General features: G+C 40.9%; 9 protein-coding genes across 14 annotated transcripts; 2 read left to right on the forward strand and 7 right to left on the reverse strand.

Annotated features, from left to right (window-relative positions):
* Window positions 1-12,141: 12,141 nt before the first annotated feature.
* Window positions 12,142-16,595, forward strand: znf648 (zinc finger protein 648). The gene is made up of 2 exons (XM_037769211.1): window positions 12,142-12,274; window positions 12,601-16,595. The coding sequence occupies exon 2, from the start codon at window positions 12,684-12,686 to the stop codon at window positions 14,169-14,171; it is 1,488 nt and encodes a 495-aa protein (XP_037625139.1). The 5' UTR covers window positions 12,142-12,274; window positions 12,601-12,683; the 3' UTR covers window positions 14,172-16,595.
* On the reverse strand, window positions 15,825-34,276 carry sec16b (SEC16 homolog B, endoplasmic reticulum export factor). 2 transcript variants are annotated; one of them, XM_037769210.1, is made up of 25 exons: window positions 33,943-34,276; window positions 33,328-33,667; window positions 32,789-32,886; window positions 32,572-32,674; window positions 30,902-31,128; window positions 30,661-30,812; window positions 30,499-30,560; window positions 29,567-29,705; window positions 29,214-29,447; window positions 27,999-28,096; window positions 25,001-25,082; window positions 24,778-24,895; window positions 24,579-24,690; window positions 23,366-23,471; window positions 23,099-23,236; window positions 22,845-22,958; window positions 20,794-20,878; window positions 20,504-20,663; window positions 20,230-20,390; window positions 20,096-20,124; window positions 19,056-19,163; window positions 18,884-18,976; window positions 18,683-18,797; window positions 17,784-17,831; window positions 15,825-17,633 (listed from the first exon to the last, which is right to left on the reverse strand). In XM_037769210.1, the coding sequence occupies exons 2-24, from the start codon at window positions 33,630-33,632 to the stop codon at window positions 17,815-17,817; spliced, it is 2,856 nt and encodes a 951-aa protein (XP_037625138.1). In that variant the 5' UTR covers window positions 33,633-33,667; window positions 33,943-34,276; the 3' UTR covers window positions 15,825-17,633; window positions 17,784-17,814. The 2 variants fall into 2 exon arrangements, with proteins under 2 accessions (XP_037625138.1, XP_037625137.1); XM_037769209.1 differs by having other exon boundaries at window positions 15,825-17,699.
* Window positions 34,277-36,346: 2,070 nt separating this feature from the next.
* Window positions 36,347-38,744, forward strand: gadd45ab (growth arrest and DNA-damage-inducible, alpha, b). Of its 3 annotated transcripts, none has more exons than XM_037769212.1 (4): window positions 36,347-36,527; window positions 37,058-37,159; window positions 37,254-37,458; window positions 37,928-38,744. In XM_037769212.1, the coding sequence occupies exons 1-4, from the start codon at window positions 36,478-36,480 to the stop codon at window positions 38,039-38,041; spliced, it is 471 nt and encodes a 156-aa protein (XP_037625140.1). In that variant the 5' UTR covers window positions 36,347-36,477; the 3' UTR covers window positions 38,042-38,744. The 3 variants fall into 3 exon arrangements, with proteins under 3 accessions (XP_037625140.1, XP_037625142.1, XP_037625141.1); XM_037769214.1 differs by lacking the exon at window positions 36,347-36,527 and adding an exon at window positions 36,674-36,695; XM_037769213.1 differs by lacking the exon at window positions 36,347-36,527 and adding an exon at window positions 36,801-36,936.
* Window positions 38,745-44,152: 5,408 nt separating this feature from the next.
* si:dkey-44g17.6 (guanine nucleotide-binding protein G(I)/G(S)/G(O) subunit gamma-12) lies at window positions 44,153-79,934 on the reverse strand. Of its 3 annotated transcripts, none has more exons than XR_005206858.1 (5): window positions 79,698-79,934; window positions 73,075-73,141; window positions 47,549-47,669; window positions 47,278-47,458; window positions 44,153-46,314 (listed from the first exon to the last, which is right to left on the reverse strand). XR_005206858.1 is itself a non-coding variant. In XM_037769217.1 (5 exons), the coding sequence occupies exons 4-5, from the start codon at window positions 47,639-47,641 to the stop codon at window positions 47,333-47,335; spliced, it is 219 nt and encodes a 72-aa protein (XP_037625145.1). In that variant the 5' UTR covers window positions 47,642-47,669; window positions 73,075-73,141; window positions 73,232-73,412; window positions 79,698-79,933; the 3' UTR covers window positions 46,996-47,332. The 3 variants fall into 3 exon arrangements, 2 of the variants coding, with proteins under 2 accessions (XP_037625145.1, XP_037625144.1); XM_037769217.1 differs by lacking the exon at window positions 44,153-46,314 and adding an exon at window positions 73,232-73,412 and having other exon boundaries at window positions 46,996-47,458; window positions 79,698-79,933; XM_037769216.1 differs by lacking the exon at window positions 44,153-46,314 and having other exon boundaries at window positions 46,996-47,458; window positions 79,698-79,933.
* Window positions 79,935-80,399: 465 nt separating this feature from the next.
* On the reverse strand, window positions 80,400-86,523 carry LOC119488816 (protein wntless homolog). Its single transcript, XM_037770748.1, has 12 exons — window positions 86,347-86,523; window positions 85,042-85,305; window positions 84,823-84,947; window positions 84,578-84,733; window positions 84,334-84,470; window positions 82,488-82,656; window positions 82,302-82,399; window positions 82,153-82,216; window positions 81,919-82,062; window positions 81,738-81,821; window positions 81,484-81,649; window positions 80,400-80,848 (listed from the first exon to the last, which is right to left on the reverse strand). Exons 1-12 carry the CDS (start codon window positions 86,450-86,452, stop codon window positions 80,748-80,750), a joined length of 1,614 nt encoding a protein of 537 aa, XP_037626676.1. The 5' UTR covers window positions 86,453-86,523; the 3' UTR covers window positions 80,400-80,747.
* A 146-nt stretch (window positions 86,524-86,669) lies between these two features.
* Window positions 86,670-93,542, reverse strand: dr1 (down-regulator of transcription 1). Its single transcript, XM_037770749.1, has 3 exons — window positions 92,698-93,542; window positions 91,527-91,690; window positions 86,670-87,907 (listed from the first exon to the last, which is right to left on the reverse strand). Exons 1-3 carry the CDS (start codon window positions 92,915-92,917, stop codon window positions 87,761-87,763), a joined length of 531 nt encoding a protein of 176 aa, XP_037626677.1. The 5' UTR covers window positions 92,918-93,542; the 3' UTR covers window positions 86,670-87,760.
* A 1,158-nt stretch (window positions 93,543-94,700) lies between these two features.
* On the reverse strand, window positions 94,701-99,235 carry zgc:109982 (uncharacterized protein LOC553564 homolog). The gene is made up of 6 exons (XM_037770757.1): window positions 98,970-99,235; window positions 97,495-97,656; window positions 96,063-96,242; window positions 95,881-95,974; window positions 95,202-95,385; window positions 94,701-95,090 (listed from the first exon to the last, which is right to left on the reverse strand). Exons 1-6 carry the CDS (start codon window positions 99,064-99,066, stop codon window positions 94,854-94,856), a joined length of 954 nt encoding a protein of 317 aa, XP_037626685.1. The 5' UTR covers window positions 99,067-99,235; the 3' UTR covers window positions 94,701-94,853.
* A 147-nt stretch (window positions 99,236-99,382) lies between these two features.
* On the reverse strand, window positions 99,383-107,739 carry scinla (scinderin like a). Its single transcript, XM_037770756.1, has 17 exons — window positions 107,618-107,739; window positions 106,291-106,483; window positions 105,989-106,143; window positions 104,708-104,863; window positions 104,429-104,578; window positions 104,232-104,318; window positions 103,986-104,118; window positions 103,722-103,810; window positions 103,398-103,613; window positions 103,195-103,328; window positions 101,878-101,968; window positions 101,064-101,234; window positions 100,793-100,967; window positions 100,588-100,703; window positions 100,328-100,405; window positions 100,171-100,231; window positions 99,383-100,088 (listed from the first exon to the last, which is right to left on the reverse strand). The coding sequence occupies exons 2-17, from the start codon at window positions 106,469-106,471 to the stop codon at window positions 99,958-99,960; spliced, it is 2,124 nt and encodes a 707-aa protein (XP_037626684.1). The 5' UTR covers window positions 106,472-106,483; window positions 107,618-107,739; the 3' UTR covers window positions 99,383-99,957.
* A 10,497-nt stretch (window positions 107,740-118,236) lies between these two features.
* On the reverse strand, window positions 118,237-119,330 carry si:ch73-389b16.1. The gene is made up of 2 exons (XM_037770530.1): window positions 118,942-119,330; window positions 118,237-118,831 (listed from the first exon to the last, which is right to left on the reverse strand). The coding sequence occupies exons 1-2, from the start codon at window positions 119,120-119,122 to the stop codon at window positions 118,614-118,616; spliced, it is 399 nt and encodes a 132-aa protein (XP_037626458.1). The 5' UTR covers window positions 119,123-119,330; the 3' UTR covers window positions 118,237-118,613.
* Between the last annotated feature and the right edge of the window lie 2,566 nt (window positions 119,331-121,896).

The following is a 121,896-nucleotide window of genomic DNA, read 5'->3' on the forward strand; positions in this document are numbered from 1 at the left end:
GGAAAATGCACTGTAATGTTGAACAAATGGTGGTTGGTTAAGGCACGGGAACAGCCACATCCTCCCACTTATTCAAAACAGCGAACCGCTCCAAGTGTCTGTCTTGTCAACAGAAAGTCAACATGACTTCCAAAGGGTTTCGACAGATTTATCATTTACTGTGAAGGCGACAGCATGCACATGAGTGTACTGACTTTACTGACTCCTTTGGGCTTGTTTTTCTATGGTAGGTTGTTGTGACACAAGTTTCACAAACCTATGGACTAGTTCCAGTTGCTACCAAAATCAGCCTGAAGACCTGATGTTCCATGGAGAGGGATGGCTCATTTTGAACAGTGTACTATATTATTCACCATATCGCATTAGCTACTTAAACTTAAAATTAGGTGACTTATGTAATATAGTAATTAGAGTACACAGTTTCACAGTTACATAAGAAAATCTGGTTATTAAAACTTCATAAGAGCAAGGTTGATTATTACCGCCATAATCACATCAAAAGGCACACGCATACTATACTGAATACTCCTTTAAAGCTCCTCACCATGTTGTTGTTGTTGAATCAAACAGTGTTATTGTGACTGCCTCTGGTTTCACTTAATTTATATAAGGTTTCAAATATCATGTTGTGCATCTCAACGTTCAATTAAAAACTTGTTGACTCCAGTAAATGTGCAGTATGTACGGAGTCGGTGAGGGTGAGTCATTCAGTGACGTTTAGGCACAGCAGGATTTCTTACCAAAATAACAATCAGATGTTTGATTACAAACTTATTTAGTGAAACTAACAAGCTCACAGGGGTAAAAAAAAGAAAACAGTTTTGGTGGTTTTCTTTCTGCTGAAAACAAAAAGATTCTCAACTTTAAAGGACACCAGAACTTCTTTTTCTGCATGTTATAACGATTTTACTGCAAATTCAATACATGTTGCCTATCTGCTTAACATTTCTCAAATCGTGCTGTAGTGTTTTAGATATCTGAATGTATTTTTCCTTCCTTAACAGTAGTTATAAGAGCAGAGTCCACAAAACATCAAAATGGAAAAAAATAATGTAATTGGCAGAAATGAAAGCAGAAAAGTTGTTCATAAAACTGCTACTAACTAATAATATTGTTTATATTTCATATATACATACATACGTCTTTGAGTGATTTATCCGTATCATTTACGCATTTAGCCTACATTTAACATGAATGACCGTGTGTGTTTGAGATTTATTTTAGTCTGGGGGCCATGAACTGGGATTACTGGTGTCAGTAAGGTGACAGTGTGGCCTAGAAGGCTCTCCAGTAAAAGTTGTGTCTCCCGTTTTAGCTTTTCAATAGTCATGTCTTTGCTCAGTGTCCTTGAATGAGGCATTGAACCTCAACCCTTAAAAAACTAGACATAGTTTTTACGCAAGTAGTAGTGCCCCCATGTTCGAACAAACCGCAGTGAAAGTGTCCTCTTGGATGACCAGATAAAACATGATAAAGTGCCTTCTAGGGTGCCCTTCCAGTGGAGAAAACGTGATAATGTGCCCTCTAGGGTGTCCTTCCAGTGGAAAAAATGTGTAATGTGCCCTTTAGGGTGTCCTTCCAGTAGAGAAAACGTGATAAAGTGCCCTCTTGAGTGCCCTTCCAGTGGAGAAAATTTGATAAAGTTCCATCTAGCGTGCATCTTGGATGCCCTTCAGTAAACTGGAGTTACGTGCATAGTGTAGGCCTATTCAACTACTTTTTACAAGGACCAGATTTGAAAAACAGTTAAGTACCAAGGGGCTGGACATTTAGATTTCCTTCATCTGATCTGCAAAGCTAGGACTTTAAATGTGAAAACAATAAGCCTTTTTAATCTTAGTAAGCTGTTGTTTTAATAAACACAATGTTGCATTTAACATCTTTTTTTATTCAGTTTGACTCTCCTAAATTCCCTCCTCATAAACAGCCTGGATTAAAACATTTTAACAAAATAAGAGTTTCAGTGCTTAACAAGACACAACTAATGAATGGGCTAATTAACCTATTAATAAAGTGCTGATCTTCTAATAATCAGATAATGTAAACACTCAAACTTAGAATGTGGGCTGATTTAAATAAAACATAACGATATTGCTTTTAACAGTCCGTAACAGTGTCAATAATGTAGCGTTGATGAACGGGAATAAACTATTTATTGGAAGAAATTATTGTTATGGTATTTTTAATACTTTTTTCATATTTATAAACAATCAAAGGGCCAGGCGGAAGTCGTTAAAGAGCTGGATTCGGGGCAACAATTGAATAAACCTGGTTTAGTGGTATTTGCTCGCATGCGATGTGTTTGGCAGCAGTTTGAGAACATACCAAATTCGATTTAGCTCTGAATTCACTGCCAAACCAGGACGTCCAAGTCACATTCGGCTACGTAAATGATGTCCACAGGCTGTAAGCTCAGAAAATGTTACTGCACATAAACACCACATGCAAAGAGACATCCCAGACAAGATCACAGATATCCAGTCGGTGACTCAGTGCACATTTTTCGAGTCGATTTTACCACAGACAAACAAACTTTAATGATTGAGGCTATCATTAATAGTGATGCCTGTGGACATCCAATTGGACTGCCTTTTCTTACGTGCGCATGTATTGCATTATTTACTGTTGCACAACCTACTGAAATGTTTCCGTTGCATTACAAGTGGAGCCCCTCCTCAGTTCATCCCATGTTATCTGACCCCGATTGCACTGTGTGTACAGGAGGGATGTGAACGTGTGTGAATGCACCACAATATGAGGATAAACACTGATATTTCAGATAAGATGACCTGGATAGATAAACTGGATAACGCGGAGACCTCATGAAGAAAAACATTATACCTAGAGCCTTGTTTCCATGGCAGCTGGTCAGTCTAAACTTAGGCAATATGGTGTGTGGAGGAGAGGCGGGGGTGGGGCTCCATACCAGGCGATTACATAAGAACGGGCAGGTCAGGAGAATGTATAGCGCACGGAACAAAGAACCGCAAGTGTGGCTCTTTTTAAAAAAAAATCTGAAAAGCCAGAATCACATATAAAGACGTGCTACATAAACTCCCTTTACCCTTTTTCCTTACACAACACAGACTATTCGTTGTTAATAAAGAGGCTTCTGAACTGTAATTCAATCAGAGGCTTCTAGGCTTAATCAGATAGCTTGAGTACAAACGGCAAATGAAGCACCATCCTTGGCTGCGTTAGCTCTAATCTCATCACATGAATGCGGTCTCTTCTGCTTTGGAGCCCAGCTATCACCACTAGGCTATCAGTGGTGACAACAGATTTGCTGTGTTTTCTGTCCCACCCTTCGCCCCCCCCTCATCCTCAACCCCTCACACAGCTTTCTCCCCTGCGGCAGTGGGTTCGAGGACATGCAGTGAAAACTGTCGCAGCCTTGCCGGCCCGATGTTCGGAAACTTGAGCAGCTGTGAAAGCAGAGCCGCACAGTGAGACGGAGAGGTTAGAGAACCCTGCATGGAGGAGCACGGACGGAGATCAGACCACCGCCGATTGTGACAAACGTCATCGACATGTCCAACAAACACATGGCAGTTGTGTGATTAGAACTGCCGTGACTGTCATGATTAAATCTGACCTTACAGCTCAGATCTTATCTATGACTAGGAGATTGATTACTAAAATACTTTCTCAGGATGGATAATGGGACACAGCAAGGTTCAATTCAGATTACATCCAAATTCAGCACAAAAAAGTCATTAATGTTTGGACAAGGAGCTTCGTTGTGTGCGTGTGCTATTATGTCAGTCCTGCTGCACGTGCACCACAGCTGGCCCGGTGTTAAGAAACATGAGAGTGTGTCACAGGCCTGATACTAAGCTCAATGCATGTTAACATACACACAAAAGGCACGCAACTCAATTCATAGGATTCATGGAATATCTAAATGATTACTTCTGCTTTAGATTTTAAATTGTCACGAGGCCTGAGGGTAGGAAAATAAGTATTAAAGGAATAGTTCGTCATTTTGGGAAATGTGCTTATTTGCTTTCTTCCCAAGGATTAGACGAGAAGATCGAAATCACTCTCACGTCTGTAGGATAAATATGTAGCTACAGCCAAGAGGCAGTTAGCTTAGCTTAGCATAAAGAGTGGAAGCAAAGGAGAATCAGCCACTGGTTGCCCGGCAACTTCAGAGTGACAACAGCTCGCTGGGAAGAGAACGGATGCAGCTCGTTTTGCTCGTTTTAGTCGTTAACCTACTGCAAAACTTCACCTCAGTGAGTCCGCGACTTGCCATAAATTGGTTTAGCTTATACAGAAGTCGGCCCACTACAATGGTCGCAATGGCAACGGTATGGCCGCCGCTCTAACCATCCTGCTACGTTGATTTGAATGGGAATGCCCATTCTACAACTATTCTATTTCTATGGTACAGACCGTTTCAACAGAATTGCATTGGCAATAGTTTGAGTTAATGTTTACTTCCTGTCAGCTTGTCATTCACATACACTATACACTTATACACTAGTGTATTTCCTGTTGCAGCTGCAAGGGGAAATAAACTGGTTCACGTTTGTAATGTTTCAACTGTGAAATGGTCTAAGCGGAGGGGATTAGTTCACAAAAATGACCCGCCAGCTGTACATTATCCTGCTTATTACACAACTACTTACTTAAGAAATCATTCATTTGACACAAAAACTGTCCGACATCAGAACTTTGCCCATAGCAACGGTCTGTTATACATAGCAACGGTCTGCTATAAATAAATAACGGACCGTAGAAAGTTGTGATTGACCAATCAGAATCGAGAATTCAACAAAGTCGTGTAATTATATAATATTACAATTACAACTGGGTGCGGCATCGCCCTGTCGGGGTTTCTTTCACAACAATGAACAGCTCGCTGTACATTATCCCTCACTTATAGGCCTATTATTGGCCGATTGTTTTAACCTTTGGAAAGAACCAAGATATCTGTTGCCCCCTGCTTCCAATTTTCATGCAATGCTAACTGTCTTTTGGTCGAAGCTTCATATTTAAAGAACATCTTGGGAAATATGCTTTTGCATAGATAGTTAGATGAAAAGATTCACTGTCATTTATGTTTGTTAAATATCAAGCTACAGCCGACGTAATGTCATATCTAATTTGTTTAATATGTACAAAGACCAAATTGTAAAAAAGACAATTTGGCATTTAACAAGGGGTTACATGAATGTCTATGTGGTGTAAATTTAGCCCGTTTTACACCACCTCGTCATTCTCATGGTAACAAACGAGATGTAGCATGTTAAATAGGTAGATATTTGATACCTCTGGACAGAGCCAGGCTAGATGTTTCCCTTTATTCATTTTGTACAAAGTGTCTGAAAAATGAAAACTATTTCTATGTCATCATCTCTGACTCACTCTTTGAAAACACTCACTCTGGTGTAAACAATCCACCCTTTTACACCCACAGAGGAGCCGCTCATAAGTTGGTTGTGGGTTTACAGGAAGACGTTTAAAGTTAACAAGAAAGGCCCCAGAGCTTTACAGCCTTTCAGGTTTCCCACCATATGCTTACACACACAAACAAGCCAGGAATTTTAGATTTGTCGCCTACACGTGCCCATATCGATGTGATCATATGTGTTTGCTTCATGCTTGAATAGTATATTCGGTAAGCTGACCTGCACTAAATATCATTGCAAACATGTTGTAAACACGGGTCAAAGCTCCAGTTGTTTTGCTCCTCTGTGTTTAGCTGACATGACAAAGCTGGACACTTCTTCCCTGAAAGTTTGTTTTCCTCTTATCCTGTTTTAGCGAACTCCCATGGTGTCAGGTTGCTTGCACACAGCTGGGACAAAATGTTCTCTGTTTTGTTTTTTTCTATGCGGCATACATGTGCCTGCTACTCAAGTGCATCTTGTTCTTTTGGAAAAAAAGCTTTGTCTGGTTTCGAGGAGATTTTTGTAATGACTTCACCTAACAAACAAGTCTTTGACCTGTAGGACCAACAAATCAGCCTCTTGAACTATCATAGTTTACCTGAATGTAATGAAACAACATCAATCAATCACTGCTAACATGTAGGATTGATATGTTTTAAGCAAAAGTAACCCAAGGCGAGTTGTTTTCATAGTTGATTTGTTTACTCTGACTTTCTTTCTGGACCGTTTCCCTCTTTGTGTGTTCTCCTCCCCCGCTGTCAAATCCCATCCTGCAGTTAACAATCCCCCTTTCTGTGACCTTCAGGAACCGTGAAGGCAACACCACCCCCATCCTCCAGCCACGGAGATAATGGAATTTTACAAAGGTCACACAAGTAGGCCAAGCACAGGGTGAGCAAAAAAGCAGACACAGCCATGGAACTGACGTAACCAAGATAACATAAAAGCACCTTAATGTGCAGTTCTGGGAAAAAGTACTGTCAGAACTGTAACTTTTGAATTTCTTTGTAGGAATTAAAAAAATGTTTTTTATAACACATGATGGATTTTGTTGATCCAAAATGCCATAGCATTCAGTGCCCAATCAAAGTCTTATCTACAGTATGTTGATGTTTGAGTCATGCTCTATGCATTGAGCTTGAACCTTATGCTATCCCAAGAGAAAACTAGCCTGGGACATATGGACAGAGGATATTCCTGTTTGCCTTAAAGCATGTGGTGCACCGAAGACAGGATGATTTAACGCTTCCTTTGGTTTTGCAAACTTTTGCAAGTTTGTGTGTAATCCTGGTAAAGGTGTATGTGTAATCCTACTGAACACCACTTTTTTTGCACTTTCCAAAAGCTAAAGTGAAGTAGAAGAAGCATTAGAAAGACAACTGCTGAAAATTAAACAAAAAGAGACAATTAATGTCTGTTTACATCTGGCATTAACATGCGTCTCCACATGCATCTTGAGTGACACTGATCAGACTTCCCCGCCCTATATGCAAATAAACATGTAGGCTACAACAAAAGCAGAGGCTTTTAATGACGCTGATTTCACTGTAATGTCCTTGTTACAAAAGATATGTGGTCGAATGCATCCCAGACCACTCGGCAAGCAATTTTGAGTGATCAAATCACAACGTGTCTTAGTGGTCGTTGATAATTGTATTTAGCGCTGTCCACTTGTGATCCGATCACTCAAGAGGCATTTTAAGTGTAAATAGGGTCAATGTGATTTAAATGTCAACAGAGTCATTCAGACTTAAGTAAAGTGTTCCATAGTTTAGGGGCCACAGATTCAAAGCAACATTCATACTACCCATCTCCATAAAAATAACTTATACGACTACTGTAGGTACTTAGCAAAACAAATCCAAAGTCACTGAACCCAGCCAAGAAATAGTGCAGCACAAAACTCCCTGTAACGTTTTTACACTCCGGCTTTTGTTTTGATTAAACAAAAAATATATAACGTGTTAATTAGTGAGCTTTAATGCCAATGGTAAGAGTTTTTTTCTCTTAATCGGGACAGAGGCATGCTGGCTGTATCCCTCTGCTAAGCTAAGCTAAGCGTCTCCTATACCTGTAGCATCATATTTAACATATTTAACAAATTTCGGTAAATGGGGGCACTATTGTGCCCAATGAGTGAGTGTACGGTTTTGTGAGGTAACACCTCTCAGCACTCTTGGCACTCACTTTTCCTTTGAGATCAGAAGGATAACATCACTGATCTACTCTTGTTTACTGGCATGTTCTCCTGCAGTGCTTTGGTACAACAGTTCCTCATACTATATTTAGACTATGCATTAGAGTTGTCCGTTCTGCATGCCACCGACAGTGCCAAGCTTGTTAGCTTTCTCCCTGATATGATGTGGACATACTGAGCAAATCATTGTGGGCATCAGCCGGGGGCCTAATGCTTATTGTCTGAGTAGATTAAGATAACCAGTGATTAGACCTGATAATTATGACAATATCTACATCTTAAAACAGTTTGTCACCCTCACCTTTCACTGTATCTCCCTATCTTGTGTGCAATAAAGACGTTAATTCCACCCTATGATTTTTTAGGTCATTCAGTAGTTTGTAGTGCTGTCATATTGAACTGCAATCTATTGTAATGCGTTTCTTTTGCCACAATGTGTAGCTATAAAGACATAAAGGAAATCATTCCACAAGTAATTTAATTTGTGCAATGACACAAAACAAATACATAAAGTTTTATTAAAATTAGGCTATAATACCACAAGACTAAATGGTCCAAAAGCCAAATCTATATGGAGAGAATATACTGTATAATATAACAACATCAAGTCTGCATTACAGTAAGTAGTACGATGTGGTTTTGATGTCATGTAGGGTAAAACTTATACAACTGGATGCTTACCAAAGAAAATCCACCCATATCCACAGTGGGAGAACCTGTGGAAAATTCCAAGATCTGGTATGTGTTCTCAATTAAGCTGGTCTAATCCACCGTGAAACTCAAGAACCAGCCCCCAGAATGACTCGGCACTTTCTCCTGTGCAGCGTGCCAGTGAGTTATGTACACATCAATGAAATATTCATTCATGTCCAACTTTCTAGCAACACGTATTTAACTATTTCAATCGCTTTGTGTTCACTGAAGGGATCAAGGATCGGGGATATCTTTAATCTTCAATTTGTTGTCCAGCCAGCAGTAACCACATCAAACAAACAATAAATACAATATAAAGATCACATTGAGTTATTCAAAATAGCCAACGGCAGCAGGGATAAATGGTCAGTGAGGATGAATAGAAATACTGTAATGATGTGAAGCGATATTTTTGAAATGAATGGACCGCTTTTGTTTGAAGCTCAGACTTGTCAAATTCAGTGTAAGCGAGCACGTACTGTACCGGGGGTTGGGAAGAAACACAAACACTCTGTAAACTAACAAACCACATCTTTTTAATCCCAACAGGGAGTTCCTGAGTGATGCTCCTTAAACTTGTTGTTGGTACAGCTTCAGCATCCGGGTTCATTTACTGCGTCACAACAAAAGACACTTGCGCAACGTCCACCGCAACTTTGTTGTGACAGCTTCCAGTTGACGAACACAAAGACACAAGAGTCATGAACGTTTCAACTCCCTCTGACCAGCTTTAGTTTAGTATCACTTTGAATTTTTTTTTTACTTTTGTGTACAAAAAGTTACAAACTTGGAACTTGATGTACTCCTTTGGAAACAACTTACATTTTTGATTTTCCCATATAAAGTCATGATTTGTAGTCATGACTTCAAATGGAGATGATAGTTACAAACTGTGTCACATGTGCACAATAGCACAGTTATATTACTGTATATAACTATTACTATATTACTAACAGAAGAAATCAGAAAGAATGGAATTGCCTGTCATAATGTTGACCAACAATTATTTAGTTTTTACCACATTCTCGAGTTCAATTTCAATCTCACCAACCCACAACTGTGCTTTTTTTGTCATCATATTTTTGTTTTTGTTGATAATAGCCTATTCATTGTTAATTTGCATGACATTTTCATGAGTACAGCCATTATGTAACACAAGGAACATTGTTCAATATTTCTGAAAGCTTTAGGACATTTTTAGAGAAACTCCACAGAGACTAAAACTCGATATGTGTCGACGAACAAGGCGCATCTAAACGCAGCTTTGTGAGGGTGAAGGGTCCAATTTCAATCTGCTCTCCTGGGAAAATGCACCGAGTGCAGACCAGCACTGTCCATTTAATCACGACATGAGTCTCACGAGAACTTCTCAATTACTTAAGACACGAAGGCTCCTCAAGCCCTGTCTGTCTGTACACTGTTAAAGAAAAGAAACAGAAGGATTTTGTCCAATTTGTGATTCAAATTTTAGGAGAAATCCAGGAAAGAAACATTATAAGAAAAGCAAGATTCTCTGATGAAGACAGGGCCTGTTCTTGAGAATAAAAGTAGTACTAAAGATTGATTCTACACTACTGGTGCATTCCCAGTAACTACATCCTCCTCACTGACTGCGACATGATTTTGAATGTTTTCCTAAATCATCGATAGGAAATGGATACGAGGTCACCTACTGACAAAAAACCTGAATTGCAACTTATTTATCTTATACAAGAGCTGCAGGCCTACATTGTTCTCAAACCAAGTAACACCAAATTAAAGCCATCCCCTATTTTGTTTTTTTATTCATTTCCTGGACACAACAAGCCTCAACAATTCAAAGCAAAGACCCTCTGTTTCCAAGAAAAGAGAGAAGGGGGAACTGATACACATCATTTTTACTCTCTTAATATTAAATTGAGAACATTCGGTTATTCTCAACCCATTTGTGTCAACAACGGAAATTTTCTCTGGGCTTGCCTAAGCACAAATGTAAAGAAATTTTCAAAATCGGTCAAACTGTTTGGCTGAAAAGTGAGTTTTTCTTATATATAGTATATATAATCAACAACCATATCTAGTATTTGGGCACATGTGACTACTGTTTTTGCAATAGACTCCATTATATTTTAGAAAAAAGTAGTCCCATGTGCCCAAATACTAGATATAATATGTTAACGAAATGGCTCAGAAACTACAAGGAGCACAATCAAGTATTTGGTATCTATGCACCCATAACAAGTTGAATATCTAAGATATGTACATATATGCAGTGTGAAAAAAATATTACTTATGGAACACATTTAATGAAAACAATGTTAACGTTTTACCTAATTTTTTTAATAACTACTATATATTACTATTAATAAAAGTGTGATTCTTCATGTGATCTCAAAATGTCAAAGTTGTATTGTTTTGACCAATCGAAACTAATGTTTTGTCATTTTTCCTTGTTATAATAATAGTCTTTGGGCACAAGTGGTTTAAACAACACACATGTTCACAAAGAGATGTCCCAAAGATTTCCACTCAGGTTTTTTGAATGGAGCCGGTGATTTTCCACAGTCTGTGGCTCCTGTGTTCATTAAAACAGCAAGTAAACAGCGACATGCTGTGGCCATTATAAGGAAATGCACATGGACTTAAAATAGAAATGAAAGCTCTTACTTGTGTACTGAATGGGCTGTGTCAATGGAAATTACACATTTGAGGCCTATTTAGAAGGTTACATATCTGGCTTTCCTAAATGTGACCCTGTGACCTCATAACCTGCAAGTTAAAGCTGAAGTAGGCGAGATTGGAGCAAATATGATTAAAAAAAGTTATTTTTATAAAACGGTCGCTGACAGCAGTACATGAAACAGGTAACCTGAAAAAAAATCATGTGCCTCTGTGTCCTCCGGTGCTCCAAACGGTATCTGCAAGATTTCACAGACCGGAAGAAAACAAGCAGTAAGAACTGATCTGAGGTCTGCTGTCCATCTGCTGTCTATGAGAGCCGGCTGTCAATCACTCGCGAACTCCGACCTAACGGTCAAACTAGGCAGCGCTGATCAAATATGAATCTATTTTATGTTACGTTAATGCCTATTTCTTGCCTGAAATGCTTTCAGAATCATCTTGTGGTGCACGGTTTAGCTGTAAAATGAGAAAGTTTGTGACGCCGTAGCCAATGGGAACACTCTCTCAATGAAATGACCTGTGATTGGTCAAAGTCTCCTGTCACAGGCTAGACTGGAGCACAGCCAAAAGGAACGCTATTAAAGCCTGAAAACAGAGCCATGAGGAGGTGCAGAAGTCTAGTTTTCTCTCAGAACACTTGAATTACAATATGCTGAAAGGTTATTATGGAACTTTTGCCCAATGATGCCAAAAATATACTGCCTACTGCCACTTTAAATGAACTGAAAACATTACACGATCATTCATATTAAAGTGGAATTTTAGTGGAATGTTAGCAAAATATTGTCCGAACCCAGAAACAGTTCCGCTACATATTTGTGTTTATCTTTTAAACGTCGGTTTTATGAAGTTTATAAGCCTGCCTTTTAAAAGTAGAAGAGTTGTGAGGAATACAATAAACTCACTAAATGGCTAATGTTACTGTAAGTAGCCTAAAAGTTAGCATAAAAGTGTGAACACAATAGTAGGCTTACCTGAGGCTGACTGATTTAAGCTAGCAAAAGGTTACAGTTCGACATGCTAATGGGAAATTCAAGTTCTCAGCCTCTGCTACTGACTGTGAAACTTACTCAACAGGCTGCTATATGCATCCGGGCGGTAAGTTAAGTCAGAGAGAGGTAAGCTGAGCCAGGCTGTGAAGATATCATTGCTGTTGCTGACTAGCAAGATAGATGCTGACCCAGTCCCCAGAGACTTCTGCTGCCAAACCCCGCCCGTTAACACCACTGACTGCACAGCTCCCATATGTTACATCAGACCCCGGGGGCTAGGATATCTCCTGTGGCATCTCCTCGACCTGACCTGCTCGGAGGGAGACCGCAGGGTGAGTAGCTCAGGAAAATGCTTTCAGCTTGTGATTCTTGACTGGTCGTGCTTTTTATTTTTATGGAAAGATGAGGAAAAGCTATGGAGGAATATATGTTGAAGAAGTTTGGGAATGCATGTGCTGTATGACTGCAAGATGCAAGGTTGTGTGAAGGACACAAACAAGGTCCTGGTGAAATAGTTGTAAGCAGGCCTGTATGGTAATAGAAGTTATACTATGAAGAAATAATACAATGTAAAAACTTTGTTTATATTCAGAAAGAAATGGGAGTTCTGATAAAGACCCATTATGGTAATGACACGCTTTGTGTATTTTTTTTTCAGGTCTTTTTAAGGAGGCATAGTATCGGGAATTCCCTGATCAGCTTGAAAATCCTGCTGATGATTTCATCACTACAAAGGTGACCATGGCTGACGAAATCTCCCCACTCATATCCGACAGGGCAGTTGTTGAAAAGAAAAGCAATAGGAAACACCAAGAAAGACACTGTGTCACTCCTTCTCTCCCAGACGGACAGATCTTAATGAACACTCACCATGTGAAGACTGACTCTTCATTTGGCGGCATCTGTGGCATGAGCTCACTTTCAGAGAGCAGCGACGCTGGGATCCTTTACCTGAACCCTCAAACGCCAAAATGGTCTCTCGTGGAGAAGTTTGCCGAGCTTTCGCCGGGCGAAGAAACGGGATTCGAACATGACCGAGACCAGGGCGGTCGAGGACTGTTACAATGCACTAAACATATCGAGAACAGTCAAATAAATGGATCTAATGAAGTGCTCTTGGATGCTGCGCAAAAGAAGGAAAGTAACCACTCTCAGTACCTCAAGAGTCATAAGATGCAAAGTAATGCCAAACAGAGGGCATCTAAGCTCAAAGAGCTAAACGTTGAGGAGAATTCTCCAGGCGGAGCTGAGAATAAGACCAAAAAGAAGGATATAAATAGTCCTTCTGTAAAGAAATTACTTAAAAAGTGTGAAGATGACAAGATCCCTCGACTTTTGGTTGCGATGAAAAAACGCAGTGGAGTTGACAAAGAGCACCGTCCCTTCAAGTGCACGCACTGCAACTGGGCTTTCAAGAAGCTCTGCAACCTCCAGAGTCACTTGCAAACGCACACCGGCCTCAAGCCACACGTGTGTGATATATGTGGCAAGGCTTACTCTCATCAGGGCACGCTGCAGCAGCACAAGCGTCTACACACTGGTGAAAGACCATACCACTGCCCCTTCTGTGTCAAGACCTATATCTGGTCCTCAGATTACCGCAAGCACATTCGAACACACACTGGTGAGAAGCCATATGTCTGTGACGCGTGTGGGAAGGATTTCATACGCTCCTCTGACCTGCGAAAGCACGAGCGGAACATGCATACCAACGACAAGCCCTTCCCGTGCACGCACTGTGGCAAGACCTTCAATAAACCCCTCTCCCTGAAGCGTCATGAGCGGAAGCACCTGGGAGAAAGGCCCTTCTCCTGCCCCGAGTGCGGGAAAGCCTTTGCTCTGGCTAGCCGCATGGCAGAGCACCAGAAGATCCACGCAGGAGTGCGTCCGTACGTCTGCACGGTGTGCTCCAAGTGCTTCACCAAGTCGTCCAACTTGACCGAGCACGAGGCCATTCACAGCGGGGAGCGGCCACACAAGTGCGAGGAGTGCGGCGTGGCGTTCGCCATGGCCTCTCGCCTCGTCCGTCACCAGTACGTCCACAATAAAGAGAAACCCCACAACTGCACAGGCTGCAGCAAGAACTTTAGCCACCTAGACACGTTGAAGCTCCACCAGGATCAAACCTGTGCAGGGAGGATCTTTGTCTGTGTGGAGTGTGACAAGTCTTTCCTGTGTGCCACAAAGCTCGCACAGCACATGCTGAACCACAGGGACAAGAGTGTCTGAATCAGTTTAAAAGACAGGTACTGTATGCATTTGCAACTGTATATCCAAATGCGGTGGAACAATTTGTTCAAATAATCCGTTTCCAGACACATCAGAGACACATCGGATCCATTCAGAGTTACAGGGCACCAGATTATTTATGTTAAGGTATGTGTAGTTGTGTAGTTGTGCCTTACTTGTCAATAACACTCTCTCCCCCCGTGGTGCTGGGTTCACACGAGAACGCTGTGGGATAAAAATTGCCACCAGCATCGACACTGGAGCTTACAGTTTAATGGTGTGACGTGAAAGTGGTAACAAGATCCTTTTTAAAGTGAGAATATACAGTAAGTGTTAATAGTTCATATTTTTAAGTCAATAATACGCACAACACTGCAACTTTGCATGTGGGGAAATGCAGGTAGTTTATCATGATAAATGGCTACCTATGCTGTAGTGGCATTCTGAATGTGGTGGCCAAGGTGGGACATGCTGACACAGTTCAAGCAGGGATGGCACTGAGCATTGCATTTCAGAAGGCCTATCACTTCCTCGTGTTGATTTCATAGATGCACAGAGATTTATATACCCAACTTTACCATCAAGCCAAACATAGAGTAGATGACAGCTTTGATGCCCACGGGAAGCTGGTATATTATATCGTCCTGACAGATAGAGGGGCAGCTTAATGTTGCCATTCATGTAAAAAATAACAGCTACATCAATATTTTACTTATTCTCAGGTGCAGACTGTTTTTAATGTCCGGTGAGTTGCAGACAGTTTTGAATGCTGCACTTTTTCTTGACGCACAAGCAGCAATAGCTGCAACAGAAGCGCTCTAACATGGCCATAAGCCAGTCGTACCTCCTGAGACACATCACTGTGACCACATTAATAGACCAGAAGAGTTTGAATGGTTCAGGAAAGCTAGCTAATCAGTCAGTCGTTGCTTTTTTTAAATTATCTTCATGACGCTTCCTATTCAGTATTGTGTTAAGCAGTACAGCTATTTCCAGGCAGGAGGGTCTTTAAATGTGTTATGTTAAATGTCATTTCAGTATGCATGTAATGCCAAGTGTAAATCTATGGCTCTTTTTTAATCACATTGGCAAGCACAACAAGCATGTTAGGTTTGTAAGAGGGTCTTTAGAACTTGAGCATGTAGGAGCTTCAGCTCTAAAAGGGAAACAACATTGTATCTGTAGTGTTAAAAATATGTCTGAAGATGAGTCTCAATAAACGTTTTTTAACCAAATGTTAATTTCAAAATTAGCCCTTTTAATTGTATTTATTTATTTTACTTAATCCATTAATAAGGACACATCACATTTATGCAACAACAAAGTCAGAAAAGAAATTGGTTACGTATTTGCCAAAAGAGGAACAGGCCTTTATCTCTAGTAAGAATTTCACTTTTCGGAGAGATTTTTTGGATGCCGTTTTTCCATAAAGCTATCCATTCTAAATCCGTTCATGCTCCGACATATTACTGACAGGCGGTAAGCAGCGACTCACATCCTGGCTGGTTGTTTGTGTGTCTGTGCACTCGATTCCCAGGCCAGCATGTCCCTGTTACACTTGGCTACTGCCGACTAATCGTAAAAGGAGACGGCACCTGCCGCGTTGTCACTTGCTCTACATTAAGTGAGAGGCCCCGTTTGGAATCCTAGATATTTCTTGGCAAGATATTTTTATTCAAAATTGCACTAATAAACTGGTAATTAAACCATAGAATGTGCTGGTACAGAGGTACAAAAAAAGCATCAACATATACTATAATACATCAAGCACATATGACAGAAGTAAAAAATCAAAACATGTTTACAAGGTGACAGTAATAAAAAGTTTGTTCTAAAAATGTACTCCAAGAGCATATATTACTGTGTGCTTTATATACATTTTAAAGAGAGTACGCTAGCTTTGTCATCACACAAACATTTATATAATAAGGCTGTTAATAAAGCTCATTCTCAGTTGAAGGCAAACATCACCGCATATACACAGTTGAATCCTAGAAATGTCTACTGGCTGGTTGTTTATGGGGGTGTAGGGCATGTTGGATGTTTGCCTGGCATAGGTCTTTCCCAGCCCCCCCACCCTCACACCATGTGGTATCATCCATCTTAGCAGCGTGACAGCTCAATTTTTTCCTGCATATGTCTTGTATATATTTCAAAGTATTCCCTCTACAGATGGGAAACATGATCAGATAATTCACAAACATTGTGCCATAATTTACCAGCCTTGCAGAGTCAGGCTACGATTTCTGCTTACTCAGCTTGGAAGATTAAAAATGGGTTCTGTGATGCTAATAAATAACCACAGCATTGGATTACAGTTTAGTTTGCATCTCATAAATGTTTGAATGTACTTTTAATTATTGGATAATTGTTTTTAAAGGGACTGTATGAAAGTTTGTACATGTATAAAGGTTTTTTATTGCCGATGTGTGAACAGGTTGTAACCTAACCTACAAAATGAGACCTTCCGCGACTTTCTGGGTTTGTTTCCTCTATCAGCCTGTAAACCGCTTTTAATGTGAAGAACCCGGACCCGTTTTTCCAGGAAAATCCAACGGATGTGACGTCATGCGCGCGTGAGACTGCCTTTAGAGAGCCTTCAGCTCCGCTACAGTGTGGAACCATAGCTAACGTTCGGTTAGAAATGGAGTCCGCTAACGCTAACAAACGACCATCCCCCAACACAACTCAGCCTCCAACACAAACTCCACGGAAGCACCAAACACCAAAGTTATACAGGCTGATGCAGGAAAAGTTAACACTGGGATCAACATCGGCCGGGCCTTCGATTCATGGAGGGACCTTCGTTTGGTGTGCTAACATTACTGCCAAGCATGTGAAATATATAGTGATATTGTAGTTTTAGTTTGCTAATCTTGCTAACGTTAATTGACAGGATGCCTGTCAATCATCTTCAGTCTCATGTGTGTCGGTAGTGCAAGCACAAGCGGGAGCGACAGGAGACCGACTGTCGTTGACTTAACGCCACAGGTGTCACTGTTAAACAAACAATTTCTGATTCTTACATAGAGTCCCTTTAAGTGCATAGATATTTGATCATAAAAAGATGATGCATGGATGGATTTTATACTTTTAACTTAAATTTAGCTAATTCTCTTGCAGCATATAACACCCACGGATACTCATTGAGCAGTGAGAGTCTGATGATATACTCAGCGGGCAGTTACGTAGATGGTCACAGTCGCTCCGTGTCGCTGGCATCGACGGTCCTGGTCAAATCTCTCATACGGTACATAAATGGTTATTGGGGTCAATTAGGATATCCCTTCCCAAAAATATGTCCTGCAGCCACTGGTAATTTCCCTGCTGTCAGCTTCTAGAGCGCATCTCAGCTGTTTCTCACGCTGCAATATGAGTTACTTTGACGCTCCATCCAGAGTATTTCTGTATCTAATATGCAACATGATGGTTTTTCCAACCCCCACAGTTTGAAAGGACACCCTGTGAAAATAAATATGGGCGGGGGGCAAAGATCCTCCAACTTTGATTCTAGTAATGTCAGTGATCCTACAAACACAAACAATTTAAATGAATGTGAATTCTTTTAATATGGTACAGATACTGTATATGTTATTATAGTAACTTAATTACCTGTGATAGAGGATAGTGGTCTTGACAGCTTCTACCCCAGCTGCTGGCCTATGAAGAAGACATGGATATTTATAGAATAGATCACATTTGCATTGCTTCATGTAGGTAAAATGTCATCAGTGGCGGTCAAAAAAAATATGTAAGCTGCATATCATGACTGTGTTTTAGCCCAAATATGAAATTGGACACGCCGGTCAACAAATGTGTTAATGGCAGCGATGCAGGAGGAACTCGGCTCCTCTAGAGGGCCAGTGATCTCAGAAATCTCACATAACATATGAAGAATGTGGAACATGGCATTATATTTATGACTTGGAGAGTTGAAATAAAAAAAAAAGAAGATAAAATTAACGTGATAGCACGTTAACACCATTTTTTAAACGCCACTAATTTCTTTAACGCATTAACACAACTTTAGGTTGTAGCCAGCTCAGTTTTAAAGCTAGAGTAAATATACCGGTATCATATGTAACTTGAAAATCTAAGGAATCAATTGGTAGCAATCACTTTATGATAATCACATGCAGTTTGGGGGCAAGTCATAGTCAAGTCAGCACACTGACACACTGACAGCTGTTGTTGCCTGTTGGGCTGCAGTTTGCCATGTTATGATTTGAGCATATTTTTTATGCAAAATGTAGTACCTGTGAGGGTTTCTGGATAATATCTGTCATTGTTTTGTGTTATTAATTGATTTCCAATAATACATATCCACATACATTGCATAAAGCAAGCCTATTTGGCCACTCCCATGTTTATAAGAGTATTAAAAACTTGACAAATCTCCCTCTAAAGTACATTTTGAACAGATAAAAAAACGTTATTAACTATGGACAATCATGCGATTAATCGCGATTGAAAATTTTAATCGATTGACAGCCCTAGTTAAAATCATTTACCTGCTTTCCTTGAAAAGGGGTTGATCCCAGCAGAGGAAGGCTGAGTTGGAAACATGCCAGGAGAGACGATGGGAGGCGGGGGAGGAGGACAGAAGCCAGTAGTCGGTGGTAGCTCCTGAGAAAACATACAACAATATTCAGTATACGTTACATTACCAAATTGAAACGGAACAGTATAATGTATATTTACTGGACTCTTACCATCTGAGCTGGGCTTCTCTGCTCTGAACTCTCCTTTTGAGCATCTTTGGGTTTTGATTTGAACCAACCACTGAACCATCCGGCCTTGTTGTCCTGCAGAAAACACAGAAAATGAGACCATTGTTAAAGGACTTTAATGTAGTTTTAACAGGTATCAGTATGACCCACCCACCTGTTTAGGAGGCTCGCTGGTCTGCTCGGAGGCCTCTAAACCTTGCGGGATGCTCTGCTGGCTTCGCCCCTGCTGACTGAAGTTGACTTCCAGCATCTGAACTCCCATCTTCAAAGGCAAAGACAGACATACATCCAGGTAACTTTGTGGAAACTTTTACCAATGCTCTATATAAGTGATTCTCAAAGTGGGGTCCAGGGACCCCCAGGGGTCCGTGGCACTCTGCCAGGGGGTCCACGAAATAATTTTGCTATAAATTAGAAAAATTGTGGTGTATCATTAAAAACTACATATCTACAGATGGAGACCATTTGCACCATTTGTTTCTGTTTATCACTATGAAACAAGTCTGAAGTATTTATGTTAGGTCTCTAAATTATAGAGTAATGTCTAGACCTGCTCTATATGAAAAGCGCGTTGTGATAACTATGTAAGGGATAATGTTCAACGAGCACGAGATGGGTGATGCAGCACCTCGACCCAAAGCCCCGAAGGGGTTTATTTCACAACAATGACCCGCTAACTGTACATTATCCTGCTTATTACACGGCTACTTACATAAGAAATCAATAATTTGACACAAAAATGGTCCGCCAGAGTCCAACTTCAGAACTGTGCCCATAGCAACGGTCTGTTATACATAGCAACAGTCTGCTATGCATAGCAACGGTCTGCTATAAAGAAATAACAGATCATAGAACGCTGTGATTAACCAATCAGAATCGAGTATTCAACAAAGCCGTGTAATAAATAAAAATAAATTACATTTTTTTACAAAACAAATAGTTCCAGTGGCTAAGAGTACAAATGGTACCAAGCATATGCTTGATTACAATTGTTGATTACGATTAATTGTTACGATTGGAAAATGTTCTCCCCTGTGAGGGGTCCCTGGCCCCCACGAGTTTGAGAACTGACATTTTTTGTAAAGAATTTAATTTTAGAAATATAAATCCAGAAAAAGATGACAAAGGTGACATCAGATCAACTTTGTGTTCTTTGCTTTTCTATCAGAACAGAACATTACAAAGATCACTTACTGTGCCTGCTCCAGAGTACAACCCGGCTCCTGTAGAAGCAAATGAAATCAAAACATCACACACCATCGGACTCCCCCACAGCCCGTAGTACATATCTGAACAGAGAAAGGAATGATCTAACATTAGATTCTCACCCTCTGCTGCTGATGGCGCATTACTCAGAGGACAATGTGGCAAAGCCGTTCTGACTTCAGAACTATCTGTGTTATGATAACTGAAGGCTTGACTCGCGGCCACTGCGGACGCTGGGGGAGCATAAACCGGCGTTACTGGCAACGGAGAATTGGCATGTGGCCTAGACAAGCAACAGGGAGACAGTGACATAATGGTCTATTAGGATATCACATGTGCAGTAACGGTTTTCCTCCGGGCAGACATGAATAAGGCGTGTTGCTGCACATTTTGTACCAGTTCTGAGCTCCGCTAACGTCCCACGACAACGCCTTCATTTCCTCTGTGATTCCTTCAACTTGATGCACAAGGTTTTCTTGGTCCTCAGTGACTCTGTAATACAGGAGTTCAGGCTCTGGACTCTGGATGTCTCGGTTTAGGTCATCCAAGTCCGATTCTGTAGAAAAATAAAAATGAAAGCAACATTCAGAAATATCCTTAGAGTATTGTTATTAGACACTGCTCTCTAGTGAGAAACAGGCCACACAGTGCATCATGTGTCAAGTAATGAGAGGATAGAAAATGACCTGAGAAGACCTTGCTATCCTCATGGGCCAGAGCACTTCCCTCAGGAGGTGGCTGGTATGTTTCAGTACAGTCGTAATTCCCCATCTGAGTAAAATAAGAAATGTAGACATCACTTATATGATTTATTGTAAACAAGACAAACAAGAGTCTCTCTCAGTGGCTCTGTGAGGCTGTACCATAGACTATATATCAGAAGTGGACATAGTCAGTGAGACGTCACCCATTGGTTCGTTGACTGCCGTTTTGAAGCCTCGAGTTCGGCATTTTGGCCGTCGCCATCTTGGTTATTTGCAACCAGAAGTGACACTAAGGGGTGGAGCTAAGTACAACCGAATGCTAAATAAGACATTTCTTGGGTGACCAAAAAGGTTATAATTAACTTTCATGGACTGAAAACACACTGTGAAAGGGTTAAAGTTCTACGATGAAAACACGGACAACTCCCCGACCGGACAACGCCGTGGTAGCGACCTGTCATTCACAAGGTAGCCACGCCCTAAAGCATACCCTGTCTTCTATTTGACTCTAAATGGGACCATAATTTACTAAATGAACATCATGCTGTATCGAAGAAGACTTGAAACTAGTGATTGACATCATAACTCATGTTTACAATGTTTACTGAGGTAATAAATCAAGTGAGAAGTAGGCTCATTTTCTCATTGACTTCTGTACAATCAGACTTCTTTTTGCAACCAGAGGAGTCGCCCCCTGCTGGATATTAGAAAGAATGCCAGTTTAAGACACTTCCACATTGGCTTCACTTTTCAGACCCGTAGGTAGCCCACTGGGCTGCACTTAGACACAACAGTATTTTGAGCTAATTGCTAATGCCAGCATGCTAACATGCTCACAATGATAATGCTTACATGCTGATGATTAGCAGGTATGTTTATCATGTTCACCATTAGCATGTTGCTAACATTTGCTACTTAGCACTAAACACAAAAGTACAGCTGAGGCTGATGGGAATATCATTAGTTTTGCAGGTATTTGGTCATTATACCAAAGAAATTTTGACCTGATGATTGCGCTAGATGAAAAGTTAACAGATCATCAAAGTTATTACAATTCCTCCTGACGGTGACGTGAATCTGCACCAAATTTAAAGTGGAGATGAAGCAGTCAACCAAGTTAAGCTGGTTTACTAAATGGATTTCCACTCAAATGAACAATTATGTAACAAACATGACAAATGAAAGCATTTAAAAGAAAAGAGAAGCTTTGTTTTATCTTTCGTGGCAAGAATGCCGCCATGTTGCCGTACTCTAGCCTGTGACGTCACAAGAATGATTGGCTCGGCTGAGTTACGGAGACACAACAGTAGAAAGACGCACAACAGTAGAGACCGTGAAAGACTGAGGAGACACGGGACAGAAGAAAACAAAAGGGGGACACTATTGTATTGTTCCTGGATGTAAAGATGAGTTTTACAATGTTAAAACCAAGGACAAAACAGTCCATTCATAAACTAACTTGGTTGACTGATTCATATTCACTTTAAAGGTAGGGTTGGAAAAGATTTTAGAAATATTTTTTTATAACAAAAATTATTTTTTTTGAAATTCTTACATCCCAACAGCAATCAATAAATCTCTGACAAAAGTCGCAGGACTGTAATAAACCCGTCCAATCATTTCATTCGGCCCAAATGAAATGATTTGGGCTACCTGCCTTTGGACTTTGACCTACCTAATGATCTACCTGCGCACACTCTGCTTGTGTACTCATTGCGCGTCACCAGAGTCTTCCACAAGCTGCTATCTGCTGTGAGTTCTAACAATAGCCATGTTTGTTCAGACTTGATGACGTTCTCTTTAGATTTAGGGACTCTTGGAGCTAGTGCTGCGACCTACTTTCATTGGAAATGAGTTGGCAACACCGGGCTGGGTATTTCGGTTGGATCCTTTTTAAAATCTAGTGTACTTTAGCTAGTTTCTTAACATTACCAGATTCCTGTTAATCCTGAATTCCTAATCAGCTAAAAAAAAAATCATATTTTTCTTTAAGATTAGACATTTTCCTCATATGAACGCCATGGAGCACTCACCTGTAAACTGTGGTACCTAGCGCGGAGCTGTTTGAGCCAGTCGGGTTCCTGCCCGGCTCCACTAACACCTGTTTCGCTGAACTGACCCTCAGAGTGTCTCAGCCTGTCTGACAGCTGCAGAAAAGAGGACACGTACATACAGTACATTTATGTAGAATGTAATCGATATACAGCGTGTCACTTTGGTACAGTACTCAAATGTTTAACACATAATATGCATGTATGTATGAGTGTATAGGAGGATGTGTGAATACCTTTATAAGCTCTCCAGTCAGCACAAAGAGAGGCTCCCTCAGCCTGAGGATCACCTGTCCCACCACCTCGCAGTAATGGAAGGCCTGAGATGCCAGCCCACAGTCCAGCAGTCGACTGGCGTACAGGAACTTATACACCTGAACACAACGCAGCAGTATTTTGTATTTATGTGATTTATTTAATTATGACTGCATATGAGAATAATATTATTTATAAAAAAAAATGTTTGTAGAAAAGCAGTGTGATCTGATGTAAATGGGAGCTACCTGAAAGGATGGTATTGACAGGCATTTGCCCCCAAGTTTCTGGCAGTACTCATACAATTCAGTGCACTGGATGGCAAGATTCGTGGCAAAGTATTCAAAGGATTGTCTGAAGGAGAGGAGAGGATACAGCAAACCAAACTTAAGCAAGGTCATCTCAGCAAACACACAAAAACTAAGCTCCACAACTACCAGGTCTATATGCATGATCTTGGTCTCTATGCATGATCTTGGTCTCTATGGATAGGTAAGACCTCAGAGAATTCATCCCCAGTGTCACCCCCACTGTTACTATGCCTGAGTAAATTGTGATGGACCAAAGGAAAAAATTGCATTTTTATGCTCGCCTAAAATGTTTTCTTGATTAGACAGTGGATAACACCATTATAGCAATGATGTCATGCACAAAGATGCCACTGAATTCATTCAGCAACTACCTGACTACAACTGTGCCAAAACAGATATAACTAACACAAAGAACATAGATTCTACTAAGGTTTTTGTAAGGATAGGACCGGGTGGACTCTCCGTTTGGCCACTTGGATACCCAAAGTGTGCCAAATGTTTGTTTTTTTACCTCTTGAAAGGGAATCTGGCTATAAAATACTATTGATATCCACTACAGGAGGCTATGTGCACACAATGGAGCCTTTGGCCAAGACATTTACCCTGTGCATCAACAGATTTTACCATTGTGCACAGTATAAAATCAATACAAAAACAACTAAATTGTATAAATTTGACTCCAAATTGAGTAGTTTTATTATAACATAAAATAACAAATAAGATCAATAACAATGTAAATAAGATAACAAAAAATAATCCAAAGTCAAGTTTGTACATTCAATATAAAAACGGTAAAAAAAACAATTTCTCGTGCTTTGATTTTGTAACTAAAATATTGAAATCATTGCCAAACAGACATTGTTTGGACAAAATACACTTGGAGTGTTGTTTTAATAGCGTTAAGGCTTCGTCTCTTAGAAACAAAAACAAAAAAAGACCACCAGAGCATTTTATGAAGTTTTTTAAGGCAGTGTTTTAACAAAGAACTCAGCCAAACAAGGTACCGGGTTTCGTCAGGTAAAAGAGGTTACAGATTAAAATAGGAGCACTGAAAGACATTTACCTGCCTTGCCCAGTGCTAATTTCTTATAATTATATTTCTTTTATAGAAATGGCAGCTAAATAGCATCAAAGAGCAAGCACAGCTCACCTGTGGCTGCTGCCCAGAAGCACCAGTCTCTCTGCCTTCTGCGTGAAAATCCCAAAGGGAACACCGGCTGTCATGTAGCACACATGGGCGGCATGTAAAAGGCCTTTGGAGGCTGCATGGGGAAGAAACACAAAACAACCAGCTTGTATATTTCTGCGCAGAAATAACATTACAACCTGTCAGTCCAGTGCGTACATACCAAGTGTGTCTCCCATGGTGACGATGGCCTTCTGTTGGACGGCAGGATCTCCTGTCTCATTGGAGAGCATCACAGCCAGATGGGGCCTCCAGTCTCCCCATTTTTCATTTCCACAGCACTGGGCACACAGCATCAAAATCAAGACTTTTATTGGATAATGACGTCTTTACAATAACTGCAATTGTGTCAATTGGGATGTGTGAATAGGTTCTGGATGTTTTACCACGGCTACAGCAGGGATTCTCCCAGTCAGCATGTGGAAGAGAGTCTGGAGGGGATCACTGGCCGTTAGCTGGCCTGTAAACCTGCCAAAAGAGCAGTTGTCTCATTGCACATCTTAAAGGAACAGTGTGTAACATTTCAGGGGATGTATTAGCAGAAATGGAATATAATAACCATGTTTTCATGAGTGTATAATCACCTTAAACTAAGAATCATTGTGTTTTCGCTAGCTTAGAATGATCCCTTCATATCTACATAGGGAGTGGGTCCTCTTCACGGAGTCCACCATGTTGCTCTGCCATGTTTCTACATTAGTCCAGAATGGACAAACCAAACACTGGCTCCAGAGAGAGCCCTTCGTGTTTTTACATTACCTGAAGGCTACCATAGTTCTTCGACGCCGTTGGCCTCTGAGTGAGGCGAACAGCGTTTGCAGTTTTGTACTTGGCGGCTCACGTTACCGCAGTCTTGGAAAGGAAAGAGTGAGCAGAGGGGTACTCAGTCGGTTGCAATCTGCAACCACACCACTAGATGCCACCAAATCCGACACACTGTACCCTTAAAGCTTCAGTAGGCAGTATATTTTTGGCATCATTGAGCAAAAATTCCACAATAACCTTTCAGCATATTGTAATTCAGACTTCTGCACCTCCCCATGGCTCTGTTTTCAGGCTTTAAAAAATCTAGCCCATGATGGAGGACTTTGACCAATCACAGGTCATTTCAGAGAGAGTGTTTCTAGTGAGCATTCTTATTGGCTGTGCTCCGGCTGGTGGGCGGTGCTTGGTTGGTACTTCCTCAGCTGTTCTCAACATGGCTGCCGGGTCACAAACTTTCTTATTTTACAGCTAAACCGTGCACTACAAGATGTTTCTGAAAACATTTGAGGCGAGGTCTAGTTTGACCGTTTGATCGAAGTTTGCGAGTTATTGACTCGTGGCTCTCATAGACAGAAGCTGAACAGCCGACTCCAGCTCAGCTCTGATTGGTTGTTTGACTCCAGACTGTGAAATCTTGCAGATGCCATTAGGAGCACCGGGGGACACCGGGGGACACATGATCTTTTTCAGATTACCGGTCTCATGAACTACTGTATAATATACTGTAAAATAACTTTTTTTTTAAATCATATTTGCTCTATTCTACCCACTGCTGCTTTAAGCCAGGCTTTTATTACATACTAGAAGAAGAGCTAGTGTAGTAAAACAAAATGCATCTCCGTTAAAGATCACCCCTGCTGCTACTCTGTACAGAAGTGATATACCATGCTGATGTCAATCACAAATAAAAAACAGCCTTGCTCTCTACCCACCCCCCAGACATTCCTCTAGTGACATGTGCTGCTGTGGGACATACTTCTGATGCAAAAATAGTCTGTAAAAATGGATTGGGTTACACGAGAAATAGTTCACAGAAACTGTAGTTTAGTGGCAGAGTGCAATCATTTCTCCTAATGTCACTCAGCAAAATCTCGGTGACTTTTGCGGTGCTGAAAAAACTTGGATCGTATCGTATGTCAAGCAAGATTATTCTCTCACTCTGCAGGAAAGTGTTAATGGTCTGTTATGTACTGCTACCCTCTCCAAATTATAAATAACCCAGAAGCCGAGATAAGCTCTGGAAAACAAGGTAGGGAGTAATGGCTTTTTGTGAGCTCACAGAAATAATGAATCATTATCTCTTTATTAAGTTTCCACCTTTGCCTAATTGACAAATGCATGTTAGAAATATCACTGATTAACAAACTACATCATATCTATTGCCTAATGCATGAAAAAAAAAAATTCTTTTATTTTGAAAATATTCACAAACAGGAAGCCGTGTTAAAGTGTTCCAGAGGTCGGATCTCTTCTTGTTTTCATAACTATACCTACCTTGCGCAGATTCTAAATTGAGATAATTATTTTTGGACACAGGGGTGTGAAAGCCAGGGGACTTTTTGGACAGAGTGGATGTGCCATGTGCTACACGAGTCACAAGTAGCCTATTTAATTAGTGAGTCTTCGTCCCTTAGTCTGACTGAAGGCAAATGCTATAGTAATGCAATTTGTTGATTTTTCTTCATTACTGAATAATCTTAGCATCAGTTCAGTACAGGGAAATATTGATTGAAGGTGCCATTACTCCCATAACAATGTCAAACACATACAGTATTTACACATACAACTGAGGCTGATGGGAATGTGACTAGTTTTGCAGGTATTTTGGTCATAAAACAAAGTTTTGGATTTTGATCTGATAATGACGCTAGATGTCAAGTCGGAGGAAGTCACCAAAGTTATTACAGTTCATCAGAGGAACACGAATATCTGCCACAAATGTCAACCTCATGGTGGCGCTAGAGGAAAAAGTCAGGGGATCACCATAGTCATTAGGATTCATTCTATGGGGACCATGAATGTCTGTATAAAAGGTTAAGGCAATCCAGCCAATAGTTTAGTTCAGTCTGGACCAAAAGGGTGGACCAACAGACCAACTGACAGACTGACATTGCCATGCCTACAGCCATGCCACTATCATGGATCAAACCATGGATCTGTTAGGGAGAACTAGACACCTCGTTCAAAGATTAATCCCTATAAAAGTTGTTCACAAGGCACATGTGCCAAAAAAGCCTCTGTTTGCATATCATCATGGTGTTATTGGATCAAATCCTGATAATAAAAAAAGTATTTTAAAAAATGTATTGACTGTTTATACAGCCGCTCCTTTGTGAAGTTCCAACACCCCGTGCGACCACTATGCCAAAATGCTTAACGGCCCATCCGCGTTCCCGTAGGCTTGGCTAAAACACACTCGGTAAACTGAGGATATACTCCTAATACAAGTGACAGAAATAGTGGCCACATTTCCTTGTAGCTGTAACACAAGTTCAAAGCGGATTATAAGAATCTACATGTAGTCAGAGGGAGAATTTCCTCACTAATTACCGCCCATGTGTAGAATTGGATACAGATTTCTTGCAGCTGTCGTGTCTCAGATGACTTTGCGTTTCTCACCTGTTCAGCACACTGGTGTAGGACCTGTTGTCCATTTTGCTGGCCAGAAAAAGTGCATGTCCCCACAGGCCGCTGCTCATAGCTGACTCCAAGGCCTCCTGGAAACCACACGGGAAAGTGTGAGGCGACAAACACTCAGATCCCAACACAGTATGACATCCATGGCAACTAGTATGAAGATGTAACGCAAAGCTTTGGACCACGCAGTTAAAGGGTGTGTCCTAACAGGTGCCTGATAAATTATTCAAAGGTGCTCTATACGATATCCAGAGCATTAATATAGCAGCACACAACTATTTGCTATGTAAAGATATAGAGGAGTAATGTCTACCTGAGCAGAGAATGAAGTCACTCTCATGGCCGCCGCTCTACATTGCTCTCATACGGCGGTTACAGCTGATAACGCCATCCAGACCGACGGCGGCGGCGCATAAGTGTAGCGCCCACCCTCTGGTCCCCCCCCCCCCGGTTTAACACTGTTAGCTCTGTCAGCACTTTTGCCATTGTTTGCACTGTTAGCACCGTTAGCTGCGAACCGCCGGCTCAGCCATCGCCATGTTGAGAGCCATGTGGAGGCAATAGATATGCTCTCAATTTCACGTTTAGCACATTTAATCGTATGCGCATTATTATTTGAGTATATACTGTATTTATATCCTACCCTGGAGTAACGCTGAGATTGCCAGTGATGAAAGGTAACTAAGTACACTTAGTACTTAAGCAAGTAAGTACAATTTTGCAGTACCTGTATTTAACTTGAGTATTTATTTTTTATGCAACTTTATACTTTTACTTCACTACATTTCAGATGGATTATTTGACAGCAGTACTTTTCTGATTAAGATTTTACATTAAAAACATATGACAAGCCTAAAATACAATGCACTGTTAAAGATTAAACCAGTGGTTCCCAGCCTTTTTGGCTTGTGACCCCTTACACAAAAGCATTTTCTAGAGGGGGTTCCACTCCTTGTCACGTTTCAGATGCCTATGAGTTGTTCCACCAAAATGGAAAGCTTACATAACTGCAATCTAAATTTTATTTTCTGCAGAATGAGTACTTTTACTTTTGATACTTTAAGTACATTTATCAATACTTCTAATCCGTACTTTTACTTAAGAAAAAATTAATGCAGGACTTTTATTGGAATGGAATATTTTTACCTAAATAAAGGAACTAAATAAATATGAATAGAGATTGTAAAAGGTGGAAACCTTCTTTCTTCCAGCCAGCAGCAGCTGAGTGTAGCTCTGCAGGGCCTTCCCAGAGGTCTCAGAGCCAAAGCTGCTCCAGTCTCCTGTGAGCAGGTCGTCATCTCCAGTGCAAGGTGGTGCTTCAGCAGTTGCGCCCTCACTGAAGTCGATGAGTGTTGGAGCCTCAGACGCCCAGCTTCCATCTGAATGTGAGCCCTGCATCAGCAGCTCGGCGATATCTGAGCCAACCATTTGCTGCAACAATGGAAATTTTGTGATAATTGTATAAGAAAAAAAAAGATAATTACTATGATGGTTGTTTGGTGCTTAGCAAAAATATTTCCACAAGTAACAACAAGACATGATCCACTTACTCCATTCTGTCTGCAGAGCAGGATCAGTAGCTTCCACAGGAGGGCAGCAGAGCTCTTATCATGCAGCTTGTCACCATTCATGCAGGCCACTGACCTCTGGTGGGCAAACTCTATAGCATCTACTTTGTGCAGATCTTCCCTTCAAAAACATGAAAAACACGATACATACAACATTCATACATTGAACTTTAAACATAATATCTCAAAGTCTTAGTCACAAGACTAAAAATGATTTTAATAATTATATAAATATTATATATTTAATATTTATTTAGTGGTGAGCATTTTCAGTTTCAGAATAATGGAGGACCACAACTGAAATAGTAATAAAGCATTTAGTTGATTAATAAATGATTGTACAATACAAATTGGCATTACAAGCTAATTAATTTGTCTATGTTTACAAACTAAATTAATTTATCTATTAATAAATTGACTAAATTACAAAGTAATTAATTATTTGGCATTTTAATGGGCAATAAAAAACTGAATCATATAAAGAATTCACAAATGAAATATGAATGAAAGGGATTAACAAATACGCCATAAAACAGTCAATAAGTACATCACTTAAAAATACATTAATGATTCAATTTGTAAATCCTGTTATTTATTTCTCTTTTTAAATTGCATTTTTAAATCCCATTATTTATTTTTTTATTTCATTAATATTTTTAAATGAAGTACTTATTGATTTATGGTGTTTTTGTAAATATCTTTTTAATATGAACTTTTTCTACCTTTTATTGCACATTAAAATGTCAAATAATGAATTACTTTGTAATTTAGCCCATTTATTCATGGATTGATAATAAATATGAATCCCTATTTTTATTGTACAATTAGTTATTAATCAATTAAATGCTTTATTACTATCTTTGGGACTCTTGTGGTCCTCCATACAGAATTTCTGACAAATGACAAAGCAATACCTGGTTAAAGGTCCTGGGAAGTTTCTCATTTCCTGCTGTTCCTTTGTCTCACCCAGAATTACCTGTGCAGGCATAAAGACAAAAAATAAGCTCTTACTTACTTCTTAGTACTAGTGGTTAAGAAGAAGAAAATCTAATAACACAGACTTGTGTTGAACCTACCTCCAGACTGTGGATTTCCAGCTGGCTGGCGTTCTCCTGTGTGGACAGGCCGGGACTGACCCGTATCAGCTGGCCTGCTGGCCCAAAGCTGACAACCGCATGAGGGATGGAGTACTTCAGAGGAGCTGACATCTGAGGGATCGGTCCATGCTCTGAGGAGATATGAAGCACAGAGGAACATGCGGCATGGTAAACACTGAGTGAAGTGAGAGAAAAATACTTTAAACTGTATGCTACTCACCTGCATCAGATTGCGGGACAGGCTCGCTGTGTTCGGCTCCGTTGATGTACTGACTCAGTTCGTAGCTGCTGGAGGATAACCCTGAGTTTTTGGAACTTTCTAACGTCCCCAGGTAATAAGAGGACACCTCTTCGTTGTCTCTGGAGGGATTATCCTCGTAGTCATTGAGGTAATGCTGCTGGGAGTTGTCTTGGAGTATTGTCTTATCTTGGAGTTGTTGGTCATACCTGAAAGAATTAAAGTAACAATATATTGCATTTTCATAGAAATACATATACAGTTTGCTACTTTATATTGCTAGGCTAGGCTGATAGGCTACCTATCAGAGCTCCCTCCACCTGCTCCAATTGGTGCAGAACAATGCTGTATGAATAATAAAAAAAAAAATAGAAAACATATTCACATTCCCCCATGCTTGCCAATGGCATGCCAACTGACTTCCTGTTGGGTTTTAAAGCCTTAAACGGCTTTTAAGGCATCCATTTTAATCGGCCCAAATATATTGCTGATTTGTTGACTTCCTGTGTGCATGTGTCCCCCTCTGCAGGTTATGGAACGCTCTTAATTTTTAAAGGTGCTACATGCGAGATTGGGAGCATTTCTATTGCCTCTGCACGGCTCTCAACATGGCGACGGCTGAGCCAACAGCTCGTAGCTAACGGTGTTAATAGTGAAAACTATGGCAACACTGCTGACAGACTAACAGTGTTTACCTGTGGGGGGGGGGGGGGGGGGGGTTGTGTGCAATATAACTGCCATATAAGAGCAGTGCAGAGCATTGCTGAATACAACACAAACAGAGGGAGAGAGACTTCATTCTCTGCTCAGGTAGATATTAATCCTCTATATCTTTACATAGCAAATAGTTGTTTGCTGTTATATTAATGCTCTGGATATTGTATAGAGCACCTTTAACTTCTCTAAAAGGTGCAGTGTGTAGGAGTTGGCGGCATCTAGTGGTGAGGTTGCAGATTACAACCAACTGAAACTTCTCCCGTATGCCAAGCGTGAAGGAGAACTATGGTGGCCAACGCAAAAACGCAAAAGTCTCTCTCTAGATCCAGTGTTTGGTTTGTCTGCTCTGGGCTACTGTAGAAACATGGCGGATCAACATGGCGGACTCTGTGAAGAGGACCCGCTCCCTATGTAGATATAAACAGCTCATTCTAATCTAACGAAAACACGATTCCTATTTTCAGGTGATTATAAAACAATAAAACAATAAACAAAGCTATGAATATTATATTCCATTTCTGCCAATAGATCCCCTTAAGTCCTAGACACTGTTCCTTTAACTCTTCAAAAAACATTATATTATAGAAAGTTCTTGTGAATACTTAACATGCTTCTTCTGTTTTACCATTGTACCTGCCACTGTTATTCTACTTTTAAAATGTTTTTGTCCTCCTTGTGTGCTATGATTTTATTGTTTGTTTCTCTATTGCTTCTGTGCGATTTATTAGTATGTTGTTTTACCTGTAAACCATTTGTAACTTTCTTAAGAAGAAGTTCTTCTTCTTATCATTATTTTTATACATAATATTATAGTAAAGGAATGTACAAATGACCACGTATGATTTCAAAGTCTTCTTTGTTGTGCAAAAACACCACAACAAAGGCTGCACACCACCAACAATGTTCCCAAAATGAAAATAAATCTTGCGGCTCACCTGTACTCCTCAGCGTAGGAGCTCCCTGAAGGCTCCTGCTTGTATGTTCTGTCATGGTAAGGGCCCGTTCTCGAGGAGTCCTGGGGACCCCACTGGCCAGCATCTTAACGATAACAGTAACATACAATGATCATCTTATTTGTTTTACCAATCCACAGAGTGTAGTACACTGCTAAAAAGCTTTGTAGTCTCACAGTGTTCTTGTGCATCACTGTACCTTGTCGTCCGTGCTGTCCTCTGTAGTAGTCGTGGTCATAGTAACCGTAGTTGTCTCTGTAGTCCCAGTGGCTGTGAGGTGGATAGTCATACCCATGCCTGGAATTGAAGAACTGGTTTCATCAGTGCATTCATTTATTCATTTTCTTTCTGAAGAAAGCATAATGTGCTGATCTATAGAGCTCCCTCCCTGACTTCCTTTAACCCTTCTCAGGGTGACAGGTGTCTGGTGAGTATCCCAGCATGCACTGAACAGCAGGAAGGTTAATATGCACTCAGCCCAATGGGTTACTAGAACCTTGGCTTTTGCACCACCACGCTATCCCCAAATCAGTGCACCATACTACGAAGTGTTACAACTTTTGTGTTTGTCTTGTGCTGCATGATTACAAACTAAAATTGTTTTTAATGTCCTCCCAATGTTTAGTTGCAGTCAATTTGGCACAATAATAAGGGACATCGATGTGAGATAATTCCAGGATAACACAAAACAATTCAGACAATAGGTTTTAGAGAGCACGGTGCCATTACTGTACACACCTGGACTGGGGTCTTTGGTGTTCTGGATGGCCATAGCCATGAGGATTCTGCTGAGGATACTGCTGAGGATACTGCTGAGGATACTGCTGAGGATACTGCTCCGGTCTGGCAGGAGGACTGGTGAAGTGAGCCCTGTAGCGGGCATCCGCCTGAGCCCATTGTCGGTCCCTCTCTCTGGGGTTGGGTGGTGGGTAGCTCTGGTCCCTGCTGTCCTGCTGAGAATACCTGTAATAGTCCTCTCTGTCTTTCGTCCTGTGGGAGTGACGGGCAGAGTCGGGCCGGGGTTGGTGACCTCTGTGATCCATGATGACCCCCTTCACACAAGATCAGCCGGGCTTACCTGGGGTAGATAATGGGAGGTTTGCAACTCTGTCTCTAGGATTTCAAAGTCAAATCCACACTGTGAAAAGTGTTTTGTTTGGGTTCTCACAGCTCACACATGCCAGATGCAGTCAAAGTACACTGCCACATCATTTCACAGGAAGCTCACAACATGAGCTGATAACAAGTCAGCATGATGATAACAGAAGGATAAAGTTCACCCATAGATAACAATGTGTCGTTGCTGCACAGAAGTGCCATAAAAGTTATGATGAATGAGAGAAAAATACTTACCAAAGGATGCTTTTAAATCAAAATCATACCATTCAGGGTATGGATGGGTGTGCATAATCCTTCATCTCCGTTTTATTTGCAAAGTGTATCCCAGGCTGCTGGGAGTAAACAGTGGAGCACGCCCTGAGGAGTCTGACAGCTGCAGTCCCACAGGGCTGGAAAAGAGGAAATCACGTCCATCTTCAGGCTAATGCGAACAAACAAGGGGGAAAAAAGTCAGTCCTTTCTGTGTAGTTTCCACATGTCTAACTGTGTCCTCGGATTGTAGGTTACATGTGGGAAAGTAGTAGTAGAACTTTCAAGTGTTGCCACGTTGCCGGTAGAAGATGCAGCGGTCCTCCACAGCAGGCGGGTGTTTAGAGATGGTGTTGAGCTGGTCTCCGGTCGGTTTTAGGGATGTTTCTGGGAACATGAGCGCAATGAAACTGATCCACGGTCAGCGGTGACAAGCTGAACGGTTATGTGACGTCACCACCAGAGGCGCTCTAACTCAGTAGGGGAGAGCGGGGTCGGGTGGGACGCTTTTGTACAGACCCCAAATAACCTTCATTACTCACAGACTGCTAGAGGAGTAATGGAAATAATTTGATCCTGAACAGATACAGGTGTCTGCTAACTATTTATTTTTGTATTTTTTGTTTTTTTTAATTATTATTTTATTTTATTTTATTTTATTTTATTTTATTTTATTATTAGTAGTAATATTATTAGTATTATCATTATTATTATTATTTAGCTAAGTTTTTTAGAGCCCAACCTAAATTTGAAAGGCAAGATTCTGTAACACCCCAATTTCAAAGTATTTCTGATAAGCCATGACAGTGTGACAGTGAACCAACATGCACAATACCAGGTGCCTGAAAATAAATGGCATTCAGCCATCAAGCCTACATATTTCAAATGTCATGTTCCATATCCACTTTATAAGTACTTGTTGTATGTTCTACTATTTAATGTACGGTGTATATGTGTCTTGGTCCTTGTTTTGTTTTGTTTTTTGCAAAAATTTGCTTAGCCTATTATGTGCTCCTTTTAAAAATGATGAACAGGGAGCTTCAAAGCTATAGGCTACAGATTCTTATATTTCTTATACTAGCATACTGGCGTAAAACTTCTCTAATGTCCTTCTGCTTATGCTTTTCATAAGTTAAATAAGTTAGTACTTCTATGTGCTTAATGTATACAATAAGTGTGATCAAATAACTATGTACTTATTTACATACGCCTACACATTGTCACGAGATGTTTGGAAAGAGAATGGATGTTAAGCACAAAAAAAACACAAAAGATCACATCAGCAAGCATTTTTTTTTTGGTATTTTATATGGAACTGCAATAAACTAAAATGTAATATGACCTCTACTGGCTCACTTCTGATGACTTATCTTTGTGTGTGCTGGTGCAGTGGTGACACACTATCATTCCCTTTAAAGGTCCCATATTGTCAAAAGTGAGATTTTCAGGTCTTTGACATTATAAAGCAGTGCTATATAAATACTGCTAAACTATAAAAAACGCTCAATATATGGAGAAACACACTCAGCCCATATTCAGAAATTACGCGTTTGAGTCAAGCCGTTAGGATTTCTGTCTATTTGTGATGTTAGAAATATACAACATTTAGACCATTACGGTTTTAAATGTAAACATTCTAAATGTGTCCCAGTTTATTTCCTGTTGCAGTGTATGTTAATAACATCAGCTGACAGGAAGTAAACATGGACCCAAACTGTTGCATAGCAACGTAATTCTGTTGAAATGCAATAAAACAGAGCGTTTCAGACAGAGGGTAAATACAGGTATATTCAGGCTGACAGTATGAGGAAAATAAAGTTTTTTTTTAACATTACAGCATGTAAACATGTTCTATTAGAAACACAAAATAGTATGAACCTGAAAATGAGCATGTTATGGGACCTTTAAATCAAATTCACATCAGAGCTATTATTTGTATAATTATATGATACTGTGCAATAGTTATATAATTATCTGACGGACACTTTGTGCAATAATCTGGCAAAACTGTCATCTCATCAATATACATATTGTATTTTTATATTTTATATTGTATTATCTTTTATATACATATATATATATATATGTTTATATACATATATATATATATATATTTATATTGCACTGTCTCTTTTTCATTGTATTATCTTTTTTTAGCACCTATGGGATTGTCACAATCTAATTTCGTTGTACTAGACAATGACAATAAAGGGCTTGAATCTTGAATCTATTGTGTGATTAACTGTGAGAAGTTGTTTACCCCCAGTAGTAATCACCCTGTCACATCCACAGGGTGTCGCTATATATTCACACAGACCAGATGAGAGTGATAATCTGTATTTGCATGTGGCCAATGGGACGTGTTTATGATAATGAGCTGTGTGGAGACAGACAGCAGAGTGCTTTACTACTGTACTAGAAGCGTTGCGTTCACAGTCACCGGGCACACAGTGGGAATCTCAGCCCTCAGCAGCAGCAGCACCTTTCACTCTGGAGATTATACAACACCAAGCCGCTCGGATGTGCAATATGACTTTTGAAGAAACCGGTGGAGATAATTCTGCAGAAAGGTACAACTTCTGTTGTTTAACTTTGCACTTTTTGTTGCACTTTTTGCATTTCTTTCGCTTTTGCGACAGTCTCTGGTTATAACTAGTTGTAGATGCTGCAGCGTGTTTATAAGACTACAACAACATTAAGACCTTAACCCTGGACGCGTTTCATCTGACTGTCTGTAAGTGAGGTTTATTCCACACTGTCAGTTCTGGCTGTCATTTATAGCGATACTTGGTCTCATATAGTTACATATATCACGTTACAGTAACGTTAGTTAACACTAATGCAACGGTCACATAACGTCAAGCCGGTCTGCTGAGCGTTAGCATTAACTAGCTAGCTATGCTAACGTGTTCATTATTTCTGTGTCAAGTCAGTTTGATGCAGAAACCTTCACATTGTTGTGTCTTAACACGTTTTAGTGTGAGAATATCATTACTGGATAATTTGGACATATAAGTTAGTTAGCTAAATGTGAAATAACAGTGTTTAATATGTGTCTTATATGTGATTAAATGTGTTAAACTGTGTGTTTCCTCCTCAGGATGGACTCGGTGGCTAAAGCGTTAGAGGAGGTGCTGAGCTCTGCATTGCCTCAGGGTTGCATCACAGTTGGAGTCTATGAGGCAGCAAAGTCACTAAATGCGTAAGTTAACAATTAGATAACTACTCCAAGTTTGCAGATCTCTTGAGACATATTTCCTGTTTCCTTACAACTCTTTCTTGCCTTTGCCTTGCAGGGATCCAGACAACGTGGTGCTGTGTCTGCTGGCCACAGACGACGAGGAGGATGTGGCTCTGCAGATTCATTTCACCTTGATCCAGGCTTTCTGCTGCGAGAATGACATCAACATCCTGCGGGTGAGCAACATGAGGCGTCTGGCAGACATACTGGGAGTGAAGCCTGGAGGGGAGCCCGTGGACCTGCACTGTGTGCTAGTTACTGTAAGTGTCATTACTCATGTGTGTTTACTATGTTCCTGTTGCATATTGCTCACTTCCCATCAGACTGGAAACTGAGTTATTTTGTCCTCATCACTGAGGCAGACAGTGTGTACCAAGTTTATTGTCAATACTTGCAAAGAGCTGTTGCTGGCAGTGATTGTGCAACAGAGAGGCGAAGTCCCACCCCTTCCGGTGGACCCCATGGGACCTTATTTTGGAAAGAATATGCACGGTAGTCAATGTTGGGAGACAAATAATTGTTTAATCCCGTTTGAATTGCGCCATGAATCACACATATGATGTTTGTCAATTTAAAAGATAATTTTGCTCGTCATGAAAGTCTCAGTTTGTCGTAGTATCATTTTGTTTTGTATGAAACTGCTCAGTGTGCGAGACAAGAGACGTAGTTCAGTCTGTTTGCACATTAATGAATCAGCAGATGGTAACCGCTTTGTTCCTTCTTCTGCAGAATCCCCAGTCGTCACTGTGGAAGGACCCGGCGCTAAGCAAAGTGACCCGATTCTGCAGGGAAAGCCGCTGCTTGGATCAGTGGGTGCCTGTTATCAACCTGCCCGACCGATGAAACTGCTTGGAATATTAATGTATTGTGTGCATCGGGGGAAAAAGTAACTGCACAAGGCCTGTGTTAATGTCTGTGTTGGACTCCTTTGGAAAGTGTCCCAGAGAGCGGGAGAGAGTGAGATGGGAGGGGCAGAAAAAAGAAACACAAGGAAGCGAGATGTTCCAACAGATTTACCGGGTCAGGGTGAATTCGAGGGCCAAGGAACAGTGACTCAGCAGTCTGAGTTCCAGGATTTCCAACGTATGACTGCGCCTTTCTCTGGAAAAAAAAAAGAGCCTTTTACAGGAAACTGCACCATGTGAGCAGACGAGCACACGTGGTGGTGAGCACAAACGCTGGACTGGGGAAAAGCAGACAGAAAGAGAGCCTCAGTTGACAAGACTCTAAGAACTGGACCATGCTGGATTGGACCAGTCGGCTCTCAGCTTGAAGAATTCCTCATGAAAATTTGACCAAATCCAAGCATTTCTTTAACAGCACATTTATTTAATAGTATTTAAGACTTGTCACTTTGATAACTCAAAAGGGAAAGTTTTCACAGTTTATTATTATATTAATATTTTAAGGGCAATGCAATGTTGAGACTTGTCCACTAACTGATGTTTTTATGTGTTATTAATTTAATGAATTCTATTTATTGTGCACAGTTCATGGAATTCTGCTTTGTTACGTTGAATGAAATAAACAACCAACCTACAGTTTACTGGCTTTGCTTCAATGATTTCCAGGTACTACAGGTTTAGCGTGCTTGCAGGAAGTCACATTGTGTCCTGAGGAACAGTGCATGCCTGTTACGGCAACAGCTGGCACGCACAAAGCTCAACATGTTACACCACAGGGTTTGGATCTTGTCCTAGTGTGTCACTCACTGGGCAGGTTAAAGTATTTACTCCACACATTTAGAACCTTTTCCAGCAGCTTGTATCTCTTGGACCAAAACCAAGATAATGTTTTTGGTCTGTTAGAATGATTACCACTTCTTAACTTCAGTATGGAGCCTAACATATTATTTACAATTTAACATGTAATCTGTTCTGGGCAAAATTTGCTACAGGCAGTGATGTAAGAAGTACTCCGATTTTTTTATTTAAGTAAAAGTAGAAAAGTATTAGCATAAAAACATATTTTATGTACAGGAAGTTAAAGTATTATGCCAACACAGAACGGCCCATTTCATCATAATATATATTATACTATTGGATTATAATTATTTATGCATTAATGTGTTCATCACTTTAATGTTGCAGCTGGCTGCCTGAACCTGTAATATTACATCATATTTTATTTGTTGATTATATTTGTATTATGAAACAGAATCTGCAAAGTAACTAAAGTTATCGACTAAATGTAGCGGAGTGTAAAGTACGGTATTCACCTCTGAAATGTAGTGTAGTAGAAGTATAAAGTAGCAGAAAATAGAAGTACTGAAGTAAAGTACAAGTACCTCAAAATTCTACTTGAATAAATTTTACAGGCATGAGCTTCCTTGAAATCAGCTTTGCTCCTGCATGAGAACTCTGGTACAATCATGTGACCTTTTGCACATATTGAGGATCTAGTTACACTGAGGGGAGGAGAATTCCCATTGTAGTGTGACTCTGAGTGGGATGGGGCTCATTGTGACAGCTCATTCTTCACAGCCGTCTGCAGCTACGCAATCAGAGCTAAATTTACCGCTGAGTGAATTAAAAATAGCAGTGAGGAAAGAAGAAGAAAAAAAAAACATAGTGAAGACCCATTTCAGACTTTGCAAAAAGAGAAAACCAGAAATGATTTGCACAGAGAGGGGAGGGGACAAAGCCTTTCTACACAGAGGGTCACAAGACAATGGATGCATGAGTCAGGACTATTCAGGTCTCCATTGCTAGAGCCGTACAGTGCTTTAGCTTCATGTTAAAAATAGCTTTGTGAATAGAGGCGTTCCCCCCCTGACCACTGACACACACTGACAATAGTAGCACTTGTAATTAGCGGGCAGCGTACGCAGAGAGGCCGACCTGCTGCAGAGATGTCAGTGTGCAGCCGGGGATATTAAGAGGATCCTCTCTGGTGGTCCAATCAGGCGGTGGGCAGCAGATGGGGAGGGAAAACTGGGTCAAAATGCAGGACTGACGAGAAGAGTGTGGGGTGTGACAGTTACCCAGAGGGTCTGTGTTAAATTGACTGAAGTTAAAGGGTGCAGTTTGCAAATGTGATAAAATGTGCACAGAGCAGAAACATGCAGATCTACACTCCACTAAACTGATGTTAGAGTCCCTTCAGTTCCACAGTCCATACCAAGGGTGTCAAACATATGACCCCGGGGCCCGCCAAAGGGTCCAGTCCGGCCCACTGGATGACTTTGCAAAGTGTGAAAATTGCAGAGAAGTCATTAATTGCCTGCTATTCCTATTGGGGGGTCGCGCTGTCCTAATAAGAGTATAGCAGGCCCTATGCTAGATACGCTATGATAGATCCCACGTGCTTTACATACAGGCTACATGACAACACTGTCAAGCTACTATTCATGCAGGAGCCACCGGTAGAAAATGTCTTTGTCCCAAAGGAGAAAAGTGGACACAGAATGTCGGGTTTTCCAAGAAAAATAGACCAGTTCCTGTTTCTTCACAGAGGTAACCGGGAAGCCAGTGTGGTTGGTGTGTTCACAACACCTTTCAGTGCTCATGGAATATTATATTCAGCGCCATTATCAGACTCATCATGGTGGAAAATACAAGAACTTGACAGGAAAACTGATGAGAGATCAGCGAGACATCTTATCATCTCTTTTGTTAATGGATTGTTCAATAATTGTGATTGTTTTCAGAAAGTACTTGTACTTCTTAACACTAACAGGAAGGGAAACATTTGGAGGTGTTATTTATAGGTTATTGTGCAATGGTTTTACTGGTTCGGCTCACTTGAGATCAAATTGGACTGTACGTGGCCCATGAACTAGATGATTTCTACACCCCTGGTCTATACTCTAGTTTTTTTCAATGACATTGAGGTTTTGCTGCTGTCTTTTTTTAGGAAATTTGGCAATCAGCAGAACTGAATGTTTATAGTACCAAGTGCACACTGATGAGACACGAAAAATGCCAAAGTAAAGTCTAAGATTCGTGGAACAATAATACCATAAATACCAGAGCAAGCAGGAAGAGTGTAAAACGACATCTGAAAGCCAATTTCATCATGAAATGACAGAACCGTTTTTCCGCCCTGACCAAAGCCTTCCTGTCACACGGGGAGCGGCAACTAAAAGTAGGTGAGATATTTGAGATACTGGACTTAATGGCTTAACCCGGAGCTTCTCCACTGCACTGACAGGTAATACAATCACTGCTACAAAGCCGGCGCTATCCATCATCTGACTCTACTGAGGGTTACATCAATGTGGGCCAACAAATATGGCCTGACCTGATTGTGGGTGTAACATCACACCTGAAGGAGAGAAAGGGCCGCTCAGAGCTGTTATTGCATAACAGACTGGTCGGGGCTCGGGGGCACAGAAGAACCTTCACTGAAAAATAAGAGCAAACGAGAATGATTATGTGCTCCTGACCTGCTACTTGAAATACTCATCCTCTTGTCTAAACATGGCGACCCGTGAATTCAACAAAGGAATGACATTTGGTGAACAACGGGACAAGTTAACAACTAATTGCACAAATGTGTGCAAATAAGGTCAGAGTAGTTTTAGCTGAATAGGTGTCTCTTTCTCAGTTTGGGCAGGGAAGAGTTACTACTCACGAAATACATGCTGTACACATGAATACCAGCAGAAAGCACACTACTCAAGTTAAGTATCTATTTTTTTCCATGAGAATACTCACAGGAGGTCAAGCTACAGGGACTCTGTACACATCAGTGAGCCGGGAACAAGATGAAACTGTGCTAGCCTCTAAACAGAACAAAGTGCCTATGAGTTTCATTTTAAAGCAACATCATGTCAACAGCAACTTAAGTGGCAGCAGAACAAGTTGCAAACACAACATTGGTGTATTATCACCATAAGTAGTTGATATGGCTAACATGTTGGCAAAGAATTGCTTGGAATTGGAGTCACGTTTCTGTCCACCAGACGGAGGAAAAGTAAAATTTTCATTCTTCTTTTAGCTCTGTTTTGGTCTACACGCTTTCCTAATATATCTGGTTCTTTAGCTGCTAACTGCTCCACTGTGTTCACCAGCTAGTCACTAACTGGTATTTAGCATTGGGCAGGTAGGGTACAGTCAGTTTTCAACTGTAATGAATGAAAACAGCTGTCTGCTGCTAGTATAAATGGGGTTGAGAGCAGTGAATCAAAACAGTCGTAAATCCAAAACAATGAGCTGAAAGATGCTAAAACGCTCCGTAGAGCTGAGGGGAACTGCACAGTTGTGATCAGTGGGCAACTCCAGGTCTGAGAAGTGAAGCCAATGCGGAAGTGCCTTGAACTTGCATTCTTTCTAATAGCCAGCAGAGGGCGACTCTTCTGGTTGCAAAAATAAGTCAGATTGTATAGAAGTCTATGAGAAAATGAGCCTACTTCTCACTTGATTTATTACCTCAGTAAACATTGTAAACATGAGTTTATGGTCTCAATTGCTAGTTTCAAGTCTTCTTCAATAAAGCATGATGTTCATTTAGTAAATTATGGTACCATTTAGAGTCAAATACACCATAAAACAGGATACGCTATAGGGCATGGCCATCTTATGATTGACAGGTCGCTACCACGGCGTTGTCCAGTCCGGGAGTTGTTCGTGTTTTCGTTTTACAACTTTAACCCTTTCACAGTGTGTTTTCAGTTTGTGAAAGTTAATTGTAACATTTTGGTCGCCTAAAAATGTCTTATTCAGCGTTTGGTTGTACGTAGCTCCACCCTATCGTGTCACTTCTGGTTGCAAAAAAACAAGATGGCGACAGCCACAATGCAAGATGACAGTCCACAAACCAATGGGTGACATTACAGTGAGTATGTCAACTTTTTATATACTGTACAGTCTATGGTTGTGATATAATACTCTATAGGTTTGTCACTCACTAAGAGTCTTGTGTTTACTGTGTGATGTCTTGTGGACTGTCCTGTGAGGTGTCCTGTAATTGTAAAATTTATTTTGTGTTTTTGTAAGTACCTGCTTTAGGACTACGGTTGAAATTTAGCTATTGTGCTAATTCTTAATTCAATAAATCAAATCTAAAAAAAAGAGTGACGACTTTCACATTACACAAACAGTAGGTGTCATTTGACTTATTGTTAAATATAAAAAATATTGATTTGTGTCGCTAAATTCATACAAATGGCTATTTCACATACAAACTAATAAACGCACACATCCAACACACTCCATACTTTTGGAATTCACAGAACATAAACTCATCAGATACTCTGGCTCAGCAACTAAGACTGACAAGACTGCTTTCTATAAGGTTTAGTTTTCTTTCTTTTATCTTAAATTAGTTGAATAAAAAATCTGAATGACTTGTTTTCCATGTGTTTATTTACATTTACCAACAACAACAGGTAAAGGCAGAACATGACATACATCAAGTTGTTACTTACCAGGTGTGAGAAACCACAAACATTGTAATAATTTTTCTACTAAAAACACAAATTCACGAGTAAAAATCAACCAAATACATCATTAACCAAAATAACACGTTCAGTTTTAATCCAAAAAAATTGGATTAACGTCGCAGCACAGCAATTCATGGCTGAGGTTTGATTGAATCAGTACATTCCTATAAAGTACATTACAAAGTTAAAGCTGGGGTTGGTAATCTTCTTCGAAAACATTGTTTATTATAGAAATCCTCATTACATCCCTACAGCAATCAATAAATCAAATGCTCTGACAAAAAAAAGAAAGAAAAAATCTGCCATTTGAGGGTACCGCAGGACTGTAATAAGACTACCTGCCTGTCTACCTGCGCAAACTCTGCCTGTGCACTCAATCCGTGTCACCGGAGTCTTCCACAAGGCACAAGCTGCTAGCTTGACAGCTGTGAGTACTAACAATAGCCATGTTCATTGTTTACGTTCTTTATGATAATTTTGGGGGAGTGGCTTTGGAGTGAGGCCTGAAGGGACGACAGTGTTGACGACTTGGCGACTTTCTCTCTAGATTTAGCGACTTGTGGAGCTAGTGCTGCTAGCTATGTTTCATTGGAAAAGAGATGGCAACACTGGGCTGGGTTTTTCGGTTGGATCATTTTTAAAATCTAGCGTACTCTTGCTAGTTTCTCAAAATTACCAACCCTAGCTTTAAAAGCAAGCACATACTGTGGTTCATGGACATACATATGTGCTACAATATTTATGGATGTGAATGCAATTCATTAATGAACATGAGTAATTCTGATGACATATGCAGAGTTAATAGCCTAAAAGATAGCCTCCCTTCACCTGTGGGCCTTCCTTATTCACAGTATTAGACAACAGCACTTATGTGACGAAAAGGTAGTAGAGAGGTTGAAGCCGGATCACTTCATCATTAAGGCCCTGGCTGGTGAAATAGCAAAAATGTGTATGTTTTGTGTGAGCACCACCACACAAATGACATATAGTCAAAACTACACACAGTCAGTCAGTCATAGGTTCTCATAATAAAATAAAAAGTAAGTTTTCGAGCAAACATGGAATGTTTCAAATACTCAAGAGTATAACAGTCATCTGGTGTTAACAGGTTTCTAAGTGCCTGAATAGGACAGTAATACACCTTTTCAGCAATGATGGCCTCATAATAAAACATAGAAATTAAGGAATACCTCATGCAAAAGGGTCATGCACAATGTGCAGTGATCTCAAAAGTTCATACCGGTACTTTTACCTGTACATATTTAATTTTTAGAGGTACCTTTTTAAGTCAATTGCAAAGAAAATCAGTAAAAAAAGAGACACTTGGACTGTTTTGTCAAGAGAATTCACCCCTTAGGTATTAAAACTTCACAATTTAGACGTCACATTCATCATATTTAATAGCTTTGCATTGGATTTAATTGAAGTAGGCATTGTAAAGTCTGTCGTATAAAAGGAAAATCCAACTAGGACGAAGGAACAAGGACAGTAGAAAAAAAAAACTGTCAATTTATCCTTGATCTACACTGTAAGTGAACTATATCACAACACTGGCAAAAGCAATTCTCAATATCTTAAATTAAATCCAATCAACATTTTAAGTGAATTGTTTGTCTCTGGTAAGGACAAATTTGATTGCTCTGTCTGTGCTACTTGGGAACAATTTAATGGCCCATTTTAAAGCCTATTATGATTGTGACTAGATGACAAAAAAATAAAGCAGAAGTAGTGGCAATGGACCTGTGCTCTTTCTCTTTGTCTTCATGTGATGGACAGCACAGTTTGCTCATCGGGCGACAGGATGTCATTATCTCGGGTGCTCATTATCAGTAGCGCACAACCTACAGCAACTGTTTCCTGAAGCAAGCCTGATGAAAGTAAGAGGTGAAAGCTCAAAGCCTAAATCTGATTGGACAAATGATTGAGGGGGCTTGTTTGTGCGCGCTGTGATAATTAGAGAGTCAGGAGCTCTACCATCCATGGCACAGCTCCTCTCAGGCCACAGCTTCAGACTTCTGCCTGTTCTTTGGTGTAACGGCAGTCCAATCGCCAGGAAAAACTGTTGGCATTGTTCGTTTCTGTAGACCACGGGATACGTTGAATGTGGACGTTTTTGGATTTGGTCAGAGCAAGCGACGCAGTACAAAGAGTGGCTGTTCTTGAAAGATACGTGGTATAATAGCCACAGATGTATAATAAGACCTGGATACGCCGCCGCCGCTCGGCCTTGCTTCCAATTTTTTTCCAGTGGCCACTCTTGTGTGACCACCGTTGTAAAAGAGACGTCTGTAAAAGTGTTGACAGGACACCTTGAACTGTAAACAAGGTTGATTACAACGATTCGATTATGAATTTGTGATCAATGTAGGTTTTAAATTTGTAAAACTTTCCTCGAGCTGAGAAAAGGGATTTAAAAATCAGTGACCTCATCACAATCTAAAGTCTATGGGCCGAGCAGGAACTCGCAGGTGGGGCCAGCGGGAGAAACACTACTGTACATATTCAGTGGGCCACATATTCCGGAAAACTTTTTTGGTGTATGCTCCAGGCGAGCAATTCTCATTGGACTGAATAGGCGCCATCTTGGGGTCCGGTATCCAGTTCTTATAATAAATCCATAATAATAACGTGTCTAACAAAGATATAAAAAATCCTCCAGGAACGGGTGGGAGTGTTGGTGGATGAGTCAAACAAACACAGGACTTTCACCCAGGAGACCGTTGTCCATGTCCTGTGTGAAACCAAAAGTAAACATTGACTTTATGTTTGTCACGCAGTGTTACGCTTGAAGAAAGTTCACTAAGGGTGGTTGTTATATATTTACAGTTGTTACGTGATGTTGTTACAAGGGCTGTCAAAGTTAACACGATAATAACGTAAATTCGTTTTAAGGCCACTAATTTCTTTAATGCATTAACGCAACTTGCAATTTTTAGGTTGTAATGGGCTCAGTTTTAAAGCTAGAAAGAAGATGCTGGTATCATATGAAACTAAAATGTAATGAATCCATTGGTACCAACCATGTCATACTAGCTTGTCGCGAAGGACAATAAATAACGTTCCAAACTTGCACTAAATTTTGGCCATTTTCAAAGGGGTCCCTTGACCTCTGACCTCAAGATATGTGAATGAAAATGGGTTGTATGGGTACCCACGAGTCTCCTCTTTAAAGACATGCCCACTTTATGATAATCACATGCAGTTGGGGGCAAGTCATAGTCAAGTCAACACACTGGCAGCTGTTGTCTGTTGGGCTCGAGTTTGCCATGTTATGATTTGAGCATATTTTTTATGCTAAATGCAGTACCTGTGAGGGTTTCTGGATAATATTTGTCATTGTTTTGTGTTGTTAATTGATTTCCAATAATAAATATATACATACGTTTGCATAAAGCAAGCAGATTTTCCCACTGCAATGATGATAAGAGTATTAAATACCTGACAAATCTCTCTTTAAGGTACATTTTGAACAGATAAAAAATGTGATTCATTTGCGATTAATCGCGATTAAATATGTTAATCGATTGTATTCCATGGCTTGCAGAAACGTGCAATGCCAACATTTTTTCTGGCGACTGGGTTGGTAACTGCTATCTGACTGCAAGGCAGAGGAATGCAAACCTTGAAGCAGGTATGTGAAAAGGTAAGGGGGGGTACACTGGCTTTAAGATAAGTTGTGAACAGTTTTACTAACCTATTTTTTTCCACATGATAATCAAAAGGAAAGCAGCAAGAGTTCAGGTGTTCATTTACAGAAGAGTGCAAGGCTTCTTGTCCTTGAAAGGGTTTTCTGAAGCGGGGATGCCCATGAGCAGCGGGTCATTCTTGGCGTGTTCTCCACAGTAGCGCATCAGGTCTGATGAAGCCTTAGACACCTGCAAAGAAATCAGTCGACACACTGATCTACCTTGACATACAGAAGGAGAAGCAGGACACTCTGTGAATGACTGTGAATATAAAGGTACCTTTATCCTCTCGATGCTGGCCTCTATCCTCAGCTGCTGCACCATCCGCCTGGCCTGAGCTACGCTACTTGAACAGTGCATTTTTGATGACATCGCAGCCTTTGGACAGCTGTGCTCAAACCTGGTTCAGAACAAAAAAAATACATTAATTAGTGTGGAGATGCAGCTGGTATTCGCACAAAGGAAACCATCAAAGCCACAGTGTAATAAATCTAATCAAATGATTCCTGGCAACAAGATGTTCCTGTGGGATTACTGAAGCACAAAGGTCAGGCTGCTGAGGCTATCACTGCCTTTATACAAAGTCAACAACATCATTTTATCCTATCAGCAACTAAGTTAATTTACTTACAATCATGTTCATACTGGTGTCATATGGTAACTAATAACTTTATTTAGGTATCAAGATCTCTGTTTTTATCTAGCTTAGAAGCTGTTTGTAATTCATCCCATTGAAAACATGTATCGAGTTCTGCCAAGGTTAGTGGCACATATAGGAGATCTAAGGTTAAGTAATTATTGGAACATACTGTATATTGCATTTACAAGGTATTTATGAGAGACGAGATGAGCAGTAGTTTGGAATAAGATGATTATTTCTACTTGTCATTAAAGCTGAAGTAGGCGAGATTGGAGCAAATATGATTAAAAAAAGAGATTTTTATAAAACGGTCGCTATATCGTGACAGCAGTACATGAAACAGGTAACCTGAAAAAAATCATGTGCCTCTGTGTCCTCCGGTGCTCCTAACGGCATCTACAAGATTTCACAGACCAGAGGAAAACAAGCAGTCAGAGCTTATCTGAGGTCTGCTGTCCATCTGCTGTCTTTGAGAGCCGGCTGTCAATCACACGCGAACTCCGACCTAACGGTAAAACTAGGCAGCACTGATCAAATATGAATCAATATTATGTTAAATTAATGCCTATTTCTCGCCTCAAATGTTTCAGAATCACCTTGTAGTGTACTGTTTGTGACGCTGCAGCCATTGTGAAATCTGTTGAAGGAACACCAAGTTATGGTCACATGACCGGAGCACAGCCAATAGGAACGCTCTCTGAAATGACCTATGATTGGTCAAAGTCTCCCGTCACGGGATAGAGTTTTTAAAAGCCTGAAAACAGAGCCATGAGAAGTTGCAGAAATTTAGTTATTTATCAGAACATTTGAATTACAATATGTTGAAAGGTTATTATGGAATATTTGCCCAATGATGCCAAAAATATACTGCCTACTGCCGCTTTAAGAAAATCCATCCAACTTTATGATTATGTTAGCGATAGCTTAACACCCTGTGATATGTTTAACTGCTTAAATAAGAGCCTATAGGTTGGAGTACAAGCAGAGGCATACACAATTGTGTTATCGGCATAAAGGTTGATGTTAAAGTACTCATTTGGAAGAATATTGTCATTTATGTACTGTGGCACCCCATAACTGATAGCTAGGGGCCTTGATTTGGCACCACAAGCCACAACAGTCTCCCTGTAAAGTGAGCATGAAACCATTTGAGTGTGGCATCATATAAAACTTGACTGTAGTTTGTTAAGAAGGATTTTATGATTGACACACATGACTCACATGCTATTGATAGGTCAATGAAGCGAGAAGCACAATATTGCTCTTTGTCCAGTGAGGACAGACAGTCGCCGACAATGTTATTACTGCAACTGTAGAAAACCAACTGCTAAGGCTGTAGTGCATACAGTGAGTTGATAAGGACACATAGTTGTAGGTTAACCAAAGATTCTAGGATTTCTTGCCAAGAGGGAAAACTGAAATATCGTAAAGTAGCTCATCATCATGGGAGAGAGTGAGATCATTGGCATCAACGTCCTTATGCAATGGACTGGTAGAACCATGGTACTTTTCCATGTAATATTTCCATGTATATTTCAAATTTAAAGCTATAACAAGACTCTACAGCTACATCCATGCAAGCAGCTCTGTGAGGCATTGTCACCACATTAGGTTATTAAGTGTGCTAGCATGCTAATATTTGCTAATCAGCAATAAAGACAGAGTACAGCTGATGCGAGGCTGATGGGAATGCCACGAGTTTGCAGGTATTTGGTCATGAACCAAAGTATTAGACAAATTAAAATGTTGGCATAATAGCATAATAAGAGCGTCCCCAAATTAATCATCCTGTTGGGACATTTTGTGACAATGTATCTAGGAATTTCACAGTGTAAGTGAAAAATGTTACCAGCTGGCGATGCTAGAGGAAAGACAAGGGATCACTTAAGTCAATAGGATTCATCCTCTGGGCACCTTGAATTCCCATCTAATATGTGCTAGACATTTCAGTCTTGATCAAAATGGTGGACCAACTGACAGAACAACATCTCCATCCCTGGATCCTTTAAAAATCATCAAATCTGCTTGTTAGGCTGCAGCATGCAGCTTAGTTTAATGCATGACCAGTTTTGCAGAATATTGCAGAAGTTATAAGAAGTCAAGTTTGTTGCACAAATGTGAATAGGTGTGCTTCTTCTCAGAAATGACAGACAGTTAATCTGGAACTGACTCAATGTGCGTAAAAGCTGTGGCCCAACCTAACGGACTCCCCTTTCACAATTCCCACTTCCAGGATACAATGGTTTGCTTTTACTGGCTCATTACGTCACTCCTTGAGCTACTTGAAGGAGAAGCTGTGCAAGCAGTTGCAATTTTCTACCTTTCACTCTGGCCAAATGTGCAGCAGCGCAGAGCTCAAAGGGGAAGCTGCCTTTTGAGCCAAAAACTGATGTCTATTTCGGTTTTGTACAAAGCAGCTTTTAATGCAAGAAGAACACCATGTGTTGAATTTATAGTGCAGTACATAATGCTCTTGAGCAATAAATGAGAATTTCTCTGTGTACCCGACAATTGTTTAGCACTGATAACTTGCAGCTCTTGTTCCTGGAACAAATAAAGAAAACATGGCAGAAAGTGTCTCTGTGGGACTGACAAACATAATATTTGACATGTGGCGGTGTAAATGTTTGCTCTGTGCTTTGGTGCAGAATAATACACAGGAGGGGGATACACTGGAACGGAGGGCAGATGAAACATGGACTACAGAAGGGAGACAAGACCATGCATCCCTCTAATCCCCCCCACCCCCCACCCACTCCTTTCCGCTTCCTACACAGGAAACAGCATCGCCTCTAAAGTATAAATGATTAAATATGGGGTGGAGGCTTTAAAAATAGAAGCTACACACATGGGCCAGTAACCAAGGAACATAAAGCATTGCTGCTGAGAAGCTTTCCTAAAGAATGCATGACATTAAAACCTCAATTGCACTTATTTTTTAAGGTCAGACTACTCCTTACAAGCTGCTTTCATAGTTTTGGCTTTCTTGACCCGTGCACTCATTGTTCCAGATAACTTAACACTCCATGTCGTGTCAACACAGCTGTAGTATTCAAGCCCTCAGCTTGCAAGATGCAAGGCTTGAGTGGATGCAGGAAAAGGGAGAGCTGTGTCACAAGGGGGGCTGGTCCTCAACCCCCGACGTCTGCAGGGAGTCTGTGTGACGCCAGCGGCGACTATAGAGCTCTATACGTTTCGTAATTAGCAGTAAAAGACGTCAAGGGTTTTCTGTTTAACTGCTCCATTGTTGTGTCTGTGTTGAAGTGGCACTAATGCAGACTAGTAACCTATCAGCACTTGACCATGGCTGATACTGACTTTTATGTTTTGAAAGATACAACAGTGCAAAGATAAAATTTAAAGATACATTTTTATTAAATGTAATACTTGTCACATTGTTTGCTTTTACAATATTGCTGCATTGCATTTAGCCCAAGAACAATGTAATCACAATGCAATGTGAGCTAAGTCTTGTGCATTCATCTAGATCTGTCCTTCAGTAACTAGATGATAAACGTTGCAGTGAAACAACCTATTTGGCTTTGTGCAAGTATAGCCTAAACCTCTTAAAACTCCACTCCGAGTTATCAAGCTAGAGTGAAGATACAGAAACCATGCAGTTTTTTTTAATGCAGTACAAATGTGTTATTTTCACCTATTCTGAAATGGTGTGTTTGAATATTTCTGCATACTGGGGTCCCTAAACAGTCTTAGAATTACATTAATTTGGTATCATCCAATGAGCCCAATTGTATTCATGTGTGATGATGTTAGTCTCCATGCTATCCATTTCATATTCATTTTTTAAAAATTGACCTCACTCTTTCCTTGGTAGATTGACAATAAGGGGGTGTCTGAGCAGTGCCCGCCATCCAATCGCTGAAAAATGCAATTCTTGCAGAAATCTCCAAATGTAAAAAGTTTTTTAAACCAAATCACAGCATTGCTTTTTCTATGGCGTTCCTCAAGGTCTTGGTGTCTTAATGTGGTATTTTTGAGGGATTAATGATAATTTTTTATCAATTCTCGATTGGTAAAAAATTTAGCACCAAACGTTGTAACAAATGAAATCAACCCAAGACATAATAGATAGGGGTGTACAAAAATATCAAAATGATTGAGTATTGCAATATTTTGTTTTGTGACTGTGATTTTTTATTAATAGTTAACATACAAAGATCAACTCAGTCCATACTTTATTTAATTTGCAAAGAGATGCTCCCTCTCAGTGTATGTGCCCTCTCAAAGTAGTGCTCTGATGTTGGATGTTACAGGGACTGTTATGAATGCAAATGCAGATCCCACTATTCTGATTGCATAAAAAGTACTTTTTAACTCAGATTTTATGCATATGGTGGTGTGTTCTTTATACTATGACAGTTTTCCTAAATTTAGATTTAAAAAAATCGCAATATACTGCCTTGCTTACAGTATTGCAATATATCGCAATATAGTGAATTGTAACCTCTGTATCATGATACGTATCGTATCGCCAGATTCTTGCCAACACACAGCCCTAATAATAAAGCATGGAAATGGCCATCACAAACTTATATCATCATGTTCTATGGTCTTATACACTTCCACAATCTATTTTAATTGATTAATTCATTTATTAATTCATTTTAATTTTTTATTAATGACTAGAACAACTTGACACACAGTCATGAGCTGCATCTCAAATTAATCTTCAGGTTCCCAGCTTTCAGATGATGTACACCACTTCTATGTGACATCTACTGTTGACCTACTATCTCCCCCTGTACCCCACTCCTACCCCTGGTAAGGGGTTAACATTGATAGCAGGCTGTCGCAAATATGCACATGTAGCCTACATATGTTTTTATTGCAACTTTCACTAGAGCTGATGTAAGAAAATAAATGAGTGAGACAGATGAGTAAAAATGTCGATCCTATTGAAATAAAGCTGCCACAGCATATTCCACAGAGACTCAGACCAGAGGTGCCACATGTGGCAGTTCTCTGGAACACACACTTGCATCAGCACTGATTCATCTCTCTGGTGTGGGAACACACACAGACTCTGCTGTGCAGCTCTTCTGAAGGAGCGGTCTGATCAAGTAAGCCTCAAATGTGCTGAAATTCAAAATAATCCTCTGATTCTGGGCAGTGTGTTGGACAGCTTTACTGTAACCCTGCTGGTTCGGAGGGATTATAACATTCTCACAGACTATCTAGATCTAATAGGCTGCCCCTATATACAGTATAGTAGATTCTAGCATTTGCCAGAGAAAAATAACTCTCTGGAAGCAGAGGATGACAGTAGGGCTGGGACGATACACCTATCTCCCGATTTGATACTGTCACAATACTTGGGTGCCATTTCGATATGTGTTGCGATTTTTAAGTATTGCAATTCTACGTGTATCAAGATTCAATATCACGATTTATTGCAATTTTTGTTAACTTTTTTAACACTAGACCATGGGGGAAAGTTGAATCATACACTTCTAGGGACTTTTACTAAAAATATCTAAATTATTACATAAAAATGTTTGATTTTCAGCATGTATGTAGTCAGAGACTGTGTTGTAGCGTCGACTGATTTGACCATGGAGATGAGAGTGACGGCCGGCTTGACCGCACGTTACCGCAATATGATAACGTTTCCTGTCCATGACAGAGTTAGCATGCAGCTTTAGCCGTGATGTCTAGCTCTGATTTTCCTGGCAATGTGAAACCCAAAGTGTTTCCATACTCTACTGTATGTGTAGTGTTTACCACTATAGATTTAACATGTGAGGGTGCAGGTCGTATCCAGGCGGACCCTCCGCTGTTCTCTACTTTTCTCCTTTTCGACTGGCTGCGGTTTGTTTTGGTTGACGGATACAAAATAGATATGACGTCACGTTACTCAGACTATAACAATAAAAGCGGTAACTTCCTTCTGTCTCCGTATAGACTCAGATGAAGCAAATACTGTATATCGATTCTGGCATTAAAAAAATCCATTTCCAAATTGTACAAAACAAATCGCGATACATAGGTGAATCAATCCTTTTTCCCACCCCTAGGAAACAGCTAGATTGGCTCTGCCCAAAGGTGAAAGAAATCTGCCTACCAGCAGCTATAAAGCTCACCAATTAACACATATCTCATTTGTTAAATCCCTACAAAGAACAAACTGTAAGAAGTTATGAATCTGTCCAGCTGCTTCCTATGTTTCCAGTCTGTGAAGCTAAGCTAAGTGTTTCCTGGATGTAGCGAACAGACATGGTGGTATCAATCTTCTCATCTAACTCTTGGCAAGAAAGCAAATATGTGTATTTCCCAAGGCTTTGATTTATTGCTGAAAACAACTACTACAATAAACATATATGTGACAAACTCTTTCTTCAGTCAAAGCTTTAGCTTGTAGCAGAACATCAATAACGTGCAAAATCTGCAGCTGCATGAAGAAAATATATAACCTAAACATATTTTAAACTAATTGTCATTTCATTGTATTTTGGAATCAACACCTCAGTCAAACAAATGCATGAGTGAAACGAGTCTTCATTCCAGGAAAACAAACATGAACAAGCAGGGTAATTTGTCACTGCAGGGTATGTAATTCTTTGTAGCCTATGCGGACTGAGCCTTTAAAATCCCTCCAGCCAAAGGAATGTCTGCAATGCCTTCAGCTGTGGCGTGCCTGTCTGCATCCAGCATGTGTATTTATGTGTGCTGAATATAAACATGTGGCACACTGAAAGCATTGATAGAAGTATATTTGAAGTCTTACAGCGGACTGATTTCTTTGATGTGGCTGTGGGGCTTTACACAGGTGGGCTCCCACAGTGCCAACAGAGAGGTCCTTGCCCTGTGGTGTATAACTGTGTGTGCATAGTGCTCTGATCTGCTGCCCCGACCAATGCACTAATAAGTGACTCACACCGACCGGATTAAGAACTACAGCACAACAGGATTAAATGTGCATTTGTGTACTGAACAGTGGGACAATACTCAAACTTGTACATGCAAAGTTGAGACATATTGTACGTCTCTTGGTGATACTGCCAAGAATTTTCTAATATCAATATATCACAACACGGCAAATGTATGTTAAGTCACATTTAAAATATTGCGAAAGATTAGTGGAGCTGAAAGTATTAATTGATTCAGTCGATTGACAGAAAAATTATCAACAACAATTTTGTGTCATTTATTAAAGTTACAATCGAAGATCTGTTTTGTTCTCTTTGGCGGCATCTGTGGCAATAAGTGGTAATTGCAGGTGGAGAAACAAATACAGCGAACAAAAACTATTTCAATCTATATGAAGGCATTTCAGTAATGTTTTAAGACAAACTTGAAAAAGAATCCACAAATGCAATGAACTGTGTTCCTCTATTATCTAACCTATCTCCTAGAGATGGTTAAAAATTGATTCCCCTATGTATCACGTCTTTTTTTATATATATATATATATATGTTTTTAAATGCCCGAATCGATATGCTTCATTTCAGTCTAGTAATGCCTAGTTCACACTATACGACTTTAGCCCTGATTTTCCGCTCTCCGACATTTTTTGGAGCTCCCCAACAAAAGCCCCAGATCAGAGGCAAATCGGCATTGGCTCGCTGCTTGTACATCGGTCGAGCGTCATGTGTGAACTGCTCAAAAACACGAGCCGAGAGGCTCGGCGACGCTCATCGATGCCTCGCAGACACATTCCAGATATCTTGCATGCTAAATATCTGGACCTGTCGGGGACTCCGGCCACGAGCTACAGCCAATGAGAGCGCAAGACACGGGTTGAGGGGAAACCTGGTGGAAGAGGGGTCGCCTGTAAAAATAGGAACTTACTGTATGTTTTGCTTTTGCAACACGGAGCAAAGTTGTTGCACCCAGAGGGATAAATAGTAGGAAGAAATGTCCCTAAAAGTGCATGATTAGACTTTTTCCCATGGTCTAGTGTTAAAAAAGTTTTTAAAAAACGCAATAAATTGTAATACTAAATCGCAATAATTAAATATCGCAATACATATTGAATCGGCACTCAAGAATCGTGATAGTATCGAGTCGGGAGATAGGCATATCGTCCCAGGCCTAATATCTTCCCATCAATGAACACATAAACTTCAATAACTCCTTGCATTTATTACATTTAAAGCGCAATAAAAGACAATACAAACAAACCGAGGTGCTTTTTGCTCACAGATTACAGAGGTGTTACTAAGTGTCTGATAAACAGAAGGCAGGCAGCTTGCTGCAGCCTAAATGATTAGTTATCAGCTGTCCAGTTCCTAAAATGTTGGTCCATGGGACGCTGAGCAGCTCCATTATCTGTCCGTTACACTGCTACTAAACTGCCTGGCAACAACACCACCGGCAGGCTCCTGGGCTGGGATCTGTGGCCGCCTCTGCAATAAGCTCTGGGGCTTAAGCACATTTGAGAGGCACGGTGACAATGCAGACGGGCTATCAGTGTCGGGCCACACTCATGATTGCTATTTGGCATTGTGTAGCACAGAGGCACCGGGACGGGAGTCCAGAGCTTTTACAAGTTTAACTGCGCCCTCATGAGCGCTAATCTCAGGCAGCCTGATGCTATCTGGGAGCCAGACTGGCCAGTCAGGCGTGCAGAGGAAAGAGACAGAGAGGCCCCCCAAAGAGAGACAAACACACAGTTTTGACGCAGAGTTTGGTGGAGACAAACTGCATGACTAATAACGCTGAAACATTCCAATCCGCGGGGACATCATCGATTAATGAACGGCGTCATTGGGGCTGTCCAAAATGCTTTGAAGACCTACTATGTGAAGTCAGCCGACATGAAAAGAAACGCAGGAGGCGTTGGTGTTTGCACTGTGATGATGAGGGTTCCAAGCCGTTGAGTCACAGGCTCTGAGTTTCTCTCTGGGCTCCACTGTACACATTTACTCTGAGCCCTGCATCGGCATGCAACACCTACGCCTAAGGTGAGGTCAACTGTAGGACAACAGATTCTCACTCCGGTTTCTGTCATCCTGTCCTTTCTTCCCACCTGGGCCCCATGTGCAGAAAAACAGGCTCCTTTGAATGAGTGTGTGTGTTAGTGTGTGTGTGTGTGGTCGCACAACCTGCAGACAGTCGCAGCCGTTTCAAAAAGTTCAAAGCTTTGAGTAATGTGCTTCTGATTCCGTGAGAAATAAGTTCATCTATCCTCACGCACACACCCTGCAGAGAGGTATAGTTAACATCCATGGATTAGGGCTCTCTTTGAAGTTTTCTTTAATGTGTTTGGATGTCAATGGAAGACAAGCAGCTAAAAAATCCCCGATCCAGGTGCAACTCTCTTCTACTACACATCATCATGCATGTGCTCAGAGTTTCTTCCCTGCTCTGCTTTGATTGTTTTCCAAAAGAAATAGATATTGCTTTGATTTGACGCCAGTGGAATACCTCCGGGGCAGAGAAGTGAAGCCAATGCTGAAGTGCCTTAAACTTGCATTCTTTCTAGTACCCAGCAGGGGGCGACTCCTCTGGTTGCAAAAAGAGGTCTGATTGTCTAGAAGTCTATGAGAAAATGAACCTACTTCTCACTTGATTTATTACCTCACTAAACATTGTAAATATGAGTTTATGGTCTCAATCATTTCAGGTCATCTTCAATACAGCATGATGTTCATTTAGTAAATGATGGTCCCATTTAGAGTCAAATAGACCATAAAGGCTTTAGGGTGTGGCTACCTGGTGATTGACAGGTTGCTCCCATGGTGTTGTTCGGTCTGGGTCCGTGTTTCCGTCTTCGAACTTTAACCCTTTCACAATGTGTTTTTAGTTCATGAAAGTTAATTGTAACATTTTCTATAAATGTCTTATTCAGCATTTGGTTGTACTTAGCTCCACCCTCTCATGTCACTTCTGTTTGCAAAAAAACAAGAAGGCAAAGACCAAAAACACAGATTGTGACGGACAAAATCAAAGATGGCTTCAAAACGGCACTCCACAAACCAATGGGTGACGTCACGGTGACTCCGTCCACTTCTTATATACAGTAGGGGTGTAAGAAAATATCGATACACATGAGTACTGATTCTCCAAAACACTGTATTGATTTTTAATTAACCTCTAAAAAGGTTAAGACTGCCGTCGGGCCCGCCCACTCTTTGATCTTTTGGATTATCGTAGTGGCCTCAGTTTTAAAGCTAGAGTGAAGGTAAACACATTGAAGGCATTACATGAAACTAGAAAACATAATGAATCCATTGGTACCAGCTATGACTGGCTTGTCGCAAAGGAGGCTAAATAAAACTTGCGCTCAATTTTGGCGAGGTAAAACTGTCATAGCCATCTTTAAAGGGATCCCTTGACCTCTGACCTCAAGATATGTGAAGGAAAATGGGTTCTCTGGATACCCACGAGTCTCCCCTTTACAGACATGCCCACTTTATGATAATCACATGCAGTTTGTGGGAAAAACCATGCCGTTTTTTTGCATGCAGTATAAATGTGTTATTTTTGTTATTTTTTTTGTTTTCCTAAAATATAATTTAAAAAATTGCAACTTATTGCCTTGCTTACAGTATCCCAATATATCGCAATATATTGAATCGTTACCCCAGTATCATGATACGTATCGTATCGCAAGATTCTTGCCAATACGCAGCCCTGATATACAGTCTATGTTCTGGACGGACAGATGCAACACAACGTGCCACTAGCTGCTTTTATTAATGAAGAAGCGCTGTCATACAGATGAATGTGGGTGGGGGTTATCGTGCAAACCTGTCGCAGAACAGTCACTTTGAATTGTATCTACCATAGACTGTATAAAACATGGACGTAGTCTCCGTGATGTCACCCATAGGTTTCTGAGGAGCCATTGTGAAGCTCAAGGTGGGTGGCTCCGGCCGTCGCCATCTTGGCAGTGACGACACAGACTAACTTAGGTTTGTATTTAGAAGGCAAGGTTAGGATAGGTCGTCGGGTAGCGAGTCTTGAGAGAGTTTTTGCACGTTTTTCCAATTTGCGGATTACCTTCTAGATGCGACCCTAACTCACGGCTAATGGGCAAAGACAGGCAGACAGCTAGCAGCTAGCGACCTGGTACAGCACCCACCTGTCACTCAAAGCAGCGAACTTTAACCCTTATTCCAATTTAAACGGGTGAGTTATATAAACATTTACCCCTGTACAGTTGTCATGAACGGGGAAATTAGCTATAGAGACCAAAACCGTTTTTTGGACCAGGCTGTAAACATGTTTATTTCTGATGTAAAGTTGGGCATTTTAACATGGGGTCTGTGGGGATTGACTCGCTTTTGGCGCCAGCCTCAAGTGGCCATTCGAAGAACTGCCGTTTTGGGACTTTTGCGCTGGCTTCATTTCTCAGCACCGATTGTTGCCGCTTGGTCTCCAGAACTACTTTATTGGATGCATTGCCATGAAATGTGTTACACAGATTCATGTCCCCCTCAGGATGAACTGTAATAATTTAGTGATCTCTTGACTTTTCATCTAGCACCATCATCATATAAAAAATTGTATTTGTCCACTACTTCATGGTTTATGACCAAATACCTGTAGAAAATAAAGACATTCCCATCAACCTCAGCTCTGTACTTTGTGTTTAGTGCTAATTAGCAGAAGTTAGCATGCTAAACTAAGTAGGTGTCAATGGCAAACATTATACCTGCTAAACATCAGCATGTTAGCATTGTTATTGCGAGCATTGCTGACATTAGCATTTAGCATTTAATTCAAAACAATAATGGGCCAAAACTAATCTTTGGCTAATTTCAAATGGATGTTTGCATGCACAAGGTTCTGCATCCTATATGTGTGAATATCGCTCTTTCTAGACCCTTCTTCAAAATATGGCAACTAGCATGCAGAACTTATGGAACAGTGTGTCTGTGGTGTTATTTATTCTGTCTTTTTCCAGACTGTATTCTGTATCTGCTGTCATCACTACAAATCCTCTGAAGACCAGAAACCGTCTGGAACGGCGCACTCGTCTCCAGGAAGGAGCCCTCGGGGCACATCTGAGACTAACAGTTAATGAACCCTTAGTCAGCCCTGTCTGCTCACCGATCCGACGCCGTGTGAGCCGTCACGCCGCCTGTCTTTGCCTTATCTCGCTGTACGCAGCCACTCAAAGACAATAGAATCACGCAGAGCGGCTCCATGAACAGAGACCTGCTTTTGTGGTTTGGTATAAAAAAAAGTCGCAAATTTGATGGATCCTTCATTGTGTCCTCTCCTAAGTGAGTGTGTGTTGCAACTGTGAATGCTTTGTATGCAAGGTGGGTCAGGCTGCTATTTCCTGCCGAGTGGGAGAGATTTCCATGCCGTTGATATCTGCACAAATGCATCAAGCTGTCTCCACCCTATCATGGGAGAAAAACTCCCACCAACAACAAAAAAAAACCCCGCTCTCAGACTGCATTCGTTGAAATCCCCCGAGGAGGAAAAAGTGAGCAGGAAGAAAAAAAAGAGCCCACTCTCTCCCACCAATACTTCCTGGAGCCCGGGACAGTCCTGGATGTGCACGGGTCTCCCCGACAACTGAGCTTTGTCTAGACAGAAACCAATGCTCCACTCAGCGGATAGGAATTCAGTAAACCCACAGGCCCTCATTCTCACACCACCTTTAGCCTGCCTCTCTCACATGGCACCAAACAACCAAGTCACAGCTCTCATTGTTACAATAATCCAGCATTTACACTCTGACTAAATGCACCACCCTGCAGCCATTCATGAAAATAACAGAAATTGGTGCATTTTGCTAAACAAAGTATGTTCTGTGCATGAGAATCAGACGTTTTTTTTTACTTCTAACTATGTGAGAATGCAAGAAGAACAGGCTTCTACTGCAACACACGCTGATCACGTTCTACTTGCTTCCCATCAAGCTTCAAAACCAGTAATATGGGAAGCAAACGGAAGGGCACGGCGCACTGAATGACATGTCAATCCAAGACGCCAACAAGTTATTTTGACACGGCCCACATTGCATAAGTATAAACACCAACAGCTCTTCCTCCCCAGCCTTGCAGTTACACATAAAGCTGACGCTGTCATGCCATTCCTCCAAGGTTACTACCACCAAGTCCTCTCACCTTTTCTCCACTTCCACACACTCACTTGCCTCACTAACAAACACACACAAACACACATGCGTCATTTTACACGCACGCTATGGTTTCTTTGTGTTCATTCTATTATTAATTTTGTCTCGAGGGAAGGTTTCTTCAGCATGGTGCTACTGACTGACTATTGGGTGTAAAGCTTTCCTACATATTCTAGTACTTTTATATTGAAATAATTTCTTCTGCAGCACCCCTACAACACTGTCGTCCATTAGGACATTCAGTGACAAGCATGGACTTAATTTAACAGGCAAAAAAAGCTGCAGAATAAAACATTACTTTTAAAGCAGGGCTGTTGCAAGAATTTTACAAATACTGACGTCACAAGTGTGACACTCTGTTATGCAATTCAAGATGCATAGACTACATGACAAAACTGGGCAAATTTCAATCATAGATAATAACAGATGAGGCCGATGGAAGCAAGTGACAGCTGCCCTCTCACATATGTTATGTCATGCTTTGAGTTAACTCATTTCTGGCAAATAACATTTCATTTTTTTAACTGGGTTTTTGAAACACTGATGGAATGGTACACAATTAAAGCTGTAGTGGGTAGAAATGGAGCAAATATGATTTAAAAAAAGTTATTTATATAAAGCGGTCACTATTTCCTGACAGTAGTGCATGGGACAGGAAATCGGAAAACAAAACATCATGTGCCTCTGTGTCCTCCGGTGTTCTCCGGTGCTCCTAATGGCATCTGCAAGATTTCACAGACCGGAGGAAAACAACTAATCAGAGCCGAGCTGGAGCCTGGCATCTCTGAGCAGCTGTCAATCACTCGCAAACTCCTATCAAACAGTTCATGTTTGATCAGCGCTGCCTAGTTTGACCGTTTGATCGGAGTTTGCGAGTGATTGACAGCTGCCTCTGTCGAATAAACAGCCAATATGAACGCTCTCTCTCTAAAATGACCTGTGATTGGCCAAAGTCCCCCATCAAGGGCTAGATTTTTTAAAGCCTGAAAACAGAGCCATGAGGCGGTGCAGAAGTCTAGTTTTTTCTCAGAACACTTGAATTACAATATGCTGAAAGGTTATTATGGATTTTTGCCCAATGGTGCCAAAACCATTCTGCCTACCGCAGGATTAAAGGTGCTAAATACGGGATTGGGAGCATTTCCATTGCCTCTAAACAGCTCTCAAAACAGCGATAGCTTGCAGCTAATGGTGCTAACAGTGAAAACAATGCTGAAAGTGCTGACAGAGCTAACGGAGTTTACCTGAGGGGGAACCAGAGGGTGGGCGCTACACTTCTGCGACGACGCCTTCCGTCGGGACGGCGTTATCAGCTGTAACCGCCGTATGAGAGCAGTGCAGCTAGCCAGTGGGGCACGCTCACATGCACAAACATGCAATGTCAACAAAGCGAGGAGAAGCTCTAATTACAACACACACAGAGATTGCAACTTCATTCTCTGCTCAGGTAGACATTACTCCTCTATATCTTTACATAGACAATAGTTGTTTGCTGCTATATTAATGCTTTCTATATCAAATTTATCACCTTTAACAGTAAAGTAACTGCAGGATCTTTGCCTAAATCTGAGTGGTTATTGCCTTTTTCTTCTACCCTTCTTGCTCGAAGAATACTTAAGTGGGAAAATATAAACCGTGCAACATTTGGCTTGTGCATCAGTGAATGAATGAACTTCTTGACTTCTACTTGGGAAACTCAGGCATACCACAAGGGGCATTCCAGTTTCACACAACCAGCAGTCGGTTATATTTAGATAAGTCGGATGCATGCAAGACTCGAATGTAGTAAACATGCACTAAATGGATTTCAAAAAGTATTTACCACTGCAAAAGGTTACATGACAGATTATTTGAAGCATGCAAATACTGACTACATGGACAGATTAAGAGACTGAATAGATGGGAAATGAAAGTGGTCTTGTGGTTTGTTAGAGAGGCTAATCAGCACACTGAGAGAAGGTGGTGGTAGGTGATAGGGAGTCTTCTTCACTGATGCCACCTGACTCTTTATCATGACGAACAAAAGACAGAGTAAGGGGAGGGCTGGGAAAAAAAACACCGCCTCCTGACCTCTGTAACAGGAATGAACACCCCCCCTCTGTCTTCTCCTTCCTGTGAACTTTGGAGCACCCCAAAGCTGAGTGAGCACTAAACTGCACATAATGAGCAGCCATGGGAGAGGCAGAGGAGGGAGCTTTGGACGTAAGAGCCACTGGGGGGTGGGCAGCGTGTCCAAAGTGTCCTTTTAGGGAGGCTCCACAAGTGGCTGACATCTCCCTGTCTGGGAGCCACTTGATTGTAAGCCTGCAGTCTTGACGCATTAGTAATCTGTCCTTTGGACCTATACACGTTATTGCCAGAGAGTCTGCATACACAATGAGATTTGGGGCAATGAAACAGGTGTTATTAACTGAGAAAGAATCCCAAGCATCCACCTCGCCCAGCTCGGCACAAGGGTCACTGTAGACAAAGTTCACATTTCTAGAGAGCTAAGCACACGGGAAAGTTTCACGTGTTCTCCTGCTGAATGCAATCATTTGTTTCAGGATGATATTTGGAAAATGCATGCATTTCACAATTGCTGGTATGAACTTTTTAGGGCCTGTATTTTGCTGGAAACGCACACTCAACTGGTCTGAATAACAGTTGTAATCCTATATTACTGGAAGTTATTTGTGTACCAAAAAAGAACTGAAAGTAAATGTAACATGGGTCAATGGAGGGTCTACATTTCTAAATAACACCTTGAGTATATAGTCAGCCAATGCTGAAGTGCCTTAAACTTGATTTCTCTCTAATAGCCAGCCGGAGGCGACTCCTCTGGTTGCAAAAAGAAGTGAGATTGTTTAGAAGTCTTTGAGAAAATGAGCCTACTTCTCATTTGATTAATTACCTCAGTAAACATTGTAAACATGAGTCTATGGTCTCAATCGCTAGTTTCAAGTCTTCTTCAATACAGCATGATGTTCATTTAGTAAATTATGGTCCCATTTAGAGTCAAACAGACCATAAAGCAGGGGATGCTTTAGGGCGTGACTACCTTGTGATTGAGAGGTCGCTACCACGGCGTTGTCTAGCCTGGGAGTTGTCCGTGTTTTCGTTTTAGAACTGTAACCCTTTCACAGTGTGTTTTCAGTTGTTAATTGTAACATTTTGGTCACGTAAAAATGTCTTATTCAGCATTAAGTTGTACTTATCTCCACCCTCTCATGTCACTTCTGGTTGCAAAAAAACAAGATGGTGACGGCCGAAATGCCAAACTCAAGGCTTCAAAACAGCAGTCCACAAACCAATGGGTGACATCACGGTGACTACGTCCACTTCTTATATACAATCTATGATCCTGTCTACCTTCATACTGTCATCTGTCCAAAAAAATCACATATATTATTTTAGATAATTAATATTACAGTAGGTATATACATATAACAGTATAGGCTATTCTACATGAGTATTTTTACTTTTGCACTTTTAGCTGATAATAAGTATGTACTTTTATTGAAAGAAAAATTGGAATGCAGGTCTTTTATTTGTAATGCAGTATTACTTTTATTTAAACCTGCAATAAGAGTTTTTTAGACCACTTGTGAATAAACAAGTTGTACACAAAATACTAACATATCGTCACCTTTTAAGTTGATATCGCAAACTTGTTAGCGAACAGTTGATTATAGGCACTTCAAAGGATCTCTATACGATATTCAGAGCATTAATATAACATTACGTAAACACTGTTAGCGCTGTTAGCACCGTTAACTGCGAACCACCGGCTCAGCCGTCGCCATGTTAGCCAATAGATACGCTCTAATTTCTGTATTGAGCACCTTTAAGTGAAAGCTTTGAGTACTTCCTCGACCACTGGGGATCTACAAAGTTTCATTTTTAGGAAATAAAAGTGTTTCTGAAGCAGATGGGCAAAGATCTTACATCTTGTGGCAAAAAGAGAAGAGCCCGTCAGACTCTACATGACAACACAGTTCCTTACAAAAACTTTACTGGAGCGAGACTTTTTGGATCCAGCGACTGGATGTCTTAAAGTATCCTGGTCTTAATGAGGGTATAGTCTTTTCATGCTTTCTGTGAGTAATAATAAATAATAAAGATATTCTATCTATTTTTCTTTTTCTGTATAGGCTCCCATGTCTGCTTTGCAGCCTCTGTTGTAAAGTAGGAGTAGTTTCATTGATGATGGACATGAATTACTTGTTTCTGTGTTATATATATAGGTGAGGCCACATCCGCCTTGACTGTTTGTTTGTAAGCCCTGACAAAGACCTACAGTGGTCAAAACATGCACAGGCTTTTTAATATATTCTCTTCCTCGTTGCCAGTTGTTTTGATATTTTTTATATTTTGGAGTGCCTGAATTGCCTTCCTGTTTATCCTGCGTAGTTTTAAGCTTCAAATTGTCTTGGGGGAGGACCCCCAAATCCAATATCTCCTTGTACCTTTTATTCACTGTCGAAATTCAGAATGTGTCTCTGTATAATATGTAGGCGCATCCTGACTGGGACACTGCTGCTAAAACCTGAATGAATAGCTCACACACCTCAGCTCTGCATGCATACCTGCCTGTCTGGCTGGCTGCTGTTCCAGGCTATAGGCATCCTAAAATAGGCCTATATTATAGAGAATATAGGAAAGCACTGTAACTATTAACACAAACACACCACCATAACCCTATAATGTTCCAATTAGAGTATTATTGGAGTATTATAGGCCTACTATAGAAGATTCATAGCAATACAATCTAATTATGACTGACACAGTTTAACATGCTTAAAGAAATAATGAATTCATAGGAATAAGTAGAAAGAGATTGCTGATGGCGGCCGATACACACACCAACATGCGAGCAAGGGGAGTACCGGCACTTATTTTTTTTCCACTTCAAGCACTGCACACAACGCATTATGGTGAAGCTCTGCAAAATGTGAAAGGACCAGATGGAGAATCTGAGGGTCTTGTGAGTGTATGTTCAGTGTGCAGAGACTGATTCCCCCATTAACAGGGTGTGGCACTGTGGTACAAAAGCTATGTGTGTTTGTCCTCCTTTCTAGTGCAGCAGACACTCATGCACAAAGGCACATGTTCAGCTCACGTATGTAGGATGCTCAGTAGCACGAGTGCCAACATGTGATACTGACAGTTGTTATGACGTGGAAAAAAAGGGAACACAAATATGCATTTCTTATAAAGCCTGCATGCAACTGCCAGAATCCATGAAATCCAACCACAGGATTTCTTGCAAGACTTTAACTGTTTCCCAAGAGCCATGTTTGCGTGGCCTGACCTGCTGTGTCATTGTCTAGAGGTAAAACTCAACACCCTTTGCGGTGAGAAAGCTACCAGAACAGGGTTTGACAATGAAAGATAAACAGAACACATTTGAATACGCATTATCACATCGCAGTAAATCATTTACATGAGTGAGAACATTTGTGCCCTCATGAGGTCACAAAGACCTAGACAAGTCTGCTCCTTAAAAGGGCAGACGTGTAGTTTAATGCAGTGTTAACCTGCTTATTATCCAAAATGAGGACCTCGCCTTCCCAAACCTAAGTTTGCATTACCTCAGTCAACAATGACCTACATTATGTGACATTCAAACCTAGTCTGGTGCAGAGAGTTCAAATGATGCCTGAGATTTTTCAGTCGTGCATTATGGAGCATTATAATGCTGTATTCATTCAAAGCAGCGACCAGGATCTCACAGGGAAAGTATGTGCGGGACGGTTGCAGCGGTTTGTTTTCAGAACAGTGTAACTCCAATGGAACGCGGCTGCAATGCCGAGCAGCATACCGCCCTGTTTCGCCCCTAATGAACATCAATCAAAGGCGCATTCTTACAGTGGCACAGACCACCAAGTGTATACTCGCAAGGCAATGCAATTAAAAGCAACTTATTTCTGGACTGGAAAATATTTCCTTTGCCACTGTCTGGTGGAGGAAAATGTTTGAGAGAGAGAAAAAAAAAATCAAAGCAGGAAAGAGCCGCTTGTAGAAAAGAATCCCAGGCATGCAACCGGTGGCTGTGCAGATTTTCTGGGCAGGGTGACATCCCGGATTGCTGCGCGGTCTTCCTCTCTTAACTGCCAGACTCTTATGTTTGTTAACTGGAAGCCGACATTCCCTGGACGGCTCCCGCAGCACTGATCAGGGTGGCTGGAATTCTTGTCTGGCAGACACGTGGGCCGCGGCACAGGAGCGTCTCAAAGTGGACACGGCGGCAGATAAAGCAAGCTGTGTTTATTGTCGAGACCCTGCAGCCCTGCAGCCATGAGGGCAGAGAGCAGACATACTGTTGCTGAGCAGAACACTTTCCTTCCAAAGGCATTCTATGCATCATAGACTGTATATATATATATAGATGGACGACAAGTCTCCACTTCCTCTCATTGTAGAAAGGTGAAGCCAAAATATCACGGATACGGGAGTTGCCATCTTGAGATCTGACGTCATTTGGAGCGAGAGTCTGTGCAGTAGTGATTGTGGGGAGGGTGGGGGGCTGGAGCCACTGTATCAAGGTCATGTAGAATGACAAATAGGAACTGAGATTTAAAGTCTACAGCCATGATAAAGGCTCTGTGAGGCTGTGCTTTGGGGTAATGCTAACATGCTGATGTTTGGCCGGTATATGTTCACCATTATTGTTTAGCGTGTTATGATCCCGCATGCTAATATTTGCTAATAAGCAATAAACACAAGCTGAGTAAATTGGTAATGTTTTTAGTTTTGCAGGTCATAACTAACCGTAACCCCGGGTTCTAAAAAGTGAAGCCAATGCTGAAGTGCCTTAAACTTGCATTCTTTCTAACAGCCAGCAGGGGGCGACTCCTCTGGTTGCAAAAAGAAGTCTGATTGTATAGAAGTCTATAAGAAAATGACCCTACTCCTCACTTGATTTATTACCTCAGTAAATATTGTAAACATGAGTGATGAGCGTCTCCCTTAGAGATAGGATAAGAAGCTCAGTCATCCGTGAGGGACTCGGAGTAGAGTCCTTGCTCCTTTGCGTCGAAAGGAGCCAGTTGAGGTGGTTCGGGCATCTAGCACGGATGCCTCCTGGGCGCCTCCCTTGGGAGGTGTTCCAGGCACGACCAGCTGGGAGGAGACCACGGGGAAGACCCAGGACTAGGTGGAGAGATTATATCTCTACTCTGGCCTGGGAACGCCTCGGGATCCCCCAGTCAGAGCTGGTTAATGTGGCCCGGGAAAGGGAAGTTTGGGGTCCCCTGCTGGAGCTGTTGCCCCCGCGACCCGATCCCGGATAAGCGGTTGAAGATGGATGGATGGATGGATGGATGAGTTTATGGTCTCAAGTCTTCTTCAATACAGCATGATGTTCATTTAGTAAATGATGGTCCAATTTAGAGTCAAATAGACCATAAAGCAGGGGATGCTTTAGGCTGTGGCTACCTTGTGATTGACTACTTGCTACCATGGCATTGCCTAGTTTAAGAGTTGTCCATGTTTTCGTCTTTGAACTTGAACATTTTGGTTGCCTAAAAATGTTTTATTTCACGTTTGGTTGTACTCCACCCTCATGTGTCACTTCTTGTTTAAAAAAAAACAAGATGGCAACGGCCAAAAATCAAGACGGTGGAGGCCAAAATGCCGCACTCGAGACTTCAAAACAGCAGTCCACAAACCAATGGGTGTCGTCATGGTGACTACGTCCACTTCTTATATACAGTCTATGGTCATAACTTTGGATCATCAAAGTCAGTAGGATTCATCCTCTGGTGACTACAAACTTAATCCATCCAATAGTTGTTGAGATATTTCAGTCTGGACCAAAGTAGTGGACCGACCAGATGACATTGCCATCCCCAGAGACATGACGCTAGCATAGATAAACAACAATACATACATGTAACCCTCCTCTCAATTCCCTCCAGACACAGAGGTGAAGTCAGCACCTGGCAGGCTGTTGTGTGAAAATCCTATCCATGGAAACGGGATCTGCAGTGACCTAGTTGTTGAGTGGGCTGATAATATGTCACAAGGAGGCAACAAGGAGAGGGGGGCATGGTAATTATACATCTGAAACTGCAGTAATAATTCATTCACGCTAACGGTTTTGTGTAGGCACAATGTTGGCCGGGGTGGACTTTCCGTTTTCTTCACACGGGAAATGTTCCTGAGCTAATAAGCTACATTTTTAGTATTAATCTAAAGCATATGGTTTGCATTGTAAGAGAAAAAAAGTGGGATTCGGTGGCTGATGCAGCCCCAGCTGCACACGAGAGATACTTTCTGCGCCCTGTGGCAAAAAACTTGATGAGGCTGTTTGTCCTACTTCAAAGCCAACATGTGTCTACATTACAGCAGTGCAGATAGGGCGGCTAATCCCAAGTGGTACCCGCATACATCCAGGGCACTTGGAGGCCACCCAGTGCACACCGATCCTGGTCTGAATCCCCAGAATTAGAGGTTCACGTACATAAATATTAAGAACGTAAATCTCTGGAAATCTAAAATTTATTTTTACAAGCAACAAAGACGACACTGCAGTTCCTGAGAACAGAAGAAAGCTGCTATGCATATCGCACATGAGAACAAAAGGTCTTGAACATATTCGGTTCTGTTTCCTACAGATCAAACAGTTTTTTTTTCTTCTTCCGTTTAGTATTGAAGTGGGACATGTGCGGCATGAGGGAAACAATCAGCTTCACATGCAGACTTATGAGCTATTTCCATCCGCCGGCACACAACCAGCTGGCTCGCTGGTCATGCATGCAAGTCATCAGAACCGGCGATCAAATGAGTATTAACCACATTACTTCCTGCACAGGGAAGAGCCACTCCCGCCTCTGCCCATAGCTAACCAACATGAGTAGGAGTGTGTACAGTATATGTGTGTGATGTAGAGGGGGTGTTCAGGAAGTGGACGTAGTGCAACGGAGCAGAAGGAAGGAAGATGCCCATATATGAGCAGATGCTTGTGAAACAGGATGGAGTGCATGCCTGAAGAGGCCTAGGATCTCCCTTGGGTGCGACAATAATGCAGTAAATGTGTAAAACCTCCTCCTCCTACGCAGATAAACACACACCCTGGCACTCAAAAGAGCGAGTTGCACCTAGCCTAAACTTTCATTCAACCTGACACTTCGGTAAATATCCTATACCTGAAGCTGTTACGTGACGATCATTACGATGAGGTGTTGGGAAGATTAACGTGGTATCAGTGTTGGGTCGTTTAACAAAGAGCAGGTTTCCGTTTCTGCCAGCTGTGCAGAATAAGCCGATGGCCTGCAGCCAATTAGCAACACACCTGCACGCTGGCAAAAAAAAGAGCCTTTGTTGCAACACCTGCATATCATCTGGGTCACTCACCTTTAATCAAAAGTGACACTCATGCAATCAACCATACCTTGTTCTCCCCAAAAGCTGTCTCTGGGAAGCTACTTTTTTTTTAATTAATGTAAAATTGATTTGATGAATTATTTTACCCTGTGACTGACCTACTACTAATGATGCTACATGCTATTTTATTCAACTATTGCGTATTGATATGATTCTTCTTGCCCTTATAAAGCTACTACCACACCCAATCTCCCCCATATTCCCCCTTATGGAAAAAAGTTTTATTATACCGGTATGTGCAGAACTTCACCTGCATGAAGAACTGTATGTGTTATTAATTAACACATGTGCAGTTGTTTAAGACACCACAATGCAGTGACGAGCCATTGAGCTTTAAGCAACATGTGCTGCCACAGTTCTTCATCCAGACAAAACTGCAAAAAGGAGCAGATGTATTATACTAAACATTGTTGGGTTCTGCTCAAGAAATAGATAATTCCTGTATTCACTCTTCTGCAATGCGTTGACCAAATAGGGACAAAGAAAGAGGCTTCTGGATAATATATCAAAGTTAGCAATTTGACCAACCATTTAGCACAGCAGGCAGACTGAGCTATGATGAAGGTGGGGAATAGAGAGAATGGACTGCCTGATGCTGCCATCATGTGGAGGAAATGTATTATCACAGAACACAGGAGAGCGAGTTCATACACTTCAGTATGAGTTACATGTGTAACACAGTTGGCATCACTTTCAGGACTAATGAATACACAGTACTGTGGGTTTCCAGTTAGTCAGAGGATCAATTCTATATGCATTTAAAAGATAATTAAAAGACAGTTAATGGAACATCCAGACTAAAAACTTTGGCCATGATCGGCTCCCAGAGCACCACAATAAATAAAAATAAATAATATCTGATAACTTCCGAACAATTAATATGAATTCTATGGCGGTTAATCGTTTAAAATATTTAATCACGATTCATCGCATGATTGTCCATAGTTAATTGCTATTAATGCCAAATTAATCACACATTTTTTTATCTGTTCAAAATGTACCTTAAAGGGAGATTTGTCAAGTATTTAACACTCAACATGGGAGTGGACAAACATGCTTGCTTTATGCAAATGTATGTATATATTTATTATTGGAAATCAATTGACAACACAAAACAATGACAAATATTTTCCACAAACAGGCAACAACAGCTGTCAGTGTGTCAGTGTGCTAACTTGACTATGACTTGCCCCAAACTGCATGTGATTATCATAAAGTGGCTATGACTGTAAAAGGGAGACTTGTGGGTACCATAGAACCCATTTTCATTCTCTCACTGTATCTAGAGGTTAGAGGTCAAGGGACCCCTTTGAAAATTTTGAAGTCTGGAGCGTTATTAAGCCTCCTTCACAACAAGCTAGTATGATGTTCGGTACAATGGATTCCTTAGGTTTTCCAGTTTCATATGATACCAGTATCTTCAGTCTAACTTTAAAACTGAGCCGGCTACCGCTGACAGAACGATTGCATTGATGCATTGAAGAAATTAGTGGCGTTCAAATTAATTTTATCTTTGACAGCCCTAATTAATTCTAAATGTCTGTAATAAAGCATCCATGTTCATCTAAAGCAACTTCCATGCTACAGCTCCGGCATTGAATCCAAGTAAAAACATAGATTCTGTAGTACAGAATCTACAAATAGAGACAACTAGCAATACAAAAATGTTCAGAGCAACAGTCCTTATAATGAATTCATATTAAAAGGGTACTGCAGCAATTTAGTTGCCTTACAGTAACTTTCAATTACAGTGGAAACCGCATTACGTGTGTCCGGGTCAAATTGATAATGATATCATGAAGCGGATGATTATTATAACCAAATTTTTGTTGTTGTGCATCATTTCTCCTGCAGATTACCATCTAATTGACATTTGTATATTTATGACATGAATACAAAGTACACACAGCATCAGCCTCAGGTATCCAGCCGGAAAGCAGACGGTCAGCAAGGCAAAGTATCAAGGGAGTAAAGTAAAAAAATAAAATTAAAAAAAATCAATTAACGTTAGTCTAACATAGTTTTAAAATGTTTTTTTCATATGTTCTCATGTATGAAAAGACCCAAAATGAACACTGTAAGCGGACTACTTGATCACTATAAGCGAATTATTTAAACAGCTTTTGTATAGGAATGATTCTGTCCCAAGCTTTTTGATCCATATAAGCAGTTTCCATGGTAATTGCTATTTCTTTCATTTCATTATGGTGGGTTGGTCTCAGCCTCAATCTATGATGTATCCTTATCTGAAGTGAGGGTCTAAGGACGGACAGTGTCGTATGATGTACAGATCGTAAAGCCCCTTGAGGCATATTTGTGATATTGAGCTATATAGATCGACTTGGCTTGACAAGTACTGAAAACAGTCATTTTCATCTAATACAACAGATTTGTCTTTTAGAATAAGAGAAGAAACTTGTTGGTGGTTTATTTGTTGCCAGTATGACTTAGAAAATTGCCAGAAATGTAAAAATGTAAAAGCTAATAAGCTTGCTGCCATTTGAAACAACACTGTAAACTCTGTTTTTAGCAGCAGAGGGCAGCACCCTGCAGGCAGTTAATGCAGTCAGACTGGAGATATGAATGACTTGTGGGGACTGGGGCTGATTAATAATGGATAGAGTGGTGAAGCAATGTTTGTAACCTGATCCTTCTCTCAATTAAAGTAAAGGCTGGGGATGCTGGTGACAACCGTTGACTCACATGGGAGCCAGTCTACTGACGGAGGCACTGACCTGTGTGGGAAAAGACCTCAAGGAGCACGTATCAGGGTCCCAGTCTGTGTGACTGACCAGCATCAACCTGGAAAGGAAAGAAACGAAAATGTTGAAATTACTAACCAGCCATGAATAACCAGGGCAAACAACCGTGAGAGCATGAGCCCCCCCTCACTGTGATGAATGCCAGTCTGCTGACACCAGCTTCCTCGTCATTTAGAGAAAATGTTGAGCACTTGCATGCCAAATCTGCTGTGGGTGAAGGTACGCTTGCCTCTGCTCCATTTGCATTCATTACCACATTCCAGTGAAACCAGTTAAGGGCCAGTCCTTTGGTCTGTGTCTCCGTACACTTTCTGTAACAACAAGTGGAGGCAGGGTTTGGTGGTGTGAACTGGAGAGAAGACAGTTTTTTTTTACTTGCTTTCAGCAGTCGCCTTTCTTCATCATTTAAAGGCTTAATTCATCATACAGTCTTGCACTTCCCCTGCAAAGATGAGTTCTTAAAAAAATAAATCAATGACTTTCTCGACCTCAGGGTCAGGAAGCCTTTAGAGGTTGCTTGATATGCCAACTGGCAATGCTTTCTACTGTATGTTCGTATTTATTAAAGGAGCAATAATTAATCTTTGGCCACTTGGGGGCAGCAGAACGAGCTATAAACATAACATTGACATATTTTTAAAGTTGTTACAGTAAACTTGTTAACAAACAGCCTATTTACACTTCCAGCAGAAACAGAGCAACATTAGCATCATTTGGAGTCGTGTTTCTGGCAAATGTAAGTCTAATATTCACTCTCCTGTTAGCTCTGTTTTGGTCTCCACCAACTCCTGAGGGGAATAGTGTATATATCTCTTTAGCTGCTAAATGCTCCATATGTTCACCAGTTAGTTGCTAACTTTGTCTGCCATTGCAATCTGCAACCACACCACCAGATGCCACTAAATCCTACACACTGGTCCTTTAATATCAAGAACAGTTGCTGTGAAAGCCATGCTGGTCAGCAACTTACTGGCTGAATGAACAAGGTGTTTAAGTCATTTCTGTACATTTTAAAGAAACGGTAGTCTGCCGGACAAGGACAGAGAAGAGCTCTAGTTACAGTTTTATCTTTACTGCAAACAAAAACTATGCCACGTCTGAATTATTTCAATCTTAAGCAAAGCTGTGTATATGAAGAGGACTGTAAGGGGGGACAAGCAGCTTATTGTTGTGCAAATTAAATTATTTTTCAATCTTATATATATCTTATATTACATAGAAAAATATTACCAGAATAAACTAAGAGAAACTGTTGATCTGCTAAACCAACACTGAGAGGTCTGTTATGCTGAAACCAAAGATGTTTTATTACCTGCTGGGCTTCCAGTTGCTAAGCAACCTTTTACTTCCTTGTCTAGATTATAATTTACTGTCCAGTTTCAGTGCAGGGCGGTGGAAAGAGAGACAGAATAGGACATCATTTTAAAGCTTTACAGAATCTGTGCTGAACATACAACAACACATGCATCTCTAAAGACTCACGACTTGTGATGTCATCAAGGCAATAACACCTCTTTACTAATAATGAACATTTTCAAACAACACCCAGTCCTACGCTGAACCAGTTAAATCAGAGACACAATCGTACGGCACAGAAATAAAATGAAAATGAAAAGTATACGCACACACAGGATCACTTTAGATTTGTGACTCTTTTATTTATAGTCACATGTGTTAAATAGGTCCATCTTAATTAAAAGACACTGAAGCATACAGATAGTGCAACACAAACAAACCAATTACCCATCAATGCATAGCTCGCCCACAGGAACCAGTTGACTAGGGGAGGGCATAAAGAGAGGATAATTAAATTTAATGACAATGGCTTTATTAGGAGACTCATTCCCCTGATGCTGCACAGATGCACCACAGAGACCTGGAGTTGGTTCGTGTAATGTGTCAGTTGAGCCGCATATCATGTGGCACGTGTCTATAAATATCCCACTGACTGTAGCAATATGACAATACTGTGACAAATGACAATGTGGACATCCTGCCACAGGGACAGGAGGAGCAACTACTCAACCAGTGGGTCTATGAAAGTTATTCATAAAATTGAGAAGCTCATCAGCAATGACTCTGAGATCAGCCACTATCAATCAATTTTCTGCCAAACCCCATTACCAAATGTGGCTTACACCAGGTACCTCTCTACAGACTGTACAAAGGGACTGACAGCGAGAATACTGCACCAACTTGTGTGTCAGTGTGTGAATGTATGTGGCAGTCTGCTAACCCAGTATTATAGGTGAGGAGAGCTATGGAGGCCTAATTTCATCCATGCTACTGCCAGGTTGCCACGGCACCACTCAGCTATTTGACATCAGCATCCCACCCAAGTCAAAAGGATCTTTAATTTTATCTCAAAACATGTGGGAATGCTCACACCACCATATTCTCTCCCACATATTAAATCCACTTCAGATATTTTCTTATTCTCTTACAAATGTATTGTTTTTTATGGCACTCCTATGACTCCATACTCTACACCTTTATTGGGAGTAAGTGGTTATAGAGAAAGCATGAATATATTTATATTTGATAAAAAAAACGTAGTTGATCTCCCAATTATTTTAGCACAAATACTTTAATATCTTATTATTTGTAATCTGACAAGCACAATATCATTGACGCTGTCGATTAGCCCAGGACTAATTTTTTGTACTTTTGTATTGTGCAAATAAATAAAAGCCAGTCTACAAAATGAACCTATATAAAACAAAATAATTGTGTTTGATAGAGTGTGATACTCAGTGTTTAAAAATATCTCCAAGGCTGCAACTATAATGTAACATGGTGTAAAGCAGAACGCAGAATAAGAAAGGTCACACAGTCCTATTGTATGTACAGTTTCATGCACAGCAGCATTCTTGTTATGATCAGGTTTTTAGAGCAGACACACAAACACTACGTATATGCAAACTGGGTTATTTCTGAAGGATATTATGTTATCCTTGTGCAGATTTCTGATTATTGTCTCTTATATACAGGCACATCACCTCGAGTGACACAGCAGTTACAATCTAATAAACGACTGCAACAAAAGCTTCTCACCTCTGGAGAGATTAATTTGGACTTCCTGTAAAAACAAACACCTCAACTTGGTTAATGTGGTAACTAAGTATCACACTTGATTTAGTCTGTAATACAAATTGCAGGACACTAGTTTCATTATTGATTATTCTGTTGATTTATTTTTGTTGAATAGAGAAAATGTCGAAAAGAAAAGAATCCTAGAAATTCCCACACCCCAAAGTGACGTCATTAGTTAGTTTTGTTTGACCAACAGACTAAAACCCAACTATATTAATTTGTGATATAAACAACAACAAAAAAGCAGTAATTCCTCATATTGTAGAAGCAGATAATTTGCAGCATTTCTGCTTGATAAATGACATCAAATTGTTGTTGATTAATTTTCCGTATATTGACTAATTACTTAAAGACCACACTGGTTTCCCACGGGCTTAATGATCTAAAGAAACACTATTTCACTATAGTGATTGTTCCATCCTGAATATGATTAAAGACATAACTGGGATACTAATGTGCACACAAACATACTATAAAATGGAAAGTAATATCTGTGAGGAAAAGCTCATCATAGGATCCATTGTGAAACCCTTCGTCACCTGTTGATAGCAGTTAATGCTTTGTGTACTAAGCAGCCTCCACATGTGTGACATGTCCACTGTAATACCTTCATCACCGTGATAGTGATACGCTCCAGAGAGAAGGCTGAGAGCTCTCTGACGTGTGTCAAAGCAGCACAAAATATTTCACATATCGCTGTGGACTGAACGGGGCTTGGAGGCTGACGGCGGCAACTCCGCTGTGTTGACTAGAAGCATTCTCTGAAGGCCTTTGTGACCAGAGCAGTGACGCACAGACGAGCTCCCCGGAGGCCGAGCGTGGAATTTGAGTCGAGGGATAGAAGGAGGGGGCGGGGGGGGGGGCACTCTCACGAGATTAAACCGCATCTGCACCAGTGACTGTGGTGTAACCAGGCAACCCCATGTCAGCACCAAAAACCCACTCAGGTAGAGTCACACCTGCCAGAAGCCACGTTACTGAAAAGAGAAACCTCACAAAAACTGAAAAAATCAGTTAGAGAAATAATCTGGTATGTTTTTTCTGTCTTCAAAAATCAGTTTCATCAACAACATCAGCAGGTATAAATACAGCAGATTTAATAAATATAAGGGTGTCTAGTTGTTTAGTATAGTCTAGCATTAGCAGCCCTCGTTTTTGGTTAGGGTTTTAAATTAGAGGAAATCAACTAAACAAACAGATAAAACAGATTCAAGATATTAAAGCTGAGGTAGGCTAGATTGGTTATTTTTATAAAATGGTCACTATATCCTGACAGTAGTGCATGAGACCGGTAATCTGAAAATAGTCATGTGCCTATGTGTCCTCCGGTGCTCTTAATGGCATCTGTAAGATTTCACAGAATGGAGGAAAACAACCAATCAGAGCCGAGCTGGAGCCTTGCCGTCTCTGAGCAGCTGTCAATCACTCGCAAACTCTGATCAAACAGTGAAACTAGGCAGCGCTGATCAAATATGAATCAATATTCTGTTACTGTAATGCCTATTTACTGGCATAAAATGTTTTCAGAAACATCTTGTAGTGTACTGTCTGGCTGTAAAATGAGAAAGTTTGTGACCCGGCAGCCATGTTGAGATCAAGTTGAGGAAATACCAAGCACCGCCCACCAATCGGAGCAGCCTTTCTCATTTTACAGCTAAACAGTACACTACAAGATGTTTCTGAAAACATTTGAGGCGAGAAATAGGAATTGATTGGAGTTCACGAGTGACTGACAGCTGCCTCCGTTGAATGAACAGCCAATAGGAACGCTCTCTCTCTGAAATGACCTGTGATTGGCCAAAGTCTCCCATCACGGGCTGGAGTTTCTAAAGCCTGAAAACTGAGCCATGAGGAGGTGCAGAAGTCTAGTTTTCTCTCAGACCACAAGGTTATTATGGTATTTTTACCCAATGATGCCAAAAACATTCTGCCTAATGCTGCTTTAACAGGGTAGGCAGTTTTCTGGAAAAGGCAAAAAAAAGGACACTCCATAATTTGGAAATACAGCCCTCAACCTGCAGCTCTCCTCGCTCCCCTCTCTGTCCTAAGCCCCTCCCACCAGACGGGCATATGCACACGCTTCATACAGCAACCTGTAGGAGTGCACTCATTTTTGGTCTGTTCTCATTTATGAGAACTACCGTCCTGTTTTCTTTGCAAACCTGCGGGCCTGTAAAGCCCTTTGAGATGACATACTGTGATTCGAGGCTCTAGCGAGTTACAATATCGGCGAAGTATTTTGGAGATGGAGAGAAAATGTTGCTAATAGACTAGTTTAGCTTTAGCCTGCTAACTGTAGCTGTGAGCAGAAGGCTAAACTATTAGCAACATTTTCTCTGCATCTCTGAAATGCTTGGCTGATATTGTCAGACTCTTTCTGATAAGTCTGTCTTCCTTTTTTGGGTTTCTTTGCAGTGTAGGCAGTCGTTGCCACTGCTGGAATAGCAACTTTTCCTGCAGGATAGTCCGCCTTTGAATCAGGCTCTCACCAACTGAAGGGAGGCACAGGCACATCTTAATTAGTAGAACAGCCAATAGGAACGCGCTCTATCTGAAATATAGATTTTTTTATAGCCTGAAGACAGAGAATGAGGAGGTGCAGAAGTCTAGTTTTCTCTCAAAACACCTGATTTACAATATACTGAAAGGTTATTATGGAATTTTCACCCAATGACGCCAAAAATAAAAGGCCTACACCAGCTTTAATCGGTTAATCGATTGTCAAAATAGTTGCAATCAATGAGCTGTCAATCAATTAATTGATTCAACTCAACCAGCTCTGGTTTTCCAAACCAACACTACACATTTCAGTCGATGCAAACTTATACCCTGAAGTGAGGTCGCGGTTAAGTCAATCATTCCAATTTTGTCCTCCAATAGAGCAACCAACCAAGGATCCCACTGTGGCCCTGATGTGACATTGTGTTATTCTCCAATTTTCCAGAACTTTCCCCATGTGACCTAAACTTTTGATTCCTTCCTGGTTGATTATTGGGACTTTTGTAGTTCAAAAGAAAGCTGTAGGCCTATGAAACATGACAACAACAGGTAGGCTTCCCATGGAGAATAATATGTCACCATTGATCTAGTAAGGTATTTGTAAATCTCCCTGATATTCAGGGACTTCTCAGAAATAGTTTCCTCCTCTTTTGTATGCCCACCTGCCACTTATGCTGCTTTAAACACCTGTTAACAAACCAGTGCATGTATAGAACATACATCATTTAAAGCTGAAACAGGCTACTGTAAATATTTCATGGCATATTAAATCACACAGGCAACATATATCCCTGATAAAAACACATTACATTCAAGTGTTTTTTTCCCAAAATTGTACTTGCTTCTTGTGCACACAAGTTGTGTATGGTGGTCGACTGGAGGTCGCAGTTGGCATTAGGCTATTTAACCACAGAATTACTGTCCACACCGAGCTGGCATGGCAAGTTACAGTATATCTGAGAGCTTCTTGGTGTAATCTGTGTGCTGGTAGTCTACTTACTCACCTGGCCTCCCGGATCCGACAGAGTTTTTCGGTGGTTTTCAAAGTCGAGCCATGAAATAATGCGAGTGGAGCTCCTTTCATTCACAAAATGTACTCTACCTGCGTCGAAGGAAAAGTTTCACGACGCAGAAAACAAACATTGAGCCTTGCTGATGTGGAACACAGTGACAGGAGACACGGAGACAGACAGTCATCTGCTGCTGCTGAGCTGCTGTAGCTGCTGCTGGACTCTGTTTACTCTCCTGTTTGTTTGGAAGAGACAACAGCGCCCCCTGGTGGTGGATCCGCTCACCTGTTCATACTGTACATATATACACCTATAGGCCCTACTTGATATTTCATAGACATTCATGTGATAATATCTGGATTAGACTACACAAGATGTTAATCCTTGATAATGCTGTGTGACATAATTAGAGTGTTAGTACTGATGCATCAATGCTCAAAGTGGAGCTAGTTTTAACTACTGTATACACTTGGTTAGTTTAGTCCAGTGGTTCCCAACCTAGGGGTCGGGCCCCTTCAAAGGGTCACAAGATGAATCTGAGGTGTTCTGAGAGGATTAATGGGAGAGCAAAGAAGAAAAGCATATTTCTTTTTACAAAATAATATAATAAATAATAAAAATGAACATGTAAATTAACCAGAAACAGCTGTTGTACTGTTCACAATGACATCATTGTGCACTGAGGAACTCACATTTGGTTGAATCTTAATGTTTATTTTGACATTAGTGATATCTCATTTCACCCCGAGCCTCAGAAAACAAATCTGCATTATGATACTGTAGAGCGCTGTATTAGCATAGTCCGATTTAAGGAGCCCCAGGCACAGATTTAGTTGGTGGGCCCTATTAACCCCCGTAAACAAAATTACAATTAACCAATTTACCAATTACCACTAAGTGAATATGAGGCTTATGAGGCCCTGCGCAAATTGCATCTTCTTTTTCATATTATTCTAGACAGTCTACACTTTATAGCCTGCAGTGTTTCTAATGTGGTTCAAAACAGTATAATGAGATAACACAACAAAGCAGGTAGTCTGGCCGTTACTCCTCAGCCACTTTCCCAGTGATCCTGTAGGTCTCTGTCGGCCCCTGCTCTCCACAGGTCAGCTGGGTCTCTTGGCTTTCTGGCTTCTCCAGCACATCTGACAATAATGAACATCATCTTAGACAAATATTTGGACATCTGATGTGTTTACAAAGTTAATGTCTCTTTTCCCTGAGAGGCAAATGAGAAAGTCTGATCTAAATTTTTTATGACTTAAGAAAAGGTGAGCTTTTTCCTTTTGCCAGGATCAGTGATTGCTGTTGTAATACTCATTTTGGCCACAAGAGGCTGACTTGCACCACTACTCCATGTTCTAAATAGGACTAAAAGCATTCATGTTTTCTCCCAGGTGAGTTTTAATTACTCCATGCACTCTAAACACAACATACATATATTGTGTGTTAGCAAGTTATGTAACATTACTGTCATGTCTTTCTTTTGGCTGGTAATGTAATTTAATCTGCGCTAGTCTGCCGTTGGGGACAGGAATGCGTTTTAGTGCTATTTAGAACATGCGGTAGTGGTGCAGTTCAGCCTCTTGTGGCCGAAATGAGTATTACAACAACAAACACTTGAGAAAATGATCCTGACAAAACCTTTATTTTCACCTGGTCTTAAGGAGAGAAAACTATTTAAATCAGAATTGGAAAATGGATCACCAAATTTTTTTTTCCCTTGCCTCTCAGGGCTTCCCTATAATTCTATGAACTATGGAGTTTAAATGTTACAGACCTGTTTGCTGACTATCTCCTGACTTGTTTCTGTTGTGCTTGTGGGAGGGCGCATAGAGGAAGATAATGGTGAAAACATAAAGGTTCCACATGCCATAGATCCCTGTGAGAAAAGCACTGTGGACTTGGAAAGTGTAGTCGCCCCAGTGCCAGTGACCCTCACTGACCTGGTGAAACATAACATAACATGACACGATCGTAAATCATAACATAATTATAGATTTCCATGTTGATCATTAGAGGGATAATACCTACTTGATTTAAGATGAAGAAGACGACCGTCAGGGCTGCACATGCTAGAGTTATCAGCATCAAAAACTTGAACCTGAAGATTATACCCTGCCATAACCAGCAAGAGTGAAAGAAAAAACAGCCAGAATATTGTTTCATCTATTGTGTTTCAGATATTAAATTGAACAAATAAAGCAAATCAAACCTTATAACGCAGTCTCCTAGCCTCTGGCATTGCAGGAAGTTGTTGTATTTTCCCGCCAATATTTCTGAACACACAACGCACCATGGCACACAGGGAGAGGAAATACAGACAAACAGAAATCCCTGCGACAATAATGGAGGTCATCTGTAATGACAGTCAAGGAAAAGGCCTGGATGAGAGACCCACATTATGAGGAAGACTTTTTCTAATTCAGTATAAATATCTGAAGGATACTGCCACCTTCGTCCCAATTTCTGATGCCCAAACACTGTAGAAAGGGTTGGTCAAATGAACCCCCCTTTATAGGATATAAAGCACATTCATATTAAAGAAAGATACAACCATAATTCAAGATACCTCATCAAAAGCAGTCATGTCGTTACCTTTCACTCAGGTCAAATATCAGGAGAATAGATGAGCCGAACATCACCAGCCCAACCTGCCACCAGTACGCCGAGAGACGATTCCTCTGACTTTGGTCCTACAGGATTTGTTATTGAAAGAAATGTCATAACTGGCATAAAAGTATGGAGAAAAAGTACAGCAGGGAAGAAGTAATAGGTGCTAACCATGAGGTGTTCACCGCAGAAGATGATCCAGAAACAGAAGAGTGTGGAGTAGAAGACGCCCTGTTGAGCATCTTCAAACAGCAGCATCCACGTCCACTCAAAGCCCAGAGAGAACCACTCCACCGGCACGTTCAGCAACGTCATGGAGATTCCCAGAGCAAAAATCACCCTGTTCAAGGCAAATACATAAAATAATGACTCACCTTTGCTCTTAAAAGACATGTAACCTTCTGCTGCAGGCAGAGTATTGACCTGGCTCTACCAGACCAATCATGCGCTTAAGATCTGAGCATTTTTTCATTACCCCTGCTCTCAACATGCCGCCCTGAAGCCCTGAATACCTCTTGAAAGTATGACAGAAGGTTTACCTGCTTAAAGCTTTAACTCTGCACTGAGTGACTAAAGAGCCTGGGCTGCACTCTGAGGTTCAACTTAAGAGCACTAGAGTTGAGTTGTATAACTTCACTCTATACCTTTAAAAAAAAGATTATGTTTTATTGAGTCTGTATCTGAAGCCTGTACGGATGTAGGGGTATGGAGGCCCAAAGTGTTTAATATAAAAAAATAATAATAATTAACTCATTATGAAATAATAAAAATAATGTAAGTGCGAAACATAAATGAACCAATAAATTGTGAAATAATTTAAGATATTACTAAAACAACAATATTATTATTATTATGTTTTTAATGTGTTTTATTGGAGTTTATATTTATTTAATTATAATGCTTTTTCTTCCAAAAGTATCTAATAATGGTATTTTTCATGGTGACATTTTTATTTCATGTCACATTTCATTTCATAATCCTATTACTTATCTTATAATATCACTTTTTGTCCCTTTTCATGATAGTGGAGTTGTCACCAATTCCTGCCCCCCCCCCTCATCTTTCAGCCAATCACATGCCCCAAGCTGCCCAGCACACTAACTAACTGCCAGCTAGCTAACGAGCAACAAATAGCTTTACAAAACTTGACATGAAAAAATAAAAGACATTTGGATTTATTTGTTTTGGTCAAATTTATTCCTATTATTTATTTATTATTATTAGGGCTGCCAAAGTTAACGCAATAATGACATGTTATTGCAAATTAGTTTTAACTCCACTAATTTCTTTAACGCATTAACGTAGCAGGCTCACTTTTAAGCTAGAGTGGAGACACTGGTAACATATTAAACTAGAAAAAACCTAATGAATCCATTGATACCACCCATGTCATACTAGCTTGCAAAGGAGGCTAAATAACGCTCCAAACTTACATTACATTTCGGCGAGGAAAAACTGCTGTGGTCATTTTCAAAGGTATCCCTTGACCTCTGACCTCAAGATATGTGAATGAAAATGAATGACACACTGACAGCTGTTGTTGCCTGTTGGGCTGCAGTTTGCCATGTTATGATTTGAGCATATTTTTTATGCTAAATGCAGTAGCTGTGAGGGATTCTTGACAACATTTGTCATTGTTTTGTGTTGTTAATTGATTTCCAATAATAAATATATACATACATTTGCATAAAGCATATTTTCCCACTCCCATGTTGATAAGATAATTAAATACTTGACAAATCTCCCTTTAAGGTACATTTTGAACATACAAAATGGGCGATTCATTTGCGATTAATCGTGATTAACTATGGACAATCATGAGATAATCACAATTAAATATTTGAATTGATTGACAACCCTAATTACTATATATTTATCATAATGTGTAACTTGTTTATCTAATGTTGAACACTTTAGGGTTCCATTTGTTTGTAACTTTAATGCTCAAGTTTAGCAATATTTTTGACATGGCTATAAGTCAAAGCAGTTGGGTTTGAGTTTTCTTATTGGCTCATACTTTTCCAAAAGGACCGGAGGTCTTGCCATGAGGCCGATCCTGTGCCAGTACCAAACTGTAGCAACAAATATCCAGGGACTGAACACAGTCTTCATGCTGATCCACACTTTAGTGAAGCCTCCGTTCTGGTGGATGCCCTTAGAGAAGAGGGACATTAAATGTTTGAATGTAAAACATGCAGGCTTTGAGATTTATATTCAATCAAAACATATAAAGGAAGTTAAATTATAAGAATTATACTCACCACTATATGGAGGTCTTCTATTTCTCCAATTCCAACATTCACTGTGTCGTTCACTGGCAAGCGCAGGTTAATCAAAAAATATTTGTGGGCCACACTACCCAGCTCCATGAATGGTATGGGGTCACAGTGGTAGAAGCGGCCTTCGTTCTCATACGTCTGCAAAAGCATGGACTGTTACAGGTTAATAAGCAGAGATATTATTATATATATTATATGGTATTTGCATGTATTCAATGCAGGTTTACCTTAGGGACTGCAAATATGCACCTGAGAGGCCTTTGCTCCACTGAGTGAAACTTTGTGGTCCACTCAGATATCAAATCATCCCGGAATGCCAGGCCAGCATCAATAGTGATGATGACATCATCTTCTAAACAAAACAGGGACGAGATCCAGTTTATTAGATATCAACCAGAACCGAGGAGCTTGGACCTATACACTTACGACAAAGTCACACCTCTTACCAATCTGATTGATCATTTTGAAAGTGATGTCAAACTGCAGAACAGCCAGCATATACTGAAACCAGGGACTCATCTCCCTGTTGGGAAGAGGGACGTGCACAGCGAAAACAATGTCGTTGGCATCCAGCGTTTTTGCCAGAGGCTCAGTGAAACTGTGGATCTGCTGGCACCGATTCGATCCCCACGGCACGAGCCAGCCGGGTGCCCTGTGGCGGTTGATGCATTTGGTGGCCAAGTAGCGAATGGCACTGGTGGGACTGGGAGCTATGGCAAAGGGGAATAATCTGTCAGAGACATGTGGTTTGTTCTATTAAAGGGACAGTGTGTAGAATTTGGTGGCATCTAGTGGTGTGGTTGCAGATTGCAACCAACTGAGTCCCCCTCCACTCACTCCTCCCTTTCGAAGACTGCGGTAACATGAGCTGCCGAGTGCAAAACCGTAACGCCGTTAGCCTTGCTCGGAGGCCATCCTTACCATTATAACACGGCAGCTGGCAGTACCACAGTTTTGCACTCTGCGGCTCATGTTACCGCAGTTTCACAAGCGTGTTGGAGAACTACGGTGACCGTCACGTAAAAATGTGAAAGGCTCTCTCTTGAGCCAGGCTGCGGTCGAAAAGTCAAAAATGACTTCCTAATGTCTTTTCCTAACCTCTTTTTCTTGACCTCGATGGAAAATGTCATGAGGTCAAGGAAAGATGAGAAGGAGAATTCAGAAGGACAACCGCGTTGTTAAGAGAATCCGACTCCACTTACACCATTGGCTCCGTCATTATGGTGCCACGGCGGCGGATGTTAGTGACGGTCTGCCATGGTGAAACTACAATGCCCCGAAGATGGACTACAAAAGACGCATGTTCACAATGTGCGTTATTAAATAGGTCTTTCAGTGACAGGCTGCTTCACCCGCGGTGTGTGAATGAGAGATACTGCAGGTCCTTCTGCTGCTTAACACTTTAATATATAATATTAACATATAATAAAGGATTATCTGACCTAATGTGGACAACCGGTGAAAAATATCACTTCATTACCATTAGAATATATAATAAAAATAAATAAATAATGAAAACATAGTTGTGAATATTATATTCCATTTCTGTTAATAGACGCCCCGAAATGTTACACACTTAAAGTACAGAGAATAAAGCTTTGTCTTTCTTATTTAGGCACATTGGGAGATCAAATAAATTGATTTCTGGTGCGCTTTCAACACACAAACCACATGTAGGTCACTTTCTAGAAATACTGTTTCTACAACAATTCAATATTCAATTTATAAGAAATAAATTTCTGACTACTTACCGATTAATGCTCCAACCATGATGGAAAGAACTTGGAAAACAAGAATAAACAAACCCAAGAAAACCAATTTCTTAGTGCTCATGTTCTCTATGATCGCTCCTGCCATTTTTAAGAGATTTGGGAAAAGTGAGCCTGTGGTCCCAATATAGGCTAAGTGCTCCAGTGCTGCTCGTCTACCTGCTCACACACATCTGACTCTCCCAGGAGTCGCAAATCATCAGTCAGAGTGAGTGCAGAGGGGGATGGGGTGTGTAACCACCATGTGTTTCGATTCAGAGCAATACAAAAATAATGTTTTTCTAGGATTAAAAACTTGCTAAACATTTGTCTATAAAACATGATTCCTTTATTGCTTAAAGAATACAACTTTGTAGCATAGGTGAGTGAATGTGTATCACAACTAGGTTACTTGTCTTCACGCTGAGGATTGACCACAGTCACAATGCGAATATTTGATACTGCACCCGAAGAGAAGGGAAATAACAAATTCTGCCTGGATATCAAAGATATCTTACAAAGTCATAGGTTAATAATCCATAACGTTGTTTACACCGACCTGGAGTCAGCAACGAGAATCACTGTAGCACCTACACCTTTAAAAAACACTAACTCTGGGCTGTTAGTCTGTCCTGTCCTCTATCTTTGGTTCTATGAGACAAAAATATACAGTTTCTGAAAGGTGTAGCTAATTAGCAATACTGTGGTTGTTTTAAGGTAGAAAGGAAATACAACATAAAGCATCCGAATGAGCTAAAATTAACTAAGAAATTTCCATTTATTTCTCTACTTAACAAAAAAAATCCTATATTCACAACCCCTCAAATGATCCTCTGTTGAACAAATATACCAAGAGGGGGTAGAGAAAACCCTTTCTGTAAAACTGACCATCAAAACCACAAGAAAGGAGAAATCGACTGCTCTGAAATTATTCTTAAGCAGTTCCCCTAAACCACCAAAAGTGATCTAGTACAACGGATAACATAGGTAAGCTATCTGGTGCAGTACCTGAAGGAGCGAACACTTGCTGCATTATCACAAAATTCACTGACATATCCCGGGCAGTGTCTGCCTTCAGCGTCCACAACACATCCAGAAAGCTACAATTACTCACAACATAATATCAAGACATAATTGGGGGGGTGGGGGGGAAGGGGGGAAGATGAGACAAAAACTTCATTAACAGCCTCTGAATCCAAATCATTTTCAGATACTGGTGTCTGAACGTGTGGCTATCTTGAAATCCCCCTTTGTCTTTCTCTTCAGTGTCCATTCCAATGTTCACGCTCCATGTTACACTGATGTATACCGGCGGTCAAGGCCGCCTCATGTCTCTGCCGATGACAGCGCCGGGAGGTTTGTGTGCCAACGCTGTCCCAAGGAAGGGATTCGGACAAGTGGAAACGGCGTCCTGGGATCACATGTCTTCCTCTTCGTCTTCATCCTGAGAGGAACCGGCCTGCTGGGCGGCGCTGGCAGATGCTGCCGCCATCTGTGCCTGTTGGGCAGCCTGCTGCATCTGTAACCACTCTTGCTGGGCGAGCTCTGCCTGCTGCTGCCGCGCCTGCAGGGTCAAACCAAAACAGAGACATGAGACGAGGGAAGGAGAATGAAGATCTCATTAGGCGACTACAGCGGATCATGATGGTGGTATCTGATGTGAAATTAGAGCTGAGCAACTCAAATATCACAGTATTTTTTACTCATATTTGACTCAGATAAGGTCTTTTCAGACCAAAAAAATCACACATCAATTTAAGGGTGCTTTCACATCAGGGACCCAGGTCCGGATCACAGTACCCTTGACCCCAAAGTTCAGTTTGTTTGATTAGTGTGAACGCTCCGTACCGTACTCAAGCACGATTCGTACTCGAGTCCACTTGAAAAGGTGGTCTGGAGTACGGTTCATGTGTACTCGGGTATGGTTCACATCAGGTGTGAAAGCCGACGGTAACAAAACACGTAATTGGACTGCTAGTTAACGCGTTAGCAGTCAGCGAGTACTTTTGAAAGTGCTTTTTTCCAACGCCGCTGGTCTCTTCCGAAATCTGTATATGCGCGCAGCATCGCCAACCTCATCCTCTGAACTGTACGGCCATGGGTGATAAAGCAGGAAGCTCAGCTTCTTTCTCTGCTCAGTGGGGGAAACGGAGTGTAGAGCCGGCATATTTTCACATCAAACTCTGGGATTTCTGGGAATTTCGGATGCCGATAAAAACCAACCAACCAATAAACTAATGGCTTTTGCTCACAGTATCAACAGATTTTCTCGGACGTCAATGTCATAATTCTGTTTATGGATGGAGCAGATTGCTGCTAGACCACCCAGTTACAGGTGAGTGCCAGCTGGCAAGTCACTCTGTGTGTGTGTGAGGGAGAGAGAAGGTGGACAATTTCACGCAATGTTTCTGTAAGTTAGTAATGATAATTACTGTGTGAACATTATGAATGAAGCTTCGATGCTTCAAACTATCCTCACTGTCTTTCCTTGAGAAAAACACAGAGCCCCAGAGGTAAGATGACCATTATAAACTGACCATTAAACCTTGTATTAAAGGCCATGTATCACATAATAATAATAAATACATGTATTACATATGATCCAGTCCAGTCATGAATGATGAAAACCAGTGCAATAAGCTCAATATTTACACTCGTAACAATAACATGCTTCATAGGAAATGCAACCACATTGTAACTTCTACACAGACCTGCACTTGGAATAATAACGAGCCTGTCTCCAGTGAATAGAGTTGAATTTGGGTTTATTATTGTGAAAACAAACGTATGCATCAAGGATTGCGTGGCGATGTGAAACTTAAATGTTTGGTGGAATGCGCGGATTGCGAATATTCGTGCCGGCTTTGGTGTGAAAGGCTTGAATGCGAAAAATCGGCAACAAATATTTTGCATTTTGGTTTCGTTTTCATTCCCGGTGTGAAAAGGCCTTTAGGCATGAGAAAAATTATAACAATAACTTTTCTGCAATACATTACTGAGGCTGAATTATGATGAATTAGTTGTTACAAGGAGATATTTATTGATTAGCATAGCACTGCTACAAGTTCATTAGATGGATGTGTCGTGCATATTGTGCATTTATTAGGGCTGTCTTGAACACACATTTTTGTGCTTTGAAGCTTCAGTGAGAAATATTCAAAGGTATTCAAAGCTTGGAGACAGTGCCGCTGCCACACTAATGTAAACAAGTACCTCCACACATAACAGACAGCGATATCAGTCTGAGAATAACTAATAATAATTTATGTTGAATATGAATAATGAATGTTGTGGGATTATTCCTTATTTCATGGGCTATTTTGGGATTTCTATTTTCTTATTACATACTTCTATTCTCCCATTTACTTGGAGGGCAACAGCTGAGCAAGGAGAAGGTCGATATTGGAAACAGCTTTGCTAGATCACAACGTTCAAATCTGAGAAGCATATTTTTTTTTTTTAAGCGTTTAGCATTTTTTGCAGGAGCAGATACAAAACAAGAATTAATTGCAGAAACCAAATTAATTGCAGTTTTTTTGTCTCCACATCGCCCTGACACATAGTTACATTTCTGAAGAGGCGCACCTCACCTACAAGACCTGTAAGACCGGACTCCGACATGACTATCTTCAGAGCCACTGCCCATAGGTACCACAACACTTCAATGTGTTCAATTGTGACACTTACTAACAGCAGATGTTTAAACAGCACCTTCTTGTGACGGTTCATGGTTGTTACATTTAAATTAAATTATATTTAATTGTCATACATACTCATATTTCTTCATATGTGCAGTGAAACACAAACTGTAATGTGTAAACTAATACAGTATATTAATAACTCTTTTTTTCAAATTGTGAACAAGGGGTGACCATGCGAAAAAAGTGTTTAAAACACTACTATAGAAAAAAAATTGGTATTTATTATATAATAACTACAATAAGAAGAATAAGAATTATTAGTATGGTTATTATTATTATTATCATTATTCTGTTTTACTTTTTCACTTGCACACACACCAAGACTGCAATCTTACAATATATCACATATTGCAAAATTGCCTGTATTACAATCCCAATGTTATTGTGGGCACTGAAAGCAGCAGTGGGTAGAATTGGAACTGTATCCTGACAGTAGTGCAAAATCATGTGCCTCTGTGTCCTCCGGTGCTCCTAACGGCATCTATAAGATTTCACAGACCGGAGGAAAACAACCAATCAGAGCAGCTGTCAATCACTCGCAAACTCCGATCAAACGGTCAAACTAGGCAGCGCTGATCAAATATGAATCAATATTCTGTTACTGTAATGCCAATTTCTCACCTCAAATGTTTTCAGAAACATCTTGTAGTAACTACAAGATGTTTCTGAAAACATTTGAGGGGTTTACAACATGGTTTACAGCTAAACAGTACACTACAATGTAGTGTACTGTTTAGCTGTAAACCATGTTGTTGAGATCAGTTGAGAAAATACCAAGCACCGCCCACCAGCCGCATCAAATTTTCTCATTTTACATCTAAACAGTAGACTACAAGATGTTTCTGATAATATTTTACGTCACTAAATAGGCATTACAGTAACAGAATATTAATTCATATTTGATCAGCGCTACCTAGTTTGACCATTTGATTGGAGTTTGCGAGTGAATGACAGCTGCCTCTGGTCTAGGTTTTTAAAAGCCTGAAAACAGAGCCATGAGGAGGCGCAGAAGTCTAGTTACAGTATCTCTCAGAACACTTGAATTACAATATGCTGAAAGTTTATTATGTAAATTGTGCCCAATGATGCCAAAAACATTCTGCCTACTGCAGGTTTAATCATAGCTCTGCATGTTTGATTGTCTGTTATCTTAACTGTTTGTACACAAAACTGTAATGTGTAACCTGATATATTATTTTTTTCAAATTCTGAACAAGGTGTGACCATGCCAAAAGTGTTTAAAACACTCCCATAGAAAAAAAGAGGTATTGAATATTATTATTGTTTTTCATTTTCACTTAAACACACCAAGATTACAATTTACCACATATTGCTAAATTGCAATCCCAATGTTTTTGTGGGCACTGAAACTACCATACAGTGATTTCCAGCCCCCAGCTCTACTTTAGATGCACAGAAAAAAGGGGGTGCTCATCCACAGCATCAATACATGGAGAATTGTTAGTATTTTTCAAATCATACCTTGGCAAACAATTCCTGTTGTTGTCTGAGGAGCTCTTCCTCGGGGATACCCAGGTTCTCCAGTCGAGAGCTGGCCTTCCTCCTCTTCAGGGCTACTGTTTTACACTCCTGCAGGACGTCTTTCACCTCCGTGATGTATGAAGCGAAACCCAGGCTCTCTAGGGCTGTGGTGTGAATACAAGAGTAAGAGAAAGTGAAATGATTACTCTCTGTGGTTTCATATTCACGGCAAGGAGATGGGGGCACACCCCCCTTCTGCATCCCTCGATACAGTTTCTTTCCCTGGGCCATTCGGACACTGAACAAACAATACATCTGTGCAATATTAATACACTGAATGTGAAATACATTTGTCTGTGCAATATATCCTTGATGCAATACATACACCTCAAGTGCAACTACATTTGTCTACATTTTATCTATTACATCTACCCTACCTATTTTACAAGTGCAATTACCTCTGTTTACATTACATCTATTTTTTATATTTTATACCTCTAGTGTAACACTTCTGTTTATATTTATGTTTTACATCTACTTTACCTGTTTTATTTGCTTTATAACTGTGTGTGTGTTTTACCCGTTATATGTTTTATCTGCCTCCTTTAGTCTTGTCAAGTATTTGTTTTAAAGCACATGACATGAAGTGGCAACTGTGAATCTCGTTGTATTTAATGGGATGACAATAAAGCTTTCTATTCTATTCTTCTTTTTTTTAAACTCTTTTTTTTTATTTGAGAACAAGGAACATGAGGTCATCATGGGTGTTACAATGTCAGATCACAGTACATTTTTGTAAATACATCTTAATATAAGATGTCACACTTCAATCAACGGTGTAAATACACAATCCATTTTTCCCCAGTACTCAATACTTTTTTTCCAATTCAAGCCTTAAAATAAATGTGAGTCTTTCCATACAATATATTTGATTTACAATACCCCGCCCTTGGTCTAATGTTGGAGGATCAGTCTGTATGGCTTTCTTACTACTTGCCAAGAGAATCTTTATTAAATATGAATCTTTGTGTAAAACAATTTCTGGTATTTTTCCCAAGTAAAGTGTAATGAATGAGTACTTTATTCCAATTATTTTATGGATCTCAGTTGCCACCTCTTGCCAATGGTTGTTTTCTATTCTCCTCTAAACATGGAGCAGTGTGGGGCTCACCATTGATGACATGCTCAGGGGAGATGGTCTTCTTGTCGGACTTGTTGCATATTTCATTGGCCTCTGAGGAGATGAGGTGGATGAACTCGGTGCAGCAGTTCACCACCAGCTCCCTGGCGTCGTTGGCCACCCTCACGTTAGGGAGAGTCTCTTTAATCATCTTGTTGATGGCTGCTCTGGGGATGGTCAGGTCGTCGTCATTTCCAGAGGAAGAAGCCATCGTGGCAGAGCAAAATGACCACAAAACCACCAGAAATGAAAGCTCCTGGTTCTTGAACAACGTTAGCAGCAGACCACCACGACACAAAGCCTCCTGGAGTTGACTGTCCAGGTCACAACAACGTCAACATCCGGTTAAATGTCATAAAGAAGAGATGTTTCCTCAAAGTTAGCCGGCTGGTTGGCTTGCTAACTAACGTTAAGCGACTTGTACGTGTTAAAACAAGCAGACCACCGCTGTTACAGACAAGTAAAGGTCCAATAAACACTAAAGGGCAAATAAAGAGAACATGAATACTGGATAAATACGCTTAGCTGTGGTCGCTGCAGCTGGAGAGTCGTAACCCAGAAGACAAGTGAAAGTGTGAGAGCATGGCTACAGTGAGGCTAACAATGAGCCGCTCCTGCTGTCACACATATATATACAACTATAGCTCAATAGTTGGCGAGGTACAGACGACGAGCTGAATGAAGTCGCCACAAAACTGCAGGTTACTCTTCCTTGCATCGACCCAAATGAGTCAAAAACAATCTTAAAGCTCCCAGCAGTTCATTTACAGTCTTTATATTCCGGGAAACATTAGCTAGCTTAAATTTATCCGGATACGACGTCACACAATGACCGGATGGGGGCGGTAACCATGGGGCGTAACCAAGGTGATGTCTGAAGTCGCCTAGCTACGGTTTACCGCCATCTACCGTTCACTTCGAGAATTACACATTTATATTATATTTTATTATATTTTATTATATTTTATTATATTTTATTATATTTTATTATATTTTATTATATTGTTTTCTGTTCTCTACATACATATTAAGAACTCATGAATATCTTTATGAAATGTTTCTTAATAAAAGTCCACGTGTTTGTTAATAGTCTGTTTATTGTCAATACATGGTTGCTGCTCCCCAAGTGCTCCACAGACAGACCCAGGACGGTCTGCAGGACGGATAATGTTGCACACAGTGCACTTTAGACTAAGCTACTGGAGTTACCCTGCACTATACTCACCTTTAACAGTCTCTTCTGCACCTTGTAATAGTCGTGTATCACAGCTGTTACCCTGCACTATATTCAGTTTGAACAGTTTTCTTCATCTCCTTGTATTTTTATATCTGGTATATTTTTTTGTACTTTGTACTACTAACTTTTTTACTGCCTTTTTACTAACATGTTTTGCACTATGGAACTGTAATGCTGGAAACTTGAATTTCCCTCGGGATCAATAAAGTAACTATCTATCTATCTATCTATCTATACTGTATATACTGCTCCTATTTTTATACTTCCTTCTATTTAAATGGTTCATATTTAGTTACACTTTGTTTAGCTCTTTTTTTACTGTGTTAGCTGATGCATCTTGTTTTCTGCACTAATCCCTTTTGCTGCTTTACACTGCAAATTTCCCCACTGCGGGACTAATAAAGGAATATCTTATCTTATCTTATCTTATGTGGTGAGAGGCTCAAACAGCTGAATCCCAGATTAGGCCATGTGTCTTTTAAAGATGGCTTCTAAATGTTTAGGATGTCCTGAAATATAAACACCTCCCAATAAGGCAGCGTAATCCTCATCTGATGCATTGACTTTGTCTCTGCCCTTCACAGTTTTGCTTACTACTTACATATTGTGTAATAAAGGGCTTGGCGGCTTAACGCGTTGAGAGAGTTATGGTAGTCGGTTGAATGTACCAGAGTGTGGTTTCAAGCCTGTACATGGAGCTCACAGACACATGTAAAAAAAAAAAAAAAAAAAAAAGATTGAATTGTCACTATTATTTATGACTTTCATATTTTTATTTGTTGACAATAATCATTGTTTCAGCATTTCATCAGATGTCTTAACGCTAAAAATAAAATTCAAATGGAATAAAGGAATATTACAGGAAACCTATACATAGATGAATACATCTTGCCAAAAATGACTCCATTAGTTAGTTGCTCTTGTCCTTTTCCAAGGTAAAGCTCTTTCGACTTCTCCAGCGCAGAAGTTTCAGGAAGTTCAGACTGGCGTTGAAGACCTTGTCGTGTTCAAACACCATTTTGTAAAACGTGTCAATCGGGAGGTCGCCGTTGGGGTCAGCATATTTAAGTGTGGTCATAGGGGTGTAAAGCGTGTTCGTCTGATGACGGAAAGGAGGATCGTCCATGGTGATGATCTTGAGAGTATGCTACAGGAGGAAAAACACAGAGCAAACATAAACCATAGGTACAGACAATGCACAGTAACTCAACTCAGTTGCAGTAAGCAATCAATGATGGGTGGACAAACACTACTATACCTCTGCTACATCGTCAGCAGTCTGCCCGAGGGTTTCAAAGATCTGATTGTAGTTCTTCAAGTAGATGTTCGTGAACATGTCAGCAGTGATTTTGTCAGCTTTGCTGAGATCAGTCTTCATGCCCTCATCGTAGACTTTACGCTCAAACTCTGTTATCACTGGACCTGGCTCTATCAGGCTGATACTGAGGAAAGGAAAAAAAGACAAGTACAATACAAACATAATCAAATCCCATAGGAAGCTGAAGAGCAGCATGCTAAGTTAAAAGGTAACTGAATGCTACAGAGACAATGTTACTTTTAATATACTGTATTTATTTGAAACCACCCTGCAAAACTATTTCCTTTAATATTCCTGGCAAGTTAACACTTGCCCCAGGCCAGGGTGTTGTGTGGTTTCTTTGTTGTTTTACCATGACATACCTTGGTTGGCATATCTTCCTCTCAATGGTAAGACAATGGTCTGGTTGTGCAATATGAGTGTGCAGCAGCAGATGTTTCACCATAGATACAGTAAGCGCTAGTTTGCAGGCACTTACATGTTAGTTCTGAAGGGGAATGCGGTTTCCCTCACTGATCCCAGCTTTGTGAGCACAATTTGAAAAACCAGCACCAAATAAAATGAGCAGTGTGTAGTCTGTGTGTTCTGTAGAAGTAGCATAAAATAATCAGAGTCTTACTTGAGATTAAACCTCAGGGCTTGTACTGCTAAGCTTTCACAGAAGCCTTCCACTGCGAACTTGGATGCTGCATAGACGTCATTGAATAAAATCCCTGAAAAACAGAGTGAGACACTGTTAAGACAGTGTTTTGTCACCATAAACAAAGGCTGATCAAGATGAACAGATGTAACCATGCTCACCCTGAATGCCCATGACGCTGCTAATGACCACAATATGACCTCTTTTCCTCCTCTTCATGTCAGGTAGGATTTCCTTCAGCAAACGCACAAGCCCAAAGAAGTTGGTGTCCATGACAGTCTTCATCTCATCGATAGACTGACATTCGATGGGTCCAATAAGACCCATCCCAGCATTACTTACTGCGAGAGGAAGTCAGGCATGGCAAGAAATGTTATCAAAGCATATATAAGAAAAATATGCGTATTTGTGAGTAGCGACAGTTCATCTGGTTAGATTGTTATCAGGTCATTAAATGGGCGTTATCGGAGATTATAAGCCTCATAGATGTGGGTCAGTAGGGGCCTGCTACAGCCACTAGTAGGTGTTGTCATTGATTCACATGGGTGATGTCCAAAAGTGGGAATAAAAGCAAAAGACCGCAATCTCTAGCGACTGTAGTAATTATGACAGTAGCAAAAACAGAAGTCTGGTGCTATGGGGTTCTGCTAAGGAGTGGAGGTCTGGGGTGATGGATGGGTTGCAAAACACAGGGCTTTCACCCAGGCAACAGGGGTTTGCATCCCATGTAAACCCAATGTTGTGTTCAGAACCTTAAATTTCATTTTCACTTTTCAAACATAGTTATTTTAAGCCAAATCACGATCATTTTACCTAAACTTAAAGGACCAGTGTGTAACAATTAGGGGGATCTTTTGGAAGAAATGGAATATAACATTAATAAGTATGTTTTCTTGAGCATATAATCACCTGAAAATAAGAATTGTTGTTTTTTCGTTACCTTAAAATGAGCTGTTTATATCTACATAGGGAGCGGGTCCTCTTCACGGAGTCCGCCATGTTGCACCGCCATGTTACTACAGTAACCCAGAACGGACAAACCAAACACTGTTAACTTTTCCTGCTTGGGACGGAGTCGATAACGTTACTAGCCGCACTCGCCGCCCCTCTCTCTCTCTTGCTTCACCACTCTCTTCCCACTTACACACACTTTATGCATGGGCTCAGCTCCAAATGACATACGTTACTCAACAACTGACTCTAGAGAGAGCCATTTGCGTTTTTGCATCGACCACCGTAGCTCTTCTGCACGCTTCAGTTGGTTGCAATCTGCAACCTTACCACGAGATACACTGCTCCTGTAAGTGGTTTTGTTGCCTTTACCCAAAAAGTTGTAGTTTTGTTGCCTAAACAAGCTGTTTTGTTTGTGTTCGAAACGTAACGTTTCATTCGGTTTTACAACGTGTTAACATTTGTTGCTTTTAAGTTTCACTTTCACTTTTACAATGTAGTAGGTGTAGAAGGCCCCTACTGCCCTATATCTATGAGGCTTATAGCGACTGATAACACACATATGATGAACTGAACAGTCGAATCGGGTGCGCAGTTGCAGAATTTTCTGGCTGCATTGTGAACCAAATGTTGTGGGCTTACTAAGAATGTCCACCCTGCGCTCAGGCAGGCTGTCCACACAGGCTTTGATGGAGTCCTCGTCACATACGTCCAACTGTTTGATCTCCAAAGTCCGGCCCAGACACCGACCTACTGCCTCGACCAGCATCTCACCCTTGCTTAGGTTCCTCATGGTGGCATAGACTACAACAAACAAGTAGAATTAAAGTGTACCAAGAGACATTAGAGACGTTATCAAGGGCCAGTGCACCTACCTACCATCACAAATTAACAACGTATTTTATAGCTTACCCCTAGTGGCTCTGCAGATCGTTTTGATTTAATTTTCTTAGGTTTTGTCTCTAAATGTCTGCTGCTACACCAAATACAAAGATTTAATAGAATTTTATTTATGATGTTCAACGCATTCGAAAACATGACAGCTGTTGAACTCAACTGCAAAGTCTTTTCCAGAATGTCCCAGTTGCTCAGGACAATCTGCAGACGTTGGGACTATTTGTTCCGTAGAAAGCAGTTCCAATGGAAACTGTTGACAGTGAGGTGTGTGGATTATCCAGAGTAACCAGGACATTGTCTCTGGAAAGAGACGTCATTGTTGAGTTATTGCTGGCACAAGTTTCAGAGCAAAACAACCAACCAAAACAATCTGCACTGCTAAGAAAATATGGGTTCCTTTTGTGATTTGGATAAATATAATATGTTTATGATTGAAGTATAATAAGTTTCTTGCCAAATGATGGGTTACCTGTGCATATATTCTTATATATATATTTTTTAATACCGTTATCTCAAGATCACAAGTTAATTATGTCGTTATCTCAAGAAAACAAGCTTTGTTATCTCGAGATCATAAGATAATTATTTAGAAATAATAGCATTAAAAAGAATAATTGCAAGCACGGCCGTTCTTGGCTTCCGTATGTAAGCACATAATTTTGAATGATTAATCTCCAAAAGCATAATATTCAATATTACTTCTAAAGTGCCTTTCACACTTTTTGCTGCCATGTAACCACTAGTATTATTAGAAGTCACTTGTATTGCCATAATCTTGAATATTCACCGTTATTATTCATTGAAACTTTAGTTCAAATAAGGGGCTGCATGAAACGTATTGGGGTGGGGAGAACAACTTTTTTTAAAGAGGCAACTTTACTCAAATTGGCCCCTCCCCCTGACATAGAAAAATACTGCAACATCCTCCCCTATAATATGTCAAAATAATATAACAGTGTTGAATTGGTGCAGTTAATAATAAAAAACCTAGGGTGTATAAAGAATTTAAAATAGTGCACAATCTTAAAAGTACTATTTCAACCACATCATATTTTTCATTTAGTCCCTTTGCTGTTAAATTCTCCCATTCTAAGTTTTCTTCAGCAGTTACAACCTGATGAATGTGCAATACAGACAACTTTAAAAAGTGAACTTTCCTTAACTTCTTTTGAATCCTTTACTGTAAGTTTTGACAAAGTTTTTAAATGTGTCAATTTTACCCATGAATCTTTTCTTCTCATCTTTTGCGATGCGGGCAGCCAAGGCGAGGCCGATCCCAGAGGAGCAGCCTGTGATGAGTACCACCTTCTGGGTCATTGTGCCTGGTAAGTGTTTGTCCTGCAGCTCCAGCAGCGGAATGAAGAAGAACAAAAGACGGGAGGATATGGGCGACGAGGAGGCACAACTAAAGCCCCTTCCTTAATCCACAGGGCTGCAACTCAGCAGAAGCCTTGTGCACATGGGCTGAAGATTACCATCAAGACCGGCCTAGTCATGGCGCTGATGCCTGGTGAGGATTTAGGCTCATGATAACAAGTTTGTTTTTGCAGTGAACTTCAGTAACTTGACTCAAATACTTGACAAAAAAGCACATGTTCTTGTTTGAATAAAGAAAAGCAATCAGAAAAGACAATCTCCAAACCAGGTCATATTTTTATTCAAATTCAGAATTCCTCAATTTAAATTTGTCTTTCAAGCTATAAACTGTGAAAAGGGAAATGTTATGTAAAAATACACATTCGTTTTGTCGCAAACAGAAATACATTTGTGATGTTTAAAATGGCAGAATCTCATCCATGACAAATGTCAATTTTCAAAATGTCCTTAAGGCCACACCGAACTTGGGAGAAATAGTGCATCATCTTTCACTGGACCATAAACAGTTTATCATTTTAATGCATAAGAAAATTCCAGAAACGTTCCCAGCAAAGGTTTGATTCAATATATTTTAGATACTGTGAGTGTGCACTTATAAGATTCTGCCCTACATCAGAGTTTCAAAAAGGGATGTGAAATATTTAATGCATCTCTAAGCTGCACTCCACCCACACAAAACTTTGAAATTCCCAGCTCACATTATCTTGCAGGTTGATTATTCTTTGAATTCCAACGATACACGATAAGTAATGGATCTTTGCAGGTTTCTTGCTGATGCCACTGCTTTTTTAACTTTTTTTTTGCAGGCTCTGCATGCAATGTTTGCCCCAGTTATGTTTCAAACATCTTGGGGTCCCAGGCTTGGAACCAGCCGGTGAAGGGGAAAGGCTCGTTCCCCTGTGTAATCCTGACGATGGGGATACCGCAACGGGCAGAGGGATCCGCCTTCACATAGTCTTCAGCTGAAAGGAAAACAAGGATACATTTGTGAACAAATTCCTTTGTGTAATTTCTCCTCATCTTTAATAGCTCTGGTTGTCTTACCAATCTTGAGTGATCCAGTTTTCTCTGTCTCATTGGCATCGTTTCCGACCCAAACGAAGATCTGGTGGGTGAGATAACCAAAGGGATTTAGGGATGAAAATGAGATCTGCGAGAACTGACAATGAATGGTTCCATTAAAAGTGAAGCCAGCATATACCTGATCCCAGATGTCCAGAATCATAACATCATCGGATGCCAGATCCATCTGTGTGAAATCGCCGATCACCTCCTCCGCCTAAATATTGAGAAGAGTATGTTTAGCGGCTATATAAAAAAACATGTCAAATAAATACATCAGACCGGCACATACGGGTATTTAGCAAAAAGTCAAGGCCGCGCCGTGCCGGTCGGATGTATTGGTAAAAAAAAATCTCCCCTTAATGAAATTTAATTTTAGATGCAAACTTAGTTACTCACAATCAGCCTGCCAGTCTTGTTTGAACAGGCAAACAGTCGTGGAGGCCTGACTGTCTTCTTCAGGGCACTGGAGGTCTGGTAGTCATTCTTCCCACCCAGTGCATCCCAGAAACCAGCTGACGACGAGGAGAAAACAACAGTTTTCCACAGGAAATACTTTACACCGCAGAGATCAAAGCTCTTTTTTCAGCACTCAATCACTCACTTGGCTCCTTGGTCTCCTCCACCTCAGTGACTGTTCCTCCAAGCATGCCGGCAACATACTTTGCTGCAGTCATCTCCTCCGGAGTTCCTCCAATTCCCTTCCACAGGAACAGGGAACCAGGCAACTTCAGCACAAACACATCATTGGTGTTCAGAGAGGAGGCGGTGGGCTCCACCTGGGTCAGCGAGACACAAAGAGAGGGCGAATGATGTGAATCGTTCATTATAAAGCGCACAGTTTACGCACATTCAGTGTGATAAACAAAGCTGACCTCAACAGCCCGTGTGGCTTTGGTGGAGTTCTGGCGGATATGGAAGAGTCGTGTGCTGCCAGGCTTGCTCTGGCCACACTGACGGGATGTCCCACCCAGGTGGACGACCAAAGGCTTGTCCTTAAATATGCTCACAAGGTGAGGGGGTTCTTGGCCCCCAGTGACACGAACCTGCCAAGATACAGCAGTAGCTTGGCCAACATGTATTATGAGGACAGGGGTGATGGGATTTTTTCACCCTATGCTTGAATGGCAGGAGTGAGTTATTAAACGGAACAGTTAAGGCATTTTGGGAAATGCTTATTTGCTTTCTTACTGAGAGTTAGATGAGAAGATCGATACCACTCAATACACAGAGTGTATATAAAGATGGACGACGCCTCCCCACCTCCTCCCACTGTACAGAAGTGAAGCCAAAATATCCTGGATACGGGGTTTATCACCTATACTGCCACCAGGCGGAGATTGAGATGTTTTGGCTTCACTTTCGGGAAGCTGTCATTTCGTCCACCTTTGTACACAGCTGATTCGCTTAGCTTAGCATAAGGAAGCAAGGGGAAAAAGCTAGCCTGGCTCTGTCCGAAGGTAACAAAACCAGCCTGCAAGCATCTCTAAAGCTCACTCATTATCACCAGGTTAGCTGTTTCCCCCTGTTTCCACTCTATAGCTTCATATTTAACGCACAGATATTTGAGTTGTATTGATCTTCCCATCAACTTTCGCCAAGTAAGCGTATTTACCAAGATGTCAAACTATCCCTTTGAAGAAAAACCTGAGTATAATACATAGCTTGTTTTCACAGTAAATATCTTACCTGTGTAGCTGCTCCACAAATGGAATCGTCCAGTTGTATGGTGAGAACAGCTGAAGCACACAGTTCAACCGGAGAGCACTTCTGCCCTTGCCTAAAGACAGCAAAGCCATAATGTATACATAACTCATTCACGCTTCAAGCTAAATCAATTGTGATATTCACTATTAAGTCTGAAAAGCAAGAAAGTCAACTGCACCAGCTCCTGGACAGCAAATCGATTTAGTTGAATCCTATATAAATCTAATATAAGGACGGACTCTAACTGTTTATACATGTCAAGTTTCTCTTTCTTTTTTTCACTTTGACTCTCTTTCCGTTTATTTTTTTTATTCTCACTTTATTATATTATTCTCTTGTCTAGCAATTATTTGCCAGTCGGTTGTATAAATGCCCAACTCGTCAAATACCGCCTTTTGGTAAGTGCCCCTCGGCATCAAAAACCAATGCACAGGTACCCTTTAGCAACAATATGTGACGAACCAGGCTTTGAACTAACTCTAATGTAAACCCACCCGCGGCGGTATTCGGCGGTCGGAGCAAGTGACGTATAGAGTGAGAGTCCCTTAAGGGTGGGCGGGAGGGTTTTTGTGGATCGGTCAAACAAACACAAGACTTTTAACCAAGAGACCGCTGTTCGTGTCCCGTATGAAACTAAAAGCAACGTTAACTTATATTGTCACGTCAGTCTGTGTCACTCGACTCATCGGTATTGTCAGTTCCGTGTGTCCCATGAGTCCTGTGAGTCGTTAGACACGTGACTCGTTAGTATCGTCAGCTCCGTGAGTCACTAGTCAGTGAAGTTAACGTCAACCACGACTGTTTCGTAACCCTAACTAAGTGGTTGTGTTGCCTAAACCCAACTTCCTGTGAAAACGGAAGTTTATTATGGAAGGACACTATGCATGTAACGAGCGTATATTGACACGCCATTCCCGGTCCGTCCAAAAGTAACGCGAGAGGGGTACCCCGTGCGTCGGTCTCCGAGTCCGAGGGGCACTGACCAAGTGGCGGTATTTATCTGCTAAATTAAATTGTAGATCTTGACGAGTTGGGAGTAAGAATGTGTTATGCTTCTGCCATTCTGAATGAATGGTGTGAAACACCAACAAAAGGTTGGTCACAAAAAAAAGGGAATTTGCACTTATAGAGTAAAATATCTACTAAGATGGTTCCTGCGTTTTTACTTAGTTAGTTTATATTGTGCTCACATGGTGCGTATCCCTAAAGAAAGGGGGGTCAGTAGATGCCCAACAACAATGATTTGCCCCGGACCCCCCTAACAGGTAAATCCAGCCATGCTGAAAAGATTGCACTCACCAGATGTAGATGATATACTTCTCTCTGCCTCCCATGTTGTAGGTGTACATCACCAGGTAACAGTCGCCTCCAAAGAACTGTCCGTAGGTGGATGGGTCCACAGCCACTCTATCATTTTCTTCCACTCGCCAAATCTACAGACAGCCACCATTGTCACATCTACACGGATGAATATACAGCATGAGTCAGGCTAGTTACCGTACCTTGACTTTCCCGGAGCCATCATCCACCATGCAGTGCTGGGCGGCCATGCTTTTGTCGCTGTGGAGTTTGGAGGCATCGAAGGGAATCTGCTCCACCTTGGCGATGCGACCAATGGTGTAGGGCTTACTCGGGCAAATGGTCTCTTCCTTGTCCAACCAGTTGAAGAAGAACTGCTTGAACAGGGTGGTCTCGCCCCCTGCTGGCAGCACCTGGACCTGTTCATGTCGGAAATGGACAGAGGAGCGAAGCATATTCATAAACAGGAAGACAAGACAGGAAGGATGAAGTTCTGGTCGCAGACTTTCACTACATGGCCACATTACCTGAGTTTTTCGGGGGTAATTCTTGTCTTTGATGAACTTTTCTGCAGCATTCAGTGCTGCCTTGCGCTCATCTGCATTTGCATCCTGACCTGCAGTTTGGGGTATGGTGTAGTGGTTAGAGACTACAAACTCTGGTCAAATCTATGAATGAGTCACATTTCCCAGTTGGAGAGTGCTGACTAACAACTGAGCTTTGGTAAATTCACAAAACTGAGTGTATCCAAAGAGGTTGCAGGAATGGATAGATGTCACGGTGTGTAATACCTTTCCAGACAAATATCTTGTTGTTCCCTCCATTGTCCAAGATGTAGCATTCACTTTGGGAGAGCTGATCTTGTTGGAATGGGTTTTTATCCTGCACCATAGTTGTCCTCATGGAGCCAGCAGCATCAGAAATCTAGAAAGTATAGAGATGATCAAAACATCTATATTTATCACCTGAATCTTTTAGATGCTGTAACATTTATGCGCAGTAATTCATTTAAAAGCTTAACATTTGCACATATTTACCAAATAGAGAGATGCCACAGTCGTGTTCTTCTTATCAGTTTGTATATCACAGGTTCCTGACGGGAGGTCGGGCTTCTTTCCAAGTGCCTATAAATAAACAGATGCTCACGGGTTGCACTTCCATCCTTCCAAGCAGCCTAAGCCAGATGTGTCCTGAATTAAGCTGTTCAAATTTGAAAAAAAAAAAAAAAGCTCACTTTAATGACTTCTTCTGGCTCACAGCCTTCGTCGATCATTTCTATTTCGCCGCGACCGCATTGCTCGTTGTCGCGGATAGCGATGGCCAGCTCAGTGGCTTTCAGGCACTCAAAGACGTTGCATTCACTGCCAGACCAGCGATACAAGTTCTAGCATTTCACAGAGAGGAGCAGAGGAAAAGAAGATGAAAAGACAGTTATGGTGAAACATTGTAACACCTGAAGCCTGAACAGTTCCAGTGTAACATATTTGGGTATCTATTCTGTCTTCTAGATCACCTCTCCCAAGTCAATGATGAAGCAGTCTCCTTTATTGAAGCTACTCCAAGCGAAGGGCACCTCAGTGGCTCTGATCTTCCGACGACCTTTCACTTGCAGCAGGTGTTTTTCATTTGTTTTGACCACATGACTGAAGCCTGAGGCTACACCACCTGTCTTTGACAGGAGAAAAGTAAGAAAGAGTAAAGCATTAGGACTATTACATAAAACTACAACTGCATGGTGTGTCAATTTCAAAGGATAGACTACTAATCAAAGATGTCAAACTATTCCTTTAAAGAGGACCTATTATGCTTTTGTGCTTTTTCCCTTTCCCTTTTTAGTGTGTTATATACAGTATTTTTTTGTGCATGTAAATCTGCAAAGTTACAAAGCCCAAAGTCCACAGAGTTACTTTCCCCCGCAGAAAAACTGCTCCTGAACTGCCTGAAAGGCCTTGCTTGAAGTCCCGCCTTTTCTTCTGTAACGTGATGTCACCAAGTAACACATTTGCATAATACCTGCCTAGCGGCTAGTTTGGCACGCCCTCAAACAAAGCTAATCAGAGTGAAGCTGGAGCGGAGTCCGAAGACTTTGTTTTGGTTGACCAATCACAACAATGGGCCAGCTGACCAATCAGAGCAGACTGGACTTTTCGGGAGGGGAGGAGCTCAAACAGAACAGAGGGTGAAAAGAAGTGCTGCAGCACAGCCGGTATGAGAAAATTTTTTTTTTTTTTTTTAACATTAAAGCATGTAAACATGTTCTAGTAGAAACTCAAAATACAAGCATACACTTGAAAATGAGCATAATAGGTCCTCTTTAAAGATGTCTAGTTTCTGGCTTATTATTATAGTATTAGTATTTCAACTCCCTATTTTCCACATCTATGATACTACAATGAAACACTGGCTACGGTTTGTTTTCCTACTTCTTCTCACGACATCTGCTGGCATTTTGGCATCAGAAAGCATGTTTCTGCTCACCTTGTTTGCCAGTTCAAACTCCCCATGGAAACCTTTCGGCGGAAAACCTGAGGAAGCAACCAGCCACGACTCCAAACATTTCCCAAAATAGCAGTGTGACGACTTTCACTTTCCGTGTAAACATGCAATACTTAGACAAGCCCTTTAGCCTAGGTCATTACATTGGTTTCATTTGTAGTCTGGTACAAACACATGAATTGATTTCTCTTTGTTCCTAAAGGCAGAGATCAGAGTTTTTTTTTTTTTTTATTTCTATGAAAATATGTTTTAAATGATTTACCATGAAAACCACATACGTGAATATATCATGTTTCACCTTGTATCTGATGCCACTCTTGAAGTAGCCCATAAAGGTGTCTGACTCTTGGTTTTGCCACTCAGTGAACTGTAATGGCTGACCGTTCAGATAGTCATCCAATTGGGTCATAAAGATGGCAACACCCCCTTTCTCGTCCTGGGAAGTTTCAGCGCCTGTAGAATAATAGGTAACAGTAAAAAAGAAAAACAATGAGTGACTGTAAAATAAAAGAGAGTATAGACAGACAAATGAGGGGAATTTAATTGTACAATAAGCCAGAGTTTGTTTTGAGGTGTCAGCAGAGAATCTAAGTCCAATACCAATCCACGAGTGAATGTTGTAAGACGGAGCAGCGGAGGTGTGGAGCACTATGTATGAGTCTCCGGTGTAGAAGTCTCCATAGTGACTTTTACGGAGGGGTGCCAAGTCCATTTTTTCTATCCGCCACACCTGCAGGCCGGGCTCCTTCCCTGCTTTCTCGAACTCCTTGTGTAACACCATAGTGCTAAGGGCCTGAGGGAAGACACATCGTCATTAACAAATAGCCCATCAGGCCACAGAGAGGACAGGAACTAACCTTAAAACGCAAGAGTTGATAGTTTGCAACAGTTTCATATAGGGCTGATAAATCAATTTCTCGATTGACAGAAAATTAACTGGAAATTGACGTTTTCAGGCCCGAATGGCTTCTCATATGTGAGGATTTGCTGCTTTTCTTATTCTGATGTGATAGTAAACTAATTATCTGTGGGTTTTGGATAGCTGGTTGGACAAATTTGCAGAGCTCACGCTTTAAGAAATTGCATTTTTCATCATTTTCGGATATTTTACAGACTAAACTATTTCGCAAGTGATGAAAATCATCGATTGTTGCAGCCCTATACACAATGGAATTCTGCCATTGAGACGCTCATGTCAGGATTGAAGAAAACAGGCAAAACCAAGAAAAAAAAACTCTTCAAAGTCATACAAACATAGCGATCCCCACTTTTTTATCATCACCTGATGTTCTCAGGGAAAAGTTGATCAATAGTGCATTATGTTGCTTTATTCTATCCCATTCAAAAGTTATCTTTATCTCAGAACAAATGGGTGCATTTACTCTATGCAGCATTTGTTGCTAAACCTGTAATACAGGTACCATGTTGTTAATAGAAGTGTGTTGGTATAAAGTGGTGAAAAATCACCTGACCTACCAAGGCGTGTCCTCCTGTGCACTTAGTGTCAAACTGCAATGCAAAGTGTTGGTGTGGTGTTTTTGGGCAGGAAATTAAAGCCACTCCCCAAGACAAAAACATCTACCTTGTACTGTACAGTGCGTAATTATTTCCCAGCGTTGGGTGGAAAATTGGGAAACATAGAATTAATATGAATATATGTCATGCACCAGAGGAAACACGACTTATAACATACATTCAAAATATATGCTAAATAACTGTCAACATGCATCTGTATCAACTTTTTACTGTTGTTGCATCCTTTGATGCAGAATCAGGAAAGACTTCACATTACTATGAATAACTAAGGCAAATTTCTCAAAAGGCAAAATAAGCAATTGGTCTATAATTTCATAGAATATAGAGTTTTATAGCATTCCTTAGCATTTTTGTAAAAACATGCAGGTTATTAGTAGTCAGTTCCTATTACCTGGTGAGGATAGAAGACAGATGCTGGATGAGAAGAAGCTGAGACTGCTGCACTGCTGCTGCTCTTCCAGTTTTTCTGCACCAGGCTGTCTGCGCTCAGGTCTGCTATATAGTCCGGAGAGACACGAAGAGGTGTGTCCGGTAGCAACCTTAGCAACCTAACCCATCCCAGTCTGCAAAAGAGCTGCCAGAAGTAACATTATATAACTTTATGTGACAATGTTCGATTAAAAAATGAAATCCGAAGAGTGATATGCAAAAGAAAACCTATAGGTTAAAGCATAAAAATCACAGACAAACTCTTAAGTGGCATCTGGATCAGACCGGCTGCTGTGGACCAACACCCAAATCTAAGAAGCTGAGGTACTACAGAGCTCGGGAGTGTTCACAGAGAGAAAACAAATATAGTGAGGTCACAATTTACTACTTTATTTGTATTTATTTATTTATTTTTATTGTGTTATAAAGTGATTACAAAACAAGTGAAGACATGTGCAGGGACATACATAAAAAAGACCAATATATATTATACAAAGAAAGACAAATAACAAAGTACAAAAACAAAACTAAACAAAACTAAACTAAAACAACACAAGGGGATAAAAGCAGGTTGAAGAATGTGTGTGTGTGTGTGTGTGTGTGTGTGTGTCTGTGATGTGTGTGATGTGGATAATGGGTGTGTGTTTGGCATTGAATGTGGCTAGATGACATATCTACTCTTAAACACATACAGAATTTATGCGCACGCGATATAACTCGTTCCATCATTCTAATTAAATTGTTCCCACGTTTTGATTCCTTTGTGCGCACGAGATAGTATTTCGTGCACATACAGTCAACCAGAGGAGCGCACTCTACTGCAGTGTTCTCTAACAGGAGTGATGTTGCGAGCTGGAGAGCCACAATTACGCACGGAAGATCCACAGGTAACATTTTGTGCAGCCAGCATCACTCATCGTGCTAATGAACACATCCAACGTGTTCCTGCACATCAGCAGACGTGTCTGAGACTGACACAAACACTAAAGACTTCATACGCAGCTCCACAAATGGCTGGGCACTTCATCTTTTTTTTTTAAACGGACTTGCCAAAATGTTGTCAGGAGCTCCACGTTTTTATTTTATAATAGCCTAGACGTGGATGTGTGGCTTATGCAACACTGCGATGCGGCCTGCCAAAGTGCGTCGGGACCGTGCCAAAAGCACATTTGGTATCATTTCGTGGCTGTGACAAGCACATTCACTACTTTCACCCCCTTTAAAGCTGCAGTAGGCAGAATTGGAGTAAATATCATATGATATGATAAAAAAAAGTTAGTTTTATAAAATGGTAACTATATCATGACAGTAGTGCATGAGACAGGGTATCCTCTGTGTCCTCCGGTGTCCTCTGGTGCTCCTAATGGCATCTGCAAGATTTCACAGACCGGAGGAAAACAACCAATCAGAGCCGAGCTGGAGCCTTGCTGTCTCTGAGCAGCTGTCAATCACTGGCAAACTCCAATCAAACGGTCAAACTAGGCAGCGCTGAACAAACATGAATCAATATTTGGTTACTGTGATGCTTATTTCTCACGTAAAATGTTTTCAGAAACATCCTGTAGTGAACTGTTTAGCTGTAAAATTAGAAAGTTTGTGACCTTGTTGAGATCAGTTGAGGAAATACTAAGCACCGCCCACCAGCCAGAGCAAATTTTCTCATTTTACAGCTAAACAGTATTAGTAATAAATCAAGTGAGAAGTAGGGTCATTTTCTCATAGACTTCTATACAATCAGACTTCTTTTTGCAACCAGATGAGTCGCCCCCTGTTGGCTATTAGAAAGAAAGCAAGTTTAAGGCACTTCCGCATTGGCTTCATTTTTCAGACCTGGAGGTTTCCCACTGGTTTACCACATAGATTATTTTCTGCAAAATCCCAAATCCAATTGGAAAATCCCATTGGCTTGTTGTCAAAGGAACCAAGGCGATGCTAACTTCAGGGTTTGCCTACAAAAATATGTCATCCCTGCACCACTCTATTACATTGCTGTTTTAGCAAGTGTTTGGTGTGATTTTCTGGCACTGGCCTGTCAGCAGCTGGAGTTTGTGACCACTCTGACTCCCATGTGGCAGTTTGACAGAAAGGGAAGGCACAAATCTCTCCTCTGAGGCCCAGCAGTCGCCTCAGGTTAGGGCTGGGTCCACCGCTCCTACTATCAGAGCTGCATCAGCACATTCTGCCTCTCTGTGTAAGGTAACACACACATAACTGACACAGTCCCTGTCTGGGACATACCAACGTGCCTCCACAAGACTGAACACATACTCAAGTTTACACATACACAATCCTAACTGCTGCCAACAAAGACAAAATCTGCTAACAGGCTGCCAACTACAGGCTACTTGTTCTAACCTGAGTGGGACTAAAACCCAGCAGTATTTTGCTGGAACACTGCTGTGAAGCATATGGCCCCATCACAAGTCTGATATAAGGGCTTCTTCCTGATTGAGCAAGGGTAGGGATACATGAATCACTCTGAGTCAAAACTGCCTGCAGCTGCATCTCATGAGGGTTTATTTCCTGCAGCAACACTTGCTCAAAAGCTCATGAAAAAGATCTTTTGCAGCCTTCAGGGGGATTTCACTTGTCACTACCTGTCATTGCTAATTTATCAGTCTGTTTAAAGAATTAGATAAGCTTGAATGTTCCAGATATGATGAATAGTTAGATGTTTAGTGAAATGTGCTAATTTGCTTTGCTTTGATGAGAAGATTGATACCACTCTCTCTGTATAGCAAATGTGAGGCTACAGCAATAAGCGGCAACCTCTGGGTCTGAAAAGTGACGCCAATTGGGCTGGTTGCAAAAAGAAGTCTGGTTGTATAGAAGTCTATGAGAAAATGCCCCAACTTCTCACTTGATTTCTTACCTCAGTAAACATTGTAAACATGAGTTTATGGTCTCAATCGCCATTTTCAAGTCTTTTTCAATACAGCATGATGTTCATTTAAGAAATTATGGTCCCATTTAGAGTCAAATAAACCATAAAGCAGGATATGCTTTAGGGCAGGGCTGCCTAGTGATTGACAAGTTGTTACCATAGGGTTTTCCGGTCTGGGAATTGTCTGTGTTTTCGCCTTAGAACTTTAACCCTTTCACAGTGTGTTTTAAGTTCATGAAAGTTAATTGTAACATTTTGGTCGCCTAAAAAAGTCTTATTCAGCGTTCGGTTGTACTTAGCTTCACCCTCTCGTGTCACTTCTGGTTGCAAAAAACCAACATGACGACGGCCAAAAAGTCTCAAGGCTTCAAAACTGTAGTCCATAAACAAATGGGTGACATCACGGTGACTATGTCCACTTCTTATATAGCCTGCAGTCTATGAGCTACAGCCAGCAATCGGTTAGTTTAGCTTAGCATAAACACAGGAAGTAGGGGGAAACAGCAAACACGGTTGGCTTGGCAAATATGAGAGTTTGAGTTAAACATGCAGTATGTATAAAGTGTTAATGAGTGACATTTAGAGGTGCTGGTAGGCGGACAGAGCCACGCTCCAGCTGTTTCCTCCAGCTTTTAGACCTTCATGCTAACTTAAGCTAAGCTAACCGTGTCCTGACCGTGGCTTCATTTATAACATACAGATGTTAGAGTGGTATCAATCTTATTGACTAACTCTCAGCAACTCTAAGCAATATTCCTGGATTATCTGCAATCCCCCATGGAGCCCCTATAACACCCTGCCCTTCATTTAACAAGGTTTACTTTTATGTATCCTGGATAGGAGAGCAATAACCTGACTGGGATACTATATAATGCTGCAAGGGCAAAGTTATTTAGGTTTCAGTATATGAGTTCACCTAAAGAGTGCAGCTGCAGTGCAGGTCAGGAGAGGGTCTGTCTTGTGTGCAGGTGAGGGTGATGGACTTGCTCGGGATACTGACTGCAGTTGTTGGTCCTGAGTGGATTCGTGTTGCACAGCATATACGTGAAAGTATTCTTTTTTTAGCAATTTAGCAAACATCATAAAAATAAATGGAGTTATGCGCAAATGTTACAGTGATAAAAAAAATCTATAAAATAACACGTTAAAGTATCAGTTTTGTAAATGACTGACTGACTGGACAAATGATGCAAAATCACATTCAGCAAATTATCTGAAAAGCCTTGAACGCCACGTTAAGAGTACAGCTGTTCAATGCATGAAGTTTAGTTTACCAGTCATAGGGTGTGCCACTCCGTGATCTGGGTACTCTGTGTACTTTCTTTGGCTCTGGAGGAGCAAGATCTGAGAAAAATACCCTTGAGGCTGTCATAAGGATGTCATCGCAGTTTGGGCCTGTAGAAAGAGTCTAATGAAAAAAAAAAAGAGAATAGTAGGATCCAGTTTTTGGAGATTAACCCATAAGAGTAAAAGGGATTATTTACATCATTGCAAGCCAATGAATTATTGTCTTTTTGCCAGACAAGAATGTCAATTTTGGAAAACCATGCAAAACCCTGAATGTTTTTTTTTTTTACATCTCACATGTCATCTGTAGTATATGAATTGTGATTATGGGTAATACATTACAGCCTGGTTAGGTACCTAAACCACCTTGGGTATGACAGGAGGAGGGTGAGGGTGAATAGTTTCTTAGTGTCTGGGGAGATGTCCTTATCCACGGGGTCTCCCCAGGGGTGTGTCCTTACTCCTCTCCTCTATAAACTTTATCCCCGAGACCCGCAGGATCGTAGGTGATCCCGACTGACTTTACTGTCTTTCAGAGGCTCTAGTAGGTTCAGTTTTAGGGCTGGAGTGAAGACACATATTTTATGAAATTATGTCAGGAAATAAGTTAAATAACACTCCAAAGTTGGGCTAAATTTTAGCAAAGAAAAACTGGCATGGCCATTTTCAAAGGGGTCCCTTGACCTCTGACCTTTAACCATTCTGTAATCTACTGGTATGGCAACTTCAGTGTTAAGTCCAAAACTGCCCTTTCCAAAATAGTGAAGATGAGCAGTAAAGTCCTAGGTGTCCAGCAAAGTAACCTCACTGACCAGTACAATAGACAGCTAGTGCGGAGGGCTAAATCCATACTATCAGTAAGCGCCCACCACCTTCACTCTGAGATTCAGATCCTACCTTTTGGTTCCCGATTCAGAGTTCCCACTGTGAAGAGCAATAGATACAGGCACTCATTCATCCACTGCCATTTCCCTCCTGAACTCAGGCCAGGTCGCGTTCCATTTTTATTTGTACCGGTGATTTATCTATTTATATTAGCATTTATACCCAGGCTTTTTGTATCTTGTGGTCTCACCTATGTCTTGCTGCAAAAAACAGTTGTCCTCCAGGGACAATAAAGTTGAAGTTGAGTTGAGTTATGGTTAGGCAATTAAAACACGTTAAGGACGGATTGTGGTTACGGTTAAACAAAAGGCGACGTTAACTGCAGGTTGTATGCTACACGCAACTGTCACTTTTCAGCTTGCTACATAAAGGCCATTGACATTGGATGTATGGTACAGAATCATGTAATATGGAAGACCTTCCTACACTAGGCAGGGGGTCAACATGTCAGAATATGCTACCGTGTTATTTCCCTGAGTCGACACAGGTCAAAGCTCCAGAAAAGCAGCTATTTTGAATCATGTTCTCTGGCAGAATTGGTGGCTTCTTACCTTAAATACTTCATTACTATCTGTACGAAGCATCAATAAGATGTACAAGTGTCTAACTGATGTTGGTCAATAATGTTACATTACAATTTAAACATCTTCCCTGCTATTCTGGCTAGACTGGCTATTCTCAGCATATATAAAAAAAAAAGGTAACTAATGAGTACGTCCAAATCCAGTCATAACTAGACTGTGATCACCACAGTCATTGTTATGATGCCCATTTCTGGGCTTTTTGGTTCCAGTGAATGCTGCAAAACTCTCACAACAAGCATATCTGTCAAAGCTTTGGTAGACAATATCTTTTTCTATCAGCACATACAGTAAACTCTCAAACTATTCCAAAGCTTTTATTAAATCTACTGGAGTTGTGCCACCAGTGCTTGCATAATCTTACAGTGGTGCCACAATATCTAAAGTCAAGCATTCAAAAGGCTTTACGATCATTGCTGGCAGGCAGGCTAACCTGTCTTGGGATGGCAGCCATTAATTATGCAATGATTAATGGCATTTAAATATTACCCCCATAAACACCAGCTACACAAAGCTGAACATGAAAGGTGGAGAACACTGCATACCCAGCAGGAAATCAGGGTGAGAAATCACCATTTAGTTTTTTAACAACTTATTTAAGCAGCTCAGAAAATATACCAACTACCTAGATCTGACAAACATTAATTAAAAGAATAGTTCTACATTTTGGGAAATGCTCTTTTTTGCCAAGCGTTAGATGAGAAGATTGATACCACTCTCATGTCTTTACAGTAAATATGAAGCTACAACCAGCAGCCAGTTAGCTTAGCATAAAGACTAATCAGGAGGAAACAGCTAGCCTGACTCTGTCCAAATGTGGCAAGGAGTGGTGGAGACAATAAGTTGAAAGTAGGCTAGCTGACAAAACCACCTGGAGACTTGCACCCCAAGAAATACTAAACAGAACCTTGAATACTTTTCTGGTAAATGGATAAGGCACACGGATTCATTACTGATGAGGCAGAGACACATTTGCAAAAGAAGTCAAATATTTTATTGGAGTTAATCAAAGAAAAAGCACTAAATAAGATGGACTGGAGCTGTAGGGAAAGAAATGATTGAACAGTTTACGAATTACACAAACTAATATGGGATTATGAAAATGGTTCTTACGATATCTAAAAAAGGCCCAATATGAAATTTAAAATACAATGATCTAAAATATTACAGCTGCCAGTCCAAAATTAAACTATACAAAACTAAGATGAGGCCACTGTTGGACAGGCAGACTACACTGAGGAGTGTGCAGGGGTGTTATTTTAGGTCAGCCTAAAAGGAAACTCCAGTATTAAGAAGGCTTTTAACACTGCAACTTGACATTACTCAATACTGAGCCACCCTACTCACCACCATAGGGCATCACAAACAATTGTTCATCATAAGCCGTGGAACCATGGGCCAGGGTAAGGTAAGTAAAAACTTAAACCAAAAAAGCAAAGATCTCACTTAACACGATGATTTAGAAGACAAACTACAGTTTAAACCGGCAGTTCCACATACCTGCAGCAACACCAACACTACAACAGCATGCCAGGAAGAAGCAAGAGGACTCAACAGGCCCCAGGTGCTTTATATAGCCTGGCCTGATTAGTGGGTTGGTGGAGGATGTGTCAGGTAAGGGGCTGCGTTCAAAAACTGCAGAATTAGGGGAACCAAAAAATGCACCTTATTACTACAACTACAAATTGTGGTTTTATGTTGCCCCTGGCAAAGGAATAGTCCTGCAATCCAATCTTTATGCTAAACTAAGCTTAAATCTAGTGGGTGTAGCTTCACACAGTATTTAGACATAAGAGTGTTATTGATCTCTTCATCTAACTCTCGGCAAGAAAGCAAACAGGAATCTTTCCCAAAATGTCAAACTACTCCTTCAAGTGTGCTCTAGAGCAAGCTCTCTACAACTGCATATAAATACATAATGGGTGAGAGTTAATAACAATGCTGCCAATGACGAACCCTCTAAATTACCTAATTATGTGAGTAATGACTGAACTCAACAGAAAGCTAAATGAAAGGTGTTTTAAAGTACAAAAGGTTCATTGTCAGTCCGGTTATACAAGTACAATCCTGTGAATGACTTTCACTGGGAGGCTCCCTTAAAGAAAAACGCTGAATAGTAAATATGAAAAGACGTATAAAGTATAATTAAATCATTATCTAAGATAATTGCTAGAATGATTTAGAATATATGGACAGCTTACCGAAACAGTTCCAAATAATACATACCGGCTTATAAAATGGAAATAAAATCAATCTGTTTCATTAACAGACTGCTCTCTAGGAGGTCTCCAGCGCCCCCTGCAGGGTCATTAGTTGTGATCTTCTATATCTGTCTCTAAAACCACTTCTACACTATCTGACGAAACGCTAAACAAAATCATTTATTTCTTCTTCCCCAAATGATCACAAATCAGTTTCAGTCCCTTTTTGTCCCTCAGATAAAGACACATGACACATAATATTCATCTAATAATCATAACAATGATCACTTACAGATGAGGAGACGTATGAAGGTGTTTTGGATGCAGCTGTTCTGCACATAATGAGCAGGACTTTGCCCTGTAACGGTGTTATAATGATGTTTTATAACTAACAAAGACCAAGACTCACACACATCCCACATCCCACATCCCACATCCACACACCTGATCCGTTCACTTCCCTCCACTCAGTTCTCACATCCCTCCCCTTCATCCCTTCATCCCTTCATCCCTCGACCCTCATTCCTTCATCCCTCGACTCTCATCCCTTCATCTCTCGACCCTCATCCCTGCCTCCCCTCATCCCTTCATCCCTCGACCCTCATCCCTTCATCCCTCGACTCTCATCCCTTCCTCCCTCGACTCTCATCCCTTCATCCCTCGATTCTCATCCCTTTACTCTCAACCCTCATCCCTGCCTCCCCTCATCTCTTCATCCCTCCACCCTCATCCCTTCATCCCTCGACTCTCATCCCTTCATCCCTTACCCTTCATCCCCACATCCCCTCATCTCTTCATCCCTCAACTCTCATCCCTTCATCCCTCAACCTTCATCCCTTCCTCCCTCGACTCTCATCCCTTCATGCCTCAATTCTCATCCCTTCATCCCTCGACTCTCATCCCTTCCTCCCTCGACTCTCATCCCTTCATCCCTCAACCCTCATCCCTTCATCCCCTCATCTCTTCATCTCCCGACCCTCATCCCTTCATCCCTCGACTCTCATCCCTTCTTCCCTTATCCTTCATCCCCACATCCCCTCATCTCTTCATCCCTCAACTCTCATCCCTTCATCCCTCAACCGTCATCCCTTCATCCCTCGACTCTCATTCCTTCATTCCTCAACTCTCATCGCTTCATCCATCAACCCTCATCCCTTCATCACTCATCCCTTGATCCTCATCCCTTCAACCCTCCATCCCTCTACCCTCTACCCTCATCCCTCCATCCCTCAACCCTCATCCCTTCATCCCACCATCCTTCTACCCTCCTCCCTTCATCCCTCTACCCTCATCCCTCATCCCTCAACCCTCATCCCTCATCCCTCAACCCTCATCCCTTCATCCCTTCACCCCTCCATCCCTCCATCCCTCAACCCTCATCCCTTCATCCCTCCATCCCTCCATCCCTCAACCCTCATCCCTTCATCCCTCCATACCTCTACCCTTATCCCTCCATCCCTCAACCCTCGTCCCTTCATCCCTCCATCCCCCTCATCACGTCATCCCTCTGCTCTCATCCCTCTATCCCTCTACCCTCATCCCTTCATCCCTCTTCCAGACCCTTAATCCATCCCTCCTACATCATCATTGCTCCCCTCCATCTTCACCACGTAATAAACTATTCTAAACCCGTACCATTATCGCCGTGGTCTTTGTTAGTGAAATTACAGTTGAACGTCTATGTCAGGGTCAGCGGATGAAAGCGTCACATGCTGCCAGGCTGTGTGAAAACAAGCTGTGCTAAATTAGATGTGTGTGATCCCGCCTCAGCCACAGGGAAGGCACAGATACAGCTTTCAGATGACTCACCGCAGGAAACAGACAACAGGCTATTGATCCCAGAGGGAGCCGAAACACTGAAACACACTTTTCTCTCATCTGGGGAAAAAAATACATCACATACTTGTGTGTTTTCCTCTGCGTAAAACTCCTCAGATCTGTCTGTAATACACCATTTAATGTTCATATCTCAGGGTGATTTATTCATGCACTTCTGACAATAAAGTATAAACAGTTAATTTAAAAGACAAATTGGTAAAGTGATCTCTGTGCTCACATATTTTCTGCTGATATATCATACATGTGCATATGAATATTATTGTCTGACACCGATCAGTTTCTAAGAATTTAATAATATCACAATGACCAAGAGGATGAACTTACAGATTTACATTACAAAAGATAACTTTCATGTATTATTGGCAGGGAGGAATTCATTAAAACTGGGTTCATGAAGCAATAACATGGAGGTGATCTCCAGGGCTACAGGTGGAGAATGTCATCTCTGTCATCAATCATAGAGGTGTTTTCTTTTCAAAAGTGGATGAGCATACAAAAACATGTATGGGGGCTGCACAGGATAGATTTTTCTCAGCATTGCCTCTGAGATGAGAGTGCAATCTCCATATTTCAGGCTTGAAAAAGCAAAAGAATGCTGTATGTAGGGCTGGAACTAATGAATATTTTCATTGTCGATTATTTTTCTCAATTAATCAATTAGTTGTGTGGTCTGTAAAATGTCAGAAAACGGTGAAAAATGTTAAACAGTGTTTCCCAAAGGCCAAGATAACGTCCTCAAATGTCTTGTTTTGTCCACAACTCAAAGATATTCAGTTTACTGTAATAGAGGAGTAAAGAAACCAGAAAATATTCACATTTAAGAAGCTGGAATCAGAGAATTTTGACTTTTTTTTCCACTCAAACTGATTAATCGATTATCAAAATAGTTGGCGGTTAAGTTAATAGTTGACAACTAATTGATTAATTGTTGCAGCTCTAACTGTATGCATAATGTAATAGATCTTTTTTAAACAGTTTTTTGCTATAAGCAGCAGAGATTTAGAATCATCGCTCTGTTTGCTTCCAGAGGATTAATAAGAGCGGGACAAAAATGGGGAATAAAAGGAAGAAGAAGCTACTTTAAACTTTTAGAGGCAGGTTGTGAAATACCAAGTCTTCTCAATGTAGTCTTTGGATGCCAAACAATGGCCTCACACAGCAGCTCAAGTCTCTTTCTTCTAGTATAGGTGTTTGATGTAAACTTCGTTGGGGCGTAGGGCGTCAGGTCAGACACTCAGTTGGTGTGTTGAAGCTTGAAAAGGTCAAAACCTCGTTGTTGCTTCACCTCATCCCCGCTGCCAGCTTCTCCATCGCGGCTTTACGCTCCTCTGCTTTCTGCTGCGAGCGGCGCAAGACGTTCCTCAGCTCCTGAAGGTGGTCCAGCGTGCCCACCAGCTCACCCTTCACCGTCTTCATCTGGCTCTCCAGCATCTGCGTGTGATGGAGGGAGTTTCTCCTGTGTCGCCTGCTGGAGCGCACTTTCTCCTCCAGGTCCTCCACTGCAACGAGAACAACACGGTCACTCAACCACAAACACCACAAGAAGTAGCAGCAAGAGATTTTGACATACAGGAGGAAAATGGAAATATGAATTGTTTGTGATACAGACCCATGTTTTCCTGGTAGCACATGCTGTCTGAACTAGACTCTGTCTTCTTGTCCAACAGGTTCTTGGTCTGCTGCAGCATCTTCTCCATCTTGACCAGTTCGGCAGCCTTGGTGTCGCTGTCTCGACGGATTTTCAACAACCCCTGCTCCTTCTGAGTCAGCTCATCGTCAAACTTACTCATGTTAAAAATCTCAACAGCACGACTTGCAACTTAACAACCACAACTCTGAGCGACCTGCTACACAAAAGCCAACAACGTCAGTGAGCACAAGACACAAGGATGATGCCTCTGAAGCTGATTTCAACATCCAATAATGTTCCACTTGGAAGCACAGACCTCTCCTCCTGCTCATGAAGCGCCGGTTTGTTTGCAAAGGATCTGTGCTGCTGGTGATGTTTGTCTTTTTATAGCTTTGTGTAACCTCAGCACATGTCTGGAAGTCATCTGAAAACAGCCTGTTCTCAGTACACACCATTGCAATTGACAAGTCATAAGACTTCAAGGCTTCAAGCGAAATGGATGATTTATAACACCTACTCACTGGTGACAAAGTTCCTAAGCAGAGCAGACGCTAGCAAGTGTGTCCCTTTGGAGGATTTAAAACAAATAAAAAGTGTCTTTATTCACACCTGAGGTTCAAAACCACTTGAAAACATGAGCTGAACAATATGACCACTGTGGACTGTTCTCAAGATTATATTGGTGATACCTTTAGCATCTTTTTCAGGCAGGACAGGTCTGTGATATAAAATTAAATATCAAATTAAATATCAAATACAAAGTAGAAGCAAAGAAAACTTGAACATAAATTAGACATAAACACACTGATTAGCCACGCTCTCTCTATTATTGACCACGCACCAAGAAACATAGCAACAGCAGCTACGGAGCAGCGTCTTAACAACTCTGTAATTGTGTTATATAGCACATTATATGTGGAAGTATTCAGTCAGTGTGTATGTCAGTGACCTATTTAGAAAGTAAATAGGGAACTATTCAGCTCCCTGTGAATGATCTCCACTATAGTCAGGCTTATTCCCACATGCCATGCAAATGTTATGGGCCCCAAGGCTAGTACGGCCGTAACAAATGATTTGGGTTCAAATGTAAACAATAATGTGTATGATCATTTTTGTGTTTATTTTGAAATAAACACAAAAATGATCACACACTTTGAGTGTATCACGCTCTCCCCAACAAACAAAAATGGCTCATGCCTCTGATCTTAATAATTCAGAACCCCCGAAAAGACATTGAATGAAAAACATTAATTCTCATTGGGAGAAAATGGAAAGTTTCATTGCAATTCATTCTGATACAAAATTTTATGTTTTGATTTGTGTACATGCACACAAATTTCACCTTTTTTTGTGATGGTCAGCAAGGAGTCAATTTGTATGTAATCCACATAATTGTGAACCAGGAGGTATAGAGAACGGCGAACGCCATGAAGGGAGGTGGTCAGGGTGGATGGGTGGCTCAAAAGACACAGGACTTTTGCCTAGGAGGCAAAGTTGATTTATTTGTCAGTTACACCACTTCCGGAGTTATTTTAACCCAAACCGCGATCTTTTCTGAAACCTAACTAAGTAGTTTTCCTGCCTAAGCTTAATCAAGTCAATCTTTTCCTAAACCTAACTAAGTAGCTTGTTGCTTCAGCCTAACCAAGTCGATCTTTTCCTAAACCTAACTAAGTAGCTTGTTGCTTCAGCCTAACCAAGTCGATCTTTTCCTAAACTTAACTAAGTAGTTTGTTGCCTAAGCCTAACCAAGTCAATCTTTTCCCAAACCTAACTAAGTAGTCTAATTTTGAAAAGACTGGAGCGGAAATTGACACATGCTTCATGAGTTGCTGGACATTCATAGGAAAACATACTAAAAATACGTTGTTGAAAGTCGTGCTGAGCGTCATGAAAAAAAAGGGTGAATTTGTGTCCATGTACACGAAACCAATAGATTAAATCTTGTCACAATTTCACGAGCTGCCGTGAGACTGTGTTGTCCTCACACACGGTATGCTCCAGATTCCTGAGTGGTCCATTATCCCTCTGCTTCCAGTTTTTTGGAGGCTTGTCTTTGCTGTTTGGGCTCTAGCATTGTGTGGGCACATCATGCAACGCCATACCTTGAGGTGGGAGTAGAGCCACAGTACAGGGTATCAATGGAGACTCTGTTGGGCCTAATTTGAGCAAAGATTCAGAGTGTTTTGTACTTTTTCATGGTCTCGTCTGCCCTCATATAATTCAGCTTAGTGTATTTTTATCTCATCCCACGGAACAATAAAATAGTGGCATGGTCATGTCGTGTATGACAACGATCACCGGTATATTAAAGGTGCAGTGTGTAGGATTTGGCAGCATCTAGTGGTGAGGTTGCAGATTGCAACCAACTGAAACTTCTCCCAAGAAAACGCTAATGGCCCGATCTAGAGCCAGTGTTTGGTTTGTCCGTTCTGGGCAACTGTAGAAACATGACGGAGCAACATGGCGGACTCCGTGAAGAGGACCCGCTCCCTATGATATAAATGGCTCATTTTAAGCTAATGCTAATCCTTTAATGATATTCATAAATGCCAGTTGAGAACATTAACTCAAGTACTGTACTTAAGTACAAATTCGATGTACTTGTACTTTCCACAAGTCTTTTTTTTCATATCACTTTATACTTCTACTCCACTACAATTCAGAGTTAAACATTGTACTTTTTACTCCACTACATAAATTTAATACATTTAGTTACTTGTTACTTTAAATTAAGATGTAATATTATTGTTTAATAAAACATTTTTCCTGATCCCAGGAGGAAATTCACAAGCCACCCAGCAGTATATAAAGTAATTAAAATCAGCTCCACATTTACCAGCGGCAACATTAAAGGGATGTACACATTCATATCAATAATTACAATACAAAAATATAATATATATTACTCTGACCATTTTGCATGATGAGTAC

This window comes from Sebastes umbrosus, chromosome 5 (genome assembly GCF_015220745.1).
Source record: "Sebastes umbrosus isolate fSebUmb1 chromosome 5, fSebUmb1.pri, whole genome shotgun sequence".
Classification (NCBI taxonomy): domain Eukaryota; kingdom Metazoa; phylum Chordata; class Actinopteri; order Perciformes; family Sebastidae; genus Sebastes; species Sebastes umbrosus.

What these genes read in the sequence shown, in the direction of transcription:
- znf648 (XM_037769211.1), top strand. Translation starts at nt 12,684, where the DNA reads ATGGCTGACGAAATCTCCCCACTCATATCCGACAGGGCAGTTGTTGAA.
- sec16b (XM_037769210.1), bottom strand. Translation starts at nt 33,632, where the DNA reads ATGGATCACAGAGGTCACCAACCCCGGCCCGACTCTGCCCGTCACTCC. An exon ending in CACCATGGGAGACACACTTG is followed by an intron (nt 24,691 to 24,777) that starts GTATGTACGCAC and finishes TTCCCCATGCAG; the next exon opens with CCTCCAAAGGCCTTTTACAT. An exon ending in GTTAGCGGAGCTCAGAACTG is followed by an intron (nt 20,391 to 20,503) that starts GTACAAAATGTG and finishes TTGCTTGTCTAG; the next exon opens with GCCACATGCCAATTCTCCGT.
- gadd45ab (XM_037769212.1), top strand. Translation starts at nt 36,478, where the DNA reads ATGTGCAATATGACTTTTGAAGAAACCGGTGGAGATAATTCTGCAGAA. An exon ending in GGAGATAATTCTGCAGAAAG is followed by an intron (nt 36,528 to 37,057) that starts GTACAACTTCTG and finishes TTTCCTCCTCAG; the next exon opens with GATGGACTCGGTGGCTAAAG. An exon ending in GCAGCAAAGTCACTAAATGC is followed by an intron (nt 37,160 to 37,253) that starts GTAAGTTAACAA and finishes TTTGCCTTGCAG; the next exon opens with GGATCCAGACAACGTGGTGC.
- si:dkey-44g17.6 (XM_037769216.1), bottom strand. Translation starts at nt 47,641, where the DNA reads ATGTCATCAAAAATGCACTGTTCAAGTAGCGTAGCTCAGGCCAGGCGG. An exon ending in CCAGCATCGAGAGGATAAAG is followed by an intron (nt 47,459 to 47,548) that starts GTACCTTTATAT and finishes ATTTCTTTGCAG; the next exon opens with GTGTCTAAGGCTTCATCAGA.
- LOC119488816 (XM_037770748.1), bottom strand. Translation starts at nt 86,452, where the DNA reads ATGGCAGGAGCGATCATAGAGAACATGAGCACTAAGAAATTGGTTTTC. An exon ending in CCTCCGGTCCTTTTGGAAAA is followed by an intron (nt 82,657 to 84,333) that starts GTATGAGCCAAT and finishes TGCCTTGAACAG; the next exon opens with GGTGATTTTTGCTCTGGGAA. An exon ending in TCTTCTTCATCTTAAATCAA is followed by an intron (nt 81,650 to 81,737) that starts GTAGGTATTATC and finishes ATGTTTCACCAG; the next exon opens with GTCAGTGAGGGTCACTGGCA.
- dr1 (XM_037770749.1), bottom strand. Translation starts at nt 92,917, where the DNA reads ATGGCTTCTTCCTCTGGAAATGACGACGACCTGACCATCCCCAGAGCA. An exon ending in CCCTGAGCATGTCATCAATG is followed by an intron (nt 91,691 to 92,697) that starts GTGAGCCCCACA and finishes TTCACACCACAG; the next exon opens with CCCTAGAGAGCCTGGGTTTC. An exon ending in AACAGGAATTGTTTGCCAAG is followed by an intron (nt 87,908 to 91,526) that starts GTATGATTTGAA and finishes TTGACCCTGCAG; the next exon opens with GCGCGGCAGCAGCAGGCAGA.
- zgc:109982 (XM_037770757.1), bottom strand. Translation starts at nt 99,066, where the DNA reads ATGACCCAGAAGGTGGTACTCATCACAGGCTGCTCCTCTGGGATCGGC. An exon ending in TGAGAAGAAAAGATTCATGG is followed by an intron (nt 97,657 to 98,969) that starts GTAAAATTGACA and finishes TGTTTGTTGTAG; the next exon opens with TCTATGCCACCATGAGGAAC. An exon ending in CAGCGTCATGGGCATTCAGG is followed by an intron (nt 95,975 to 96,062) that starts GTGAGCATGGTT and finishes TCTGTTTTTCAG; the next exon opens with GGATTTTATTCAATGACGTC.
- scinla (XM_037770756.1), bottom strand. Translation starts at nt 106,471, where the DNA reads ATGGTGTTACACAAGGAGTTCGAGAAAGCAGGGAAGGAGCCCGGCCTG. An exon ending in TCATCATTGACTTGGGAGAG is followed by an intron (nt 104,579 to 104,707) that starts GTGATCTAGAAG and finishes GTGAAATGCTAG; the next exon opens with AACTTGTATCGCTGGTCTGG. An exon ending in ATGGCTCCGGGAAAGTCAAG is followed by an intron (nt 103,329 to 103,397) that starts GTACGGTAACTA and finishes GGCTGTCTGTAG; the next exon opens with ATTTGGCGAGTGGAAGAAAA.
- si:ch73-389b16.1 (XM_037770530.1), bottom strand. Translation starts at nt 119,122, where the DNA reads ATGAGTAAGTTTGACGATGAGCTGACTCAGAAGGAGCAGGGGTTGTTG. An exon ending in GTGCTACCAGGAAAACATGG is followed by an intron (nt 118,832 to 118,941) that starts GTCTGTATCACA and finishes TTCTCGTTGCAG; the next exon opens with TGGAGGACCTGGAGGAGAAA.